The sequence below is a fragment of the Rhea pennata genome, chromosome 9 (genome assembly GCF_028389875.1).
Source record: "Rhea pennata isolate bPtePen1 chromosome 9, bPtePen1.pri, whole genome shotgun sequence".
Taxonomy (NCBI): domain Eukaryota; kingdom Metazoa; phylum Chordata; class Aves; order Rheiformes; family Rheidae; genus Rhea; species Rhea pennata.
Genome location: NC_084671.1, coordinates 19,132,702 through 19,276,880, shown reverse-complemented (window position 1 = coordinate 19,276,880; position 144,179 = coordinate 19,132,702). Strand labels below are relative to the sequence as shown.

At 39.8% G+C, this 144,179-nt stretch overlaps 1 protein-coding gene and 1 long non-coding RNA gene across 3 annotated transcripts; both read right to left on the bottom strand.

Annotated features, from left to right (window-relative positions):
- Positions 1 to 64,719: 64,719 nt before the first annotated feature.
- On the bottom strand, positions 64,720 to 81,927 carry LOC134144334 (uncharacterized). 2 transcript variants are annotated; one of them, XR_009959331.1, is made up of 3 exons: positions 81,774 to 81,927; positions 80,980 to 81,245; positions 64,720 to 64,818 (listed from the first exon to the last, which is right to left on the bottom strand). It is a non-coding gene; the product is annotated as an uncharacterized LOC134144334 (long non-coding RNA). The 2 variants fall into 2 exon arrangements; XR_009959330.1 differs by lacking the exon at positions 64,720 to 64,818 and adding an exon at positions 79,597 to 79,721.
- Positions 81,928 to 87,073: 5,146 nt separating this feature from the next.
- IRS1 (insulin receptor substrate 1) lies at positions 87,074 to 143,065 on the bottom strand. Its single transcript, XM_062583132.1, has 2 exons — positions 138,448 to 143,065; positions 87,074 to 88,140 (listed from the first exon to the last, which is right to left on the bottom strand). Exon 1 carries the CDS (start codon positions 142,071 to 142,073, stop codon positions 138,471 to 138,473), a length of 3,603 nt encoding a protein of 1,200 aa, XP_062439116.1. The 5' UTR covers positions 142,074 to 143,065; the 3' UTR covers positions 87,074 to 88,140; positions 138,448 to 138,470.
- Positions 143,066 to 144,179: the final 1,114 nt, after the last annotated feature.

Here is a 144,179-nt window from a genome sequence, read left to right as displayed (position 1 = left end):
TTATTGGAACAATATCTCAATTAATACCACATTGGTACACATATATCAGCTCCAGCCTATTCATTCTTGTACCTGCTTTTGTGAATGTATTTAATAATGCCAAAAAAAAAAAAAAAAAGAAAAGAAAAGAAAAAAGGAAAAAAAGGAAAAAGGATTAGGAAAATAAGAATTCTATTTGGAAAGTTGCTAGATTTTGCCTACAAGACATCATTCCAGTTTGCAGTATCCAGTGTGCCTTTCACTTCACAGGTAAAGCAGTTCCATTGCTTATCACCCGCTAAGACCTGACCAGATACAGTAATCACTAAAACAAAATTAGGCTAAGCATATACATCTATTATTGCTTCATGAGGATTCAGATAGGTTGGTTAGATCCTTGAGATCCAGGCTTCATGAACAGAAAAAAGAGCAGTTAAGCAAGCAGTACAGAGTGTACAAAACAGTTTTTAAAACAGTGAGTCAGATTTACTTTAAACCTTTATTAGAGCAAAAATACTGTCAGTTATCTATACGCCTCCAAACTTTGGGCTTTTTGTAGAAAACAGTATCTCTTAAGACAATCAAACACTGTTGTTGGTAAGTCTGAGATTCTCTTTTCTACAATGGAAAAAGGCTGTTTAACAATTTGTAGTTCTGTTCTAAACGCATCTAAACTGTCATGAGAAAAGAGGAAATACAGACAGTCCAGGTGCTGTTAACACAATATTGCCTTTTATAGTAACTGGATAGCTGCTATTGTGTCAGAATAAACATGTATAGTATTTTGAACTGCCAATGAAGAACTGCACTGAGCTGTTTCCAATGGCCAAGAAGATCCAAAGTTAAAATGGGCTAACTATTTTGCTTTTCTCCTGGCTTCCATTTTTCATTCCTCAACTTCTATTTTGTAATGCATTTTCCTCACTTATCCTTTTTAGTACAATGGCCTGTAAGTTTTTTCCACTGATACCTATCTATCTGAAGATGAATCACCTGTATCAATTTCATTTTCTGCACATCTTAAGCAGTGGGCCAGATTTTCAGGGAGGTGACCATGCTGGATGGGAAACATCTGGACATCCAAGCTGCTGTGTGACAAGCACTGCTGAGAATTGTGGCAAGATTTGGTGAAACAGTAATTCTTTAGAAAAGTCTTACCCTGATAATACTGTAAATTACTTCTAAGTCTAAACAACAACAGACTGAATTCTTTAATCTGGCTAGAGTATTATAGACTGCTGTTGGTTTACCTTGTTTCCCTTTATCAGCATATTCACCAGTCCCTGTAATTTTATGCCAAAGCAGCTACAAGTCTAAAGAAAAGAAGCTAAAGATATAGATACAGATAAATAATCAGGGATCGGTTTAAAAGATATATCCAGAAGACAAAGCTTCAAAAGATGCTGTTAACTAGATTGCTCTTTGGTAAGGACATTCAGTAAACAGATTATCTCTAATAAGCTTATCCTGTATTAAACCACTAATGAGTCGATGCTGTGATAAGACTGTTCTCAAAGGCAATGAATTATAGACATACAACTACAGGAAGCGACTAGAATACGGTTTCCCTTCTCCTGTAGTGCTGCTCAGTGGCTCCCTACACACTCTTCAACTGCAGATGACCAAAGGCCTTTAGCTTGGCCCACTAGAAAAGTCATTCTGGTAAAAGCCAATCAAATTAAGCCCTAGAAAATTGTTAAGACAAGACAAAAAAAAAAAAAAAAGATCAGGGTTAGTACACATTCTCAAAGCCACCTGCAGAGAATGCCATGGCAGCACAGAAAGAGCAAACCCAGTGGAAACTTTGCCTGAGACCAGAAGTTTTTTTATGCCAGTATTTCATTGTGGAGCTATGACATAACAGTTTCACCAAGAAACTGTTAGAAGCCAGGAACTGCATAATGATAACTGCAGTAACTGCAAAACTCATCCAACAGTTGCACTATAATTTTCGCAACACTAAAATCTTAAAATCAAGAGAAAGAAACAATCTTGAAGGGGAGTCAAAAACAGCATGAACGGAACTTGCCAAAAATACCAATTCAGACTCAAATTCATGGCATTTACAACCATCTCTTTGAACTGACAAATGCGTTAAAACATTGTGTAAGCCACAAGTCACCTTCTAATTTCCTGATGGAAGAGGTCAAACTATTTCTGGGGCCACCAAGTATTCAGTTCCCAGATAAGTCCCCAGACATACTGCTTTGATTTCTGGATAGAGAAAGGATCATCCAATTTGATAAAAATGTTTCTACAACTGCAATAACAAAGTCAGCATTGATATAACATCAATTTTCTTCAAGCTATAAAGAAATCATTTCATCATTTCCAACACATGCCAACACACACTGGATTTATGAAAAGGTCAGGGAGCAAAGAAATTCTCAAACCAGAGGAAAATATTTGAACTAATCAGATTGAAGTCGAGATAATAAATATTACAAATGCTAAATGAGCACTAGACAGACACAAGAAAGAAAGGAGGTTGGTGAACAGGAAGATTTAAGAAGGCATTACCATGAAGAAGTAAATTCTTGAGTCATGTTACAAATCAGCATGTCTTACCAAATCTGCGTAGGAATGTGCCAATCAGCAGTGCAAACATTCCAGTTCTGAGACTATCAGGCTGTAATGGTATATTTTGGAAAGCTAAATTGCAGGTTCAAGCTGCAGGTTCAAGACCCTGATGATGATAGCAGGGCTGCAACCAATTTTAAGAGTACCTTTCCAAAGTCAGTTTAGGCACACAGTTCTAATGATGGTTGAGAGACTGGTTGTCATGCAGAGTGGTGAAGAACAGCTTAGTGTTTCCATAAGTCTTCTCTATGTATTTTTCCACCCTCCAGAAAAAGCATGCTTGCTAAAGACAAACCATGTAACCTTGTTGTCATGGATAATGCATTAATTATACAGTTCTACAATTAGCAGCTTCAAGTTAAAAATAAATAAAAAAGTTCACAGGTTTGCAGGCTGTCACAAGAAAAATCCACAAAGTGTTTCTTTCTGTTTATTTAGTCTGCTTGTGAAGTTGCTGTGGAAAGAGAAAAATAATGATGCATAGAAAAAAAATCCCCTGAGAATCTAGTCATTGATTAAAAAAATGTTAATTAAGAATGCATGCCTTCAGAATATCTAATTTAGCATACAGGGAAAAAAGCATCTAAGAGAGAATTAAAGGCAAGTCCCATGATAAAGATGCTTTGGTTTGGATTAAACTGCTAAAAGCCTCAGTCTTTAAAAACTGTAGAAAAAAAAACATACCTACATATACCAGAGGGAATATTAGCATTGTAGGGATAAACTCTATACAGTGTGATAGCTTATATTTGCAAAGACAGTGGAAATAAAAAAGTTTAATAAATCACTTTTCTTCCAAGGATTTGCCTTTCAGAGTTCTCTCTTTTTGCTAAGGGCTTGCAGTAAAAGTGCAGTATAACCAATCCTAATTCCACAAGATTCAAGTTTGGCAAGTCAGAGAATGAAATCTTGATCTATAAACTAGCAAGCTCAAAACCTACATTTCTAAAAGCACATGACATACCCTCAGGCATTTTAATCCCACGGCTGGTACGTCAGGTCTAATTGTTTCCATCATAATCTTTACCTTGAGCACACACAGGATGTTACGAAACTCCTTCCCGATAATGGAAATCTTACCAATAGAGACTACTACGATCCATGAGCTGACTGTGCCCATAAAGAGTATAAGCAAACGGTGAACATACTGACATATACAGGAAGTGAATTCAGGCTTGTGGGTCCAAGTAATGAACCCATAGAGCAGATAAGCAGTACAAGCTGAGAGAGTTTGAACAGGATTCCACTGCTCTCCTAAATCGTACATCAACACAGTACTGTAATGAGCCTCCTGCATGCATTGGTTACCACATCGCACATCGTGCTGACAACCCATATGCATTGCACAAGTGAAAAAGGAAATGGCTGATGGACAAAACATTCCAAGGGTTTCATATCTGTGGAATTTCTCTTTTGCATTAGGCAATTCCTTTATTTCAGTAATTCACGGAGAGGTTAAACATGCAGTCTGAAAGGGCAGACTCAGCCAAAACAAAATGCTCAGCTGAGCGTCTTTATTCAACATCACAGATATAAAAACATTTCCAACCATGCCAGCATGTGCACAGTATCAAGTAGAAATACGCACAGATTTCTTTGCTTCCTGAAAAGTGAGCAACATAGCTACAGATTGGTCTGGCTAAGAAAGCTATTGATTCAATGTATTTCCTCAACATGGGTTTCTGTGGAAGTCCTATCAGCAACTCTGCATGCGTACTTACAGTGATTCATCACCACGCTGGCCCAGGAGGCCAAAATGATGTAAAATAAACTAGGATTCTCAAGAAGTATAAGGTGCATTGGCACAAAGGTCTCATCAAATTTCGTAAGTTCACTAATTCTTTTAGACCCCCTCCAAAACTGCCAACCAAAATTCCCATTTTAAGCAGAAGTAAACCCAGCCTACTTCAACTACTGCCAAAGTAACAACCACTGCATATGCAAATACCCTCTTTGAGGGTATCAATGGCCTCTTGGGAAGCAAACAAACAGATGTGCTAATATTATTTATGCCTGAGAGCAGCCAAACTAAACCCCTTGAATCCTTAATGGCGCTAAACTTTCTGAATGAAGGACTTCAGAAAAAGAAGAAAAGTCCAAATTTTATTTCCAGAGCTAGATCCTTTCTACAGCAAACTGAGCACAAACTAGATCCAATTGTCTCTTTCCTTTTACTATACATGTACATAATCTACAGACTTTAACAGCAGACTTAACATGAAGTGGACTTGCCTGGAGTCAAAGCCTTACACTGCTGGCAGATTAGGAACCTACGGAAGCTATTCAGCCTCTGTGCAAGAGTTGCAGAGACTCTGTTGCAAAAGGAAGGCCCTTCCGAGAAATGAATGAGGTTCAAGAATTTAGGTAAGTCTCTATCTTTCAGGATTTCATTTCTTAAACTCATTCAGTAACTTAGTGGGCCTATAGGTGGATATAGCACTTTTTTTTTTTTTAAGTAAGAAGAGAACTCTTAAGTAAGGACATGTTTAAATGAGGTGCATAAAATGAAGCATCTTTAATTTGCAGGGTATAGCTGAAATACTCTTAAATTAATCTTGTTAGGGGGAAAAAAAAGTGGAAATCTCCAAAATCCATAGGCAAATTAGAAGCTTTCTGGGGCTGATTCTCATTTGCACCAAGATCCTTTTGCATTATTTTGGCTGCATACAGGAAATTTCAGTCTAAGCTCAGCCAGTATAAAATCCTTTGGTACTGCCACAATGCTAATAATTTTCCAAGCATACAAACTAAATACACTTGACTCATTTTTTTTTTCAAATTACCACTGCCTCTTCTTTCTCACTGAGGCCTACAAACAGAGGCCTAAGTTCCCAGCTTCTGCTACTGATAAGTCATATCAACAAGAAAATTTCACTTTAAACTACTATCATAAGATGATAGTAGGGGGGAGTGGGTGCACACTCATAAAACCCCCAAATAGGTCAAACTTTCCGAAAGAAAGAGCGGGCATGAAAAATATTCATAAAGATTTAACAAAGTTTAGAATTTGAAACCCAGACCCTTTTTCATTTTCCACAGTTAAGGTTTTCAGATCTCTAAAGAAAATTTTATAATGCTGTTTCCACTATAATCTCTTTCACCACTCCTCTTCACACATCTTACCTCATTTACATTGTTACATAGGCAAAGACACAACTGTAGGTTACAATATTCCCCAAACACCTTAATACTGGGTACTTTCAAGTAAGTAATTGCTTCTTCATGGGTTAAACACATACAAATAAAACAATCTTAAAACTCCTTGTTCTCTCTGCATTAGTTCTTTTTCTCTAATTTATTCAGATATCTAAGAATAGCAGATGCGATAAAGAGATTCAAATGTATGCAAATGTATATATACATATTTGTACAAACACAGCTGAGGCTGAATAGAAGTGATCCAGCAGAATGGACAGGAAACGAAACATAGCTGACAGCTTCCACTACCGTAATAGTTCCCAATGGCATGGGAAAGACAGAGGAATCAGCGCTATCTTCTCAAACTGAGGGCGTCACTTCTGGGGATATGATCCTGAAAACTGTCCTTTTTTTCCAGCATCAAAACACCCACCATCAACATAAAACTAGCTACTTCGTGTCTCACTTTTTTTAGATCAATCTCACCTTTGCTTGATGGAGTTCATTGATGAAGAATGTGATGGAAACTGTGGCCCTAGGGTACTGCTACATCTATCTACTTTCACAGCCTGAGGGAGGCAGTCCCAAAGTGCTGGGCTGAGGCTACTGCCAGCTTGGAGCCATAGCTTCTCCTCAAAGTTTTCCACTGTTCTACAAATGAAGAAGGAGAATAAAAGAGTTTGCTTGGGATTTTATCCAATTTAAGGAATTATTTTGTTTTGTACAAAAAAAATATTGATTTTAAAAAATATTTGGCTTTTTATTGTTACCAGGTTGTCTACTGCTTTGTCATTGCTTTCGTTACTTCCCCATAGCCTGCACACTGAGGCACCTGGAAAGGCCAGAGTATTCCCAAGGCCCCGAGATCCTGGACAAGGAGATCAAAAGATACAGACAAGCAGAAAAGGTCCTCAGGCCTACAACTTTGCCTCATTAAAAATGTAACCCTTTGAGATACTATGAAGGACTATTCCAGCTAAGAGCATGACAGGAATCACAACAGCTTGATCACAGCTTGCATGAAGTCTGATTTCACAGGAAAAACCCAGTTCAGAAATTTCTCTGATACCTAGTGGATACACACTACTAGTCTCACTTCTCTGTGTAAATCCCACACGTATCTGCCACAGACTTACTTTGCTGGCAGCCTTCACACCACCACCAGCTTTGTTTTGTTTTGCCTCTCCATTCCTTACTCCTGCTTTTTAGATGGATCATATACAGGATCCCTTACTGCTCTCATTACATTTTTAAAGGCATTGTAAAATCCACCACTCCAAAGTCAAAATATTCTTTTTCTTTTTTTTTTTAACTTCAAAAAAAATTGCTGATTTTCTAAACAGCAAATGAAAATCATTACCCCTAACTTCTATGCTTGCTCTACGGAGGAGGCCATACTCACAATGCAGCAAGTATTTACTTCACTCACCCACACTGGCCTTCTCATAAGAAGCAAAGCCAGACCAGACAAAAGCTCTGCGTAGAATTGTTCTGGGACTCGGACACATGCATACCAATAAGCAAAATAAAGGAAATGCCAAACCAGTTGCTGCTTAATACTTTTATATGAAACACACAATTAAAAGGAGAAGAAATGTTTGCATCTTTTGTTCTCACCATTCCTCCAGTTACCTCCTCCGAAACCTCAGCAAATTTATCATTAGCACAAACAGCAGTGACGTTAGCTCTGTGAATGTGAACACACTGAGTCAGCTAAATGTGTGGCAAAGACTCTTTCCACATTATCTGGAATCAAACAGAGGGGAAGAAGGCATGTGTTCCTTCCAAAGGTGTTGGCTTATTCCATCTTACACCAACAACACATGTTCTGTTAGCAGTAAACAGTACTCTAAATATTAAACAAAGCTACAAACAAGCAAAAGCAGTTACTGTTTACATAATACTTAGAATCAAGCCAAGAGTCAGAACACGAGGCAAAGAGAGGCAGTGCCTAATTTCCCAGCAACAGACCCTTCCCTCTTTGCCCTTTGCTCACCGTCCCTGCTGCTGAGTCTCTTGTCACATGCAAGGACAAGCTTAGGGCAGCCTGTCCTTCCAGAAGAAAGAAGGCCACTGCCTCTGCACCTTACTTGTCAAATGCCACATGTATCTTCGGGAGAATGAAGTACCTCCTGCCCCTAAATAGTCTGTTCTCAGTGCCAGGACAATTAAAGACACTTCAGCTTTGAGTAATGTGTTTGAACAACATGCGTACTCGTTCCAGCCCTGGCCCAGCACAGCCACCACAGCCCACTGGCCCAAACTCACAGTCTTCAGATTCAGACTCTGGGAGCAATAAGGCAACATCGCTTCTTGAGGGGTCATCATTACCAGAAACATCACATTTTCTTTGCTGGGCTTTCCAGTACCTCATTTCATGTTACAAAATGGCTTCAAGTATGGCAGATTTCCTGGGCACAAGGTGACCTTTGCAATTCATTCTTGCCTTCAGAAAGAGAGAGAGAGACATCCATCAGCACATACAAAAAGTAAGGGACATTTGAGGAGCAGGACACCACACAATTGTCTGCTGAAGTGGGAAGAGTTATAAATTCACTTACTTTTTAAATTGCTTTTTCCAAAGAAGCCAACAGCTTTGCTTTGTGTTCAGTACACTTTTGAGTAGGCAAACTCAGTCTCAAAGAAAGGCTGCTTTTAATCATGAGACCCCAGGGCTCTGCTGCCCCTATGAGAAGCAACTCCAAGTGAAGAACACTGGGGCAACAGCTGGCAAGAGTAGCCTTCCTCTGCAGCCCTGCATAGGCTCCTGTAAGTGGGAAACTGAATAAAACATTAAGAAAATGAAATGAAATGAAAATGAAATGAAATGAAATGAAATGAAATGGAAAAGCTGAAGAAAAGTGCTCAAATATAAATGAAAAAATTGAAAACAAACTGAAGTCAAAAAATAGTGCAATAGACCACATACTTTTTTCAAAATCCTCCAACATGTTTTGCCAAAGTGTTTGCCAAAAGTACTTGGTTCCAAAAAATCTGTATTTCTTTGGGAAAAACAGATTCATCAAAGGCATTCTAGCTAGTTTATATTCTGAAAGAACAAAGATACTTTTAAAATATCATGTTCACTAAGAACTTCTTGTGAGCTCCAAAGCACTGGAGAGTCATCATCAAGGTTACACCAAAAGGTAGTTTGGGATCTCACAGATTAATATTTACGCCAAATCCTATTTTGATTAAAGCAGCTTCCCATATTCTCTGTATCTTCTTACAGTCCCATAGCACTTGTTCTTACAATGTTTGGGGTATATGACAGGACTAGCATTTGCCACTGTTAAGATGGCAGTTCAAAGCTCTCTGTTTAGATTGCAAATACAATTTTGTTGATGCTGCATGATCTGAATTTTAAGCCTACAGATTTCTGGGTGCTGGCACATACTTAATCACATGTTAAGTCAGACAGCTGGTGCTCCTTTAATCTTTGTTGGGTAGATAACAGTTTTATCTGATAAATAATTTTAGAAATATTAGAAATATATTTTAATAGCAGCTGAGCTACCATGTATCACCATATCCCAAGAAGGATTTGACCTTGGGACCTCACGAATTTCTGTTGCAGGTACTATTTCCACAGATTCTGCTTCAACTGTGAATAGTGTTACAAAAACGACTTTTCTAAAGGAAATTTATCTTCCATGTTTCCAATACCATAGGAATGTAATTGGAAGATATACCTATTAATTTTAAATCATTATATTAGAATATGTTTAAGATGTTTTTCAGTCTCTACTAGTGTATGCTATACTACTGAATGTTTTCATTTAGTTCAAAGTACCACATATGTATCACAATTTCCAGGAAGTCACACAGTGACCAAAGCAGGTATTAAAGTCAAATATACTAGTTTGGAGTAATACAGAGGTTGGAATCAGGAATACAGGAGCTTTGGTTTCTGGTGATTTTGTATCAGCGCAACACCAATAACCCTGAAGAAAGGGAAAAGTAGTACTGAGGTACTCAGTTCCAGCAATCTCAGATTAGACTTCTTGTGTGACATAAGTTACTTAAAAGAAAATTCTGGCACTTAATATCTCCCTCAGTTTCCTCAGCTGTAAAATTGGCATAGTCAGTATTTAATTTCTGTGCTACCTCCTGAGAGTGCTCAGTAATGTTTAAAAAATTAAAATGCCAGGAGTTCTTTAGCAATGAAAGAGGATCTAATGTCTCTCTCTCCCTGACAGACTGCTCTCCCCAGCTCCTACCGTTACACTTCTGGCCCTTGTCTCATTCTTTCAGTCCCTATGGATTACATTTCAGAAGGATTTATATTCCCAATCGGATATTATAAACTTTTCATTATGTACTTCCCCAACATCATGCTGGCCTCTCTCACTGAACAATAAGGATGTACGCACCCATTTTTACAAGGCTGTTCCATGGTTCTGTACATTAAAAAATCATTTAGTGTGCTTGTTGCAGAGACCCACATTCTGGGCGTAAAACACTTTGCCCTGTAGCAGGCATTGACTCCCCCACGACAAAAGCTTGTTCTGCTGGAGCTCTCCACTCATATGCTGTTCTCCTCCCAGGAACTGACCTCCTCTAGCTTACATCTGAAATTATATGTAACTGTATTTCAGATATAAATTATCTATTTCTCACTCCTCCTGTGCCAAAACTTAAAGTTCTTGGGCAAAATCCCACTGGAAGATTTTGCATTTTCTAAGCATGTTGGTTGGCTCACATTGACTGCTGTTTGCAGTACTCTGACTCTGCTGGCCCTAGATCTAGCTCAAATTATTCACTTTCTTCTACTGAGCAATCTAAGGCTCTACTGGTCAGGACTCCAGGTTCAGGTCTGCAATTTCAAGAGCTTCCCATAGCCAGCTGGACCAGAATCATGCTGTGAACTGTCTCTGTGGTCTTTTGGCATCTGGAATCACAGTCTTGGTAAGAGTGAGCTGTTGCAGACAATTAAGACAGCAAAAATAGCAATAAAAGTGTGACTTAAACATTAGCCCCCACCTTTTTTTTTTAAAAAAAAAAAGAAAAAGAATGCTTCAATTTGAATTAAAAGAATGCATCCATTTAAATAGTATCAACTGCTCGATCTACTTGTCCATTTGTTGCTTGTGTTCGAGGAAGGAAAAGAAGAGCATTATTTTTGCATTGCATATATACATTCTTTGTCAGCTGAACAAAGGTAGAAGCTTGGGAGTCACTTTTCTTTCCTGTTAAATTCACAGGGTAGCACAGCAACAAACTGACAAGCTCAACAAGCTTGTTTTCCACAAATACCAGGAAATGGTGTTGAAAAATGACATCAGTAGAAGTTTCTAGGTACTGTGGGCTTTTGAGTACTTGAGTTTGATCCAAAGCCTGTGGCGGGCAATGCAAAGACTTTCTTTGACTTTCATAACCTTTACATTGGATTCCTCCTGAGGGCTATGAATAAGGATTCAGAAGCCCCAGTTTAAACATCTCTTTTTCAAAGTCTCAGACTGTATCTTGCCCTTAGCTCATTTTGCTTTGCTTACAGAGCTGGTGTGAAAACCTTAGGGCATGTCTGCACTGCACACTGCAGAGCTCTCTGCACCAGCTGGTATGAGTACCCAGGATAACACCATGCTGAGGCATTAGCTCGGGTCCTGGGAGTCATATAGATATATTAGCCTGGCACTATGCCCAGGCTAATGAGCTCAGGCTAACTTTGCCTTATCCAGAGCTAGCTCTTTTGCATTTCTGTATAGCCCCACACTGCACAGAGTAAATTTGTCTCTGCACCACTGAGTGTTATTTGTTGCATATATCACAATCCTGCTCCTGTGGACCCATTGCTATTTGAATGACATTTCTTTGTCTAAGCACTCCAGTATTCGAAAACGTCCATTCCTAAACCAAATCCTACTTATCTATCAACACATCTCAACCTACAAATAAATATAACATACACATTTCACCACATTTCCTATTATATCTTAAATACTTCATGTGCTTACATTGTGTCTGAAATAAAAAGTTTTGAATGAATCACAGTACCTACTAGGTAGCTCCTGTGATCTTCACTTTGCGTTGTGAGAGAACTTTGCATTTTTACTCCCATGACCCAGGTCAAAAACTTTGTTTCTTAAAACAAAACTCCTATATTTTTTTTCTCTTTGGCATAATCTGGTCCTTTGAATACCAGGGGATTTGTCTATCTCTGAAACAGAAAAATAACTAAATGGAGAGACATGTTGATTGATTGCCACAGCAATTAACTGGAAGATTTCAATTGTTATATATTTTTGTATCAGTGGCAACAATGACTATTAGAAAGGTATGCACACATATGTATATAACTACTTGTGTCTTACAAGTTATACCGTGTCATCACTCTTTAAAGAGTTCTCTCTTCCTGTTCACCTTCCAAACACTCAAACATATGTCTTTGATCTGCCTGAAAGGATAAGCATTTTACCTATGGTTTGAGCACATGAATAGATACGCAAAACTCCTGATACAGCAGAAAGCATTTGCACACACCTAAAGCAAAGTCTAAACATTGAAATAGAGCAACTGGAATAGAAAACACTGAATGCAGCAAACTTGTAATTACCAACAGGAGCAACATCCTTTCCTCATCAGTCTTCAGGTGTGCTTATATTAAGCCATAAAGAGTTAGAGGATTCTTGAGGGATAGTGTTTCAGGGTTTTTTGTTTAATGCTTTGGAGTTAAATCATGTTTTTTTTCCCACGGGTGCACAAGACAAAGATGAGGCCAGATGGAGCCTCCTCCCCTCCCTGCCGCACATGGGCAGGAGGCAGCTCCAGCGTGGGGCCCAGGAGTGTGCACCGAGCGCCAGCAGCCCAGCCCTGGGGGAGCACTGCGGGCCGGCCGCAGGCTCTCCTCGCCTGTCACTTACCCACAGGCAGGGATGATGGCAGAAGCAAATGTTCACTCTACTGTACGGCCCCCTGTTGTGCTGCTGGATACACTGTGGGGGCACAACGCATCCCCTTCGAAGCGGGCACCTGGAGCCTGTCCTGCCTCCAGAAGGGCACTGCTATAGCAGAGCCTCGAGGGAGCGTGCCGACGGAGGGAGATATGCCTGAGCTCTGTTAGCAGCAACTGCTGCTGCCTTCAATGTTACCCAGAGAAAAGGAGTTGCCAAGTCTCAGCAGGAGACTTCAGAAGGAGCTGCCAGCCACTGGCACGAGTTCAGAGGCGCTACCCTGTGGGAGAGGGGCAGCACTTGTGCGGGGGGCATGCAAGACACACTTCCGGGGTCACAAAACAACTTCTTAGAGCCCTGGCAAACAAGCCGTTTCAAGCCAAGATGGCTTTATCCTGATCCCAGCTCAAGTCATCCAAGTGCCAGCACATCGCATGGCTGGCACTGAAAGATGCCAGTGGTGGAACACCCCACTCGCCCACCACAGCTTGACTGCAATGTCACAAGTGGGCTGGAAAGTTCCCTGGCTAGCCCTGCACTTGTAATCATGGGGAAGTACATGTGAGGGAATATACGGAGAGGAAGGAAACAGTACTGAGTTTTAAGCAGGAGTATTTTAGGGTCAATTTGTCCCTTTTCGAGAGGGAAGAATACATATAGCCATTTGCCACTTAGAAATAGATAAAACAATGTTCTCTCTGCCATTTGTTTCTCTGGTGTATCGCCCTTTGCTCATAAACATCTTTACACTTAGCCGTACTGGAGGGACTCAGTCCTGAAAGCAAAGCTGTGGAAGCTATGCAGTAAAGCTGCAAGAAGCTATGGAGGGCAGCCTTTGACGGCCACGCAGGTGTGGAACGTGACAGCCAGATGTGCACGTTCAGCAGCCAGGTAAGGCAAGGGGAGGACACAGGTAATGGGCCAAATTGTACCAGCAAGGACCACCCTGAAGCACAAGGAGATGTACTGCCCTTGGCATCAGTACACAAAATATTGCATTGCCCCAAGCAGCCAGCTATAACACTGCTTACAGCTACACCACACATCAGTTTGGGGAGATAAGTACACTCCCTGTGCACAGGCAGCCAGATCCACTGCATGCTGCAGAGAGGTCTGAGAACTCTCGAGGACCTTTTGGACAGCTAGAAGCAGCCCACTTTAAATGCAAATGTGAGCAGCATTCAGCATGAATAAGAGTTTTCTTAAACCTGTTAGCTACAACTTGACCATGCAGTAAGAATAAACCAAACTATGAAGAAAAGAAAAGAAAAGAAAAAGCTGGAAAGAGCTACAATATTTTATGTCATTGATTGCATCCACTCATTTTGTTTCATTTTCATGGTACAAAACAGAGAGACTACTTAAAGCCAAAAGAAGAATCTTAGAGTCAGTGCTGACTCTGAGAGATTAAAGAAGCCCTTCTAGCCCCATCCTTCTGTCCTCATTTTAGCACCAGTTCCACTAACTATGTTATCCTCAGTACAGTAGAGTCATGAGCCCAGGGTACTTGGTGCAATTTGTCTCTTCTGTTGCAGAACAGGTTAAAGCTACTCTCCAGATTCTCCTTCTCAGGGATACTCAAGGAGTAATCTGGCAGAAGAGAACTACATTTTATATCTAAAATAGAACGGGCTGACACTTACCCTGTGTGAAACAACACGGGAACAGACACTGCAGTTTGCACCAGCAAGCAGAAGTACCTCGAGTACCATTTATAAAATTCCCAGCTGCTTCTCCTGAGCTGCAGCACTGACTGAGTCTGGAGGACAGCCACCACAGAGCTTGAATAAAGATCCTGCTCTGTTTTGTCTAACATCTCCTCTCTCTAGAGAGGATGAGGAGGTTCCACAGACTCTTTCAAGGACAGTTAAACCAAATGGACAAAACACATCACAAGAAAACTGGGGAGGAAGCCATATATCTCCAGCTTGACACAGGCTGGAAAGAATTCCCAAGTCTGGGTGGCAAATTTTTCCATGTGCTTCATTTGTGCTCAACGATTTTCTTTGCATCAGTATAGCATGAATTTCCACCTATTTGGAGTTCATTACAGGTTCAGCACAGGCCTAACTCAAACCCCCTTCCTTTTTCATTTCCTGATACCAACACACCTTTACACAAAATTTAGCATTTGTACAGCCTTCCTGTTCTGCAACAGCCACAGCATTCATGAAGCACAGGAGCCAAGTCTGTTGCCAGGCACCTCTCAGATGTGTTCCTGACACCGTGACAACTGTGCTGATTATGTTTGCCCAGCCAACTGCCAGGCATGACCTGATGATGGTGGGTTACTCCCACAGAGGTCAGCCAGAGCCTCTGGTGCTCTGCATATATGGTAACTGCATCTGTGCTCCCAGAATGGGCTCCAATGGCATCAGGCAACTCTCACCAGTTCTGGAGGCCTCCCCTAGCACAGTACAGCCCCGTCCCCAGGGATGGAGCTGCTGATGTGCAGCTGACAGAGGAGAAACCAATCTCAGACACACACCAGGTGGGGGGGGGGGGGCTGGCTTCTGCCCCATTACCAAAACAAATGCCACCTTCATATGCACAAACCAAGAGCAAGTTAGTTTGTTCAGAGGTATCTGGGGAAGGAGACTAGCATATGAAGAGGACACAATTCTGCCCACTGAGCATTCACTGAGAAGTGCTTTGCCCATTGCTGTGATTATTTTTTAAAATTCAAAATAAATCTGGTTTCTTGCTGCTGGCAGCATCATCACCCCTATTTCCTGCCCCCCCCCCCTTCCTCAAGACCCTTAATAGCAAAGGTATTCCACAGGCAAACATTTTTTAAAAGGCAGAGCTCATCTTATTTTAGAACCCAGCATCTATGCCAAGACTTCACACTGTGCTGAATGCATTACAACATCTACCAAAAGTGCAAAATACATTTTAAAAATGGACAGGCAACACACCGAATAGCTGTGGTTTCTGAACACTTTCCAGTTACAGTTAGAGGGTTTTTCCCCCCTGCATAACTTATGGGCACATTGAAAAAGATACGTTTAAAGTGTCTTGCAATCTACTATATTAAAGCAAGGAGATTTGCAAATGCTTTTATTCACTGAAACATACTACGTTCAAAATTTCTCCTGTATTTCACTTACCCTTAACATGCTGTTAACCCTTTTCAACCTGAAATACTATATACAGCAGTTATCTTTGACAGTTCCAAAAATCCAGTCAAAGTGTAGCATATAAGAATCAAGTTCTTTTGGGGAATGAGATGGTATGTCAGACGAAGGGAAAGGTACTAATTTTTATGAACCTGAAAAACAAGAGAAGTTAGTCAGAAAATGCGCAGGAATCATGAAGAGTAAAATCTAGCCTGGGATGAGTCAGAGTAATATGACTGCCTTGGGTACTAGCATTACCTGTAAATACCAGTTTGCAGACAGTACTGCAAACACAAATCAGACAGACAATTCAAGGAACAGATGCAGATCTCGTAAGAAATTATGATCTGAATGTTTCCTGAATCTCAGATTAATCCTGATTTGAATTTGAATATAGCTTTGGATGATTTTTCCCCAATTACTTCTTAGTTAAGGGTACTTCTGGTGAAAAGAGCAGAGGGAAAAGCCAGCAAAGCAGCAGGTAGCTTTTGTGAAAGAGACTGAAACAGGACCAGGGTTCTCCCTAAGGAGAGCAAAATAGCTGCAGATGGGTCGAATAAGAGAGAAATCTAGATGAAAGCAGGAGGCAGCTTAGAAGACTTTTAAAAGTCCAGCAGCAAGTACTACTGGAATGTTAATTTCATTAAGCAGATTAAAGATGACAGATCAGAGGGTGTGAAACCAGAGCTGGTTGGGCAGTTTCTGACAAAGTTGTTTTACAACAGAAAACGTCAATTAGTTGAAACCAAAACCTTTGTCAGGGATGTACACACTAACCTTGACTGGAACATTTTCTTGGGTCTGAGACAGGATCTCTCCAGAGAGAGCACAAGCCTCAAGAGCCAACAACCCCTGAGCAGGCTAGTGCCTTGCAATAGCATTCAAACCCCTGCTCCAAAGGTGAGGAAATCTCCACTATAACAGTGACCCTTGATGGTGGGTCTACATGATACCATGCAGCATCTTGTGGACATACCAGCTCAGCAGACCTTCATTCAGGTGGACCTGTGCCCAGGCTAATAAACCCTATTGCTCTACTGAGGTATCTGGATCGTTTTCACCAAACCAACTCACCAATCCTGCCTGGTGTCTCTGCACCCGCCTTCCTGCTAGAACTGCTTGCGTGTGTCTACACCTTACAAACCAAGCCCCCGGCTTTCTCAAGGGTAGGAACAATAGTTTGGAAAAATCTATATATTTTAGCTTGATATCACTAACTGTTTCGTTTATATTTTTTCCATTTTATTTCAAGAATGTTACTAAAACACAAATTATATTCATATGTTCTATTATCATATGCACACAAAATTTATAAATATTCATGTAAAAATTACAAAGCTGACCAAACTTTTTGTCATAACCAAAACAAGAAAGCCAAGAAGAGATTTTTTTACATTTCCTCCTTCAACATCTTCCTTAAAGCTACAAATTCCCGTGAACACTCATTTTACTAACTCTCCATTTTCCAATGGAAAGACATTACAAGTTAGAATTAAATCTGTGGTAGTATCACAGATATATTTTTTATTTTCACTGTGCTTTTCAGCTTCTATTTTATCTTCCTTTTCAATTGTTCAGAGAGCGATATTAACAAACATGCTGCAGTTTCCCATAAGCAGGAGGTAAGGTACACAGCAAAGAGGAGATCTCACATTATTTCAGTACCAGAAATGGCTCCCAGATGCATGCAAACACCTCAGAAAAGATTCAGTATGCATACAGAGAACAAACACTTCCAGATTTCCCATCCTTTTTTTACTCATAAATGCCTGGCTCCTGTGAATCTTTCAACAGGTAAAGCTCCAGGTCTTGGAACAATGACTTTATTAGTCATTTTCTTATATATTAAAAATAGTGCAGCTACTAACTCCTATATCACTATCACTCACTTCTGCAACCTGGCCTGCTACTTATTTACCACATAATTGGTAATTTGACCATTAATCAAGTGTTAAATTATACCTCATGATAAAATAGGGTTTAGATCTGCCACTTGAACAAATATGATCAAACTTAGAAAAACTGAAAGCAGATGGAAAGTTCTATTGCAAAATTGTTGCAGAGGCAAAAAGGAAAAAAATTGATGGTGTAATTTTAATGAAAATAAAATTCAGATGGAATGAGATAATGTGCAAATCATTTGGTGAAAAATACATCTCCAAATATGATTTAAGAGACATTTCAGTGCCATGGTTACACATTTAATTTCCAAAACCATGAAATGTTCCATTATTGTAATAGCTTTGATTGGCTGCAATTCTGCCAGCAAAACTACTACAGTATTGTTATAATGATAAATTTTGCTGCAAGAAAAGGGCTATTATATAAGAATGACTCTTTCAGATATTTATAGAGAAAGAGTTTTTATTTATTTATTTTAGGAGGTTATAATGAGAGAGGCTGGATTGAAAACAAAGAAAGAAAGAAAATTGGGGCCAATGAATATAATGCTCTCAATTAGGCTAAGTTTTTCATACTTTAAATTGTTTCAAGGCTTCAGAAGAACACAGAAGGACTGTATGGCCTTTTTTTTTTTTCTCAGATGTGAAATTTTCACCTCTCTGTTATGACTATTCACTGTTTCCTTTCTTCACTTCTTTCTGCCTCCTCCCTCCTGTCCCCACTTTTCAGCCACCTGATAGCTTAAATTTAAAAATATGTTTTCCTGCTATCTTCCTTCCTTTTATTTTTCTATTACTATTCAGATATGACAAAAACTGCCCAGAAAAAAACTTTAAATATATTCATATCTAGCTTGCCAGCTACCCATCCATGTATATAGACATCAAATAAATCTGTGTGTCTCGGTATAATTAATGACAAAGGTCCTGAAATAACAAACAATCCCACCATAATAAGCCTCAAAAATATCCAATAAATGTAATATTTCATATGCAACACAACAAAAATTTAGTGCAGAGATTCATTTTCATTTAAATTTCACAAGTGTTGTGGGAAATACCTTTCAACACTGGTCCTGAAACCTGAGAGCAAAATCACCACTTTGTGCTAGGAAGTTCAAGTGTAAATTTGTAAAATAAATCTTCTTTATCCCTTTGGGGGTAAATTGTTTTAGTAGCCAAAAGCAGCAGATGTAAAAATAAAGCTACAAGCACATTCAGCAACAAATAAAGGCAATAAACAGGAAGGTATATGGTTGCAAGTAACAGTCTGGTAAAATTATAGTCTTGCTTTTTAGAGTATGACCAAAAAAGTTCAGAATTAGAATCCATTAATAAAGATGTTAATAGATTTGTGAGACAGCCCGGAAATAGGCTCCCTTACGTTAAGCTTTCTATTGGTCTGCTTATGTTGGTATTTGCTATTAACCAAGAATGCGCCTACCTTCAATATTTAAAGGGATTCTCTGTAGCTGGCCGAGGACACCCTAAGTAAACGTCAAGCATTAACCCAGAGACCATTAGCTCTTCTTAAGGCCAGGCAAAGACACAGGCAGAACAGCCTCACAGCTTCTACTGTTTTTTTCCAAGTTCCCAAGCATGTTTTAAGACATAGCTGAGCATAAAAAGCAGAACACACCACACCTCGTGGAAGCTACCAAGTTGCTCTACAGACCTGTCTCTAAACAATTTTCTTCCTGAAACCCTCGTATCACATGGCAGCAGGTTAAGGCCAATTGTAAAAGATCCTGCCAGAGAGGTGATTCAAGCATTCCTTGCCAAAGCTGCCGCCCAGTCCCTCAGTGCTAAAGTAACACAAACTTTCAGTGTACAGACACCCAGCGGAGCCCTGGAGGCCTGGAAGCCCTGGAGAAGCCCCATTACCGCTGCCTTCTTCAAGCTGCTGAGCTTTCTCATTGCCAGCAGGCTGGCTGGCATAAGGCTGGCTGGCATAAGGCTGGCAGGAGGCATAAGGCCTCTACACATTTAGCAGCTCTGCTGCTTTTCACATGGCTCCCACTCTCAGGCTGTAGCACATTCTTGTTTGTTTGGAGAAATCCAGGTATTCCTACACCTGTAGTACCAAATTTGTTGGACTGTGTCTATCTGTTCTTGCCTTCTTCATCTTGCGGCCATTTGGAGCCTGGATAGGGCAAGCTTACATCAGCTCTCAGAAGACAAAACCAGTCTGCAAGGCCAGGACTAGAAGATTTATATCACCACCACCATAAATCTCCAGTCAGAGCACACAGCATGTATGTCAAGTCCATGGAGCAGCACTCTCTCTAGACATTTCTGGGCACATCTTAGGCCATTTGCGTTGCTTTTTTTATGGCTCCCACCAAGCCTTATGCAGAGCTAGACTCTTGGCACCTTGCATTCACAGGTGAATGAGTATGGAAATTTTCCATTAATAGATCTGCATAGACACTTCTAACTACCTGAATAACCATGTACTACCACTGTTTGTCCCACAGAGGACTTGAATTAATGGATTTGCATCCCACCTGCATAGGGTAGTGACAGCTTCCATGGCTGGAATAGTTACATGAACTCCTCACTGAACATCTTCCATTACTATTGCACACACAGCTGACTCAACATCCTTCTCATGCCATGCACATCACGGCAATATTGCAGGGCGTTAGAGGATGATGGTGTGCTGCAACTGGAAGCCTTGAGAGTAAGTTTGTAGGAAGATGATTCAGAACATGAGTAATTCCAAAAGAGCCTCTAGATTCATTCCCATCTGCCCTACTCCCACACCACACTCGATGTGTTCCTTCCCACTCACTAATAACAGCTCTTGCCTCCTACATGCTATCAACACCTGACTGTCTTTTCTCACTGCAAAACAGTAAGCTCATATAAGGCATTCAAAGCACAATTTTGTCTGACACATTTTTTTTTAGTTAATTCTGTTAGAGCAATTTTTTTTCTGTTAGAGCTGTTTCACTTGTACGAACAAATAAGCCTTAATGTCTCCTGCCACATCTGCTATCATCCTATTATTCAATAAGCAGGGCCAAAGCCTGCCAAAGGTTGCAATTCACACAAGAGTGCATTTCCACATACGTACCGAATCTGTTGAGAAAAACTGTGTCCAGTCAGGCACCTCTCCATTCAACCACTCTATACCTACTCAATATGTTGCAGGAAGCAAAAACTGGAAACTGATTCCTTTGTGCGCAATTCTACCTACTTCCAACTCTGCAAGCAAAATCCACAGATGTCAGGCAGTGCTTTTTTCTCCTTCTTGAAACTCTTCCCATTTGGATCTGTGCATGTTTGAGGCCTTAATTTGTCACTTACAGCCACGTTATAGTCCAAAAGATATGCTTTTAAATGAAAAAATACAGTGGAGAGAACACAGTTAACATTCACTCTAACCACGCTCTATACAGTGATCAGCCATGCACCCGATGTAGAGCCTGTTTCCTTTCTCACGTAACATCATCATGGCAAGCCACAAAGGAATCCATCTAGCCAGAATGCTTTAATACTGTTTTAGGACTATAATGAATCAAGCAGTTCTGCCAATACTAAGTTTTCTACAAAAAAAAAAAGAAAAAAAAGAAAAAGAAAAAAGAAAAAAAAGAAAAAAAAAAAAAAAAGGAAAGATCTAGCCAGCAACATTTCCACACAGGCTTCTCTATTTTTAAAGTGTTCTCTTTTCCCACCTAATGATTAAACTCAGCAAAGAAAATTAAGGCAAGATACAGAAATGAATTTTGAAAGAGTTCTGCATCTGCCATAAAAACTTTCAGAAAGCTCCAGGCTGACTAACACCGTCATGCTAGAAAAACTGAGAGAGAAATACAGGCCAGTGTGAACTCTAACCTTAATATTACTGCAACTTTATCCACATATTTTACCATGGTTTCCTAAAGAAATGAGGCTCATGCAGTCACATAAAGCCAGCTTGTCTGTGTTTGATTATAAATTCCCTCTCCTCCAGTAACTGCTGAACCCATTGGCCCATTTCAACCAAATTTGCCAGAAGAGCAGAGAAGACGACACATCCTGCTTCTGATGAGCAGATAAGTGACCCTGGCAGAAGAGCAAGCCCTTTCCTTGTACCCCTACTAGCAAGAAGATGCATCCTGGGGTCTGGAAGTTCAGAGGCAACTTTGTGTTATCTGCTGTTTCACTGAGTCCCCATAGGCGGTGAATAGCTGCAATGCTGGAAAAAACTAGCTGCAAAAGGCACTCTCACATTATGTATATGACCTTGGGTGCCTCCGCTCAATTAGAGGGAGACCAAAGCAAGTGATGAGGGAGAGACACACACAGTCTGGTGGAAAACTGTTGCTGATTTCAGCAGGTTGGGCACAACAGGACCTCAGTAATAATACCGGCAACAACTCCATCCGCTTTCTAAGACATGTCAGAGCTGCGGGGAGATACCCTTGCATCAAGCTTTTTAAAAGCTGCCTTCCTTTGGTTCCATGCCATTCTGCAGCACAAACCCAATGCACTTTCTGAGCATGACATCTGTGCCTGCAGGAGAGGGAAGCCAGTGCTCAGATACACACAGGTGCTCACGTTATAAAGCATGTGTCTGGAAAGCTGAGTGTACAAAAAGCAAGTGCCCTTTGGGCACTCTTCTGGGAGCTCAGAGCCACATTAGCAGCTGCTCAATGGTAGGAGTGTGAGCAAGATCAGATAGGTCAATTAGATGCAGAAGTAAGTGGTGTAACAGCAGCTCTGCATTTCCTTTAGAACCCATGTTCAGAAAGACCACAGGACTTCACCAGTCTCATTACTTATTTAGAATTATGCAGGTTTTCCATGACCAGGATTTTCCAGATCACCTATAATCAGTTTGCAGTGCACTCTCTTACAAGCCATTTGTTTCCTGCTTGGTTAAATAGGCTCATTATTTATTATAAATTCCATGTGTTTGCAACTATGATCAGCTGATCTTATCCCTGACATATACATCTTTTTATAGTTTTATCAAGTGTAGGAATTACCAGGCTCTATACTCACGTACGTAAGGGAGAAGAATACAGAAAAAATTAACGTCTTCTATCCCCACTCTCCAACCACATATATGAACACACACTCACATCCATGTGCCAGAGAGCACAGGGCCATTCAAACCTCCTTTCATTGGAACAAGCCCTCCAAACCATGTCCTGTCAGTGCCATGAAATACTCTGGCAAATGGTCAGACAACAAAAGCAATAAGGTGAGAACAGATGCTGCAATCTGTGCAAGGCAAAGCAAGCAAGCCCCGCGTGTGAGAGGGACAGGAGTGTTGGCCAGGGTGCTGAACCGAACGGTGCGGGACATGAGGAAAACACATAGCTATTTGTGTCAAGAAACTGTGATGAAGAGGATAGAAGTATTCCCCAGCATGACTTCATTTTCTCCTGGTTTATCATTCCCTACTGCCACTGCAACCTTTCCCAGGGGTTCTCATGAGCATTTTCAGGGATGGCAAGGGAAGGGAATGTTCTACTTTCTCATCCTGCTCCCCAAATAGGGCACATATCAACCAACAGACCCACTGCAGTTACTCTGTAAATTCCAGTTGCTAGTCCTTGAAAAGGAAGAATGGAATATAACGCTAAAAATCATCATCGTATTTCTTAAGCTTAAGGCTCAACCAAATACAAAGCTCTCGATGCTAGACGTGGTACAAAAACAGTGAATGAAATCATCCCTGCTTTAGATTTAGAGCAGCCATGATGTGACAATGTTGATCAGGAAGATTCTGTGAAATTTGTTTAACCCCAGGGATATATTTTGGAAGTCTGAGTATTCTGCCCTTGACTTCTTCAGACTCACTGCTGCAGAAGATTCTCATGCCTTCACGAGTATATAGATCTCATATAGAAGCTGGCTTCCTACAAGAAACTCCACTCAAGATACAACCACACAAGCCATGACACTACTGCAGCTAAGTCTGAGCTCTCTAGTTTAAAAGGCTGATGACAGCAGCACAGAGCCCTACAGAGGCTGAAAAACTCCCCCTATCTGCCTGCTACACAAATTTTACTGGGTTAATCTCTGAGCTGCCATGGAAACATTGCTTCTAGCACTTGAGTTAGCTAGCATTCAGGAAGTTCAAGTTTCTCCATACTACACTGCAGTCACCTCTGAAATTTCTCCCTGGCTTTCATTGGCTCAAAGAAAAAGTTACAGAACAGGCCAGAAATAAGGTCACATAAAGTTTTGAATCCAAAGAAACAAATCTGAATAATTAAAAGCACATGGTGAAGTTATAACTGATGCAAGCAGCTGTGCATGCATATCTTCATCATTACATTGAGATTTCTTTTGCTCTTCATATATAAGCTTCTCCTGTACTCTCCGACATTGCCCGGATACTTTCACAATCTCTTTCTTATTGATCTGTACCTTCATTTACCATCACCCTATTTCTGCATCTCCCTTCTCCTCCATCCAGAAGAGTCTCTCATCCCTGACAACTGGCACTACACTTCCTGTATTACAGAGTACCTGACCTCAAGGTTTCCCAGTCTCATGAAGATCACCAGGCAAAGAGATGTTTTTTTGAGATTATCTATCTTTTGACTTTTGCTACCACATGTTCCCACAGGGTTACAGCTTCTCCATCCATAACATTCCTCTCTAAAACACTCCTGGGTTAATCTGGACAGAGCTTTCTTCACTTGAGGCACTGGTTATCTTCCTAGTTGGGCTGTCATTTCTTAGGTAAGCTTTCATACCCACTTTCTTTCAAGGTCAGACAGGCAGTTCAATGCTGTTTTAGCACACTTGACAGCAGCTGATTGCTAGCCATGGTTCTGCCCTAACAATCCTCTCAGTCCAGAGACTCCTTCAGGCCACAGCACCAGATTACCCAGTTACAACCAGGATTAGACTCCAGTCAAAAGTATGGAAGTCACCAACTTTTGCAAAGCCAAAAAATTACCCACATTCGAGCACTGCTTCCAGTGAAAAGGCAAGACACCGCTGCAGCATGAAGACAGTGAAGAAAACTTCCTCTCAGCAGTACAGCGGTGGTGAACATCATCCATTCCAAGGCAAAGGCGTATGCACTGTGGAGAAAATGTACTGAAGACTTGGATTCCTGAACCTGCATGTCCCATCCTTCATGATCCTTCATCCTCTTGCTGGCTACCTCATTTCAATGTCATACTAGCTATATGCCAGCAAGTGGGGTTGAAAGCACCCTTTGACCACTGAGAACCACTACTCCACAAACCTTACACCAGCACAGACCTTGACAGAAGCTGCTATTACAAAATGAAGATAGCAACTCCAGAAATAAAGAAGGAAGATAGGATACAGGAAAAGCAGTGTGCAGTTTGTTATATGACCAAACACCAAGTTTGATTAGATGTTTTTTGAAGAGACTTGCAGTCTTTCCTGCATGCTTGCCTGTGCTTCATGCAAACAAACTCTGTGGCTATAGAGGAAAATCTCTGCAAAGTGCTAAAAGCTGAGAAGTTATTTATCAGCAATCTTTTAATTCAGCACCGTAAGTCATAGGAACATGGAGTGCTCTATTAGACGATATATTTGGTCCAGCAAGGAGTTTGTTAACATCTAACATCTAAATCTTCTATCTGGAGCACTGCTAACTTTGGGATCTAGTTAAGTCATTAATACCATGAAGTTCAGAACTTTACTGAAAAAACAGATTTACAAAATTACAACAAGAAAATCTGTTATGTGATTTAAAATGAGCAAAACACCCCTGCTGCAAACAACTGATAAATAGCAAAGTATCAAACTGGGTCTAGTGAGATCACCAAAGACTAGCAATATAATAGTTTGAGTCTTTAGCACTTTCCTCTCTCAAAGAGAATATGAGGCACCTTTTAAGATTTGCAATAGCAAAAAAAAAAAAAAAAAAAAAAAAAAAAAAAAAAAAAAGGCAACAAAACAACAGAACTTGAGCCTGTAATAGACTTTCTTAGGAAACATTGCTCAATCAGTGGAAAATGTCCAGTGTGAATGAAAAACTGAAAACTGAATGCTTTCATCCATGCACTCCTCTGTAGAGCCTGGAGATAAATGTGAACAATGCTTCATAGTCTCATCCTACCCCATGGGTTACTCTTCTTGCTTCAGTTTTATCACCCAGGATGTTTTGTGGTCAAATAACTCTTACAATTTTGTATTATTCTACACTTGAGTTTTCCCATTCAAACAGTGAATTCTGAAAATAAAGCTGAACAAAGCAGTCCAGTAATGGAGAGTAGGAAAACATGACCAAAAGAACATCCTATCAGCTTAGTCCGTCAACATTTCTTTTTTTTTCCTTCTTATTCTTTCTTCTGTTTTTCAAAAATCAAATAAGAAAAAGAGGCTGAAAACTCTCCATGAGGAGCAGATGCTTTCTGAAATTTCTGAAATATTCTAAGATCCAATTTTTGGTTGAAAAACAACTTCAATAGAAAGTGCTTTATCAACCTCATAATTAGACAGAGGCACTCAGTTTCATTCAGAGTAAAAGCTGTACAAAACCAGACGAAAAAATAAGCCAACTGCATTCAGTGGAAAAACCCAGTGAGAATTGCAATGTCTACAGTGCTTAAAGATGCTGCATATGCAATATGAGCTAAAACTATAGATTAATTTGCCCTTTTAACGTTGAGACTGTGTGCACCTTTGCCAGGTAAGAGGATCAGCTGACCTGTCCTAGATTCATTCCAGGAAGATGGACTGGATGGTTTAACCTTCAGCAGGTGTCAGTCTGCAGCATGGTAATATAGAGACATTGCTCCCCGATAGAGAAATAATTTTTTTAAAAAATGTGCAGCACAATTATGAGTAACATCACCAATATCCCTAGTAAGCTCATTCAGAGCTGTTGGATAGCTCTCCATAATACAGGCCAAAATGACCTCCAGTAGAAGCAGATGAAACTTTATCAAAATAGTGGCAAGTACATCTTAGACAGTGGTTATAGAATTCATTGCTTTATGGATTATACATTTGCTCACACAAATCCTAACGAACATCTGCATATGTTGTAAAGAAACTAGACCAAAACAAATTATTTCATTTCAGTCATTTCAATCTTCCTTCTCCTAATTTTGACTGCTTTCTCTCAAATTTTGCCAAATTCAAGCATTTTCTAATAATTGTAAAACATAAGCAAGTCTTACAGTAAGAAGTGTGCACTTCAAACCACAATCTTAGAGCTAACTAAGGTTAGTCCTACAAAGGACTCCCTGCTTCTACCCTTCAGTAATTCTGTTGCTTCTTAGAAAGTCCTTAAAAAATGTCTTCATTTTTCTCATATTCCAGTTTCTTTACCAGCCTGTAATAATTACCGGTTTCTGCTTCTGCCTCATTTTTTTCTCCTCTGCCAGTTGTTACTCATAAAGTAGATACCTGTCAAACACTCAAACCAGTTACTCAAAAATAAATTAACTGCTATTTTGTAATGGGCATTCATTTGAGGTAAAAATCGTTGCATTTTAATATGTTTCATTTGGTGCAAAGCAAGCGTATTTTAATAAAAAATTCATTTAACAGAGACAAAATTTATTACACTAATACCTTTAGAAATATAATGAATACAATGAGATAGGATGTATGCATACACACATGAACTCAGCTATATTGTATTTTCAGATTCTTATTATTACAATATTCCTTATCATCTCTGATCTGTGAAAGCTCCTGCCTGCAACAGGATAGAAAATGCATCTCTCAGCAAAATTAGATAAGGAAAAGCAGAAGAGAGCATACCATCTCCTCCTTACTCTCTAATTTGGTCAGTTATGCAAATATAAAAGCAGGACTTTAAACAAAATTGTCTTCCACAATTCTGTTTCTTTTCCATTTACCCTGGAAAAGCTAGGCTCCGTGCACACAGAACTGCAGGACTGGGTCTGTCTAGATATATATGCCCAAGGAAAACCTGCAAGTCTTTTTGCATGGGTACAGGCTGTGTAGGCTGTACAGACAGTACATGGTTATTCATAGCACATGCCAGGATCATTGCAACCCACAAAATACTTAAGCATTTTATAGTATTTAAAAATCGTGATGTTAAAATTAATCTATTTGTGAAGGCATAAATAAGTCCCTGGGCACCACTTAAACCCTGATATTGGACAACAAGATAAGCAGAAGTCCACATGCAGAGCAAATACACAGAGAAGAGCACCAGCAAACATGACCTAGGGACCAGGCTATGCAAAATGAATGTGGAGCAGAGGAATCCCCAGTAAGCAGCTAAGACATGAGGGACATGTACTGTCTCCCCTACCTTTTAAGCATAAAATGCATCACTAGACTCGCTCTTAGCACTCCTTTTGCCATTGACTTCAATTAGAAAAGTGTTAAATCCATACTGAAAAATCATATTTTCTACAAAAACTCTATAAAAAGTAAATTGAATTAAAAAATAGAAAATCTGTAAAGGGCAAGTGCTTTCATCTGTTCCTGTCTTCCTTATTATTTCAGCATTGGATGTAGAAGAGTAAATAAATCTCATTTTATATCTGTGACACAATTCCCAGCTGTGGTTTCCTCAAGTCCTTCCAAAGCAGCTTTTTGGCAACTTAAAATTTTTTGGCACCATCATAGTCACAGAAAATATATTTTATTCCTGAAAGGATTATTCAAAGTTTAACTGGCTGTAAGAGTGCCACATCCGCTACGACTCTCAGAAATTGAACCATGAGAGAATTGATTCTCTACTGCCTGACGTACATCCCTCAGACACATTACAGAAATTTCCTCCAGTATCCTCAGTTTGAAAACTGCTGGGTTTTTTTCTTTTCACCCATCCTACAAAAGCAAGTGTTTCAGGGAGAGGGTGAACTGGAAACCAACAGCTTGTCCAAGTCACTTGATGAAATGATGAAGAAAGTACCAGATTTCTGCAATGGCTGTGGAGCACTTTCTTGACAATGCCAAACAGCAGAGATACAGTGACAGGTATTGTGACTGTTTTCACAACTGGGACACTTGTTCATGGGAACTATACCGAAACTCCTTAATCTCCGTCTCACCTAGGCTACTCAACAGCCATAATCCAACTCCAAGGCTGGGCTCGCCTACACTGAACTTGAAGCAGTGCTATAGTGTGAAAACCGGTGTAAACCCTTAAGCAACTTTTCCATTGAGATTGTGATACAGAAGACAGTGTTTCCATTTCAGTGTCTCCAGAATAACTATTATAGACTTCTATAGTGCTCCTCCAGCATTTCCCATGCATCTACCTAATCTTCAGCCCCATCTTGAATTCACTGTCGTAACACTTGATCCCTGTCCAAACTCACTGTGGGATGACACCGAGAACCCCAGCAAACCATCCTTGATGAGCCTCACTTCACTTCTGCAGTTCTGTGTTATTTTTCAATGTCAGGCATATCCTAAACAGTCTAATCTACAATCAGATGGTCAACACCCAGGAGAAGACACTCACAGGCTTTAAAAACAAAGTGCATAAGAGTTACTAATATTAGTGTCTGATGATGTTTCAGTATTTAGGCTGGTCCCTTGACAAAAGAAGCCTGAGAACACATTCTCAGTGTAGGAAACCCAATCTAGAGTTTATTCCTGCCAACAGGTTGGGGTGTGTGTGTGTGAATAAATCCAAAAAACACTTCCTCTCCTCCCCCCCTCCACAACTGCATTATTCATTAAAGCAGGGGATTTTTTTTATTACCTGGGGATTTCATTTTTATTATGTTCAAAGGCTTGTTTCAGTGAGCACTCACTCCCCTGCAGGCAAATATGCAAGGGTTTTTTTACATGGCAGTATAAATTACAGTGAATATCTAAATAATACCGGCAAAACCTCAACAGCATCAAATAGCCAAAAATATTAGGGACAAATTGCCCTTGCACAATTTATTCCATTGTTTGGTGGAGCTCCACAGAGAGCTCTGGGGCCTCTAGAATACTGAATCTAAACTGATTTATTCTTACTATCACAAGGAAAGTCCATAAACTAGTCCTTTGCATAAGTTACATCTACATTAAAAAAACACTAACAAGCTACACAAATGGCTATTTTTCCTAAACTCCTGAACTAAAGAAATTCTACAAAGAGGAGAGGTGCATTAAGATACGTATTTCTTCCTGTAAATCTGATTGGTGAAGGTAAGTAACAACCCCAGTTTAAAACGCAGAGAGAGAGAAAACTATGTTTTTTCTTTCAACGGAGAATATTTCCGATGCTACCTCTGTTTGTTGTAATCAAATTTCAGTCTGAATTAGAAATACTCCAGTAATCTATCTTGTTCAGAACAGCCAAAATATTTATTTCTATTTGACCTCCTGCTAGGTGCGTTCATGGGAAAACAAATGGATTCTACTTGAGGCATGTCCATTTGTGCCTGTATCCCAGAAACCTGAAACCAGGCCAGCATTCTTCCGATTGAATAAAGCTGAGTTCTCTGGGTTAAGTCTGTTGTCAATATGCTTCGTTTATACAGTGAAATAGTTTCTTTCTAAGCAAGACAGAGGTTTACTGCAGGCAAGACAGGGGCTTCAAATGCATCAGCATGGTTGGGGGGGGATGATAGAAATCTATTAATTCTTCAAGAAACACCAGATAAAAGTACTCTATACCTTAGCACGAAGCTCTTATTCTATGAATAATCATGGTCTTGAGTCAACAGACTTTGCCTACTTAAACTATCTCTCACATCAGAATCCAATTATAGCAAAGACTACAGAAAACAGGTTTGGCACACTTTAATATTTTGGTATTGATCTAATTTAGCTCTGGTTTCAATTACAACAGGGTGCATTTTATCAGGAGATAGACTTTGTTTGTTGGAGTTTAAATTGCTTTTTTCCTTATTGTCTCTGATCTAACTATCTGGGTATTTTGCCATGCTTATTGCTGCAGTTTTAGAGGTTTCACCCATTTTACTATGAACTCCTTGCAGGAATGAAATCAAATCCAGCTTTTCTAAATAAAAAGAAGTGAACTCAATACATTTAAGAACTGGGCTGGGGTTTCTGTAGCAACCATTCCACACTGATGCAACTCAATTTGACATCAAAGAACAAATGTATCAAGTCATCCTGACAACCGAAATACTTGCTGTAAGAGGAATGCATACATATATCTGGAACAAAGAGGGATTATCCTAAGCAAAATGAGCATCTTATTTAGTAATATATGTATACCGTATCATCCTACTTGAGGCATGTTTTCTCCTATCAACATTCCTAACTGCCATAAAAATTAGCCAAAGTTATCCACAAAAACTGAGAGGAGAATAGCTCTCTTTATTTAGTTTTCAGACATACAGAAGAATTATCTCATTTTCCATTTAATGACATACAGAAGATATATGGAAATAATTTTCTCTTTCTTCCTGCTGAATTTGGCTTTAAACTCTGCAGCTTTCCTTCTTACATTCGTTGAGGGGAATGTCAGCTGTACAACCCAAAATAGTTGCATATATTTATAAACTGTAGTTAAGTATTTATCCCCAGTTCACAATGTGCACCTTCCAGCGACAAAACCTAGAAGTCTTACACCAAGAGAGTTTTGCTGCAATGTTTGCGGACGTTGGTAATCTGGAATGTTTGCAGAATTAAAGATTGTGGATTATGAAATCACAGCAGTGATTAGACTCTCTGAAGGCAGAGAGTTGGAATGTCGAAATTTTTCAAAAGGAAGCTGTCAAATATTAGGAAGCAATTTGCAATGATCCATAGCTTTGTGAATAAAATTGCAAACACAGTGCTGCTAAGCTGCAAGAAGTGATAAAGTTTGGAGACTGCATTTTAAAACTCTTTGCTGTTGCCAGATGTGAGATACAAGTGCTCTGCCCAAAACAGAAATATGCAGTGCATCCTCCTCCAGTCTTAACAGCAACAAGAACTGTGCGATTTTTTTTGCTCAAGGTAGCATATACCTGCCTCTCTCCTCTGATTTGGAAGAACTAGAAAAATACAACCAAAAATTGCAGCTTGTGCTCTTGGGATGATTTGCTGATTTCTTTTCTAGGTAAAGTTTCAAGTCCTTCTCCTGCCAGAACGGTCTTAAAATACAAAACAATATAAATTAATTGTTGGCATTCAAGCAAAAAAGTAACCAATACCCATTTTTGCAGAAACTGGGAAAGACCTAAAGGTCTTGCACAAACTATTAATGTGAAAGGGACCAGGTAAATTTTGAATGTATATAAAAACAAAACAAAACAAACAAACAAACAAAATCTTCTAAAGAAAAACCCCTTGCTACTGCCTCAAAAACTTCAAGCTGGTTCTGCCCTAGAGGGTATAATACTGCACAACAGCAGGTTTATCCACGTTCTGCCAAGTCTGAAAAACACCACAGAACACAAGGTTCTTCCACTAGAAAAATTGAGCTGAACCTCTTGTAAAACACTAAAGCCAAGGAAGGCCAGACTGTATTTTTGGATTGACTGGGCAAAAATCTTGCAGGAATAAAAACCCCCATACATTCAAGGAACAAAAAATGTTCAAAACAGTTTCAGAATTTTTAAAATTTCATGAAAAATAAAAATTGATTTAATGACAAGTGGCTGGTTTTCACTTTAACAATCTTTGGCATGCAATTTTTTAATTCCAGGGCTATGAATTTCTAGAACAGAAGTGAATCCACCTTGGATAGCTTAGGACTTGTCATGGAAATGCCACTGCATGCATAACCCAGTCCTAAGAGGCTTCTAATGAGAAACATCGCCTAACTATACAAAGTTATACTTTCAACTTTCCTGCCCCCTGAACAGGAAAATACCTTTAAATTTGATCCCTAAGCTGAAAAAGAATTAGAGCTGCACCAGAAGTGGATACACCACATCAACATGTGCAAGCCTTCACCCAGCAAGCAGTTATTTCCCTAAAACAAGATGAGTACGGAGCAGCCACAAGCTATGGTGAGAGGCACTAGAGAGAAGCGAGAGCTGTGGTCAAGGTTTCTGTCTCCAGGGCCCGACACGGATGCAGACAATCCTCCTCTCCCCACAACATCTAAACCAAGGATGGCCAGCATGTGCAGCGAGAACTTCTGTGTTCAGCACAGAAGTCTGGAGATCCAACCTTTGAGTCTGCAGACCAGAGTAACAGAAAACACGTTTGGGCTACGCTGCATTAGATGAAAACCAGCACGCTCCCAGCTTGCTTACCTTTAAAAAGAGGTAACACGCCCCTTCCTGAGCCCCTCGAAGGATTCATGTGAACGAGCTGGCATTCCTGAGAGCCAGAAAAAAACTGCCCTGTGGCCTGGTTCAGTCCCTGGACCACCGGTTGGCCATCCCAGATGTAAAACATCAGACTTCTAGGTTCTGTCAGGAGTCCAGGATCTGCTGACCCCACTTTCCGTTAGCTCAGGCAGCACAAGGCCAGCCAGGTGCTTTGTGTATGCTGAGATTTCTCCTGTTGCGGCTACACCAAGCCCACCCTTCAGCAGTAGAACAGGGCTATTAAGCATAAGCCTGGCCTCAATAGAGTTGTCCCAATTTATATAAGAATGTCAAGCTGCTCTCAAGTCAGTAGCATTTTAACACTTCAGCAAGTGCTGGGTATTAAAAGCCAGGATCCTACAAGGTCTCCAAGCTTCCCTCAGCCATGAAGGGGCATTCCCGGCACCTGGCTGGCTCTGTTGCAAATGGTGCAGTTGTACACATACAAGGAGCGAGAGACTTGCCAAGCTTCCCCTGTGCTCATGTGTACTGCTGCCAGGACCCAGGTAATGCAAATGCCACGTAACCGGGGCATTTCTATCCTTACTAGTTTGTGTTCCATAGGGCTTCCTCTGCACAGCTGACGTCTTGGGCAGCCCCAGGCCTGGCTTATGCACAGACTTGATATCTGTATAACTAACAGTCTGAGGGGAGAGGTTCACTTTATTTTAAACCAATCCATTCAATATTGCTTCTAAGACAAACCCTGCTATGAAGATGTCTCGTGGTGCTGTAACATATTCCTCTTCCCCCAGAGGAAAACCCTGCCATCGTTTCCGCAGCACTAAAGCTGAGCACACGCAGGGTTGTGCAGCACTTGCTGTAAGTGCAGTTCAAAAGCCGCAGCTTGCGCATACATAAATCTTTCTAAACTGCAAGCCTGCAGCCTCTAAACCAAAACACGGTCGTGCTGTTTCCTTGCACACACGCTTCCTTTTTTTTCAGCTGGGAGAAATCCTGGTGTGCTCTGTGGGGACAGGAGAGGCAGATTCAGACAAGCAGCCCCTAGGGCGCCGTCCCGGCCATGGGGCACGTGTCCGTGGGCGCAGAGGGCCCCGCCGCCGCTGCCAGGCCTGGGGGCCCCCGGCCTGGCGCGCCGCAGCGCTTCGCAGGCTGCTGGAAGCGGAAGGCCCTTACTGCCCGCGACTGTTTGCCTGAATGCCTTTGCGAACAACAGCGGGAGGAAATATCAGAGCCTGGCAGGGGGCCAGGGGCCTGCGCACGGCTGCGGCGCCCCAGCCGCACAGCAGCCCACAGCCAAAGCAAACACGCTCGCAGCGCGGCCACTATTCCTGCCCGCCTTTCCAGTTGTCCACTGACTTTGCAGAGGGCTCTCCAGCCCCTGCTCTCGGACACCGGGAACGCTCCCCTCCCCTCCCCTCTGCGCTTCCAAAACGCAGGCGTTGGCCCCCAGCGCCACTGCTGGGCACCGCTTGCGGGGGCCAGGTCAGGAACACAGCTGCCCCTTCGGCCCAGGGAGGGTCCGGGGACACGCAGAGGCGCTGGCGGGAAAGCCCTGCCCGCCGCCCCGCAGCACCTCCAGCCCCCCAGGCCGCTGCTGCCGGCAGTGGGAGCGGAGGACAAGGAGAAGCCGGAAGAGGCCCCGGCTCGCAGCAGGTGCCCAGTGCAGGGCACAGCGCCCTGGCCACAGCCCCCGAGCAGGCCAGGTGCCCCTGGCGCCAAGCCGGGGCGAGATTTCACCTTCTGAGGTGCACGTGGTGACAGCACACGTGATATCAGTTAACAGCGCTGCTGTTTGGTCACAGGAATTTACATGCTCAGCTGCTGAAGCAGGAGACTGTATGGTTAACTGGAGATGTTTAATGGACTTGTAGCAATGGGTGGTGGCGGTTTAAGAGCAGCAATCTATTGAGCTCTTGACTGAGAAACACAGCCAGCTTGTACCTCCAAACCCATCAACTTCAGCACAAGGGTACCGGGGTGAAATCCAGCACCAGGCTGAGGCAGGATCAGCCCGTGTTTTACTCCCAAAGTCAGTTATCAGGGGGATTGGTGTGGCATGGAGGACTGGAGCTGACACACTGCCAGCAGATCAGTTCCTCCCACTGCCATTTTCCAAGATCCAAAAGCCAAGCTTGGGAATCACCACTTTACAAATGACAATGTCTTTCCAGTAATTTTCCAGGCTCTACTAGCAACACGTTTTGAGTTTGCAAGAGGCTCCAGCACAGAAAGTGCCCTTTAAAAAGTAAAAATTAGGAAGATCAAGGTAAGAAAATAAATACTGCTGACCCAGCATTTGATTGCTGAGGTTACACAGAGGCAAGTCAGGCATTTCCAGTGGCTCTTCTGCAAACACCGCTTCCCTGGAGGCAGGACGGACAGAGCAGTGGCTGGCACCCAGGACACCTGGGCTTCATTCCCACCAGTGTCACTTATCTGCTGGGTAACCTTGGAACGTCACTGCCTCTCTTTGTAAAACAACACTGAAATCTTCAAAATCTATCAATGAGAGGTGCCACACAGGGACTCGGTTCTCGCCATCTTCCCACAGTGCTGACCTGCAATCCCGTGTCACAGCTGGCATTTCTTTTGCAGCATGCTTACAGTCCTAATCCTGCAAAGAAATCTCTAAGGAAGGGGCTTCTATTAATTAGTGCAATTCCTTTTGCAAGAAGCAGGGCCAAAAATGACATGTGAAGTCAGAATCATACTTCTACTTGGACTTTTATAGGAGGGAGATCTGCGATACATTCAACTCTGCAGGACCAAGGTAGCATTCCAAATTCAGATGTGTACCCTGTGGCATTGACATTATTGCCTTTATTGGCTAAGTCCCATTCACAACTGCAGCTCTAAAAATAAACAGTAAGTGACAAATACATCTATTCAGAGAGAAAAAAAAGTGCCAGTCAGAATCAATTTCCATAAGCCACTAGGACTTTTATGCCATTAAGAACAGTATCCATATGTCTGAAACACCAGTTTTCCCTGCTGTCAGGTAAAAGCTTCACAGAAACCAAAATAAGGGAGAACTTGTTCAATCCTGCCATGTGTTACATACTTGAGGACACCTGTTTTCAAGTCAATTGTTAGCTGAAGCCAGTAAATCTATGTGCCTTATACCGAAGGACTGAGGCCCACATTTTAAAATCTCTGAGAGATACTTAACTCAGCTTTATCATCAAGCTAGGGTCAGTTTAACATCTCATATCTTGAAATTTCCCGGAGCCAAACACATGATTTATCCATTTGAAAGCTAAGCAACTCATCCACCCTAGGGAACAGTGTCTTGGACAAGCCACAGGACTCTTATGTTAAGGTTGCTAAACTATTCATCACCTAATTCTCCAAATATTGTAGCTTCAAAAAGATCACTTAGCAAAACCTAAGAATCACATTTATCTAAATCAACAATATTGAATCCTCTATGATCTGTACTACAGTTCAGTAATCAAATCCTTTTGTGACAAAATCTTTTTCTCCTCATGACACAAATTAAGCTTTTTTGTAGGCATAGAATTTAGAGTTCCATCAGGGTAGATTATAGATCAAAAGAGCAACAAGGGGCTATGTATACAAAATATATATATATATATATATATATATATATATATATATACACACACACACACACACACACACACACACACATTTTGCCTATTTGCATGAAGGTATTTTTTACCCAAACATCACTAACATGTACAGACTGGATGCAACTAGATCATTTGATGATTTTCCCCCATTTGCAATTTGTCCATGCATTGAAAAATTCTCATATGTCTCATGAGAGACCATATTTTGTGTACATCTCAAACAGCTAGAAGTCGAAACTAATGCCAGATATGTGCCTTCAGCTACAAAACATTCACTGTTAGAGAGGAATGGTACCTATCTCACATTGCGCTGTTTACAAAAGCCTTTCACTGGGAAGCAGACTTTTAAGACTGATAGGGAACACAATTGTCAAAAATATCTTCACTGGTAACATTCTTATTCACAGTTACTCTTTTTATAAACGTCTGTGCTGGTAGAATTTAGAAGGAGCAAATGCAAAGAAGGTCACACACTGCAGGAATGGAAATGTTCTCGGTTTATGGTTTTGGTAATGTAGAGGGTTTTGCCAAAGAATATAGTCACAGATGTGGGGCTGAGGACCTGAACCTTCTGAGATCTACAGCTCCAAAGCAGGACATTGTGTAAGACACAAGGAACCTCCCTTCCAGACCACATCTCCTAGATTGGCTGTGTCTGTGCTGTGTACCCAAAATCTTCTGATGCAGGGCAGACCACTATCAGTCGCCCTTAGATCTGAGGCTCCTGGAGACATCAAGATCACATTTCCAAGATAGCCATATGACAGAGGTAAGATTATACTCTTTAGTAAAGCTGAAGCAATTCAGCAAAAATGCATACAATTCCAAACATTTCAGCCTCAACAAATCTGTGTTTGCAGAACTTGGCGTCACTGGAGCATTTCCAGACAGTTCCACTCCCAGCTACTGTGCTCATCCCAGCTCTCCAAATGGTACTACGCCCTCTGACACACAGGTACACACAAGATAAAGACAGCACATTGCAGTGAGATTACAGCCCAAAGTTTCAGCAGCATGAATAACTGAGACAAATGATCAGATCAGACCTGGCTTCAGCAGTGATGTTCAACAGGTCCTGGCTGACACATCTTACTGGGAAATGCTAATAGACAGAGGCAGATGGAAGGGAGAAAGACGAGGACACTAATAGGCTCTTTAAGTAAATACTTCCCTGGTGAAGTCATGAGCAAATCATCAAAGCCATCCCAGTTTGCAACCGAGACTGACAGACTTCTAAAAAAGATGATATGAAAAAGGCTAAGACAGATGATGTTTAAGTTTGATACAGGGATAATTATTTAAGGAAACAAAATAAACAGGCAAAGGGTCTCTCTGGATTAGTGGAGCAGCTCTGCCTCTCAAAATAAAAAGCTCAGATTAGCAAAAATCTTTACCTTGAGCTGGGGGAAAGCATCAGTGGTCAGCCCAAAGCCAATAGGGCAGTTCAAGTCCCATCTTAACTCAGGTGGGAGCACAGACTTTGATTCTGCACATCATTGTGGAATGTGCAGTAACAGAAAATGCTCCTGGTTATTCTAAATTACAATCTGGACTTCACTCAAAGGAAACAAAAAAAAAAGATTAAAGAAACAAGTTTGGAAAGATCACGAGGTGATTCTGCCTTTTGTCCACTAGGAAGAAAGGTCTACAGGTTATACTGCAGATAGTATTTCATCTAATAAAGAGTTTTGTTGCTAGTCCACAAGTACACAAAATGTCATGGAGAAACATGGCTTGCTAAAATTGGTAGCAAGGAATTGAAGAGAGGAGAAAGAGCTCTTAAGCAGTTGGTTTGGTTTTGTCATTGCAGAAAGGCAAGAGCTGCCCAAGTCAGGGCTATTTCCTAGTATGGCACAGGGGCTTTGAAAGTCAGCTGGTAATGTTTACCAGCTACCTAATTTTCCCAGAAATGTCTTGACCCTGACTGATTCATCTGCATCCCACAAGGATGCATAACCATTCTGATTTGTTATGGAGTGGCCCACCAGCCATTTCAGCTTTGTATGCATTTGTGACAGCATAATATTTTATGTAGGTTGACAGACTGAAAATTAGGTTCTGTATAGGCATAGTTACTTCAACTACATTCGAAACTGGGCAATCTTTGGAAAAAGCTGAAACTCTAAAGGATAGGCAAAGTTACAAGATAAGCTAATAAGTTATCCTGAAGTTAGCTGATGATTCTGGGCATCTTCCAATGAAATTACCAAATCTTGAGGACTGCATGTAACCTAGCAAAAAACCCCACGATTATTTTTTACAAGGAAACAGTGAAGTATTGTTTTATGGGAAATAATCTCAAACCTATTAAACTAACAGCTCTGGTGTTGAATGTACTAGAAACCACACTGTGGAATCCAGCAAACAAGCATCTTGAAAAAGCCAGCTCATAGTCTGGAGAGTGTAGACCTTCAGCTGGGTCAAAACTTTATTTTAAATGAAGCTCTGCTCCGAAAAGGTACATGGGATGGGCATTCATCATCCACATGTTGCTTGCTTCTAATGCTGTTATCACCTGTAGGCAGCACTCAAGAAAACTGTCCAGTTCATGAGACTAAAGTAAACTAAGCAGTAGACTCAGCAAAAGCATGTAAAAAAGAAGTCCAGCAGAGCTGATAAAGAGCATTTTTCAGAAGCAACCTAAAATCCATACATAAAATATATAGAAATATCTCACTAGCTGCAATAGTTTGTCTATGCCCACTAGTATTACACTTGAGATTTCAAACTGATTGTATCTCACTGATATTCACATAAGTTGTGCTCATTTTATTTCATTTTGCTTGCTTTAGAAACTCAGCTTGGGATCTGAGAAATACACTGGCAACTTTCTTTCTCCACCCCAACTCATAATAATTGTTTGTGGGACAAATAAAGACATTAATTAGATCAAACTACCATACTGTCAGGTTTTCTGCTCCAGAATTTGATCTAAAAATGGAAGGGAGAAGGAGATTTTACTTGTACAGAACTTTTCTACTGCCTTGTCACAGTACATCCACAAATTGTTCTTCTACCCTGGCTTTAAGCCCAAGATGGAGGAGTTAAAATGCACACTCCCTCCCCAGCCTGCCAGGATAAGCAGCATCGTGGGGAAGATGAAAAGTGGGAAGGGGACAGTGAAGAGTTTGAGTCTCTGGTGCAGATGGAGCTGAGGACATGGAAGTTTCTGCAGCATAAAAACTTGGAGGTCAACATGGACACCTTTTGCCCAGGCACTTCTAACCATCACCTGGCTAAGAACAGGCATTTACTCACAATAATGTCCAGCCAAGTGTTTTCTCACATCCCTGTGAAGACTCTTCACACACTAGACCAGGTTTTCTCTTCCCAACTACAGTATCTTGTCAGAAATGAGTGGCTCGATATCTGCATGTTGTATTCTCAATCACACCCAAGCAATCTCAAGGCAGCACTTTGGTACCCATGAAACTTTGCATACAGTTCAGTGGAAGAAACACAAAATGGCACTGAATACCACACCCAGGTAGTATTTCCAAAATCTCCCAAGGCTAGGCTCCAAACACTTAATATACAAATAATAAGTAGTAAAAATGTCATGAAAATCAACAAGCTTACAATAGAAGAAGAGATATACTGCATAAAGAGCATCACTTCTCAGAGGAGAAGCACAAGTTCATCCATTAATGAAAATTCCTTCAAGCTAGCAGGAGGCATAACAGTCAAATACCACACACACATGGGCACAGAACTGGTTTGTTAGCACCAGCCCCTCAGGGAGCCATGCATTTCAATTACAAGGCACCATGGGGCTGATTCTCCTGTTTCCTTTGACTGTATCAGCCAGAGGTTCTCTCAAAATCATCGGAGTAGGTGATCTCAAAGATTGTATTCTGAATTTGCCCTAGAAAAGAAAAAACGTCTGGGGATAAAAACCTTCAAAAATTGGAAAAAACAAAAAGCAACAGCGCCATATCTGTATCCTAAACTCAAGCTAAAAATTTTTATTTTATTTTCTACTTTTTCCTTTGAGGTCTGCAAGGAATTTCTTACTTTTTTCCCTGCTCATTTTTGTGTGCCTCCGCACTTCCTGGTTCTGGCTGACAGCAACCAGCATACTTCTAGTAAGGCTTCCTTCCTCATCCTACCTCTTATTTCTGGCCAAAACAAAAACAGGAATTTTCAAACCCAACAAGTTCAAATGAAGACTTTTGTTTGTTGTTATGACTAACACTTTACGTTGTTCATGCAACCAAACCATTTCCATCACTCATAGTGATACTCATATGGCCAAAAACAAAACAAAAAAACTTAGGGATTTATCTTAGTTGGCCTCTTGTTTATAAATTAATATTTAAAGAGAATAACAAATTGCAAATTTAAATAATGTGTCCAAAATTTGTAACCCTACACTCATTTTTGAGAGAACTGGATTGCTTACAGTGGCTTTCATGAAAAAAAAAAGGATGCAAAAAAAAAGATGCAAACAAATGTCTGCCAGCTGTGCATGAGAAACAGTCCTTTTATTACACTAAATTCTGTATTATTAGTATTGTTAGTAATGTTTCTAATACACATCTTCAGCCACTGATAAAAAGTATTTTGTATTTTCTCAAATCACTCTCATGAAATGGTCTTTTCAAGTGGATCTGTCATTGCGGTTTCCTGGATTTCTTCAGCCTCATTGGAAAGCTTGTAAATTCCCATGGCTGATAGTAAGCTAAGGCAGGAAATAAAAAATAGTAAATACCCCTTCAGAGGTGTAAGCCCTTTTCTGCTCTTTTTTGACTGAGAGTGCATTTTAGGAGATTATTATCGGCTTTTACACAAACTTCAAAATAGTTCCAGCTGGGAATCCATCCGTATGTCCATTCTGCACCCTCAATTAAACTCTCTTCCACCAGATCAGTCTTCACTAAATATATATACGAGTAGAGCATGCTTGGCTGTATTAAACACTTGGCTGAATTAAACAGGTCTAGACTGTTAGTTTATTTTACAGGAATACTTGAAGATATCAATGCAATAAATAGATGAAGCAACAGGAAGGAAAAAAAAAACCACTCTTGAATATCATATTACTTTCCATAGCTACAAAGAAAAACGTGTGAAACAAAGTAAATTAGATGATCTATTTCCATGTGCAGATACTTAATATCTGCTACTTTCTTTTTTCATGGATGTTATAAAAGACTGGAAAAAAATGCATATTACTATACAGAGGAATGACTGCAGGTTATACCACTTTTTACACTCAGATCATGTACTACAATTGCTTGTGCTACTTGCTATTTGTATTGCTAAAGATGAGATCAGAATACAGTCCAGGATAGTTCTGGAGAGCAGGAAATATGGGACAGGGACTATTATTTAGTGAGTCCAGTTCTACTTTTCCTAAAGCACCTAACTCATATGCTAGAAACTATCCCAGGACTTCCAGAGAACATGAATACTGTTGGAAGGATCAAGCCCTCTGGACAGAAGATCCCAGTTTTTACTACAATCATCCCAAGAGAAGATGTAGGAAGAAACTCTGACTAGCATAATGCTGTTAGAGGAATATTGACACTGAGATGACCTGGTAACAGCACTAAGAGCTGATGAGCTACATGGTGCATTCTGCTGAGGGGTTCAAAAGTCAGAAGTCATAACCTAAAATAATTGTGTATACCGGAAATTCAAACTATTTCACTCAGAGTCAGAATAATGAATTCATAGAATTAGTCGCCAAGTAAGAACATGGAAACAAGTACTGCATTCTAAGTGGCTTGGAGACATCTTGGCACTTTTATGGAGAGAGAAGGGATTAAAGGATGTAGTGACAAAACAAAAAACTTGGGGTTAAGATAAACTTAAGGAAGGGACAAGCCTGTGAGGTCAAGTGGCATTTTCCTCGCCAGCCGTTTCTTTTATGCCACTCTTCCCAAAGACATCATGTCAGATTGAATAAACAATCACTAAAGCTTAGATGAGGAACGGACTTCTACTGGACTGTAACTGAGATGAAGAAGCACTATCTTTTCCTCTGCTCCACAGTAAAACTGCTATCAAATAAGAATAGACTTCTCTATCTATATACAATGCTATGCATTTGACCCACTCAGTCTAATGTGGCACGAGGTTTTCTCATATAAACCTCTTCCTGTAACCTTATCTTCTCCAGTACCATCAGAATACCACAACTAACCAGATAAAAAATTAAACTGAAATAGCTTAATGTCAGAATGCACAACAGCTGTCTAATGTACACTTCACTGGTGACACACTTCTTAAAGACGAGTAGTATTTCTATGCTACCCTATCCATTTGCAGTATTAGCACAGACATGTTACATGTGATACTAGGAAGCTCATGAAATTACTATATCATTGCTTTAAGTGACAAAGCATCAAGAAAGACTCCATTTTAGACATTTGTACAAGCTCTCTTTTCTAAAAGGAATTGTTTTTGTTAAGGGGTTGAATCACATATTAATCCATTTCAATTAGAAGATACATACCTGCACAAAAAGATGTCTAAAATAAAGTCTACTTTTACTTAACATTTTATGCATTAAAGCAAGTCTGTAGCAAAATTTCATACTATTTATCTCTTCCAGAAATTGTTCCTATGAGTAAAATTCTTCTACATTTTAGCAGATTTCCTGTACCTCATGCATGAGTTGACACAGGCTGCAACAATTGAGGCACATGAAGACTTCTCTGCCCCGCTACCTACTGATTTGTCCCCAGGACATGCAAGATGCTCAAATATTCCATGACACCAGCTCCTTGCACTGTTGTGCTATTCTCTAGTTTGTGAAGTTGGGCTCTGAATTCCTTGCTCTCGATGGACCTGCAAAAACGAGGAGAGTAGCGAGATTGTATCAGGAGTGATGCTTATCAGAGTATTAGGAATACATTGATAAAAACTACCTTGGAACGTGACTTTTCCCACAAACATAAATCTTATCACATCTTTCAGAGACAGATCCATCTGGATAAATATCCCCCACCTGGTCATTTCTGTTTCAGAAGGTGTGTGTGTCCCTTTGGTGACATTCTGTGAAACACACAGTTGTGTCTCAGCAAACTCAGTAATACTCAACTAGATTATCTCCAAATCTTGCTTGCTGACAGGCTTCCTCATAGTCAGAGGCACTGAATACATTTCCTATCTTTCTAACGTTGAGAAAAGTCCCTGAACATATCTAATATGTGGTGGTAGCTTGTCAAGCCAGACGGACAAAGATTCTTCAAGCAATGTAGGAGCTGGAGTTGGAGCGATTAAGATCAGGAATGTGTCAAAGCAGAAAAGCAGGAGGCAGGCTTGCATTCAGGCTAGGTCCAGAGATAAGAAAGAAAAATTTCAATAGTTATCATCTGAATTGCACAGGGTCTAACTGAAGCAAATCTCTCAACCTTTGGAGTATCATGATCATTTTACCAGAGGTCCAGTCATTTTAAAAAAGGCGTTAAAAAAGATTGTATCTTACACTTTTTGCATTGAAAGCAGCTTTGTCAGCTCAGATTCTAGAATGTGGCATTAAAGAACATTCCTCTGATTCTTGCCCACAGAGACAGCTCTATAATTGCAATTTCCCACAACTCTTCAGCATTCAGTTACCACTAAAAACTGATGTCAAAATCTTTGTAGATTGTATTAAAACAGGCAAACATTTGTTTTTCCCTCTCTCATCCTATTAAAAACATAGCAGGAGTCAACAGTAGAGTCATACTTCCTTAAAACATCTGAGCTGCCTTAGAATTTCAGCTAACCCACATTTGTTTCTATCTATTGTCAGCCTGACACCCCCTGCTTTTCACCTCTGAACCCTAGAATACTATATAAAATGTACCTTCAAAACTTATCTATGTGTTTCAAGCAATAAAGAAACCTGGTATGTTGGGACTGATAAAAAGACAATTCAATCTGTAATTATAACCTTTTACCCCATGTAATCTTACAGCATAAAACCATTTTCTCAAATGTAAATTTTGTTCTGTTAAGTCTAATTTGGCTTCTAATTTAATCTGCAATAATAACAGTCAGTATTCTGAAATCCCAAGGCAGCAAAACTTCCCTTAACTGAAAAAAAAGAATAATTATAGCTTTGTATTTAATTAGAAGCTATGCATTGGTTTATATGATATATACTGAGAGATCACTATTGTACAGGCAGAAAGACATCTGTGGATGGATGCATCATAAAAGTAGACTCAAGATAGAGTTCACCCACCTAGAATTCTACAATCTTGACTCTGTAAAAATTTATACATAGAGAAGCAGGCAGGGTTTCACCCAGGCAAAGAAGGCAAAATAAATTCTATTCTCCTCCCCTCCCCGACCCTTCCATTAGCACGACCGGGGCAGCACATGGCTCCGAGACTCCACATAGGCCACAGGTACCCCAGAGCTGTAAGCTGGGCACGGCAATGGTGCGGTGGCCGGGCAGTAAGCGCAACTCGCCCATGATGCAGAGCTCATTGCTCCCTACAAGTCATTATCCTATCTGAATCCTTCCATCCCATTGCTATGTTCGAGTGATTCGTAACAAAGGATTTGAAGCTCATTATTCAATAATAAGTGTCATTCAGATTTCAAATTCTAGCAGGTTGTGTTAATTACATGTCAAGGAAGGGGTTTTTTTTCTCCCTTTCCTACAGAAAAATAAGGTGCTGCCATTGGCAGTCTGCCTGAACGGTTCAGATGTCAGGGCAGTAATTTTGAATGGAATGGATTTGATTCAACTGATATGAGAATAAAAATAACTATTAGAGATTCCCTGACAAGTTGCGGTGACAGGCAGAAGCTTAGAAATGCTTCCAGTCTTCTGCCTGTATGCCTTTGGCTCTGCCCTGAACAGTACAGAACAAAACACAAAGCCAGAACAACAACAACAACAAAAAAACTTGGCCTAAAATCTCCAAAGCTTTTCCTATGGCCAAGACTAACGATTCCTTCCCTTCCTCAGACAGGGAGGAGTGACCTGGAGCATCATGGCCTTGCATGAGCCAAGCAGCGAGTGCAGTGCACACAGGCACTAGGGTGGCGAGTCGCAGCCAGCAGGACACAACACTCCTGCATCAGGAAGGACGCCCAGAAAGGGCAGTTCTGCTCTTACGAGGCAAAACTGCAATCCAGATACAGTCACGGCAGCAAAGGATGGCTCCAGGACAGATGACTTAACATCTCTTTACTTGTCCTGGTTAAATATCAAATATATAACAAATGATTCTGCACTGGATAGTTAACACTACTTCTCAATTGCTACCTCTGGCTATCAGTAGAGGTCTGAAGATGGCACTGCTTCTTATCTCTCCTGAAGGCTCACAGACACAGTAGGAAAGTAAGCAAACAAACAATGAATAAAAGAAGAAGAAATAAACTTTGGTTGCTGCAAATAAGCAGAACCTGAAGATTAGGGTTTTAATCTCTGGATGTTATTTAGATCCAGACAATTTAATATCATATAACTCGATATCATATAACTTCTCCTATACACAGAAATAGCATCCAATAGCCCACAGCATTTCACTATAACAGCATTTAAGAAAAATACAGCAGAGAAAGTATTCCCATGAGGCCAATCCTCCTCTTACACATGTTCAGCTTTTTCAGCACCTTCTTTATCTGAAGCTGCTACGAGGAAAACATGTAACTGAGCAATCTCCAAAGAGGCTACAGTCTGCAACAGGTCAGCTGGCCTTTGATGAGCAGAGAGAAGGCATGAGGGAGCTCACCTGCCTCTCACTGCTGTGACAGAGGGCAAACAGCCTCCAAAGACCTTCTGGTGCCAACTTCCAGGCAGGTAGGGTACAGGGGCCAGAAAGAAGAGGATCACTGAGCCTGGGCCATCTCGCCTCTTTACCTCACCCTCCTTACTGAAAAAAGGGGAACAGCCCTCCTGACCTTCACTGTGAAGCACTTAAAGGCGACAAATCAGAAAAGGTAAGTAAGAATTAGCCATCATTATTCAATGAGGATTCAAAGAAAAGGTGAAAACATGGTTATAACAATGTATGGGATGACTTTGAAATTCTTGGAAAAGACTGCCCCAAGGAAAGGATATTTGACATATCGAGCTACATATTCTCTCCCTCCTCCTCCAGGCACTGCGGAGGTGGGAAAGATGCTGACTCCTTCCTCAGAGCAGTGTGTCTTGACTATAAGGATTAGTAACTAAATATTTTTGAATTACAGGCAGATTAGCATGAATACATCTCACCAAACAGCATGAAAAGTCATGCTGTTCAGCCATTTTGTTAGTCACTTCATATCTCCTTAACATTATTACTTGTAGGCCAGTTGAGGTTTTTAAATGAGTAGCTCTCAAAAGCACCACAAAAAATAAACATAGGACATTTACATAGTTTAAAGGTTTCCTGGGAGAAGCAGCTAGCTGCATGAGACTAGTTCATTTGGCCAGAACTGTCACACATACAAAGAAGAGTCTTTAAACATTCAGAGATGGTGAACTGTCCTCTTCCATTATGTGTTTTATTGATCTTTTATGGCTGCCTTCCTCCCTCTAGATTTATCTGTTTTCCATCTACTCTTCTCAAAAATTCTTCCCCCATCTATGTTTTCAGTTCTCCTGCCATATCTCAAGAGTTTCACCGCATTCTAGCCAAGCTGTCACACTAACTTGGCTTCTCTGAAGGCGCTGCCTGCAGCTAATTCTGTGCAGAAAAAGCCACCAGCCTGGCACAGCAGCAGGGAATGTTCAATTAAAGGCAATGCTGAAGACATGCTTCATGTGTGACCTCTCTCCTGCTCTCCACTGACATATCCACTGCCTTGATCACTCCTAGAGATAACTGCAAGAACAACAAATGACACAAGAGAAAGAACCTGTCAAAATAGATGACAACCTGTGTCATCAATTTCCCTGTTAAAGGGATGTTTTTGTTTCTTACTGGCACTTTTTTTCTGCTAGGGGCATATCCAGATTCAAAATTATCAATCTGATTTTGTTGTCAGGCAAGAGATCTTTTTCAACTTTTAAGCTGTGATGAGATACAAGATAAACACAAAATTAACAACCAAAAGCCTTTTATATCTGTAAGGAAAAAAAATGTTCTTGAATATTTCCTATATGAAATCTTTGGTTTACACCTGTTCCTCCCAAAATACATTTTTGTTTGTCTCATTTGGATATCTTCTACCTTCCAGGTTCTCTCTTCCTCTACTCAGATTTTTTTTACTGCAGAAGCAACAATACTTACCCAAAGAGAGCAGTGTAACACTGTTCTCATAAAGGTGAAAGCCCTAGAAGGGCAGTACATTTAACATCTTTGAACCAATCTAAAGAACTTGAGAAGACGAGAAAGAATCATAGCCACCTTCCCTATGAAAACACATTGTTGCAGTACAAGGAAAATCACCTAATGGTTACTGACCTTTAGGCTTACTTGCTTTGGTTACAGGATTATGCCATGGCTAATCCAATACTGTCTGGATTAACTCCCAGGTAAAGTGTTCAGAGTCCTTCTGCTCCCTTACATGGTCTTCCCCAGACAAAGGGGACAGCCTATGTCTACCTGTCTATACATAGAGTCCCTGTGCCTGGCTTTGTGCACAGAGTCCTAAGAAAGTAGTTTCAGAAGCAGAATTCTAGATTTCTTAACCAAACAGTATACATTGGAATAGTTACTGCCAAGGAGTAAAATAATGTCACAGTGATTATTTCCAGGCCCTCAATAATACAGTATTTTTTTTCCATCTAACAGCCTTTCATGTGACATTTTTATACAAAAATGCTTACAGGGAATAGCAACCTTTCCTTTTTTCTTTAGGTTACATATATCCCCATAAAACGCAAATGCTAAGTGAAGTCATCGAACCACCTGACACTAAAAGATCAATTTATCCAAGTATCCTGCTCAACATCAAATGGTGGCTCCCAGTAGCTAAACAAGTATTTCCAACACTGGATAACCGATACTCATCCTGGCTTCCAACTGCCTCTTGTAGTGGGCTGTTACACAGAGGAGCTTTATTAGCAAAGATCATGGGCCTTAGCGGATCGAACGAAGGCAGTTTCCATTCGCACTTGCCTAATGGGATGCCCAAGCCTTCACCTCTGCACAGACTTTTTAAACTTGAGATGTGGACTGGGAGCTGTCACAGAGACAAATCAAATCAGGGAACACAGTCCTACAATACACCAGAGTCTGTGGGCTTTCTACCAGACTTGTAAGAAAAGCTGGCAACAGCTGCTGTGGAGTGCCAGCCAAATAACAGAATTCCACTTCTGCAAAGAATTCTCCAAAGAAATTAAAAGCTTTGCAATCACTTGGAAACTTTCAAAACTGCCTTTCTCATCCAAACAGTTCAATAATGATGTAAAAATGTGGCACTCTGTTTTCCCTTTCTCCCGTCCTCTCTGCAAGGATGGATGGGAGACATTTTACCAAAACAAGAAGTAATCAAAAAGCCATAGAGTTTCTAAATCAATTTGCAAGTGCAGGCATTTGCAATGTCTATACCTGCAACACATACAGAAAGAGGCACTCTGGCTCACTGGTACAACACAGTGAAGTTCCCAAAGCTGAATTCAATGGACATTGGTTGGTAAGGCCTACAGTTTCTGCAGCAGATCCTTAGATTTTCTCATGTGCTAGCAACCTCTAGCTGAGAGGGAGCGACCCATAAAAAAGCAGGAAGTTCCTAAAAAGGACCCATCTTTTTCCTCCTTTGAGGGGTGTTAGGGCTGAGTTGTTCCTTCCCCTGTCCTTCCTTGCATATGATGCTTCTTTAATCATATGATTATACTACCAATTCCATATTTCATTAAAGAAAGAAGGCCAGCTCTTGAGCACACTGACTGAGATAACTGCAAGGACAAGAACCATGTAGAGGTGCCAAGCTGCTGGGCAGGCTCTAGGGAAGACTTTGGGCCCTGAGGTGCCACCGGCTGCCCCAGCTGGCAAGCAAACATGCCTTCTCCCTCAAGGCAACACTGTCAGCTGCCACCGTGCCACAGCTCACCACACCACAGCTATGCGACAGGGACACAAGTGCTCGCAGGGCAGCGTGCATCCTGGCCCCAGTACACATTGCAAGCTAGAAGTCTGGGGACAGTCAATTCCTTAAGCAGCCTTTACCAGGGGAGGAAATCAATCAAAAAACTTCACATTGAGTACAAATAAGCTGCAGGCTCTCCATGTCCCTCACCAACCACATGCATGAGAGCAGCTGCTATTAAAGAAAAGGGGCTTCATATTTTGCCATGTTACTTGTTAGAGGGTTGGGGTTCCCCCCCTCAAGGCCTTATCCTAGTTACTATGAAAGTAAACTGACAGTTTAGCAGTTAAGAAATGCTGACAGTTAGGAGGCCTGTTACTGTGGTGCTCCTTTGCTTCTCAGTGTCACTGGTCAGTGCATTTCACATTTACCATCACAGCAGCACTCGGCCACAACAGCTACACTTTCAGCCTTGCAATTGCAAGGGCTGATATCCCACAACCACAGAGGTGCCCTTGCAGGAGGAACGCTGTTGTGCATTGGCAAGGTGACTGTCGTGGCATCTCTGCGATCACGCCCAGGGAAAATGCAAGGTTCCCAGGCCACTGGGGCAGAGCCTGTTCTACGAGAGCTGATCAGCAGATACTTCAAGTTGTCAGAATTTTTCTAAAGAAAATGCTGTTCATTATCTCTGGAATACCTTGTTCCAAACTTTTCTTAGTTCAAAAGCCAGCTGACCCTTGATCCAACCAGGATTCCAACTGCAAAGCTGATCTTAAAGGACGATCCTAAAAAATCATGTCCAAAATCAAATTTAAAAACATCAACAATAAAATTTGCTACAAACCAGAAATACTGGTTTCTACCACTCTGGAATGTGTTTCATTGAATGCAAAAATGAGAATCTTGGCAAAGATATCAGAATTTTATCACTTACTTTTTCCAGAGGAGCCCTGTAATATTTATTACCTGCATAAGATGAGCATTATGGAAGTCAATCTAACATTTTATCCAGAGGAGAGTTCATGAGAAAGTAAGAACATGTTTTTTAATGAGTAGAACCAAGAGAAACGTGATTGAGACTCAGCCAATTCAACTTTTTTTTTTTTTTTTTTTTTTTTTTTTTTAAGAACTTATCCATTTGCAGCCATTGCAAACTTCATTTCCTCTCTCTCAGAATGTGCACCTGACAATCTGACCACACAACCACACTATACTTTGAAGTAAGGATAAGCCTGCAGTCAGACAAACAAAATGCTTCAGCTCACATCTCTGTTCTGGCATTTTTGTCTTTCTTCGAGAATAAGCTGTGTAAAAGCAAGTCTCTTGAGAAGAAAAATATGCTTCCATTTAGCGATAGACTATCACTTTATCCATTTGCAGAATTAGAAATGGGTAGCTCTGCGACAAGAAAAGGAATGCCCAAATGTTAAACTTGTTAAAAGACAGCATTTCTATGGGAAGGCAGGGAAAATACTACAAAGTAAAAAATTACTTCTGCAGCCCACTCGAGGTGTAATTTCAAAGAAAGTGTATCTTGGGTAAATAACAGGTAAATCCTATTTCCTTTTGAAAAATTTCCTGTGAAAACTGAAAATAGTTTTAGAGCTGAAAGTCCCACTGAGGGAAGAAACAGCACTGTGTGTTGTAAGAGGGATTCAGAGAAACAAGGTAGCAGACAAAGGGACCTAGCAGAGTTGTCTGGATCCAAGTAGGTATTGTCATACCTATAGGCACTCTACAGGCATCTCATCTACCCTTTCAAAATCAGCCCCCACTGGCAGCCAGAAACAGATCTCTAGGATTTAAGAGTGGAATAGACACGCAGAATGCGATGATTTCCCCTCCCCAGCTCAACATAACTGTGAGCTGCCAGTATCTATGCTAAGTGTGTTTGCAGGCATAAGTAGGCAGCAAAGTCTGTGAAGCATATAAGCTGGCTGATGATACAGCAAAGCTTAAAATTAACACTGCTGATTGGAAAATGTCAGCATCCTCTCTTCAGGGCACACTCTTGGGGCTGATTACAAAAAATTCAAAAATTCTGTGTAGGAGGAGTCCAAATCTTGAAAGCAGGATAACAGCAGCAGACTGTTTGGGAGAAAAGACAATTCCCAGGTTTATTGAGTCATTCTGAGGGTATCCTGAAACTGCTGGCTACCTAAGAGCTGTAAAGCAAGAAAACATAGGTCTCCAAAACTTGCATTTGTGCAGACACTTAGGCCTTATTAAAGTCTTTAACTACGTTATCAAGGAACTCAAGAAGGCCAGAATGTTTGGGGATAATATTAATCTCAAAACTCAGCCAGGGATATGGCTGAAGGAGAAGCTGCTTCTACACAATCCAAAAAAATTGTCATTAAATAGTTTATGAAATATCTTGCTACTCTGCATGCACTGAATAATGGGTAATTTCACAACTCCCAATGCCCATACTTAGGAGAAGCTTTTACAAACCAAATTCAATGACTTCTGCTCAAGGGACTCTCTTGCAACACAGTGCAACATGCAATATCCACAGGTATTGCAACATCTAATTGCAAAATCAAGGCTGTTTTCCTCCAAACCTTCTCATGCCCTTCTTTCAGTCAATGCTGACAGTGTCATACAGGGATAATTTTATTTTGGGTTAGTGAGTTGAAGGAGCTCAGCAAACATCTGACAAGCACCCGACATATCCAACTCAAGGGAAACAGCAGAATTGCGAGGCCAGGAGCTAAGAAGGGGAGTAAGACCTCTCCTGTCAGTAATACTGAGCTGTTAGGTCAGCTACTTCTAGACCTGCATGGCTGTTCACAGGCTGTTAAGCTGGCCCCTCAGTTAAAGGGAAGAGTTCTGTGAGTTAGGATGGCGCCCAGGAGTTACAGTACAAACTGGAAAGTGACGCTGCACTCACACCACAGGCACTACAGTCACAGTTATAAAGACCAGGGAGAAGAAATTTGTCATGAATATACATTGACCTGGAAACAGCAATTATCTATGAGTGACAAACTAATAAAGGCTCAGAGATCAAGCACAGCAGTTTGTAACCACTGATGAGAGGACTCTAGGTATCTCAAAACAACTTAGACAGAATGAGGTTTGCTAGCACCTCCTCCCTTTCCTCAACATTCCAGCCAGGCCCCATACCCTCCTCCTCCTCCACACACATGCCCAATTTTTCCTCTTCATACTCTAGGCACTTTCTACCTTTTCCTTCTCTTTTTGTGTGGGCATGAGGCAACTAATCCTTTTTACAGAGTGAGATGGCATTGAAACAATTCAGGTGATAAAGTGAGTGTAGCCCTCAACAATCAAAGGAGAAAAACAGTGTCTTCCAGAAGAGTTCAAAGCTGGTGCCAACCAAACGCTCTATAGGCCTCTGGTGGAACCCACCCAGTCCACAGTTCAACGATATGCTGAGCTGACCTGACGACTGACAACCACCGATGGAGGGGACCTATTCCCCTTCTGTTACTCCCCTTTCCCCCTGTGCTTTCCACCCTAGTTGTTACCTGTGCAGCCCAGTCCACACTGTGGCAGTGGCTCTGGCGATTATCCAGTCTGGCTCATCAACATGGCAAAAAACTTAACTTCAGCTGTTAAATTTTATAAGCAGTGGAGCTGCACCAGAGGTGATGCATGGGAAGCAGCAGGAGAACATAGGGGCACAAGAAGGTAGAAGGAGAAGGATTGTTCCCTCTCACTCGATAAACTGATCATCATCAAACTGTAAGCAGCTTCTGCTCATGGAGCACATAGAAGCCCAGAGAGCTCAGCCTCAGAGGTACCTACAAGGAGGTGCCATAAAGAGCCTGCAGGAAGGCCTCAGTGGCTGACACACAAAGGATGGAGATAGCAAGCAGAACTGCAAAGGAAGGACATTTTGGATGGAAGAAGGCTACAGAAGACTGAAGATAGCTAATGGATGGTGAGGTTCACATACCACTAGCAATCATACTCATCTCATACGATAACCCATTCAGACAGTGACAACTTTTTAATGCGTGGTTAATGTACATAGTATATTTAATATTCATACGATGGTAGGCAATGGCTCTAGGGCTTAAATGTCTGTAAATATTACTGTAGTTTTGGAAGTAAATGAGGAAGGTATTTCAATATATCATTGTGACAGAGAACCATAATAGGAGAGATTTAGCTGCTCCTTTAATAGCTGCTCCTCTGTGTCAAATAGAGACCCTTTCTTATTCACCATACTTACAGTTCTCCTAATAATGCTCCTAGTTTTTACAACCCTGAAGCTACAGAATTTGCAATGCTACAGGCAAAAAGCAACCATCTCCCCACCACGCAGCAGTGGAAAACATAAAACATAATGAGGATATGTTAAAACTTCAGCCAGCAAGCACAGACCAAAGGCAAACCTGAGGTCAGCAGCTCAGGCAGCAGCACTTTTGATCTCACATTCCTACACTCCTTGAGCAACAGGGAAGCAAAACTATCTTAGATTGGAGACTGGCTCAGGGGTCATGTATCTTAATGTCTTCAGGGACACCAAAGTAATACACTTGCTCAGAGACTTCAACTCCATATAGCCTGAAATTACTTACAGAAATGCATCTCTTGATCATTCCTTTAAGAGTATCATCTGAGCATCTCTGAAAGAACATTTGCTTTGAGGAAAGGGAGCAGCTTTCCACATCCAGAGCAAAAAAAAAAGTGTCATTAATACAGGCCACACATGACACACGGACCACCTGAAATAAAAGTCAACATGGCTGCTGATGAAGGATGAGTCCTGCCATTTGCTGCCCACAGCTGTATTAGGTTCTAGATACCACAGATACCAAGCGACTCTCTCCCAACCCTCTCCCCCATGCACATGCCTCACTCTGTGATAATTCAACACCAAAAATGAGGGGAGGGGGGAGAAGAAGAGGTGATAATGTGAAAGCTGTGTGGAAGGCGGTATGCTACAGACACACCAACCAGTAACTGTGGAGTCAGTTGTACCAATTATTCCTGACTATAATAAACCTGTCCAGCACTGCACAGGGACCTCAGCTCACATAAGCATTCAGTCCCGGCACGCTTACTCCTCCAGCCCCAGGACTCTTCCCATTACACAGGAATCACTCTGTTCCCCCATGGTGTAATTATACTGCAGCAGTTCCCAGGGACTTGCGACAGTCCTCCCAATACAGATGTGAGGAGGCAAGAGAACAAAGAAGATCATGCAGTACATTTCTCACTGTAAAAGCAGTACTGCCTTCATCCAAAGCCCCTTCCCCTTCACAAACCTGCTTCTACAAAGTAAGAGGTAGGAGGCCAAGGGAAATGAAAGCAAGGAGGCTGTCATTATAAGTTGCTCTCTCAGAAGTGACTCTTCATATGGGCTTGCTTGGACACTGGAGAGCCCTCCTACAGGTATATATGTTTACCAGCTTATTATGAAGCAGAGAGAAAAAACTGCTGGAATCAGGTGTAGATCTACATACGGTCTGTTAACTCTTCAGTTCATATGTTGTATGGCCTGTATCTACCGCCAGGTAGAAATGGCCTCTACTTTCAGTACTGCAGCTCTGGTTGCACCGATCACAGGACACAAACGCACCACTGAATTTAAGCCTTTGAAATTATGACTACATTAGGGGACTAGCAATGAATTCAGTTTCCGTATGTTTCCTAGGCTTTTTTGTGGCAGTCTGTGGTGAAAATTCCTGTAAACACCAAATGAGGATCCAGCCCTTCTCTTTATATTACTGCATAATTCTGTCATTGGGCACTCAGGTGCTCAAAGAGTAAGAGGAAGAGGTTACCTGACAAATCAAATATTTTCTTCAGCTGCAGTTCTTTCTCCTACAGGAAGCCCTGGTTTGTATAAGCCACTCAAGAAGCAAACATCAAAGGACTTCTCTATCACTTAGTCAGGGTAATAGACTGTACTTGAACTCTACTCAGTGAAGTGAAACTTCTTAAACTGAGAGTTGAAGTTAAATTTGTTATTCCTGGCAAACTGCCCAAGAGGAAATGGATCTAGGTCAAAAGTTTGTTTGTTAGATAGCAGTGAGAGATTGACACTTTTATAACAAGCCACAAAAGCAGGGGGAACAGAAAGAGTTGCTGAAACTACTGATTGTCCTAAGATCTACTCTAATACCATAGCGGTTATTAGGTTCCTTTTGGTAATTGGCAGATAATAGAAAGCAAAAAGCATGAAACATCAGTAAGGAGGAGTTTGAGCAAAGATCCTGCACATGAGGCTGTCTCAAAAGAACCGGGGGGAAGCTCATTCTTGAATAACATTAGCCATTTTAGGTCTTTTGCATATGATATTTGTTATTTCACAAACAGATCAGGATCAAAGATGCTCCTTCACTAAAGACACAAGGTACTGCCTGTCAACTCTGTCCACATGCAGCATTTCAGACCATTCTGTGCCCATGTCCTGCCTGCTAGTGTAAAAAGAAAGTGCAGGGAGGTCAATCATTTTATAACATACACAGCAACGTACAGCTGGGATGCAACAGCAATGCCTAGAGGCATAGTACCTTGTGGATCCTCTTCTGTGCTGTGTCTTTCACAGCCTCAGTGAAGCCAGGCTCCAGAAAGCCAACAGAAAACTTGGACTTTGGTGAGTAAGCACCAAAAATGGCTTCATTGCTCTGAAATTCTTTGTTATGTTTCTCAAGAAACACCAGCTATACTTAACCATCAGCCACACCTTATACAAAAACATCATACGAACTTTACTCAGTCATCTCTCAGGTGGAGTTCAATTAAGATATCAGACTCTCCTAACCAAGAAATCCGAAGTTGCATTTTGACTTTTTGATTGAAGAGGGTTACCTGTACTATAAAGTAACAGTAAAAATATTTCCTGATAATATGACATTTTTGGACTTCCTTTATTGTCAACACCTTATAAGCTGCACTAAGACAGACAATTAAATTCAAAAAACCTGCCCAACAAGAACAGAAGCAGTGCATTTATCAACATACCAAGAGACCTGATCTGCAGGCATTTCTTCAATATTTGTTTCCACTTCACTATTACTGGAGTGTAGCTTAAAGAACTGATTAGGTATATAGATTAAAGAACAACTCCAAGTATGAAAAAGTGATACTGTGCACATTTGGTAATTCCTCATCCAGAGTTTATTGCACAGATTTTGCAATGTGTAGGAATTCTGAATATTTTTATATCACATTCCTCTGTATTTTCTTCCTTTGATAAAGCATTTTATTTGGAAAAGCTAGAATATCCTCTGAAGAAGCAAGTACACCCCACTCTACTGTGATCAAAAGGTGGCACAGCACAGTGGAGCTAAAGACAGGTTAGGATAAAAACATTTGCACTCAGTCTAAGTGAAAGCAACTCAGCTGAACTGTAGAAGACAACCCACTTGCCTAAAGGTTAAACAGTCCCCATGTAATCCATGTATCTGTTTCATTCATTTATGAACGAAAAAAAAAATCATGCTTAGATGTCTGGTCGCAGTTGCTCGTGCTTCACACCTGCCACTCCTCCCAAGCTGCATGGACATAGGCAGCTCTCAGCTCTAAGAGCCCACTTCCTACTGCACTGTGTGCAAGGCAGACCAGGCTCCAAACCATCTGACCTGCCACATAGGAAGGAGGTTCGGCTGTTTGGTCAATGTGTGCTGACTGCAGACAGCCTTCAGCTTTCCAAAGGAAAACACTCAGAGCAGACAGAAGCATCCTAACCCATCAATCTGAAGCCAGGAGCCACCAAACTGACCCATCCTGGTTCTGCCATAAGCTGCAACAGGAGGTGCAACTTTAACAATGTTGAAATGAATTTCCTTTAATTCCTGTCTGGGCCTTGGAAAAATTTTCTCTTGGGAAAGAAAGATCAATCAGAAAGCATTTATCCATAATTGAGTAAGAAGGCCATTGGACAAATTTAATAAAAGAGCAAATGGCTCCTGAATGATTTTTATACCATAAAAAGACAAAAGAAATAAAAAGAAAAAAGCACCCTAAAGAGAAATAGAAAAGCATGAAATCATATTTTGGATTCCTAAACAAGAACTACAGTATAAATCATACACTGTTGATATATTGCTTTAGGATTCTCACCCAATAGTTACTATGATCAAATCTACAGCAACTCTGCATGTAAACACAAAGTATCACGGCTGGTAGAAACTGTTTGCTTCTTCAAAGTCAAGATGTCTGTAACGAGGTAGCATTTTTACCTTTAAATTAACAATTCTAGCTAAGCAGCTGTCATTTTTCTAACCGCAAATTACTAAAGCCTTTGCCTCCTAAATTCAGGGAAAAAGCCTCCAGAGACAGTGAGTCAGTGAATGAAAACTGTTTGGGTCCCATGGCAAAGAAAGTACTTTACATTCAAAAATAGATACATTTCTTGTGGGAAAAAAACAGCCCAACTCCTTCCTCTCCCATAGATAGATAATAATAATGCAAAATGTCAGACACCTCCCACCCTCCATTCCCAGGAGATCAATAGGGATGTAATGATTATTTTTTTTTCCCCCTTAAAGGTCAGCTTGTATCAAATCACAATCTGTGACCCAGCAGCCACCAAATGCAGCTTAGTACTTACAAAGCAAGGGACGTAAGGTTGCTATTGCCACTAGTATTGGACTGCCACAGCTGCAGAGAGACATGGAGGGGAAACCAAAGGCGGAGTGTGAAGGCAAGGACCAGGAGCTGGGGAAGGGCCAGGTGGGTGGGTAGAGAGTATCTGGTTCACCTGCACAACATGAAGGGGCTTGAAAGGGATGGGAAGGAGGTCGCTTGTGTTTGCACAGATACAGCAAGAGCGGCTCTGTAAAATCCCATGGGATTCATTTACAGTGTTTGGACACTGGGGGCTGTACGGAACAATAGTGGATTTGTAAGCTGCTAAACCTGGTTGGTTGAATTATTTTTTCTCCCTTCAGGGCTGAAAGAGTTAAGTAAAGTGGAGCAAGACCCCTTCCTCAAAGTTAATATTTAATAGTAGACAGTATGTCATGTCATGCCATTTTATTTCAAAGGCTTTCAAGTGGTGGGTTCAGTGACTCTAGTATAAGAGCACTAACACCACATGCATCTTAACAGCTGTGACCCTGCAGCAGAGCCACAAAACCCAACGACACTCTTCTTCCTATCTTTTGCAGTGCAAAGTAACACAGGTTACCTTAAGACCCACCAGAAAACTGCAGTCCCAGAAAAGTCAAGCAGAGGGTCTGACATCCTCACACAGCATTATTGCAACAAAACCATGTTGGGCCACAGCGCTGTAACATTGCATAAGGCCCACAGCTAACTGGGAGCCTTCGATAACCCAAGCCACCAACCCTCGACCCGACTGAGTCTGTCGGCACAGCCCGCTACACCTGCACTAGGTTTGTGCAATGTTTGCAGACAGCGATCTACTGGGCCAGGGACACAAGTACAGAGAGATGCAAGGAGGCTCCCCCGACATTATTTTGCACAGTTGTTCCCATTTCCCTAGATATTTCCTACATCAAATAACAACACACACAAAAAAAAAAAACAAATCCAAGACAGGCAGTTAAACTGAACTCTGGGCTGTGTACTATCACAGCGGCCTCTGCAAAGCAATTGCAGTCCCAGGGGAGTTAGGAAAAGGGGGAGGAGATATCACAAGAGATGTCCTTGCTTACTCACATCATTGGCATAGACACACTTGTTTACACTGGATTGGCCTCATCTAAACTTTGCTGGAGGTTGACCATAATATTTACAAGCTAAAAGAACAATTATGTAGCTCAGAGCAGCTAAATGGAACAAAACAAAAGCAGAGAGGCAGAAATCATGTCATTTGCAAAAGTCAAAAAAACAAACTGAGCCACCAGACCACACATCTTTCCCACTCTATATAAATTAACACTGCAGCACTATTTGTGCTGCTTTACTGTAGCATGGATGTCCTTTTAGTTTATAAACACTTACGGTGCTTATATTCTCTATGTACTGATTTGTACCATAAAAATTTGTATGAAAGGATATTTCCTATGCCTCATCTGTTTGTTTACAGAGTCCACCTTTAAAAGACCAATATTCTTTCCTTTGGGGCCTGTTTACAGTCTGCACCTGTGATGCTTTCTTCAGTTTGAATCTCATGGGCTGTATTTATTACATAACTGTCTTCCCTCTTTTAGACACCATTAATCAACTCCCTGCCAAGATCTTCTTCCCACACCAGGCTTTACTGTACATTCCTCACATTTTCATACCATGATGTCAGTCCAGAAGGGGAATAAAGATAAGAATGGCTCAAGATTTTCCTTCAAATGATCTCTTTTCTCCAAAGCTATATATAAAATAAAAACCTAATACTCACCATGGAATTCAGGGAGGACCAGGTTTGAGGATTTATGGCCCTCTCACATTACGTACCCTTATTTCCTAAAAACTAAGAGAACATTTACAGAATGATTTTGGAAAAATAATTGTAGAAATACAGAGACCAAAGCAAGGATAATACAGCTTTCCAATCAATGGTAAAGCAACTAGGCAAATATGTAGATTATGTCTGCAAATCTTTTGAAAATAATTTGTCAATTATTCTTGAGAAATCATGATTCTTTTTCATACTTTCAATGTCCAGGAAAATTAGATTGTTTCCTTGTGTACTTTTAATATTTTTTGCCATTGTAAATGATCTTTTATGTTTTAGAATGCTAATAAGAAAAGAATGCTAAGAGACAACATCCAATCATTTGCATGTTTTAGAGATAAGGTGGACTCTGAATTTTTAATTATGATCTTCTCTTCATGAGAGAAAGAAAACTAGCAATCTTGCAAATTGCTATTTCTGGTAGTAATCTTGCTTTAGTTTTATCTCATCCAAGTACTCAAATAGGTAGCTTCCAACTAAGTAAGGATCTCTGCCTCATTTTATTATTATACTAACATCATAAAGACTAAAGACTCCACATAACATTATAGCAACATGTAAGAAGAGCAGTGCTGTAACATGTCTGGCTGTCAAATATCAGACTATAAAAATACCTAGGCAGCTCTGCTCTTCTCTTGGAGTAGACAGAGCTGTTCAGGCAAAAAAATACTTGTTTTATTGACAGATTTTACTGTTATCTGTTATCCACCAGTGGGCTCCATTTGCAGTGTTCATTGCAGAGTAATTGCTTATTAGAGACATTAGCTGGTTGTTTATTTGAAAACTATTATGCTAATAAGGCGCAATCATATTAGCAAGGTGCGCTCTTTACAACTTTATTTGTTTATCCTCAGGACTAAACTTTTGAAACCCCAAACCTGTTATTATATACTGAAAGACTTGAGTAAGATGTCTGATATTTTTGTTCCATGCGTGAGAAATTTGTCCAATAATACTCAGTAGTTTTACCGCCATCATAAATAAGAGGAGCTGTCTATGACAGAAGGATGTGCTTAGCATTGAAGGCCATTCTGTACACAACCAGTTACTTGCTAAACAGCCTGGAAAATTCATGCTTTTGCTGTATTTGCATATTTTCTTATTAGCAATATGACAATAGCTATAATATCCCAACTTTATTATATTATTAAGCCCAAAGGAAAGCAAAAAACTAATTGTAGCATAACTTCCAAGGCTTCAAAAAACACCTGTTTCCCATATCCTTTGAGCCTCAGGAGGTTTCTGAGCTTAGACTCTCCAACAAAATCCTATCACAATAACCTAGATGAGATTAGTTATATTTACACATCCCAAAATGTCCAACAAATAGAGAAATGCATACAGCATATTTGCACTGTTGTAAGAAAATGCTCTCACCATAGGCACAGCTTAAAGTGTTTGCTGTGCTGTTGCTCATTATTCTATTGTGATGCTGGGGGTTATTTATATTATACACAGCATAATTTCCAGTTAAAAATTAGGAAAACAATCTTACAACAGGTGGTGCCCACAAGTGCAGTAGAGCTGCAGTGATTACAGCATGATTGCATGCCAAAGCAACTACACTTATTATTATTTATATGGCAGTAGCACACAGACCCAAATTTGGGATTAGAGCCCCATACTACTAGGTATAATGTAAACATGTAGGTGAAGTACCTCCTGACCTGAGTAGCTCATAATCTAAAACAATAACACCACCACAACTGTGAGGAAAAAACGAAAAAAGAGCAAACAGAGCAGAACAGGGGAAGAAGAGGAGGAAAGACCAACTTGTAGGGGATCTAGCCATTCAGCTCACCTGCCTGCCTGCTGGCTAGCCTTGGCATTAAAGCATAGGGTAAGACTCCAAATTAAGTAATCTGACAAGTCCGTGTAAGAATGAAAACAGAATACACTAGGTTTTGTTATGCAAATATATGCGTATCAAACACCACAAGTATCACAGTGTATTCCCTATCTGCTTATTTCTGTAGGCACACAAACCTGCATGCATGCATACATATATGAATCATGATATGGTGATGCTTATTTAGCTTTTATTCCAATATAAGCAAAGCACTTAAAAGGGAGGTGATGTTGCAGAGAATCAAACACGTTGCATCAGAACCATACACATCCTGTGGGCTAGCATCCAAAGCCAGCATTCTGTTATATTTTGGAAGCTCTTAGACCTGAAATTGGCTAAGTAAACCTGGCATATCTACCTGGACTTTCACATCACTAACTTCAGATAAAGAACAAGGGGCAGAAGTAGATGAATTCACACAGCAAAACAACTAGTCTTCTTGCAATAGTCTTTGCAACAGTAACAGCAAAGGAAAGAGAAATACATAAAAGTCACAACACTGTCCTGAAGCCTCAGCCACTCTTAGAAGAGAGACCTATCACTTTACATAATACTTTACAAACCAATGCTTACTTCAAAACATGTCTATTAACAGTAAAACCTGCAGATCTGGCAGCCTCCCAATCCTAACACTGCCTTTGTGCCAGAGAAATCTCTGAGTAAAGGCTGCTTTACTTTACAGCGACTCCAGAGAGCCCTTAGGACTGAAAGCTCAGCTAAATCTCTCAGGTGCGTGCCCTTCTAACAAGCCTCTGCTTTTCCAGGCACTCAGGCTCCCCTCCAGCCATGCCAGGAGAGACCCACTTCTTTGCCAATGGACTACCTCTGCATCTGGAGCAACATGACAAAACCCAATTTGGGGCAGCTGAGAGCACACACAAGCATGCAATCTAGTCCTGTATTTTAGGAGGTACTTTCAGCAGCCTCTTAGAACAGGCATGCACCCATTAAATGTCATCTTTTAAACCTTTACAGTAAACTGTGTGCCTGTGCATACACCTTTTAAATGTACTTCAGTAGGATGCAAGGCACTCCAAAGGCTCAGCAGAGATGACACAACAGAAAGCAGAGCACTACATTCTCCACCTCCAGATTTTACAGGTTGTTCTGTTCTACCCTGAAGATGCAGGATGACTGCAGCCCTAAGGGTAACGGCTTTCCAAACTCTCCCCTCAGGTTCTTGCATCACCCAGCAGAAATGCTTCAGAGATGGAAAGAGGACTAGATATTTACAAGTGGTGTTTATTTTTCTGGAATACTACATGTAGTCAGCTACATATTCTTTTTCTTGCGATTTGAATATCCTTAAGCTGGTCTTCTGTGCCTCTTGTCCCTCTAGATCATTGAAAACAAAATAAAAGAACACTCTGCCACTTTATGGTGTGCTCTTACAAGCATTCTTGTTTGTTAGCACATAGTGGGAGCATGGGATGGCTTTCTGAAGGGCTATCTGTTCCAGCAGGTTTATATTTGAAGGTGACAGTAATGAATGGGATCAGCTTGTTCCATGCTAGCAAGAAGTAAGTCTCAGAGAGAGACAGGCAGCATGGCAAGGCGGATTTGTATCCGTTAGTGTTCCAGTAGAAGAGCTTTAAAGTTGGTCTCTTAGACTCATCCCTACTCCAGGTGGTTGCTAAGGGAATTAGAATATGGAGGGTTGTTTTATTTTTCCATCTTTAATGTTTTGACTGTAGTTCAGGTCATAACCTAGCTTAGGGGGAAGAGCTATACTGGCTTCATGCAGAAATAACTATGAAAAACTACCAGTGATACCACAATAGACAGGAACAAATGAACTGAGACTCCATAACATACTCTGAAATGCCTGTCTAAGGGAATTAAAGCCAAGCTCATGCAGTTCCAAACACCTACACTCACCAAGCCAGCCATCACCTCTGTCAGCCGGGGCAACCAGATGCCGTAGCCTGCACACGGGCTAGAATGAGCAAAGAACACATTCCCTCGCTGGAGAACAGAGCAGGGTATGTGTGCAAAAATGAAACAAAGGAATTTTCCAGAGAATACAAGAATGACTTTTTTTTTTCCTCCTTTTCCTCCACATTTTCCAACTTTTCTTTTTTTTGGTTGAAGTCAGTTGTAGTCTTCAGCAACGCTCATTAAAGCCTGTTCCAATTGTTCTCACACTGATAACAAGCATGTGCAAGGAAGAACTGCACAGCTGTATTCACTGGACAACAAATGCTTCAGGCAAAATTGTAGTGCTTCTCCTTAGGACAGCCTGTTCCTGCAAGACATGCCCGAAGGAGCAACAGGCCCTGACCTTCCTCCCCTGGTGAGCTCTGTAGCGCAGGGCTGAGGGCAAGGTGTTAGAAGTCAGTGTCCCAGGGGTGTCCTGCAAGTCTGCTCCACCAGACTGAGATTGTGCCTCCTTAGCAGCCATGTGCTGGGAAGGCAGGAGAGGTGTTTGTTAGTCCTCTGCCCCCCCCCCCCCCCCCCATACTCTCTGATAGAGAGAGAGAGAGGACATGGAAATTTTTCCAGCAGTTAGACTGGACTACATTCTGTAGGGCTGCCCCCAATCTCATCTCTGGCTTTGCTTTATTGCCCTTCTTTTCTGCCTTGGATCTACTCAGTCACAGTATTTGGGTCACATGTTGACTACAGAATTAGTCTTCCTCCCTTCTGCTGTTTCTGTAACTCCCTTAAAATCCACTGTGCATTTGAAAATAGCATTAAGTCTGTGTATACATATATACACACAAAAATACACATATAAAACAGAGCTCTTAAGAGCTCACATCCTGGGAGGAAGCCAGAATTGATTTCTTTAAACTCAGAGTGACTCCTGACTTATGAAGCAGGACATGTGTCTAAGAAACAGCAGTGGAAATTTGTCTTTTGCTGTTTCCTCTTATCACTCAACAAGGTTCTAGAGTACACTCACATCTCTCTGTAAGGGCTCTAAAGAAGCTGTACTGAAAAGCCTTGTTCCCATTAACAAACCTGTGAAATTCTCTAAGAGACTGACATATGGGAATACAGATACATGCATCACGTTCGTTGATCCTTGCTACCCAGCTTCCTTGCGGTCGCATTCTGCTCCCGTAAAGCAAGACTATCTATTAAGGCCTTGATATTTCATCCACTTTTCCACTTGTCACAATGCTGAATTAGTGCATGAAGTCTAAATGCTGTTTGAGCAAACACATGAGCTTCCAGGACTGAAGAGGAGTCTGACAAAGGTGAAATGTGACAGGTTTTTTAGGTGATGGCCTGATCCACCAAAGCGGTAAGGAGCTCAGGTAACAGGTACAGTACATACCTGCAGGTATTCTGCTATGTCCAGGGAAAAAGGCTGCTGCCATAAATCACCTTAGCTGTGAAAACATTCTCAAATGATAATGTCATCTCTAATATTTGGGAGATTAACTATCCAGTCTCTTCAGCCTCCTGCAACACAAAGAAGAAAGAAAAGAGAATGAAAAAGAAATCTATCTGAGGATAAGCCACTGATTTTAATCTGCCTGAACCCGAGGGACACAATTCATGCAATTTCTCCTCAGTACCACTCCCCTCTCAGGAGACATGACACTTAGTCAAGCAGTAATGCATCTGATTTATGTAAGCATAGAAGAACTAGCGATTCCTACGTTTCTGAAAGAGTCGAATACAGAGCTGAGCCTAGGCCACAAAAATTGCACCCAGGTCAAGGTTTTTTCTCAAGGTCAGAATTGCTTAAAATAGCACTTCAGAGATGAATCATAGACATTTGACATGAGCTATTGAGGATTCAAGAAAACGTACTAAAAATGTACCTGGATAAAGCATATTTTTGGTTGATAAATTCCTAGGATACAGCTGTCCTCTGCTCATTGCATTGACAATTAAAGGACGGAAATAGGGAACAAGAATATTTAATTTCAGTGGATGACGGCACCCAAAAACAATTAGTGAGGTTGGTTTCATCTTCACTTACCTTTACTACTGCCTTTAAACATTAAAAGTTCAGTGCAAAGAGATCCTAGGGTCCTGAAGATCTGAGATTCATGCATTAGAATTCTGCATTTTGTACTTGGCAGAACAGTGCTTTTGAATGTTGAAAACTGAAGGCTCTTTGGTGCACCCTTTGGTCCCCACCTCCACAGGCACTCACAGGAGAAGTACTGGTCCCTGCAAAACCTTCTGCTAAGAGAATCTCTCAAAATAGCCAAAGCCACAAGTGTACCTATTTTAAACAGTAAGGAAAGACTGAAAGGTTCCTTTCTAATCAATGATTTAATTTCCACAGTAAATTGCATAGTTCCATGTAAAGATCATGTGACTGGGAACAAAAAGGAGCCTCTTGCTGAAAGCTTTCATTTGGCCTTTATCACACTGTTTGGCTTCATATTCTATAAATAGATTGTGTGCACTGTTTTTCCTTTTGGCCTCATAGCTACAAACTGGTTTCCTATTGGCTTTTGAGAGTCTGAAGAAAATCTCCAGAGAATGCTGTAAGCGTATTTGATGGAAGCTCACAAGTGCATTAATTTCAAAATAGCGCTCAGTTGGCACATTTTAAATTTTGTAATAATCAGAGCTGTTTGTAATAGATTCATCTCCTTCTGCAGTAGAAACCAGGAATCTGAATAACTTGGTTTCTGCAATCTGATTTTAGTTACAGTTAGGCTGTAATCTATTTTTAGTTACAAACTGTTTCCTCAAGACAGATTCTACTGCTCATTAGCATTGGGAGTCTTCTCTACAAAAACATATATTGCAAAATTTCCTTTTAGCTCTGACTAGACCTATCCATTGAAACACAAACTGGGTTCTGCAAAGAGAAAGAGATTTTACAGCTCTTCTTGTCATTGATGGAAGATAAAGACACCAGAAATAAATTACACTTTTTGCCTAAAATTTTTTGTTTCTATCAGCACACAGTATCCCCTTAGAAAAAAATATGGGGGGGGGGGAACAGGAAAATCTGTTAATTTGATATATGAATTAAGAGGTTAAGGTTAAGAAACACAAGTGAAAAAACCCGAATGAAAAATAGTAAAATACCAGTTCTGCCCAATTTCTGATCGCATAGCAGTGAACTACTTCATCAATACACAGCCAAGAGAATGCTCTGCAGTGACTCCTCCTGATGAGGTGTGTTTAAATAGAGGGTTGCTATTCAAATCATCACATTCACCAGCTGTTCTTTCCAAAAGAAGTTTAATCTACTTTGCTTCCCATTTCACCACAGGTGCCAGCCCCTGTTGCTTCAGTCCAGCTGCCTATTTTTCTATAGTAATCAATATTTTGCAGGCCATTTTTTCTACAACACCCATTCTGGGTAACCTCCAGGCACCCAAACTTTTAGCACTCTGATTTCCAGCATCTAAACTGCCAGCCTTGGTGAGACTAAGGACCCTCTGGCCCACCTTCCAACAGTGGCCAGCAATGGATTGGAAGAATAAAACAGGGCACTTCCAGCACGATCTTTCCTCTAACATAGTGTCTGCTTTCTGGAAATCTGCAGTTTAAGAAGTTTCTGAGGACAGAGCTCCTATCCAAGATCATGGTGTTTAATATCTTTGGATGTCTATTCTCCAGATGTGCTTATTATCTCTTAAAGTTGAAAAGATTTCTACAGCAAGCAGAAGAGATTTACTTTAGCTCACCCCTGAAGGCAATGAAAAATAACTCCCACTTTAGCACACTGACAAATACCAGCAGATGGTAATTCTGACACACAGCAACTTCTTGAGCTGTGGTCCTGCAAAAAGCAGCTCCTTACTGTGCCCCAAAGTCTGTGGCAAAGATGACTCACTTCTGCAAAATATTTGCATTACTGAAGACAAACTATTCCAACCTCTCTAAATAGCTAATGCCAGAACTGATAGGTGTCTGAGTCTGGAGGTGCTATTTGGCAAGTTTTGTTGTGCTTGTTGTTGTTGGGTTTTTTTATTTTTAATTCTTTAGCTACTATTAATGATGTATTGCATTAACAATTTTTCTCATTAAAATAATTTTCAAGGTAATTCATTGCCACAGACAAGTAGGAAGAGGAAAAATAAAAACCTTATATGTAGTCCTGGCTACTTTCCCTACTTGCTAGGCAGAGAAATTAGTTAAGAACACAGAGTAACAATTCTATTTTAAAAAGTAAATCAATTTAATCCCCAAGTACCTCAAATATCAAGGCAAAACATTCCTCCTCAGGAGGAAAAGATCCCTGAAAAAAGAAATCAGATAGGGACATTGAAAGGACATCCAGTACCTCCTAGGTCCCAAAGTAGGAACAACTATCTCTGTCATTCCTGAGAGATATTTCTCTAACCTGTTCTTCAAGACCATCAGTGACACCCTAGCAATCTCTTCCAGCGCTCCACTATCCTTGCTTTGGAAAGGCTTCCCCACACACGCTTTTTTAAAAACATGTTCTTTGAATGCTGTAATCTAGTTCTATTAATTCTTGTTTCATCTACCACATAGCTTTTATTCTCTGTGAAGAACAGACTATTCTTCTTTACAGCAGCTTTTTCTGTATCTGAAAACTCCTGTTACGTTTCCTCTGCTCTTTTATTTTCTAACCAACCCAATTTGTTTCAATTTTCTTTGTAGGTTTTTTTTTTTTTTTTTTTTTTTTTTTTAATCATTTACACTTTGGAGCCTCTCCAATCAGTCTACATCATTTCTGAAGCTACCATTCACACTCCAACATCCTCTTCAGACCCTGTTGCTACATGCCACACAGTTTTTCCAGTCAGGTTCTAAAATGACCTTTTTTAAGCTGAGCGCAGTGTCTTTAGTGCACAGTTAACCTGAGTTCTTTGTACTTAGGTTAATACTTCCCCAGTGAGCCTCACGTCAGAGAAGTCACAGGAACAGAGAAGTGGAAGGAATCTCAGGAAGTCATCTAGTCCATATCCCACCTCCGAGAAACAAGCAAGTACCACATATCTATGCTGTCTTTAAAGACTACAGCAACAAAGACTTTATGTCCTTTCTAAGCAGTCTTTAGATTAGAAATTCTAAATCCCTGTTAGCTCATTCATCCCAAGCGTCAAAGATCAACTGATCAGTAGCCATCATATAATGGCTACTTATTTGCAATATTTTTAATATATGGAAGCTGTTCTCAGGACCCCCACATAGTCTTATATGGACCAAACAAATCCAACATTTTTATCATTTCCCCAGGGACATGTTTCTTTGCATCTTATTTCTACTGTTCACCTCTGAACTTCCTATATTTCTGCTGTCAACGTCTTTTCCTGCAGCAGTACCCCAAAACTGTATTGCAGCTCACACTTCATACCTGCTGAATAGAGCAGAAATTTACTCCAAGCTTGTTTTACATACTATATTCCTGCTAATAAACCTCAAAGTGAGGCTTCTTTTTTCTTAAAACAGAACCAAAATGTTGTCTCTTATTGTTTTTGTAAGCCAGTAAAACACCTCTCCATCTTTACCCCCTCCCCCCCCCCTTTTTTTTTTAATAATTTCTCTAGTTGATCATGGGCATTTTAACTCCAAACCTGTAAATCCAAAATGTTCATTACTTTGCTGAATTTGGTGTCACTTCAACATTTTTATAACAGACTTTCTTATACTGCAATATCCAAGTTAATCACCTAATGCTGCTGAACAGCATTAGAATGAGAAGTCTCCCCTTCGAGAATACACTTGTTACAGTGTCCAATTCGGCAGCAAACTGTTGAAAATTGCCCACTAGGTCAAATTTGTCTGTCTGTCACATGCCCATTTTACTATGTTTTAATCTAGCACCCTAATTTGCTTACAGGCATGTTACGTGTGATTGTGTCCTGCCTTGCCTTTGAAAAAGATTCTCCCAAACCTACTAGACCCCTGTCCACATTAACAACACGATAGTTATTTATGGTATTTGTAAGGACAAGAAAGATTTTAAAGTAACATTTAAGCATGTATTCCATTATTCGTTCTAGTTATTAAGAGTTAGCTTCCTGTAAATTCTCCATGGCCTCCTTCCTCTCAGCTGTCCCTGCATTTTCAAATGTAAGTAATATATTTGCCTTCTTGACATCGTGAGGAAACTTATCCATCTACCACCACTCCAAAAGATAAAGGCAGAATGCATTTGCAAATTTCTAATATTCTAAGGTACGGTCTCAAGCTCTGCTGACATGCATAATGTCACTGATCTATCAAGTACACCTGACCTGTTCCTTTTTCATTCCTGCATAGTTTTGTTAAAACTGAGCATTTTAAACATCTGGTCATAATCAATTTTCTCTGTGGCAGCTGAAGGGAGAAAGACATCAAATACTTTTGCCTGGGTCACCTATTATTTGCTCTTTTCCACATTAAACAATAAACTTCTACTTTTCAGCACCTTGATTACTTCTTAAGTATTTCCTTACTACTCTTCCTTCCTTGCTGGTTGTAATTCAGTTTAAGCCTGTGCTTTCTGACTTTTCCCTACATGCTCACACAATCTTTCACATTAGGCAGTAAAGTGCAGCTTTTTCACTTTTTTTTTTCCTTTCTTCTCCTGATTTTCAATGTATTAAAACATGTTTGTCCCTCGCTGCATGCCATCTCTTTGGGATCATTAGCTGAGAGCAGCCGCGTTGCAAAATAACCCTTGCATTGCACAGAGGGATTGGATTACTGCACAGAATAATTGTGTTAGCAGCTGACAAACTGTGTTAACCCGAGCTGTAGCCTATGTGACCAGACAAGCCAGTCAATTCAAGCAAAAAACACCACCGTCCTCATGTTAAAGGCTTCTGCCTTTGAACAGGACTTGAGTTGGGGCAAAACTGAAGTTATAACTCAACTTTACTCTACTAGTCAAGACAAGTCCACAAAGCACTCAGAAGAAATGTGGCAGACACTTCCCATTAAACTCTGTTGAAAATAAAACAAAAGCAATAGGCTGCACAGCACAAAGAAAGGCCTCGCTGCCAGCTCACATTTCAGCTCTAACAACAAGGAGAAGGAGAAGGAAGATCGACTCTTTCAAGATCTGGTTGCTCTAAGAGTTGCTCTCTCTCTCTCTCTGCTTTTGCACTAGATCCCCTGTCACAGACACTACGCAGGAATGCGCTGTGCCCACAGAAAACCTTTAATACACCTGTTAATAGGATAAAAGGTTTCAGGCAAAGCCAGATCAAACACTACAAAGCATGGTAACACAGATTTGGGGGCAGGGAGAGTGTTTGCCCATTTTACAGATGACAAAATATTGAGGAACTAATGCAAATAGAAACAAAATACAACAAACATTTTGCAACCAAAAATATACTAAGAGCATGATAGTGCTGTTTTTGGTAGTTCTGTATCTCATTTAACTCCTCCAGTCATACAAGTCTAAGTGTTTCAGTGGAATAGAAAACAAAATCGTTCAATCCTTAGGGGAAAGTCAGAGTTTATCTCTAGAAAGCATGAAGCCGCAAAACTGAAAAGATGCCAAAGTTGACAGTTAACTGCCACATGCTATTGAAGCCTTTTTTTCTTTCTTTTTCCCCCATCCTCCCTTCCTAAACTCTTTCTTCCCATTCCCAGAAAAGACTCAAGTTTGGAAGTCACTGAATTAATTCCACAAGTACGACAGTACTTTCACAAACTGCTTAAAAGCTGAAGTATCAGATTTCACAGCTCTGTGAAGAGGCTGGAACAACTTCAAAGCACTTCTAAAATATCTGTTACTTTATTATAAAGAGACAATAGTCTCTCCACTGTTAAGGTTGAAACAATCCTTCCATTAGAAGGCTGATTTTGACATATAGAATCTCAACTTCAACAAAACCAAACCAACATGTCTAAAATTATACAAGCAACACTGTATGCCAAGGCAGAACTTACCTGTAAAGTTTGAACCAAATCAGAAAAAGTGTTTGCATGATTTCAAAGTTTTTAGAGAAATTACATGATCTCAGGTCTGCTACAACTCCAAAACGGCTAGAACAGAGAATCCCAAATTTGCTTCAACATGTTGGTCCTGATACAAAGTAGGTGTTTTTAGCAAACTTTAAGTTACTAGAAGTAGTTCTGTATTACACTATCAAAACCAAATCATCTTGAATTGTTCTCTGAACTTTAGTTAACTTTTAAATAGACAAATATGTTCATCCCAGAATTTATGAGGACAGGTTTCATAAAACCTTCCTATCTTGAATAATTTCAGATATATCAATTTTTAAAAATGTCATTTTCTTATCATAGTCTACTTTGGTACTAAAAAAGTCAATCTTTATAACTTCTTACTACACAAAACATGTAGGATTTTATGTACTTTTGGCCCAATGATTTTACAATCAAAGCCTTACACTCCTTCAAAACATCAAGAGTAGTTGCAAACGTCATCTCACATAAGAGCAAGGATGTGACAAAAAAAAATGATGATTACTAGGAAAAACAAAATGAAATAAGAAACAGGGATCAAAACCAGATACAAGTATATTAAGAATGGCAAAACTGACTAAGCAAATACTGAACTGAGAATACCCTTCTAAGCTTCAGGTCAATGGAAAATTTTAATTTACAGCTATATCATGTGGAACAGAGCTGTTACAATTCCAAACATGACAACTGGGTGATATATGTCATTTCCCATGTTCTTATATGTCTTAGTGTTTCAGTTATTATATGACAAGCTGAGAAGCGGTAATGCACAGAGGAGTGACAACAAAGCTGGTCAAAGGATAGTCAAAATTTGTCGAAGTGTGCTGGAAACCATGGGAAGAACAAAATGTTAGCGGCACTGACGCTTGGAAAAAAATAACTCTAGAATTCTAACTAAGGACAAAATGAAACACTAGATGCATTCCTAAGGCAAGGTATCATGTATGTGGATGATGCTTTATAGAAAAGCTTATGTGAAAGGAACAGGAAAGGTCAACTGAAAGTAAGGCAGTCTCATGTTTCATCATTGTCTCTCCATCTTCAGAACCATTGGAACAAACTCTATACAGGAAAAAAGAATCCCACCATTCCAATTTAATCATAACTCTCTTTGCTAAGGAATAAGAGTAGAACCTTTATCTCAGTAAAGAGAACAGTAAAGTTTCCACTGAATTTATAAGGAAAGGAATTTACCCTGATTGCTTAATCCTCTTATCCTGTTGAAGTAGTGCTTTGACTCCGCAACACTGCCATCCAGTCCCTGGACAACAAACTGTTCATGTTTTTCTTTCTGTCACTGTGTTTCTCAAAGCACTTGTATCACCCAAGTATTTCACACGCAAAAGTGAAGGAAAAAAAAAAACATGAACTAAATTAGCACCTGGCTTTATTTACTTGTGCTGGTTGTCCTCTGGGGGGCTGAGAGAGGAGAAGATGCTGAGGAATCTTGCCTGCTCTGCCATTCCCACCCATAACAGACATAAGTCTATTAACCAACTTTAAGTTAGGGACTTCAAGATTATGGAAAGTACCTCCCAGAACATCAGGCTTTAAGCCACCAGAAGCAAAGAAAGCTGTTCTTAGATGATGCTACTAGTTTTGTGACTTGGTCTTTAGTACTGAATGCATCTTTCAGTCCATCTCCTTCCTCTTCCTTTCTAACAATCTCTTCCCCATGTAATCTGTATTTTCTTCTTAGTATTTCAGATGTTGTAACAATGCTTAGAACTGAACTCCCCAAACACTGCCAGGCCAAGAATCAGCTCAATATTCTATGAAGCATCCTATATTCACAAAAATCAAAGGTAAAACGGAGGAAAAGTCTTAGACTGAAATATACTTTGTTTTTTCTAATCAGTTATAATAAGCAGCAATGGAGGAAAACAAAAAAAAAGAAGGGGGGGAATTATACTGAGATAACCCTTTAAAAAATAAATACACAGAATCTAAAAAGACAGTAGGTAATGAACAGCCACAAACCACAGTACTGGCTGTAGATTAAACTTATGTAAATTAGGTACACTTTCTCTTCCCCGAGTATATGATTTGTAAGCTTGTATATTGTTAAGCAAACTTTTTCCCCATGCAGCCATTCCCATTCCAGGTCAGAAACAGGCATTATGACCAAATCAGTGCTTCTCATGATAACGTTTGGTTTTGCAAGTTTTGATGTGGTTATCTTGGTAGATAGATATATCAATCTATGCCATTTATTTGGTATAGCATATTCTAGATTATTTTTAAGAAATATCAAATGTCATATGAAGGAAAAGTCACAGTGGTAAATCACTTGGAAAGTGCCGTAAAGGTACTGAAGGTCTCACCCCACCACAGAATCAAAATTGGGTTGCTGATCTGTTACAAACTGGGAACACCTATAATAAAAGCAACGTCTTTTTTTTCCCCAAGAAGGCAAGGCAACATACACAGAAAAAAAAAGAATAGTAATATGATGCTACAGCAATGCTCACCACAGAACAGAAGGATCATAACTCTTAAGAGCAGTCACCGCTTAAGTGCATAAAGTTACTGAGGTGGTTCTCATAACATTTCCCCTCCCCTGTTTTTTAATATTGTTATTTATGGACATGTACGTGTAGGTACATACAAACACTTTAAAAGATGTGGCTTGTTAACTTAAAAGCGATAGCATATTTCAAGCAAAAGGAGCAGGGAGCTATTTCCTACACAGCACTATCTTCTTTAAACATAATAAAACTAAAAAAGTATTGCAAACTGTAAAAAAATAGAAGAAAGATTTAAATCCCAAAATGATTCATTATAGCTCAGGCAAACAGGATTTTTTTTGTTGTTGTTGTTATTTTCAGGTCTGTTGCTCTTCATTGGTGCCATAACAATTGCTGTATTTTTCCTGAAAACACAAGGGTCTTGCAAGTAATTCACAAAATCAGAGAATGATAAGTCATATTTTACAGTCCAGAATATCTTAAGGTAATTTCAGCAGTGCATAAGTAACAGCAAATGGCCTGGTTTTCAGAACTGATCCTCAACCTCAAATCCCTCTGTAAAAGATAGTATCTGTCATTGTCTCATACCTGTGGAAACCAGGCCACCTCTAAAAGTTGGAAATAAATAATAAAGATACTCTCTATGCAAAAGGAATTGTTAATTTCTTTATACATAAAAAAGTCACCTGTTTTAAAACTGTTAACTCATGGAAAATTTCTAGTGCTTAGTTTTGATTTACATTCATACACTTTTCCCCCACAAATGTTCAAATGTACCATTTTTTAATCTATTCTCAGTGAGAAATGATGGTATTAAATGCCTACTTTTTATCTTCCTCTAAGTCAAACGTTGGTTGCTTAAGAGTTAAGAATAGCAGAAGGAATCTGATAGAAAATCAGCATTTGAAAATTAAAGCTCAGTTCCACTGTACCATCAGAACAGTCTTGACAACTATGACAATCTTACGTATACCTATAAAAACATTACAGTATAACGCTGTTTTGTTGCGCATAGTACTATAAAAACATACAGCACAAAAATGTCCAGGAATTAAAATGCAACGGCTACAGTTAAACGCAAATATTTAGCCACTTAATTTATTTACCACTCCGTACAAGTCTTTCCTATTGAATATATACCTCAAAAATTGCACCAAGAAATGTTTCATAGAAATTCTTCAGATACCATCTAAATAGGGATGCAGATTTATCTGTCTTTGTCTTTTCCAGTAACAGATATCCCTCAAATCAAACAGCAATGCAAAGGGATTATCTAATTTACTAAACAGCCCATTTCAGAAGCAAGAGTCATATCCTGACCTCATTTTCACTGATGTAGTTCCAAGATGGCTATCAATTCCATAAAAAAAGAATCCAAATTTACCTTGGTTCAACAGAAACTGCTGAACCCCAATCTCATATAAATAAGTCCATTACTGAAATTGTGGCCTGGGTAAATATCTAGTACACTTTGAAACCCAAATAATTCAGCATTTTCTCCAATAGATATTACTCATCTTTAAAAACGCCCCACACATGTGCATCACAACTGCAGTATAAAGCAAAACCATAACTTGAACTCCATACAAAAAGCAACATTTCACATAAATCATTAATGAATAAGTATTTACTAAATACACATGTTAAGGCTGTTGTGGAATAAAAATGGAACTGAGTTTACAAAGAGGATTTGCAACTTTTGGTTAGCTGCAGTCAGCGATGAACTTGCCTTAGTTTTGTGCGCGCGCGCGCACACACACACACACACAGATACACGCATGTTTTGTCAGGTTTCAGGCACAGCCATTTTCTGATGACTTTATTTTGTCACCCTTTGTCTCCTGCCGTTCCATCAGACTGCCTTTTTCCTTCTTTATATTTTCTTTTATTTGGCCTTAGTGTATATTAGATGCTTAGAGTAAGAAGTCAACAAATAAATGTACTTTAGACCAACCTTTCCCTGTAGAAGGAACATTCCTCTCAACTCTGTTTTTTGCTTCCAGCAGGTCACATTCTTTACACAGGCTGCACTACACCAAAAGACCAAAAAATGCATCTTATAAAGAAATTATTTATTTTCCCCCAAATTAGATTTTCCTTTTGCATTCTCAAAGTTTTTATCTGTATTTTCCTCTTTAATAATAAAATTCGTTAAAGTCTAATTAGCATTTTGTAGGCACTGATTCACTAAAGCTTTTGACACAGGCCATTCTGGAAGCCTTGGCTAATATGATAGATCATGCTAGTGACACTGCCACGGACTCCAGACACTGTTTGGGGTATAGTTATGTAATGACTGCCAAAAGGCCCATGCAGGCAAATTACAGTCTTTAAAGTTGAGCTTTCAGGTACACTGGTAATTCAAATGGATCTCTGCTGGTGCCTGTACACAGAACCTTTATAACTCTTTGGATAAGGCACAGTTTAATGTGCACTCAGAAATCACTACGTACTGACCACAGAAATGGTCACTGGGAGTAGTTCAAAATGTTTTACGGGAATGCTTTGATGCTATCCAGAGCAGAACTACTGGCCAGTAGCAAAACTATAATTATGTTAGTTGGACTTGAAAGTTGGCGTTGAGTTGCAAGAATTCCCTTCTCAGCTTACCCGTTCCAGAACTTTATCAAGGCCAATGTACTTTTGGGAAAGTTCAGTCCCAGTGAAAATGCAAGCCTACAGCTGAAAACCCCTTGGGTTCAGTATTTTTGCTTTAAAATCTAGGTCATACCATTCTAACAGCAGCGACAGGATTTTACATGCAAGTGGAAAGAAACTGGGGATTCTACATAGGTGAGATGATATGAAACAAGTATCATGTTTACAAAAGTGCTACTATATCTGTAAAAATATTAATATCAGTTCATTACAAGTATTGTGTCTGGCCCTGCTACCGTCTGTGAGGGGGATTTTGTTATCTAGTGCAACAAGATAGAGCTTTAAACAGTGCCTGCAGCACACAAGTCCTGTGTTTATTCCCAACAATACATTCATAAATTATAAAACTGAAAAACAACCACTTTGACTTTGTGGGATGCAGGAATTTACTTAGTCATGACATGTTCTGTCTGCTGCTGTGACCAAAGGAGGCATTCAAAACCTAATTGCAAGCTTAACGTTTGCTGTAACCTGGTACATCACCACCATACACCTGAACAGATCCAAAAGTAGCCTCCAAATTCACATGTCAAGGATGACTGATTAATAGCACTTGCATGGTTTTCCACTGAAGCAGGGTTTGGTGCAGCTACTGCATGGGTCTGAGCCATGGCAGTAGACCCAGTACATCATACTTCCAAGCATGTGTGCTTCGCAGAGACTACTAACGGCACAGTTGCAGATGCCACTACCTGCAGGTGAAGCCCTCTGATGATTCTGCCCACCCTGCTGCTTAAGTCACTTATAGTGAGAGAAGAGCAGCTAAGGTCAGTCAGGAGAGGGTAATCTGTCTGGTGCAAAGAGTAAAGTTCAGTATCTAGGTTTCACTTTCATCATGCTGTTTCCAAAGGCAAAGATCAGAACTGTGAATTTTGTTATGCTTTTTTTTTTCCCCCAATAGTTGTTGGCTACATTTTTTAACCCTCTGCTTCCCTGTATAAACACATGTTCCAAGCTTGAGACTATTGTTTAACTTTCATCTCATTCACACCTTACTGGATCGAGGAATGGTTATCTCTACTCTCCACTCTTCAAACTGGCTCCAAAATACAGGATTGACTAAACAATAATTATAGTTTTAAAAGTCTTTATTTGCTTTGTGCCTCATGACACTGGTTTATAGAAGCCAGTGCACAATGTACTGCCACATAAACCCATGTAAGGTTCCCATTATCATACAAAAAACTGGCAGAGAACTACTGTTTTTCCCCTCACTCCCAAACAAAGAATGTTTATGAAAGAGAATTTCCTCCTCCTTTAAACCAGTCTCATTTCAAGTCTCACTGTTTAAACAGAACACAATACAATACACTCACGCCTTATGGATTATTTTGGTAGAATTCTTTTCAAAATGAGCTGCAGCTCTAGAGAATTATCTATTTGGGATTCAGCTTCCTCTAAAAAATTAGGATTTGTTTCTGTTCTAGGAAGTCAGGATACCTTCTGTGTTTATGTATTTCATTTTACTCTGCAATACATAACCCTAATTACTTTTGGCAGTGACAAAGTTGCAGAAATAATTTAAAATTATGATCACATGGAAACATTCTACCTTATTGCAGCAAAATCAGCACTCATGTTTTAACTCTCCTGACCTTTCATTTCCTGCACAGAAGCACAGGAGGTAAAATCTATTTCTGTTGCCATGGCCTTAGAAGTTCTCACAATGTCATTTTTGAACATCTTCCTTCATGATCAATGAAAATACATACAGTGATACACTTTAAGATACAATGCAGTTAAGAGAGCTATCAGTACTGCAATAGCACCAAATAGGCATATTACAGGTAGAATTAGACTAGAACACTAAAAACATGAAATCAAAGAACGTCAATCTAAATTTCTCCTTGTCATCCTCAGAAAACAACACAGAAGAAACTAAGGAACGTAAACTATAAACTTGAGGAATCTGACTCTTGCTTGCTGGGTAAATATGGCTTTGAAAAAGGATGTGTAGAAGTACTGAAAACAACAAAATACGCAAAGACAATAAAGGAGAATTTGATGACACTGGACTTGTAATTTCTTTCTTTTATTGAGTTTCATTGCTTGTTTCCTTCTTGTTTCATTATAGCTAGTGAAGTATTTTTAAGGGAAGTATTGTAACATAGTGATAGTTATCTATGTAATTTTTTAAGTTATTCATGGCTTAACTCCAATTTTTAGGAATTAGCCTTAGCTATTTTTCAGATAAAGCATGTATTTCCTGTAATTTCCAAAAATAACTTCAGATGATCACCAGAGCTAGAAGAGGTGTTAATCTGTAGTAAGCAATACTTGACATGTCTACATGAAGTTCAAATTTGAATTTATTACAGAGCATCTGATGCATATAGGGACAGAAGTAATAACTAGCTAAAAAAAAAAATAGTAAATGCTGAAAGGTGTTGATCACAGCACTCCTTAAAAGATCTGGCATCAGTTTATATTAGCGTTATATATGACAAACATCTTACCGAAATAACACCACTGTTAAGCAAATGGACTAACAATCCAGCGTTGCTGTTATCAGTGTTATTTGCCTAACAAGGATCCATGATTATTTTATAGAGTGATGGAAGTTTCATTACAAATTAATTTCACTGCACCAGCTAGCAAGATTTTTTATGAATATACTATGCAAAAGAATCTCTGATCCTAACACTAAATTTATTTGTATCCCATCAAAAAGAACATAGCAAGTTCTTTTAACTGTTAGTCTTCTAATTCCTTGCTACTTTTCCTCTAATGACTGTATCAGTTTAATAGGCTACTACCTCCCACATCATAACATGTTGCCTTTTGAGTTGTGTTCTGTCCTCTGTGTTATCATCTTCTAAACTGTATTTGTGAAGTTCGTTAAAAAAAAGAAAAAGTGCTTGCTTTTTATTTCAGAGGTCTTACTTCAAGTGAAATCACTCCACATATCTAGCCAAGAACAGAATTACACAACTAGGCCAAAATACCCAGTATATCCATCAGGCCATTATTTGCAAAGCAAGATATCAAAGTGGGCAGAGCCTTATCAAACCAAAAGAAATCTGTAGTGTGGAATAACGGTTTTATTTTCAAAAACCGAAATGCTAAAACAAGCCTATTTATTCCCATTAAAATTGAAGAGGTTGTAGTTTCATGATCCACTGGTTCCAACGGTAATTTCAAGTTAAGGATTTCATGCCTTCTCCTATCCTTTTGTTACTTAAATGTAAGTCAGTTCAATGGCATCGCTCACAGTATGTCCCCAGAGAGCTTTGCTGGCGTGCTGTGCAGCAAGTATAGCAGTAGCAGTTGTGCAGCCGGAGTTCTCTAAGGCAAGAGTGTCCCCAAAGTCAGCACACAGTGGCCAAAATACATTTGGATGCTAAAAGTGCTTCACAGAACAGGATCCTAATAGAGGAAAGCAAAGAAAAATAGTTCGAGGAAGGCATGAGGCACTCATCAAGCAAGATGGGTGTGAGAAGAAGGAACAAGAAGGAATAAGAAGCTTCCTCCTAGAAGCATCCATGGGAAAAGTTAAGAGGAGGAGGAAAACTAGCTCACTGTAAATAAGTGTCTTACATTTTGACAGGGCACAAAGTCAAGACATTGATAGGAGAACAGCATCATGTCTTCAAGGAAGCTTTGAAGATCTTTATTTCCTAGAGCTTCTAGCTCTTACTCTGCTTAAAATATAACTACGGGGGGAAAAGGGGAGAAAAAAAAAAAAAGAAATGTAGACCTCAAAAGCATTTACGTATGCGTGTATAAATCAATTCTTCATTAATTTACACATATACTGGCTTTAAGCTTCTGTTTGTAGTTTACTGGCTTCATTTAGTGAAGGTTACTTTAACAGGTCTTAAGTAGACACTTTACTGATCTTCTGAATAGCAATGCTTTCCTGAATCTGCATCAAGGGTGACCACTGGTAGATTACAGAGGAGGTTTTAGAGAACTGCAGAATTGGTTTAGATTGATCACTTTCTGGTGAGAACACCTCGATTGTGCAACAGTTCTAAAGAAATACAGAAGTTAAGGGGATTGCTGGACTAACTCTCAGTACAGAGGATGAAACCTTCAGGCAACCAAGTATTTTGGCTAATCAAGATAATATTATAAAGAACAGAGGAAGTACTAAAGTGACGTGATGGCTGAACTCAGGAGAGGTATGAAGGGCTGGAACAATGTAATTGTTCTGCAACAACCATGTTTGCATATATTCTTTACAAGCATTTCTGTGTTGCTCATCATCACAGGATTTGACTACTTCTTGTACTTTATTATCCTTGTAGCAGCTTTATGAGGAAGGAAAAAAGTCATCTTCATTTTATATGCACAAAATTAATGCAGCGATATTAAATGATTTATCCATATTTATACAGTATTTTAGAAGAGTAAAGAACAAAATTCAACTCTCATGTCTCATTGTTAGCTCTAATGTTAACAACACAAAAATGTCTTGCTCCTTCACACAAGTGTCATGTTCAAATCCTTCTCGTTATCTTTCCCTTCAAATGACAGCCGTCAGGATTAGCCACACGGACCCGGAGACTGGCGATTAGATACCAGATTACCAGGCCACTTTGCATAGAGAAAGCCTAACAAGAAAGAAGCCTGAGTAAGTCTTTTCTAGCAGATTTAGAAAATGATTAGAATTTCAGCTTACCTTTTGCTGTGGGATCCTGCTTAAGTGGCACTAATGCCTTGGATGCATGAGGCAGACTGCATGATTAAGAGAAGCTAGTGAGAACTCCAGCAACAGGTTGCATTACAGCCGTCACAGACAGACTATGAAGAAGCTGAAATTAATGCAAAACATGCTACTGATGAAGGTATGCTGACAAGATGAGCTAGATTACTTTGCCATGTAGCTGAGGCAAGCCAAATGACGTGGTATAATAGCAGGTTGGGCTGGACACCAACAATTTCCTACTATGAAGAGATAAAAAGAAAAAATAATGCAGATTCAGTGCACAGGGTCCTCAGGCTGCTCAAAAAAAAATTAGTTATTGAAAGCTTAAGAGTATCTAAGGTTCCAGTAAGTTTTAGAAGACATTCTTTTTCTCTAAAGTTTATTACTACAATCAGGAGCCTAACACTCATATCAGGAAATAACAAATGTTTACTATAACAGGGTAGAGAGCACACATTCAGCCCATTTTAAATACCCACATTTGCCACATAGTAATCAGCCATAGACAGGCAGCCTACACTGGCAAAGCTACAGATTGCCAATATGATTCACGTGATGGTCACCTTTTGTATATAACAAATTTAGTACATACTAAGAAAGAAGTTTGGTTAGCAATGCCGCAGCTATGCGGTCTACTTAAAATGTCCCATCCATATTTAAAAGGCTTAGTATTAAAAATGCAAATAACTTTGTCACTATTTTGGCTCTTTATTGGCTATAACTTTTTGAATTGGAACTGTCTGCAACCACAGGAACTGGAATCTTACCTTATTTAAGTTTTTTAAAGCACAAGCCAACATCTTGTTGCTGATTTCAGAAGATGTGGCCTAAGAGTATCAGGATACATGAGAAATTCTGTTTTGTTCTCAAACTCTTGCCCGTCTTCTTCTGAATAACAGTTTAAAAGACCTGAAACACTGTTCTGAGTTCACCAGCTGAAAGTGAAACAGGAAATTGATAAATGATTATACATATTACCCTTTCCTCTTTCAGTTAACATTCACAACATAGGAAAGAGAGCTTACTGAGGAAACAGAACGGGGCAGCGCACTACTGTTCGCTGTACAAGAAAAACTGAGAAAATCTCTGACGTTTCAACTTTATTGTGTTTTGTTAACATTAATAAATAATTCAGAGGATAACTAACATTTTATTTAGTCTAACAAATAATTAGATATTAAAAAAAAAAAAAACAAGCAAACAAAAAGAGAATGGGAGATAGGAGCTAACACTTCCTATTTAAATGGGATGGGCTCCAAGAAAATTTTCCCAACTATCAACCTCTATATACGATAACCATGAATAGCTAGCAGTCACCTTCAGGTCTCCTCCCATATCAAGAAGGTTCAATTAGGCCATCAAATCCTGCAAGATTTTAAAATAAAAATGTAAGATTATAAAAATATAAAAGGAAGGCTGAGTTTGCAACTCCCACATATACTATACTACAGAATGTACTTATACTTGAATGGCCAAGCAGGAGTAGAACTGTAAGGAAGAACTTTTTAAGAATTATTGGCAAAAGTATGACAGACCTTATCCAATATGTTTTAATTTTTAGCGATTCTGTAGCTTCACTGTTGCTTTAATTTTGTTCCTTGTAACACTACCCTCTACAAACATACTAAGTGAGTTCTCCAGTCACGTCTATTTCCTCCAAAAATTCAGCCTTAGGCTCTGCTTGTATCTGTAGAAATCCTAAGAGAGCCCTTGAAAAGGCAAAGCTGTTTTCTTCAAGTCACTACACTGAATAACTCCTCCTTCTGCTGTTCTGCCCACAAATAACTTGACTTCCACTGGTTTAATCTACAGAGGGCATATAGGGTATATTTTCTTCCCCTCCTCTTCCCCCACCCCCCTTCTCAACTGTCAATCTCCAGATACAACTGTCAAGTATCCCAATATAGCAAAGTGACAGGTGTTGGAGCACCAGCAGCCAGAGGGGCAGCCGCCAAGCAGAACCTTTCTGCAGCTTGTGCAGGATTAGGGGGATTTCCCCAGCAGCCACTTTTCCATGCAAAGCACCGATTTTCTAATCATCTATCAGTGCAAATCAGCAGTCCAGCGTGGCCCAGGACCTCTTACAGAGCAGGTTTTCTCAAAAAGCATCACAAGGGCACAGCGTGTTTGAATCCCCCCTCCCTCTGAGGGGCCTGGCAGAGAGCTTCACCCTGCTTTAACAATGCAGAGTTCTTTAACCACTTTCTGTAAAATCTGAGCCTGCCAATTAATCACAGAAAGTTTTGTCGTCAGCTGCAGTAAGTGCAGAATTAGACACATGGTAAGAGAGTACTTGGATGTACCTAAATTTTTTATTTCTAAAAATACACAGATAGCATGAACATAAACTGAGGTCTCTCAGCTTTTGGTATTTTAAGAATGTCACTGCATTTATCTCCATTCCTACCTCTCAGATAGGGAAAAGAAAATAGAAGCAATTACACATAAATTAAAACCAGCCATTCTTAAGTCACAACTAATTTAAGTCCCAAACTACTTTATCTTCTCAGCTTTGTAAACAGAAATTATGTACGTACAATTTGTTTCAGAAAGAAAAAAGGAAAACTAGAATAGCTTGAAAAGCATCTACACATTGACATTTGATTATCCCATTGCTACTAGCCCAAATTTAGAGTACAGGACTTCTAACCTGGAGATATTTAAATACAAGCAGTCATTGATTAGCCTTTTCTTCTTATATATAATGTTGTCTCAGAATGTGCTTTGGGGAAGAAGTGAATGTGACATACCATGGCTCTTATCAGCTCAGCTAGATTTCTCATTTCGTCTTTGAGAATATCATCACCTTAAGGGCACAAGGACAAAAAAGAAAGCTTTACCACAAACTGAAGTCCTTATCTTCTTTGCATTTGAACCGCTACAGCTTGGAGAATTTCATAGGCATCCAATAAGTTCACAAAACACCTTACTTACAGTATAGTACCTTCAAAGTCATAGCTAAATGAAATTAATAACAAGCAAGAGAATACAAGATGAACTGAGCAAGTGCAAGTAATGTCCACTTTGCACTCATGACCTAGCCTCAGAGCCTGCAAGCTGTCAAAAAATGCAGGCTGCACCCAAAGATAGGTTGGAGGTCTTACAAAGGATTTGCCCTCACTGCACCAGTAAGTGGATTATCGTACTTTCAGCAACTTCTCTTTAATCTAGCTGAGTTAAACTGCAGAATAAAGCACTCAAACATCCAGCTCAATTCAGTTCATAGTTGATGTGCTGTACTTAGGCTGCTACCAGGTACTAGCTTCAGCTAATCATTTCAAAAGCAAACGTGAAAGCCATTCATATTGCCGCATTAATCTCTATTACTGCACAGAATCATATAACTGAAATATGGCATGCACTAAGTTGACAGCACCCATACTACTCATTACACAGCCATTGAGTATAAAAGAGGGCTTGAATAATAACAGCTTCAGCTAAAAGTGAGCTGGTAGTAAGATGGACATGCATGCCTAGTTCTTAAATGTGCAGAAAGTAAGGCAACAGCACTTGAAGTTGTTCCTATGTCTACAATCCTTCTTTCTGCCTTAATATGCACTTTTGCTGGAAAAGTTTAACAAATACTATAAAAGTTAATATTAGAGACTAGAAGGATGAAAATTTATCAGATTTCCACAGCATACATGCCAGCCCAACATCAAATTGTCCTTGAATACAGCAATCCTTGCAAAAATACAAGTGTGCAAGCGCGGCTAGTACTGCTGGAGACCAACCCAATTCATTTTCAACTGATAGGACTACTAAACGCATTCAGTACAGATTTTTTTAAAAAATGAAGCTGCTCCAATAATGGAACCAGAAAAGAACTCAAATAATAATCAGCAACTTCCACTTCAAAACAATTCAGAACAAAACAAACCTCTGAGAATGAGTTTTAACAGCTGATATAGGACTGATGCCATTTGTTCATTATCAAATTTCAAGAAATGATAATCTGTTCTGTGGCAGACAGAACAAAACTATGCATAAAGAATAGGATAGTACCATATCTCTTGAGGACTTTATGCTTTGATTTAAAAGGCTTTGCTTCATAATGGCCAATTTATTAAAGTTTAGAATTCAGAAGTATAAAAAAAACAATGCAAAGAAATGAAGAGGTTCAAGTTTGGTTATGAATGCATTTTGCTTCACAGGTCTTTTCAAAACATATTTGCTGAATATGCATGTTTAAATTTACTAAGGAAAAAGTAACCGCTAACATAAAAACAATGTATGTTAACATCATTAATAAGCTGTTGTGTGCCTATATGTTACTAATGACATGAACGGAAACCAAACTGCCAGACCAGCACTATCCTTCTCCCTACCATTCCTTCCTAACCAACATAATGACCATTGACAAATTCTATATTTTTCTTAATCCATACTTTATAAATATCTTTATAAATAATCCATACTTTACTCACAGATGTATCAGCACAAAATACTTCTATCTGGATTAAATGAGCTCACTGATGCCTTTTAACACTTAATAGCAGCTTCCAGTACCTACAAACCCATTCTAGCAATTCCTGGAGAATGTAAATTATCTGAAACAACACAAAGTGCAGTAGCCACAAATATTGTTCTATCCAAGTTAATTTAACAGCAGCACTGGCTAATGTTCAACAAAAAAAAAAATCAAAATAGTGAACATTTATCTAAATTTGTTAAGCTGGAGAAAGCTCTGGGCAATGATTTCAGGGGGGTAACTGTTTCTATTTTTTACTTCAGAATACACGGAAATTTTCACTGTTAGTTAAACCCCATAAAACAAAAGAGAAAGATCTTACAATAAAACAAAAATCAAAAAAGGTGACATACAAATTTAAGTACTTGTCCAATATGTATATGTGGCTTTTCTTTTTCAAATGCTACCTTGTTAGATGTTAAAGGTTCTTTAAAAAAATACCTACCAACACTCTTCAAGAATAACAGACTAGCTACTGTGGATTAGCTTACCCCTTCCTACATAAAGAGGAACCAGAGACCCACGTCCGTCTCTGGTTGGTAGCAGCCTCTTTGGAGGGAGGCCTTCTGTTGGCAAAGACCAAAATTGCCACAGCCAGGACCATCAGGAGTCACAGGTCCTTCTCAAGCTGCAGCCTCACCATGAGGCAACATCTCAAATCTGCCAGCATCATTACTCACATAATTGTTCCTAGTGATCTGAAAGGATTTAAATACTTTCAAACTACAACTCTTCTCTTAACTTAGCATTTTGACTGAGCAGGGTCAAAAAGTGTTACATGTGCAATGACAGCAGCAGATCTAACAAAATAGTAAACATGCAGCAAAAGAAGTGGAGAATAGCTGGGCCATGGTCCCTTCACCTATACTGCAATCAGAACTGGGCACTATACTAACCACAGCCTGACTCCAGACATCTTGAATATCTCAGGGGAAAGGAACTCCTTTCTTGTGGGTTTGACAGCTGTCCCGCAGGGAGAGCTGCCACTCTGAGCCCTCGCCTCTTCTTTAGAAGATAGATCTTATTGAATATGCACTGGCCCATACAGTTGCTTTGCAGAACATAGACCTGCAATAGTTTCATGTAAGACAACTTTTTATTTGGAAGTGCAGGATCTCAGTATTTCTCTAGTACCCCCAAAGAAGTAAGGCTACCCTAATGTTATGCACAAAATAATTTCTACCTGTACCGAGCCAGTATAGTGACTGCAAAAGACAGTGTGACAGAAGAATTCTTCCTCATACTGCTGCATGCACTGACTTCCAGACGACCATCTGGTCCTTTATTTTTAAATTTTATGCTGAAGTTCTGCTACTGCTCCCACTAAATTTGCTTGCTGTGAACTCTTCCACTGACTTAAATGGAAGGAGGACTGCATCCTGAAGATTCTCCACAAAACTGAAACGAGAGTTTTAGTAAAACAATTCAAGGAAGTATACACCCTACTATACTTGACATTTTTTTTTTCTTATTCTTAAGCTATGATGACCCACAGTCATTCTTAATTAGACACAGTGAAAACAAAGGAACAAGGTGGGACAATTTAAGACAGTCAGGACAATTTAACAGGAAAATGGAAAAAAAAAGAACAAAAGAAGATAAAACAGTATCTAGTTTATTACATATAGAAAGAGATTTCCAGAATTTACAAACACCCACATTCTCATTCCAAGAAGAGAGTCAATTTGAAAAGATCACCCTTTTTTTGTTTTCATTTTGTTTTGTGTTTTTTTGTGTCTTGTTTTTTTATTATTATTATTTTTTACAATATATACAATGGAAGACTTTGATTTCTTTTTTTCTGATTTTTTTTGTCAGTTCCTGTGCAATTGATGAATTCAAGTTGACATTTGTAAATACCATGTACAGTAAAGTTTGTCTTCATTGTAGTTAATACAGACTATTATTTTACAAGGAGTACAAAATTATTTTTCTTTTGGAAAGAACTTAACATCAAGGTTATCTTACAACTGATAGTATCAGTAAATATGACTGTACAATCAAGGCCCAGGGACCAATGACTCATATTATATTACTTTCTGAATTACAATCTTAAAACAAGAATAGTACCCTACTCTATTCTTAGAAGCCTTGTTTTAAGCAGTTTCCCACTCTGTTTACAACAGAATATAGTATACCTCAGTTCCACATCAAAAAAAGATGTGCTGTAGGAAAAGTTACATTTTAATTAAAAAAGTACATGTATAAATCAAAACCTATGTTAAATATTTAATACTCTTCAACCGACATTAAGTTTTGTATGTAATAATTTACAATGATGATTTGTCATACAGGTTTTCAGCAGCAAATGAAGATGTGTAAATGTGCTAGTAAAATACCCATTCTCACCATGACATAGTGGTGGGCACATCAGTTCATTGTGGCCAGCTAAGTCCTTGTGGTAGAGGATGAAGTAAAAGAGACTCATTGTCCAGGTGTCACAGTGCTTCTGCTTGGCACAACACAGGATGTGCAGCTCAGTCAATTAACTCCTGAGGTTTGTGTAAAGTAAACAAACTGAACTGGATGCATCGTACCCATTTACAGAGGGAGGAGGAGGAGGAGGAGGAGGTGAGGTCCTAGTTGTGATAACATGAAACATTTATAGTCTTGATACCCATGAGTTAAAAGAAGGATTTGCTGAGGTTGTATAGGTCATCATTCTGAAATTGAAAGAGAAAGAAAATTAGCATCATGGACACTTCAAGCACTTCAAAAGCCATTTGTTAACTAATTAATTTTGTTATCAGAACTGAAAATGCTAGCACCTTGAAAAATTACAGCATGCACACTTGAACTATACTCAAGCATCTGAATCAAAAAAGCATTTGAAAACAGATGTTGGCAATGAAATTTGAAGCAGTCAGGAACACTTTTTTAAAGTGCAAGAGATTCATCTAAGCAGAAGCAATTTTAGGTAACTATACTGATTAACTCTGACAAGTTCCTGTAACAAAAGAAAGGAAAAAAAAAAAAGTTCAGGCCATTAACCTATTGTTGGCATTTTTATCCATTACAAGAAAGGTTCATTAGATACCAGGCCTCCCTGTAGAGCTTACTGGCCACCTGTAAATGCCAGATTTTGCTCGAAAAGGATAACTGAGGTATGGAGTATTAGGGATGCAGCATCCCCATTCACCATTGTTATAAAAGGTCCCACACCAGGGCACCCTGTCAAGTGCACCCAACTGCACGCATGGCACAGCGGTGGCCAGCTCTCCAGGCACGCACACCCAGTGCCTGCCTCACACCAGCGGTGGGGTGAACCTTGCTGCTCAGAGAGCTCCCAGGTGAGCACGCAAACCTGGAGCTGTCACAGACCACAGCACACAAACCCCCAGTCCCTCTCTCCCCATGCTACAGCAGTTAGTAACGTAGACATACCCACTAGGAGCCAAACAACACAACAGTGAAATGAATACTATTTTTGCCTTAACTAGAGTTAGAGGGCTACCATCATTTCCATTTTGGGACCTTCACATGAAAAGCTCATGAAGCAGGGCTTAGATTTTACATAGAAGTATGTCTATTCCTGTATCAGATATTAACTATGCTCCGAAAAAGATAGGTAAATAGTATATTTTCCTCAGTATAAACAAAGGCTTCCCATAGAGGCACTGGAGTAAAAAACTGAAAAGACCTCCTGTCCTATATTCTTTAATTGCCCAAGAAACAGAATTTACTTTGTGTGGTCCTTCAAGTAAAAGGAAAGCCTATCCTTGCAGATGATGTGTGGTATGCTGTGAAAGCTCCCTGGAGAATTATCTCACAGATCTCTTATTTACTTTCAACTTTCTTCCGAACTCATATTGCAATCTACTGGAATGTTCCTACAGAATATCTATATCCAGCTTAACATAGCTTTGCAGCTTGCAACTATGTTGAACCTAAAATAAGCCAGTAATGCCATACTTTATTAAAGACTAGTGACAAAGAAGAAATTGCTTAATTTAAACTGAGGAGTGAAGTGCACATGATTTGCGCATTTCATATCTGAAGTGTGTGCTTCAGATCTGGCTCTGGTCCAGCAAGGCTGAATGAACAGTTGAGTACAGGAACAAACCATACCCACTAGCACAGTCACATAGTCCAGCCTATGCTGCACATACAGTGGAAGACAGTGGAAGGAGAATTCAGCTCTTCCATGTTGCTATACCTTATTGTGTTACAAGCATTTAAGCAAATAAATAATATCAAGACCAAATATTACATCTCTCAGCTAGTCCTTAGGTAATCCAAATACAAATACTGAGTATTTTAAGCAAAATGATTTGTTCTGTCCAGTTCCTCCCCAGTTCAACCAGTACAGTCATGAACTCATTGCAAATGCTCTTTGTGGGCATTTATTCCTGTATTCAGAAGTCAGAAGAGTAAGGAAGAAAGAGTAACAAGTCTATCTGAAAAAGAAACCAGTTTCTAGAGGAATTCACTAGGCAAATAGTACTGAAGAAAATCATAGTTACTGAAAGCCCAATGCTCACGTATTCAGACTCTGAGCACGTGCAACAAGGATGGAAAATGCAGCAGGCTGAAATATCCAAGAGTTTGAGACTCAGACAACCGGTCAGAATCACAAGGGGCACAAACTGGAATAGGCTCTCTTACATATAAATTTTATCTTTTTATATTACATATAAACTTCTCAAGGGCTGGTCTCAAGCTTGTTATACACCTTCAGCATCTTCAGCACTACAAGGTGGCATGTCCAGATAGATTTTCTATCATCCCTCTACAAAAACTTATCAGTAGCTTTTGTTGGTGAAGTATCAAGTAGAAAAAGCAAATATCACAAGTTAAATTGGAAAATTTCACCAGACCAGAACTCAGCCCCATATCCGTTGTTTTAAAGATGGCAGCGATGTTCCAATGCATAAGCCCAGCATCCTTAAGGGGTACTTTTTAAAAGTTATTTTTAAATAACTCCTATTATTCACTGAGATCTAGAAGACTATTGTACAGTACAAAAGAATATCTTTAAAACTAAAAATAAAATTTTAAAACTAAAAATAAAAAATAAAAAACCCACACTATTTGAGTTATTTGAAACCTATTAAACATTTTCAACAATATTACAAAAACAAGATACACATAGGGAAAGTTTTCTTCTAATTATGTAGGGAAAAAAAAGACATTGAAATACATTAAACTCTTTGCTACAGATCCTCTTAATTATTGATTGCAATGATTCATTTTCATCTCCCTATTTCCTCCTACAAATCTCTTCCCACAAAACAAAATATGGATAACCGCCAATGTCAATGCAGCTGTTACCTTAGGATGGCAGAGCCTCTTCTGCCTGAACACACAAGGATGTCTAGAAAACAGCCATTCTGAGAACAAACCTACTACTCCAAGGTCACTGTAGATACAGCCAACCCAAAAGGTTTTTGATCCAGAAAATTCTCTGTGCACAATTTATAGGGAAAAAAAAAAAAAATCTGTTTTAGTGTAAAATGTTCTTTGCTAATGTAAAATGTCCTTTGCTAGACTTAAAGGAACATTCCTTGATTTTTGACAAAATAACTTAATCTCAGGAAGACTTTTAATTTGGAATAAGCAATAAACAATACTTTGTCTTTTCAGAAAGGGTTTCCAAGGTTTACTTTCAGTAGCATCTCTTAAACACAGGATTAAAACAGCAAACTAGTCTGAAGGCGCCAAAACAAAATACTTAATAATACAAATTTTTAAAAATTTGTATTATTCAACTGGAAATAAAAAGCTGTGCATTAAAACTATCGTTTCTTAAAAACAAAAGATCTTACTCCCTCTCTCTTCACTGAACTATACAGCATGTTTAAAGAGGGAAGTGCCTTATAAGGGATTTAAGTCATCATCTGGACACCCCATTGTTTCTTATCAACAAGCATCAGCATTTCCTTAACAACACATAAAAACAGTGCAGAAGACAAGTGTTTCAACAGAGAGTGCTAGGACTACAGTGACTGAGGTAAGGATCATTAGAACTACTGACATCACTGTTGGCAACTAAAGAAAAGGGAAAACCTGTGTTTAATCTATTTCCTACTCACCACAAGCTTCAGCTGGAGTCCCCAATAATACGGTTTGTGGTTGACTTTATGGAAAAAAAAATCAGTGATGCAAGAAAAATGTACTGAAACAAACAGGAATCTTTAAAAGGTACTACAATGTACCTCTGACAAGCAGTCTCTGCTCAACATCTGTTCCAAAATACAGGCAGATAACACTAACATATGTTCCAGCTGGCAACACTTTCTTCTCAAGACTATCAGTCCAGGCTAGATACAACACAACTAACTGTAGCTCCTATTACAGATGAAGTCCCATTTTTAAATCCAGTAACTAAAAATAATTTGATACTTCATTTTATTTCCATTATTGGGGAGCTGGAGAGGATGAGTACTTAAAACATGACTTCTTCAACAGCAAAGTGTCTAGACTATTTAAAGATACTTTTCCTGAAGATAGCTAAATTTTCATATAGAAAATTAGTGTTTTTAAAATACATTTAGAGTGTAAACCTTATTCTTTCCTTCCAATGCATTCTTGTTAAAAGAAGTAGCCAGAAGAACAACTATCTTAAAGGAATTAAAACAAAAATTCAGGTGATCTTAAAGCAAAAGACTTTCCAGCAACCAAATTTAAACTTTTATTTACAGCTAAGGGCTAACAATGTGTCTTACATGTAAAACAGAAAAGCCCCTGCAAAGGATCATTCCATTTAAAAACAAGAAAGATAATACACAGTTGCTGTCAAAGCTCTATGATTAATTCAACAAACAAATACAACTACTTCTTCACTGATTATTATAACAGGGCAAAACACAGCTCCAAAATGCCAGATTTACCTGGTACATCAGGGCACATTTTTTCAACATTAGCTAAACATCACCAAGGCACAACAAACTGACAGAAATAGGAAGCAGCTATGAAAGTAACCAGGTGGAAATTTACCTTTCCTACTGTATTCATGCTAGAAACATCAGGCAAATGAGCAATAATTGTAAAGGAACCACCAAATATTGAAATATTTTTCAAGGCTAGAGAACTATCTGTTAATTTGCTGTGGTTGCATAAAAACATCCACAGAGCCAGGTGAACGAGTTTGACTGAAGAACCAGCAGAATGGGGAGAGCAGGGCTGATTTTTGTAGATCAGCAGCAGTGGAATCACTTCCTACCTCTCCCCGCAGTCTCGCTAAATTGGATGAATTCCACCAACCTTGCCATCCTGCTCGTGTCTCCTTTGAAACGAGGAGCAAAAAGGAGCAGCTGAAGCTTCTCCGACAAAGTCACTAGTTACAAAGAAGAGGCTTTAAAAGCAAACACGTGCTTGTTACCTTAGGATAGTATTATGTATCTTATTCTGTGTAGATCATATGGTGATTTATTGCATAATGAACACATCTACCTACTAGAAGATAAAAGAGATTAGGAACAAAAGGTCAAAATAAAAAAAAGATGCCTTTACGAAAAAATACCAGAAGATTCATGGAAAATTTCACCAGGCTCAGGTAACCTGATCTGAGCACTCTATGTCTATTCAGGTAACCAAGTTATCTTTAGTAATATAACGCAAAGTAAACACATTTAGTAGCACTGAAAAGCTCATTTACAGCTCTTGTCCTCCTGCTGTTTGCATGCATCATTTTCTAACTGTAGTGAAACTGTGCACTTCTACTTAAAAGCTGAATTCACCCACAGGTTTTGTGTTCACTATCCTCATAAATATTGTCTGTTTACATTCTTCTTGGCATTACTAGCATGCAAACAGATGGGATAGAGGAAGTATCCCATTCAGATAGATTGAAAATTGGCAACTAAACATCACCCAGAAGTTAAACTAGCTCAAATACCTTATTTTCAAAGAGATGCAAACATATGGTACAGTTTCCCCAATCTTAAACGCACATTGAAAGAGTGAAGGAATGCAAGCAGAAACAATGGTTGCTCTACCATGTTAATTGTAGTCCGAGTACTAATAAAAGAAATTCACAATAGAACTAAACAAGGTAATTACAACATTGCTATTTAACTTGACAGGCTGTAATTTACATTTAATAAGCCTAGGGGATGAGTGTTACTTCCTTGTACCCCAAAATGTCTTAGTCTTCCTTATGAATGTCAAAAACAGGGAATTACTGATCAGCTGGTTTCACCAAGTCATCTACTGCCAGACCAAGTAATTGGATTTGGTGTTTTCATCCCCTTTTTCTTCTCCATATAAAGTTGTCATTCATCGACGGAGGATCCTAATGACCAGTAGAAAATGGCAGTCTTTTGTCATTAGTTCAGACAAAATAAACTCCTTTCGGGTACAGCAAATAATAATAAATTCATCTTCTGACAAATTCATCTTCCCCACAGAGCCTTCTGCCAGAAAGAGAAGGGGGAGGGAGAAACTTTTTAGGTACAATGATGAACAGTAAAAGACACTCACATTTAAGAAACTCCTACTCTAATTTCCTGTACTTTAAGCATAGTGGGAAGACACAAACTAAACCATGCACGTACTTTGGATTAGCTTCTGCCTAGCAAAGAATTTATATGTTTGATTTTAACTTAACAATGTGTCAACTTGATTTAAACTCACTCAAGACAAATCTAAGTCCATCACTTCAGTCAGCAAGAAAGGTTGCTGCCACAGGCAGGAAACCAAGGACTGGCTGCCAGCAAAGGGCTGACACAGGAGAGACACATCAGTAGGGGTCACATTTGTGTCTGTTTCCACCAGTGAGGAGCAGCAAAGGAGCCAGTTGTCTGGGCTGGTACATAAAGATACTGGACAAACTAATTCTCCAGGCTTGTGTAGAGGAAAATTATTTAAGGAATCTCCCACTTTATTATGCAGAATAACCAGCAGTTGTAAGTTTGAACACAGTGACTTCCCCTAAAGCACTGAATTTCTGACAAAATAATTTATCTTTTCAATTTTGGAGAAGAACTATTGAGGTTTTGTTTTTCTTGAAGACTAAAAGAAACATATGACAAAGCTTAGAATGAGCTGTAATATAATAGGAAAGAGGGTTTTTTTAAAAAAGAAATGCTGCAACTTCTATTGCAGTGATACAGCTAGGCATTAATGCAAAACAACTGTTCAACAGCTACCCAAGTTACAGAAAATCAAGTGACAGCTTGCAGATTCTGGATTTCTTTAATGAAATGAAAAACACAGAAGAGTATCTCTCATGAAAATGTATTACACTGTAAGTGGGATTCTTGTGTTTGTTTCTTCCTATTTTACAACAGAACAGAACATTTGGATCTTTCCTCTTCCTTTATTAATAATTCAGGCTGAGTAATCAGCTGAAGGTTGAGTCCAGTTTACATCAAGAGAACGTTTTGTGTCAGAATTGAAAATAAAAACATTACTAGGAATTCAGGGAATACAGAGTCTCATTGGATTCTATAATGCAACTTCACACCAAATCCTCTCATAATGCTTCTCTGATGCTCTCGGCAGCGTTGCTCGTGTTTGGTGTTCCCCAGATACATCCACTGTTAGCCCAGTGTCCTCTCCCCTCCCTCAAAATGCAGGATAGAGTATAGATACCAGAGACTAAATGTGGAGCTAGTTAACAGCTTCAGACTTCACAGGAAAAAGTTGTTTCTGTTCCAAAGACTCAGAGAAACCAGCAAAGTCAGAAAATGAGGTCATTTATCCTTTTGGAATTTGTACTGTTCAGTTCACTGAGTCAAAGAGTTGAACCCCGAAAGATCTGGGGCTTTCAAAGCTCCCCCTGAAGACCCCAGAACTTGCTCTCAACTCAAAAAAAAGCAAAGCTGGAGTGCACTTTGCATGGCTATAGCCTTTAAAGAGGAAAGCATTGCTCAGCATTTACTTTTATCAACATAGGCAGTCATCACAGTTTTGCTCCACTCCAGCGGAAAAAACCTCCACAACAATAGTCCAATTTCACTGTTATAAAAAGTCCATTTACTATGTTTTCAAAGCTATGCTTCTATACTTTTTCCACAGTCTGAAGGTTAAAAATGCAAATAATTTTTAATAATCTGTCAAAATAAGCATCATTTATATCCAAGAGTCTAGGATTACTAACAAGTAGCAGCCAGAAACGCTCTTCATCAAACAATTTGTTTCTCAAAGGAGTGTTCTTACCAGAAAAATTTTTTATTACTTTTATGGAAGTTTAGCATTCAATAAAGCTCACCAACACTAAGAACTATTACTACTGCTCTCGTTATGGGGAAGCAGAACACCTACGCGCCTGGAGGGGTATTCGCACACCTCAACTCGTCAGCAGTCTAAAATTGCAATTAAATTTGACCGAACTTCAGATGAGCACACTAAAGCTGTGCAAGTATTATGTCAACCAAACTACGTCAGCAGTAGAGCTCAGCTACATCCAGCGCAGTTATCTCACAATCAGAACAGATCTCAGTTACCGAACTGTTCATTCCTGCCCTCTTTCTGTGAATCTGCATTTCACAGGCCTTTCTGCACTGAGGACTATTTCCCCGTCCCTCCAGCCACATACTGCCACTTCCTCCTCTTTTGACCTTACTTCTTTATAGTGTTCATTTTCTGCCAGATTTACTTTTCTCTGACAATATGTTAGAGAATTACATAATTACAGCTCATCCAACTTAAAACTCTTTTTTGATGCGCATTAAATTGTGCTAGTTCAACCTTATAGCAAAGATTTACATCATTCTGCATACCTGGAACTATTTTCCCCTCAACAGACAAGGAAGGGCAAAAAAGCAGAACCAGCCAGAAGAAAAAATGGCATTTAAGCAGAAGCCCTGCAGGGGATAAACTGGCCAGCTGACCTTGCCTTTGAAATTTTGCCAGTCCAAATTAAGTAGTTAGTCTATGCATCATTTCTGGCAGCAGCATAGGAAGGAAGTTCTCCAGTGATTTTGGATGAAATACTTCCTCAATTCTCAGCAACAGAGCATTAAATATCAAAAAGGATAATAGAAACCTGCTGAAAGGCACATTCTCAAAAACACACCAAACAAACTAAGAAATCAGAGATGATTAGAACAAACAAAATGTCATGAAGCTGACAAAAAATGCAACAGGAAGTATGGAAACAGAGAGATGCAAGCTATCCGTTATTTTGTGATTGTTTACTATGCCTTAATATAAAACCTGTATCATACAGCAGAAATAACAGTTAAAAACAAATTAGAGGTAGAGCTATATCAAAGTAAAAGGAGAAAACCTTTGGTAGGAGGCAAAAAGCTACAGTAAAGTTTGTTACAACTTGAAGCTAGACTAGCAAACAATTATTTAATCTAGCATTTTACTAAAACACAACAATCAGTCTGATATCTACTGATATCTCACTGCTTTGGCCAGTTGTTTTCTCCTTTATCTACCGTAAGATAACAAATTTTGTAAGTCCATGATCTCTGATATGAATTTATTTCAGTAAGAGTATATTTTCATGCTCATCCACATATATCTACACATTTATTTCTAGCAATCTGTACTCATTTGACCTAGAGAAGAGCAGCTTTGACTCATGAGTGGATACAGCCTAACTCAGGGTGGCTGTAGTGGTTTCTGCTCAGTTTCTACATCCAGTCACCAGTATTTATAGTACTAAAACAGGCCAGAAGCAGTTTCGGCAGAAGCTTCTGCTGTGAGTAACAAATGATGTTTTTGTCTGTGGACGTTATGGGTTCATCATGTGAGATGAGCTGTACTTAAGAACTAGTCCAGGTTTACAGAAAGAACAAAGCTAATTTTCTGGTCAGAACAGGTAAGAATTGTCCAGGAGAAATACATCCTCTTCCTCTGCCATAAATTTCAAAACTTCACTAGGTGAATTGACCTGCTATTTTTCCCTCTTCCCAGCACTTTGAACCTGATGTTCAGATTCCTTCAGCACTAAAAATTGACAACTGAAATTCAAAGAATCAGCCATGCTCAAAAACTCAACAGTAAGATGCTGTGTCTGGGGTAGCCAACCTAGGTGTATGTGCATATGCACACAACTGCAAGCAGAGAGACCTGAAATCTAGCTCTGCTTCTCCTACCAATTCCCTCTGCAGTTCTACACAAGTCACTTTGTCTTGGTATCGGAAAAAATATATAACATTTACCTCATCTATTTTCTACGTAAAATTTTCTCCTGAAGAGGAAGCTTTGATGTATCAAACAAACACAGTTACTATATCATCTAGGCAATTAGACATTGACCCTAATCTTCCCTTATCTCTTGGCTGTGAAATGAGAACTGCTACCTGACAGAAGAATTTAGACTGTGTTTAAGAGCCAGACAGGAGGGTGGCAAGTGCCTTGGAAGAGCCCACATGGTGACTGCTCACTCTTCATGGCCCGATGTTGGCAATGTGCAAGTAACGCATGGGGCCAGTCATGCACTGCGTAGGAGGACTCAGGAACTGATCCATTCCCTGAGCACTATCTACAAACCGAATAAGAAATTATTTGTGGAGAAACGTTAGTTCCAAAACACATGGTTGTAAACTACGAGAACGCATGTGCATGGGGGTAAGGGGGAAAAATTAATGCTTAAAAAGCTAAATAATGTTTGACATTTTTCTTAACTATTTTCTCAAGTCTTTGAAAATTTGAGAAAAATTTTCAATGTATTGCCAAGCAATTATTCCACATTAAAAGAGATTTTAAAAATTAAGTAAACTATATATATAAATAGAATTTCTAGCTACAAAAAATAAAATCAATTCCAATATGAGAAAATAAATCTCTACTATTAAAGCAAAAGTTCTACCCTTCTATTCCCACTGATTTAGCAATTCAAGTATTTTGGACTATAATGGGATTAACCTCAAAAACAACACTGAGCAGTTTAATGAGCTCTGAAGTAGTTCATGGCTGAACTACCCATTGTAGTTAAATGCTGAAATTCTTGTTTGTACATAGATTGTCATCCAATCTATTTTCAGAAAGCATAGTAACAGAAAAATATGAAATACAGAGTGATGAAAGGGCACAAAAGAAATGCAATTCTGGTTCAAAACAACATGGCTATCTCAAATTTGAAGTATATGGAGAGAGGAAGCAGCAACTGGCAGGCTCTTGGGTACCTACTTGGATACAGCTGTGAGTAAAATCCAAACTAGTTATGAAGACAGATTAGACAAACCAAGTCCTTCACTGCTGTTTCTTTAGTTTCATTCAGTGAAATTTTAAAAGCCTGAAGAACCGTCAATATGATAATTTAAAGATACTAACAGCATAAATCACTAATCTTCAGTAGTTGTCACTAAAATTGTAATTTCAAATGGAAAATTGATCAGGCTCATTAATAGTCAATATAATTTTAACATAAATCTAGCATTATGAGAGTGTGCAAAATTATATATGCAAAGTTAAAATAGGTAAAAGTTGTTCTCATCACAAAATTTGCAGTCAAAGAATTACTCAATTAAAATGTCAAATTCCTTTAAAACCGTATCAAGTCAGAAGTTTTTCCATATAATGGAAGTTGTCCACAACAGTATCTGTAAATACCCTACTAGATGACAGCTACTATGTTATTGGGACATACAAATCTTTCATTAGCTGTCACACTTAGTATTAAGGATAAACTAACAGTTTCTAAAGGGTTAAGTCAATTCAAAGTAGGCATACAGAAAGATCTGTACATTATATTGTCTTATTAGATGGGATTAAAATACTCTTGGTTAATCAATGGTTAAAAACATCCACTAAACATTAACCTGGTAAAACTATATACAAATTCAGCCTTGTTACATAGTGCCACCATGTTGTATATACTCTCATAAAACCGAAAGTTCTCCATGTTCTCATAACCGAGGGCATCTGCCACCCAGTTTTCTTAACCAAGAGAGGGACTTAAAAAAAAAAAAAAAAAAAAAAAAAAAAAAAAAAAAAAAACTTAGACTGCTCTGCTGACAGTCTCAGGGATTACAAATGTAATCAATGCTACATTATATTAATCATCCTTTCACACCAACTTAATTCATGAAGTTACTCAAAACACATATTAGACAGAACAACAAATCTTCTTGACATGCTAAGAAGGTTAATATTATACTAGTTAAGCATCAGTAACCATTTCAGAAATGGTTTTGACAAAACAATAGCTGACACCTAGTTACTGAAATCACCAGTCTTGCCAATTACGGTGTTGTTCCAGTTACAACCTTAGCGGATGATGGAGTGCAGTTTCCCTGATATCCAAACCTAGGCATAGTTTTGGATTTAGCAAGTCAAAAGCTGAAACGTGCAAGACTGAGAAGCAAGGAGGATTAGGAAAAGCACGAACCTTGCCATATAAAAGCAAAGCTCCTCAAGACAAACTACTAAGCGTGACATTATCTTGTGCTTCTTTTCAGCTTAAAATCTTCTAACAAGTACGAATCCCACCACAGAGATCTTTGCTATGATTCAGCCAGACTGCAAAAAATCTGTTGATTTAAATATCCTGAAAATAGCTATTTTAGGCACATAAACGTTTTCTTTCTCTTCCAAGCAATTGCTCAGTAGATGTCCAACTGATAGGTAAACATAAGCCAGTCAAGGGGCAAGGACATTACATCAAAGCAAAAATACAGTCAGCTAGTGCTTAAAAAATGAAGACGACAAATAAGGGAGGGAGGAAAGGGCAGCACAAGCAACATTGTTGACTAAAGAGAGAAAATGTACTCTGTCATATTCAAGAAAATTATTTTCACTGATTTCTTTGGTTTGGTTTCCTGCTGAAGCTTAAATAATTCGTAGAACAGGGAGTAGAACTTCTAAACCGGACATCAAATCTTGTTCAACTTTTGCAAAGCTGTAAAATTTCAGATACACTAAGTTGCTGTAAGTTAAAAAAAAAAAAAAATCCTCTCTGAGGCAAAGTTTTAACTAACTTAACCTTCCATGTATTCCAATAAACAGCAGAGAGCAGGCTGCTCAGCACCCATCATCACTCCCTGCACATCTCAACAGCCACAGCACAGATCTGGCAGATGCTACAGAGGAAAAGCAGCATAGGGTGCCCTGGAACCGGAGAGGGCTAGTTAATAAGCCAAGAACAAATCCACAGGAAATAAGACTTCATTAGCTCCACTGCTCATAGATCACCTGCTTGTATAAGCAATTTTTTTTGTTGGAGTCATGTTTTATAACTACTATTACTCTTATGTTATGCAAAGAATATAATATACTTTTAAATATGACATGAGATATCATGGCCTGTGTATCATACAGGAGAGGTCAGACAAGGAGGTATGTTCCATCCCTCAAACAACAGAAGCCTTCAGAGAGCAAGTGCAGTCCAACTGTATACCCAAGATGGGAGGAGGCAGACTGAAAAACAGGACAAGCTAGTGATTGTGATGAGCTAACCTAAACCTAACCGCGCTAAAAAGCTCTTGCCAACATTACCTTTGTAGAAAGGTAACTCAAGCCACAGCAATATTATAACCAAGTAACTATGCCATTGATTATGCCTAGTAGGAATTTACTTCCAAAGGCAAGGCTCCAAAGTTAGCTAATTTTACAGCAAGGTCCATCATCACTGGTGGTCTCATTCTACCCTTGTCTTCTCCTAGAACCCCTGCCACTGAATTACATTCAGTCTTTGCTTATTCTCTGGCAAAGATTTTCCCTGATGATAGAAAACTGGCAGAAGCAAAGCCATAGAGGTTTAGAAGAAGATTCTGCCTCTGTGACTAACTTGAAAATCCACAAACTTTGTTAACAGTAGGCACACAATATGCACATAAGAACGTTCTAAAAGTTTTTCAAAATTAGAACTGGAATGCTCTCAAAGATGTATATCAGGCATCATTACATGCTGATACCATAAAATTACGATATTATGTTTCCAGGAACAATAGAGAAGTGGAAGACAGAAAAGAGGGTGGGGGGAAACCACATAACTATCATACAACCTCACTTGCTACCCCATATAAAATGAAGAAAAAAAAATCACAAAGAAAAAATGAAGGCAACACATTAGTGAAAAATACTTTAAATACTTTCAGAAAAAGAAACCAAAATTAAGTTCTTAATGATCAATAAATACACTTTAATGTAACGAGAAGTTGAATAAATCATGCTCTAAGTGAACTATCTAGTTCACTGAACCAAAGCTTTTTCCCTGTCTTTTAAAAACTTTTCTGCTTTCAGAAACTATTTTTTTTAATTCTTCTCGAACCCCTTCTCTTACCAACACAGTAATGCATTTTTAGTTCCTCTATATCCAGGAAACTCTGTGTAGCCCCAGTTGTAGGTACTCAAAGTCCTTGCTATACTTATGAGAATATATGAAGAATGGCAGAGATCATCTTGCCCTCTACTTTGTATTGTAATGCCAGAATCAAAATTAAGTCTAATTTTAGGTCTAGCTCTCTCATATGAAGGCTTTAATTAAGCTAAAACAAGCACTTCTGTTACAAAGCTTCCACTTCCATGGACTTTTGGGGGTGTGTGTGTGGGGGGGGGGAACCCACAACACAGCACTACAACCAGACAGGTCTCAGTATTACTATGTTCTATTCTCCGTCTGTTTTCCCAGTAACAGATAGCAGCTTTCTAGTATTAATAAAAAGGGTTTTTAATGGTACAGTTCATCATTTTAAATCACACAAGGAACAAAAGAAAACAACTTTGCAACTATATCATGATACTGAAAACATATATACCTTGCAGTTCAGAATTTTGTCAGAATCCATATTGCTTATCACTTTTCCTGCAATATGAGTTATCTACTTAACACATCCACAGTACAGAATGTAAGAATATAATGCAACACCGTACCTATAAGCATGCATACATACAAAAAGGAACTGGTGGCTGGAGCTGAAGTAGGTTACAGTTGCATGGAAAAATTAGGTCAGTTACATTACTGGAAAAATAAAAAACCCCAAACAAACCAGGGAAGCTCCATATATTTTTTTTTTAAAAAAAAAATCTCCATACTGTCAGAAACAATTTATGATTCCCAATTCAAATTCTGTGAGGACTATCAGAAATGACAATTGTCTTAGAAGGAGGAGAAGGGAAAAGAAACACACTTATTTTCTGCATATAACGATTTCCTGAATTGCTAATGATACAGTTTTCTATTATATTTTTTCTGCAGTCTCGATAACTGCATCTTCATTTCTCTTTAAGAAAACTGTTTTCTACTTTAACTTTTTTAAAATTTCTAATAGATAGAACTGATAGCATAAAGCAACATGTATTTTAATGTTTCCTTCAAAAGCCTACAGCATGTGCCATCTTTCAAGTCAGTATTAGCTACAAGTATAAATTATATGCAAAGACTTACCAATCATTAGAAAATAATGCCCCCAAAGTATACAATCCAGAAGTTTTCAAAGCTTTCACTTACACTTCTCCTGGAGTTTGTAGGTTAATTGTTTGGAAGATAAAACAGAAACACTAAAATCACTTTTAAACTTAAGAGTTGGGGCACAGTCTGTGTGTGACTGTTAGCACGGCTTCAAAATTAATATACTACCAAATTGCATGCAGTAGCCAAATGATAGCTTGGCTACCGTGTTCCAAAACAAGCTCCTGCTACTAGCTAAATGAGTTACCTACCTACTTGCAAACAGTATCTCTAGTATTGTTGATTACTCAGTATTGTTTTTATTTTAAATTAATAAAAACATAGCTTCTGTAGAAGCTCAGCTCTCTTTTGAGAAAACAGCCCGAGTTTTACTTTGAGTAGTTTTAACCTTTATCAGAAAAAAAGCTTAGAAAAGGCCGTGATGTATATAATACTAAAAATCAAGATATCTCACCAAGTTTACAGTTTTGAAATACTCTTTACAGCTAATGGCGACTATGTTCGTGAAGATCAAATAAAGCATTAGTACCAACATATGCTAACAAAATTTTTTTAAAAGAAGAAATACAAAAAAGGATCTGTTGTCTAGACATGTAAAAAAAATTTCAAAGCCTCTCCATCCAGCATCTTACAGGCTGTAAAGATGACATGAAATCAGCAGCCATTTATAAACAGGTTTAACACCGGTATATGAAGAGGGAACTCTTTGGTTTGACTTTGAAAAAAAAAAAAAATTATCTGTTCTTTGGATTAAATTACAGCAAAGAGGCCCAGCCAGTCCCTCTTCAAGTTCTGTGGATTTGGCCCCTTTCCAGTTTGGGAAACTAACTGTCCTCCCTGCTCCATAACATGCAGCTCCTTGTGCAGCAACTGCTTTATTTTTAAACTTACCAGTTGGATGGTGGGAAGTCAAAACTACTCAAACGGATTACTTCAGAACTTTTAATTGTATTACCATATCTGAAAAATACTATTTATATTTTGGAAAACTATTACTAAACATATCTTTATGTAACAAACCATAAAATCTTTATAAGGTAAGACACCTGCAGCACATATATGTTTTGCTAAGATAGTAAAAGATCTCTCTTGATATTAATCTAAACATTTTTTTTCTGAAAGTAGCTTTGTAAAAAAAAATAAAATACGAACATCTAAGCATAAAGTATGTATAGAGGCATAAACTGTAGCAGCAGGCTGGTTTTTTGCATTAATTAGGAAAAAAAATAAAAATCAATATTATATCCTTATTCTAATACGAGGGGTGGGGTATGCACGTATGTGCCTATGTAAACACTGGAGCAGCTTGTAAACATCCTCAAACATTAACCACTAAGCAGCAGCTGTAGCAAATCAAATTCAGAAACCTTGTTGCACCTCCTAAATATTTTCCAACACGCTAACAGTTATTTCTACGCTGCAACTGAACAAAGATCACATGAACAGAATGTAACTAAGCCAGATATATTTTCCAAAGAAAGCTTTAAATAAATATTAGAAACCCACAACATTGGGGTTTTTTTAATACAGTGTATAATCATTAAATTAAGGATTTTTTAAAAATAAGCAAAAAGATGGTATTCATTCTGTTTCATGTATAGTAAGATATTTATAGTAACAATACATTAAAAAAAAGAACAAGCAAGAGCATCATAGACATCATTAGTATGATCATTTTGCTACAATTTTTCAATACCACGAAGATAGACATTTGCATGAAGTAGGATGAGAGTTCTAACAGTCATACAAAGAAGAAATAACATGAGTTCATGTCACCAAGAACTAATATATCAAACGAGATTCACATTAGATGAATATCTGATACTCACATCTCTTAACTTTCCTGTGGTTCTGAGCACTTTCCTCCACTCATCAACACTTCATTAACTATCCTATGACATACCATCCCCTATTTACCAGTAGGCTTCCTCTAATCATGCACATAAAGTGAATGCAACACTTGAGAGAAAGCTGTAATTACTTGGAATTCAAAGCATACCTAAGAGTCTACTGAGTCTTCTACATGTCCCAACATATCAGCTGGGAACAATTGTTCTAGATGTATTTATTTTTGAAATTTTGGAAAGACTATGAATCTTGAGATCATGCAACTGAACTCTGAGTTAATCAAAACCATTTATTGCTAATAAAAGTTAAAAACAAGAAAATACACAAAACTTCAGACTTTCACTGTAGTTTGTTTTCATACCATTCACAGCAAATTTTGAAGTAAATCATCAACTTTTCTAGCAATATCACCTAAAGGCCCTAAAAGACATTAAGAATACCTATCAATACATAGTATCATGGTTTTTCTTTTTCTTTAAAATTCAAACCCCCCAAAAAACTATGTAATTACACTGCTCTCTTTTACAATCAAAACAAATGTTGGGAAAAAGATTACATCAAGTCAGCATGCTGCAACACAACAGTGTAACGCTATATTCTGCAGTACAGTTGTTCATGCCTATTTCAGCAGAGCTTCTATGTTTGCTGGAGTTTTCCTGTCTGCTTCAGTGAAAACCAATACCTCTAAGTTTCACTGCTGACCGTTTATGTGAAACTAGTTAGAAGCGGAGCTGAGCATCACCAAGGGGGGGGGGGGGGGGGAAGAAAAAAGAAAAAAGAACTGTGTAGCCAAATAAGATACACAGGGAGCCCAATCCCATTCTTACTCAAGCAATGAAGTAAAGGAAGCAAATTAAAGGTCTGCCTATGAATGTTACCAGTCAAAGTGGATTTTGAGAGGATAAAAAGACTGATACACATTTAAGTAATACAAAGTAGTATGAATACAAGCACATTTTCCTTTAAGAAAGATCCACCTACCCTTTTATAGTTAGTCTAAATGCCAATTATAGTAGACAATTTTGAATTAAACATACAACCCCCCCACAAATCTCAGTTTGAAATAACTTCCAAGAAGTTGCTAAAGTTAACTCTGAAACAACACAAGACTTCAACTGTTTCCTAATAAATATAATATTGCAGAACATCCAGGAAAGGATGAGAGCTGTATCTGTCAAAGCACAATGTGATCTGTGGGAACAGAACGGCTGAAAAAGACTATGTGGATATTTTACATATTTCCCAAAAGGAAACAAAAGGATTCTGCTGCTCGCAGAACTTCAGGGTTGAGAACTTAACTGTGCTAAATATCAATGGCAAGACTTCTATTGGCCTCAGTAATCTCTGCATGTGATCAGGCTACAGTCACTTTTAACTGTGGCAGCTGGATTAGTGAAGCTGCCCTGGGAATACTTCAGTGTCTGAAGTTCTACAACATCAGTGACCTAAGAGGAAGAAGAATATAGGAATGCAGACAGCAAACAAAGATTTGTAGCCTTCTACACTATATCTTTTTGTTAAAATAATTCCTCCATTCTAATCACAAACGTAACAGACAGGCTGCCATCCCCACACCAGGCAAAGTCATATCAGAGCTCAGAATGCAGCTTATCTACCATTTGATCAGATGTTCTTCTCCCTTTCTAACAGGTTCCTTTTACATCTGATAAAACCAAGCTGCACCTTTCCTATTCCTGGTCATATGCTTCAGCCTGTAGCAGCAGCTGGAGACAGGAAATCTGTCCCCTCTTTCTGGTCAGCGTGGAGCTGTATGTCTTCCGCCACCTCTAGCTGCCTGCAGGATGCAGGGGCCTACGAGGCCTTCCTGATGTGCTATGTTATGGTCAGTTCCTTCGTCACAGGACAAGAGTATTCCAGACAGCTTTTGCCAACCTCCCAAACCTAAACAACTGCCAATAGGAATACATATGTATTAGGAAGTTGGATTGGATTTCAGTTTCTGCTCTACAAATATAGTTAGGAAAACTTGCATAAAAACAAGAGAAATAGCACAGAACTGCAACAGTTTACAGGCTGAGCACTCTCTTCACTCAGTGAGGATCAGGCAGTAACGTATCTGTAGGCATCCACCTGATGAAGAATAATAATCATTCTTTAAGCAGCAAGGCCACTTGAACGGCTATCAAGAGCAGCGAATCCATCGCTCTCGGTATGCTGGTTGCTGCTTTCCTTACCCATGGAGAGAGTCTCAGCACCTTGTGCTTCTTTTTATGCTGCATTTCTTAAATCCTCCCTCCCTGCAAAGCATATCCAGAGATGTATTTTCAGCTGCCATTTTTTTATTCTTCTCCTTGATCAAAAGAAGTCCTAAGGACTTGCATGCAATGAGCAGGAACAGATCACCAAAAAATTATCCAAGGGGCCTCCATCCATTTCCATGAGCTTTAGAGGTGGGGTCCATATTTAAAACAAATCTGGCAGAAGTTAACCAAGACACCTGTCCCTAAGAGCAAATTGCAGCAATATAGTATTTCAAGGAGTGACAAGGATGCCAATGGACTAGAACAGCAATTTAGCAATTGCTAAATGAGAAGCAATTTACTGTTGCTTCTCACAAGTCAGATTTGAGGAGGACTTCATCTCCCCACTTTCTCCATTTAGCAGCATTTTCACTGCATTGGGTGGAAACATTATACATTCTCAAAACCAAAAGAATAAACATACCAAGTTGGTTCACCAAATGGTAGAGCTGGTTCACAGAATAGTAAATATTAACTTTTTTTATCTACATATTTCATAATTTAGGCAGAAATTATGTCTCTTGTCCAAAGACAAAACGCTGAGGATTTTTTGGTACTGACATTATTGAGCTGGTTTTACTGTATGTAAAACCTGCATTAGATTTTTTTTTTAAGTTCTTTTCCCATATTCTAAGATGCAGAAATGTCATGCTGAAATTTACAGTCTTTTTCAATGAAAGACTCATGTAATTTAGGTTTAATGTATATTTTGAGCTATCAAATTTTATTGTAGAGTTATAAAAAGAAAGGACAAGGAAAGGAGGAAGAGAGAGATGGATGAGCTCTCACAGGACATTCTTCCAAGAGAACCATCCCCCAGCAAGGAAAATTCAGATGCATATAGCCACATGAATAATCAAATATTACTAACATGTTCTAGAGCACCTTCACACTAGACTAGGATCAAGCTTGACAGTGTTCAGATTTAAGCATAACCTAGCCTTATTAATAATATTTTCCTACAGCATAAAGCACATTGTACAGTATTTGACTAAAAATTGGACATTTATTGTTCTGTTGCAAGAAATGCCATCTTAAGAAAAAAAAAAGCTTTGACAGGAAAGCTCTTGCCTTTTTTTCTCCTTTTATTATGCCATTTTTAGTTTTTGTTCAAAGTGCTGTTTTTAGCCTTGCAATCTCCCCAGACTTAAAATTACACAAAAACTCCAAGCTGTCTTTATTAGTTTGTCTTTTAAAAGATTTCTATCTAAACTCATTCTAAAAATATTACAAATAAAACCACTAACAGCATTAGGCACACCATATCCCAGTCACCAGTGGTTACCACCCTACAAGCCACCAGTATACTAAAGTTCACTTTGAGAGAATTTTACAAAACCACATTTACTTGAAAATATTGTAACGCACTCTCCTAGACTCTAACCCAGGAACTACTCACATTCTTCAGATTATGATTAAACGCCTTTTAACTTGTTTTTTTATGGTCTTTCACAGGCAAGCTCCATCCAGCTATCTGAATCAATATGCACTGTGGGAAGCTTTGAGATTAGGCAGAGGATGAACTAAAGGAAGCTTAGATTAAATAAAAACTTACAACCAGTAAATCAGCACTATCCTGAACCTCTGTAGTACGAGAGGAAAATGATGAGTGTGATCCACATGAATCACATTCCCAGATGGGCTTTCCAGTCTGTTTTTCCTGGCTAGAAATAAGGTCTTTTTTTCTAGCTCATTATGAAGCAATAGTCCTGCCAGCTTGCAATGCTGATGAATTTAAATAACTAGATCAAAAGTCTTCCTTGGAGGTGCAGCTTATTTAATATTAAAAAAAAAAAAAAAAAAAAAAATGAGGAGCCTTAACGCCTCCCCATCTAACCCTGCTGCAAACGAGAATATATTTTTAGTGAATGACAGGAAGATCCTATAAAACTTGAGTGGTCGAGAGTACAAGGAACAGCATGCTCGATCAGACTGATGGTTCATCTATTCCAGAATTTGTCTCCAGAAGGCAGAAAAAGTGCTACTGAGAAAGCCTATAAACCATGTTCTGTGGTACTTTCCCCTCAATACTCTGCCTTCACTGACCATGAATTTGCCTAATCCTGTTTTGAACCTGCTTATACTGTGTGTTTTCAAAACATCCTGTGGCTGCAAATTCCATAAATTCACTACCTGCTGTGTAAACAAGTATTCTGTTTTAAACTTGACTCCCAATCAGTTTCATTAAGTGTCCTGTAATTCCAGTACTGCAGGATTTTTGTCAACTGTTCTGCATTCAGCCTGCCCACTGCCTTCATGATTTTGTAAATCTTGATCATATTGCCCCTCTCAGCCTCTCCTGTACAAACAAGAGAGTTCTAGGACTTAAAATTTCTCCTTATAAGGCAGCTACCCTATTCCCTTGGCTGTTTAATTGCCTTTCTCTGTACCATCCCTAACCTACATCTTTCCTAAAACATGGACACCAAAACTACATTCAGCGCTCAAGATGTGGGTACACCAAAGTTTGAAACACTGGCAAAATAACACCTCTTCTCTTGCTCTCAATGACTTTTTCTGATAATGCCAAAAGACACTGCCCATGCTCTTCTGGCTTTTTTGGGCTGCTGCTGCTTCACATTAAGTCAATGTGTCAATTAACTCTAAGACCTCTTTTCCAAACTTCAACCATCAGTTCTAAATTCAGCATCACATAGGCACAGGTTTAGATTATTTTTTTCTTTCCTGGATTGTTCACTTATGCTGAAGTTCACCTACTACATTTCTGCCCACTCCTTGTATGATGTCCCTCTCAAATTCCTTATCACTGATACAGTAGCAGATTGCACAAAAAAAAAAAAAAAAAAAAAAAAAAAAAAAAAACTTGAGTATCTAATAATAAAGCCAGTTTTCATCATAAATCAATTAGAGGTTGGTACCAGTTAACAAACCTAGCTGCTGTTTTGAGTGATATCTAGAATGTAACACATCAATTGAGACCACTAGAGCTAGCGTTATCATAGTGGAAAGATTACAAAAGACAGAAGACATTAAGCAGAACAGAAATCAGCAGCAAAATTAAAAAAGAAAAGAAAATATCTCCATGACTGATGATAGAGAAGAGTCCAAGATCTATTTTTCTATCACATAATGTAATTCTCTGAAGAGGCACTTGGAAGGCTTTTGAGACATTAAAGAGTGCTATCATCAAGCAGAAAACGAAAATACCTTAACTCTGGTCCCAAAGGCATTGTTTAGGCATTCTCTGCAATTCTCTACTTACTGGCTTTAATAGTAGCACCTTGTTTATTCTCCAGGAAAAAAACAAACTTGACTCCCCTACCTATTAAAATAGAGATGTCCTAGAAAAATAGAAAAACGGAGTAGGAACACCATGTTTTTCAGTGAATTTCAATTCATTTCCTCCTCAACTAGCAAATGTTCATTTACAGTTCTCAGAACTCAGAGCTGATTCTGTCTTTTTCAAACTCAAATTCAAAAACAACTTTTTCAATTCCTACACTTCCAACTGAACAATAAAATGATTGGATAAACCGCAGGAAACCATCATGCCTTCCATGGGCTGTGATGTGCAAGGCCAAAAGGCAGTACCAATGACTCCAGAGATGGCACTGTCTTAGAAGAAGACACACTTGAAGTCTTATCACATTAGGTTAAGTCAATATGATTTGGAACAAGTATGCTGAATATGATATTTTAAAGTGTTTTAAAGAAGTTAATTGGAATTTCAATACTTGTAACTCAGAGGATGGCAATTAAGCTATTGTTCTCTTCTGCTACCTCCTACTCAATTTTTCCTTACTTCAAGATTTGACTTTCTTACTTCACAAAAGATTAGAAGAAAAAAGTGAATTGAATTTGAAATTCAACCTTTTCAAGTATTCAGAATCCCAATCAACATATACATACATATAAATAATCTACCACACTGTAATAGACTGTTCATGAATGTAGCTACTTGCTCATTAGTATGGAAGAAATCAGATCTCTTGTAACATCAACTTAGGGGATACTCTGTCAAGATGACCAGACAGCAGGGTTTTGAATGACAGATTTTATCTATCAGTTCACCACTTTCACATTACAATGAAAAAAAAAAAAAAAAAAGACTGTTAAGGAGATCTTCAAAAGTGCCTTTTAAAAAATTAAAGACAAATCCAAATAACATTAGAGAATAAGAAATATTCTAATTAAAAGTCACCCTGAAGCTCAAAGCAGACTTCTTAAACTAAGGAATTTTTTTTATTAGACCAGAGCTGAATCACCATAATACCAACAGAAATTAAACAAAAACTTATTCAAATTACATGGCTGCAAAAACTTATCACAGAAGAGTTGACTAGCAACTATAAACAAAAGTCTTAAGAACTTCTGTTATTACTGTAAGACCTTCTTAAAATGGGAAGTATTTTGGCTCAGCTGCATACTGAGCACTGACCACTGTGCCACCATAGGAATCATCTTCTATCACATACAGCATTGCCAAGAGCTGTCCTCTAAAACATATCATAAACAAATTTTATGTGGAAAATATAGCAAATCTAAAGCTACCAAAAATGTGCTGGTAATTTCCACTTTTGAATACGACTGCAGTTTGCTGTGTGAAAGAAAAAAAACACTTTATTCAGACACAAATTAATTTAAATTAACCTCCTCAAAACTGGATTCCCACTTTTGACAGTCAAAAAAACCAAAGACAGTTTTAATTATTTGATGCTAAGAGAACAACCATAAAGTCCAAAAAAAAAAAAAAAAGTTAATCTTAAAAATGAGAGTTTCAGAGTCTGTTGACTAGATGGTGATTTTACAAGAGAAAACTATTTTTTTCTAGCCACAGCTGGTAGATTTAGATAACCTAACACCTGAACTTGCACTCTCAGTACAAATAAATTATCAGTAATTCACCAGGAGTCTTTCAGGCTTGTTGGCACAGAGCACTTCCGATCAAATAACACACTCATTTTCCATTTGTATTCTTCAAAAAACTTGCACATTGTATGTATCAGTTCAGAAATACCCTATTTACTGAAGGGAAAAACAACAACAACAACTACCACCACTTCCAGATTTCAAAGTCTGAATTAATTTCTTACTCCAACAGATTTAGATCTGAAATCTGCTCTTCCCTCTCCTAATGTGGTTAAAGTGGTAATTTTCTGAATGCTCTGTTCAACAGATCTGTTTTAAAAAACCTTTATTATTGCTGTAGAATCCTCCATTTAGGACTAGGTGATGGGTAGGAGCTGGAATTTCCTTTCTTTTCTTGAAATTCTGAATGCTAAGAATGCTCCTTCATAGGAGCCCAGAATAACTGCTTCTGGGCTATCTAGTATCAGTGGGGTGTTCCACTCTTCAAGTGCTGTTTAGAGCCCTGCACTTTCATCAAGACTGATGAAATTCCTCCATTTATAGACAAATTGTCTGATATTTGTCCTTTAGAATAGCTCCCTCATCTTAACTCCATTTTCCACAGCAGAATGTAAAGCAGGACAGAATGCAACATAAAAGAACACGATGCTTGGTTAGAGCCAGGGTAATGTCATGGCACCAGTAATGGATCTAATACAGACTCTGTAACTGGGCAAAGTCACACTGAATACACAGATTAGCAGAGACCACAACAAACCCTCTCCAAAACCAAGACTGTCTAAAGAAGGATACCAAAGTTGTAGACATCCAGAGAGACACAGAAAAAAGCCATGCCAGTTGTCTTTCTCAGCTTTTTTTCAGCTAGGCACCTGCTGCTCTGCTGAATAAACCACTGGCATTTTCTCCATACATCTGTCACCAAATAGCTGGATGTTTAAAAAACTCCAGGAGAAAGAAATACAAAATACTTCCACTTTTACATGGGAAGCAGAGGTATTAAATGACTTTGCTGCTGATAATCTACCTCCATACAAATGAGAAATCTCTTTGCAATGTTTTCCTGCCTGCAAGTTGAAGAGAGTTACACTTCAGCTTCTCTCCCCCTTCCTCCACCAGCATTAGAGGCCAAAGGGTTTTTTCCGTAAGGAGTAACAGCTGGCCTTTGGTTTTCCAGACAGAGGAAAAAAGGCTAACCAGCCTATGGAAGGAGGAAGAAATTTCACAATACAGAGCTAATTAAAGACTATCAAAACACAGAAAGCAGTAATAAGTTTGTGGAAGAAAAAAGAAAAGGAAGGATTTCTGTAATACCAAATTTTACAAAGTAAATTTTAATACTACTACAGTGCCTACTTAGGAAGAATAGTTTGAAGCATTAATCTACATGGTGCTGCCTGTTGCAGCCTCTCAATCTTGACCAAAGAAATCAGCAGTATCAACTTCCTCTGGTCTGGATAAGCAAACTATTTCAATTCAGCTGCTGAAGATTAGGCCTCATCATTTCCTCACCAAGTTTGCCCCTAATTTTCTGTTTCTTAATAGGAAATGGTGTTTGCCTCAATATTTAAATAAAAACTTTTTTTAATATTATTAAAAGATAAAGTTCTTTTGAAAAAAAAAACTTTCCTATTTAATTTCTATCTTCTACCTTTCTTATGATTTAAATATTTTTGCATTTAAATGGTCTGTTTACATTTTTAAGCTAAAGATGCAAATAGTTAACTTAGTAAAACAAAGCTATTCTCAAATACTCTTCCTTTCATCCCACAAATCATTTCCTGCCTTGGCCAACTCCAGCTGTTCTACCTAGTTTGATCACATAAGACATCAGAAAACTTTAAATACAATTTCATAAATTGAAGAAAACATTAAAATTCCATTGCTAACTTCACATTATATCTGCATTTACCTTATGAATATCCTAAGTGACAACACACTCACTTTGAAAGCTTGATGTAGCTTCTACTTCATTTCTTGAAGTTTTATTTCCTTGCAACTTTTGTATGTAGAAACTATTTTAAAAACATTTTGAGAACTGTATACACAAAAACTACTTTATAACAAGCACACTGCCAGTATATACACATTTTAGCTACTGGCATATGCTAAGTCAGACTTTCAGTTCTAAGTTCTTTACCCTGCACATCCCAAATTTGTTTAATGTAATAAAGCAGAAAGACTGCTATCACATATACTTTGGCATGAATATCGAGTTTCCACTAAAAAGCAACTCATCCCACATAAAGCAGAGGCCATACATAACATTTAGAATCTGTTTAAGACAGGCAATGATTATGTGTCAAATATTATAGCTGATATCTCTCCTCTTTCCACTCCCCTGCTCCATTCATTAGATCAGATCTTTTGGTTTCTCTACACTGCATTAGCCATTAAAAACATTAAATTAAGCTCACTTTAAAATACACAGTATTTTGTAGGAGAAAACTGAAGAGCTCCAAAATGAAATGAATTGAAATGAAGATACCACCTTAAAGCTGCACTGTTAACTTCTGATATTTCTTGCTTTATACCTCCATCCACAGTCACAGAGAAACACTTCTACGTCTATTTTAAAGGTTTTTGAGAGTCTCCCTCAGGAACATCAGGAATGTTTCAGCTAAATGTAGTCCACCTAACCATCTTCAGAAAGTGGCCAGCCTACTCTCCAATCTCAGACCAGACAGTAAAGTGCAAGTCACATTTATCCTCAGCTGACATGTTTTCATTCATATCTGTTCTTTTCCATTTGAATTAATTAATAATTTGAAGTTCTCCGAACTGGCACTTTCATCTATTATGGCATTAAATTATTAAGTCGAAGCCCATGATGATGACAGTTTAGTGAATCTAAAATGATAATCTGTTTTGCCTTACATCTTCTACGAATTGGTCATGCCTGACTATGATGATAACAGACACAGTATAGATGAGTAAACTTAAAAACAGTTTCATCCAAGAATTTTAAACAAGATTAAAATACACTGTTCTGTCAATTCTTTAAGAATATTTAATATGGAAATGTTAATGTTCTTTGCTGCTAGATCAAACTACTACACATTTAGAGAGAGGGCATAATAGCGTATCTATTTCAGCCAATGTATGTGCTGGAAAGATGTTTTGCCATTGAAACAATACTAAACCTTGACATTACAGGTATAACTTGGACCACACATTTCACTGCAAGGGGCACAGATCCCACCAGGAATTACGCTCACAGAGGTGGAACACACAAGCTTCCACTACTATGGGTAGCTCTGTCACCTGCTCTGGTGAAATGCAAGTCATGTGGTTCACACAGAAAGAATGTAAGGGTTGGTCATCTGATGAAGTGGCATTTTGTAGCAAGGGGTATGCATTTTAGCAAGTCTTTGGAGGAAGAAAAACAATTACAATTTAAAATAAATTGTCAAGTTGCAAAAGAAATAGCTAGCATATATTTTGTAGTAATTAAAGAACATATTGCACACTTAAAAAGAAGAGTTAATTTAGTTCTTTAGAGGCATTCTGTGCTGACTCAAGAGAATGCAATCCCCCATTTATCCATAGAACAGGTTTTCCTTGAATGGCTGATTCCTCCTACTTGCCTGAAACTCTTTCCGGCCTCTCTAACAGAAGCACCAACAAAGTTACCAGCCGTATTGCAGCCAGGTTTAACATGTGCTGGGATGTTTTTAAAATAAATTAGAATATTAACAGCACACATCTTAATACAACGCAGGGTGAAAATCATGATCTAGCTCTACACAGTCACATACAGGAAAGCATGAAGGCTGCAGCTGGAACTCATTTGGGCTCAGGGAGCAGAGACCGTGTGCAGCAGCTAGCTCAAGGCGAGACTGAACTTTGCTCTATTTACCCAGCTGGGGCACGGGAGTTTCAGGCTGTAAGCCCTGAGCTGCTCAAACAAAATGGTCCCAGCACTCACCCAGCAAGGTATTTTCTTCAGATTTAATGATCAACAAGGTCGTATTTTCAACTTAGGATCCAAGTCAGCTGAGTAAGTAGCACCATCTTCCAAAAAGATATTTTTCATTCTGTCTCTCAACTAGCTACTTTAGCCTTTTCATTAAATAACTGTAAAGGAAAAGCAAAGCTGAGCTGCAAATAAACCCTCATTTAACAGTTTCTCTGTGCTCCTTAGTTTTTGTGATGCTACAGTTCTTGACTTCAGCCATTTTAAAGTGTCTAAATTCACAACAAAAAATTAACAAATCTAAAAGAAAAAGTGATATTTCTAAAACTAAAAATGTTAAAAAGTGATTCTATAATATTTTTAAATTAACTTAGAAAAGCAAGGAACAGGACCACAGACTAAATGAAAGAAAAAGTTGCACAGAAACTGAAGTCTCCTGTAATTCTGAACTTTAAATTGCCTTATACATATATAACTCTTACTCTGCTAGTTCATCCAAAATGTTTTTTCAGACTGATACAGGCTAACAAAGTTGAAATGTTCCCTATAGCCACTGGTCACCTATTCACAACACATGAAATACCCTTCTGCTGCTTCTCAGAACACTGAAACATTTTTCCATCACCTCCATGACCTCATCCTTAAGGACACTTATGAAAACAACGTTCAGTGCCTTCTGACTCACAGCCAGTGGTTTCACAGGCAGCCAAACATGTGCACTCCAAAACACACTCTACGATCTATATTGCAAATACGGTACAAGTATATCCAGTTCCCTTTGCAGCTTACAGATTCATAGGCGAGGGGAAAAAGCCATTCTCAAAAATATACAAAATCAAAGCTATACTCTTATTGTACAAAAAAGGACTTCAGTTATAGAAGAGCTCTGAATGTTTTGTCCAAAAAAGATATCCCAACTGTCTGTCTGTGCTTCATTAAAGCTGAGCGATCAGCTTTCAGCAAAAGCAGAGGGGACAATCTTTAAATGGCAGTGAGAGGAAAAAAAAAAACACTCATACAAATACAAATTAACAAAGAATAAAGTAAATGGAAACACAGAAAAAATAAACCCCTTTTATCCCCTGAAGTGCAAGACGGGATAAAAAGTCCTCTGTTTTACAATGATGGGTTTGGCATCAAAATTCTTAATTACTCTCATATCTTCTCTTTTCCTTTTGCCTTTCTGAAATTCTAGGTTAATTTGAAAGCTCTCTGAACTTCTTCCCCAAGGCAAAGATATGAATAAAACTTCAACTTGAAAACTACCTTGTCTCTTCTGCATGGCAGAGCACAGCTGTGAAAGGAAAGGGTGTGCTCTCTTTGAAGCCTCATTATTAGCACTTCTGTCTGTTAAATGTGGCTCTCCCTCATGCCCTGCCTGCATGATCACGCTGTGCATTTTGATGCCTTTTGCCTGACTACATCAGTTGTCTCATCTGGTGGACTCTGTCTCTCAGGTGCTCCCAAAAGAGGAACCTCCCAAATTGAGTATCATTTCATTACTGCTGAAAATATGGAGGATTTAAATTCAGATGAATGGAGTCAGAAAATCAAAAAAGTTGGGAGTCCTTTCTCCCTTTTTAAAAAGTTTAAGTTTTGGGTTGTTTTATGGAGAGTGATCAAGTCTCCCCTCCATCGCACTGAGAAAAAGCTGCATTTGTAACTCACAAAGTATACAAAGCATACTACACAATCCATAGAAAGGTTCTAGGGAGAAAAAAAAGGGATGACAGATCATCTCTGTTATTTGCTTTTTAACCAAATATGACTTGAAGTTAAAAAGGAATCAATTCTTATCAACTAATGAAAGATGTGCTTTTTAAAAAGCTGTTATTCTTAAATTCCAATCAGCAAGTAGAGACAGTAGAGATTACAGGGTAATGAAAGAAATTACATGTGTGATTCAAAGTTAAACATAGAGGGAAGAAAGCTAGTATACACATCACATGCCTGGTTATAAGTTTTACGATGCAGGCTTGAAAAAAATCCTACTGCCAGCACTTCTGGACATGCTTAGGCAGAAACAGCTACTAGGATGGAGGAGGGGGAGAAAGCTTGACAACTTGACTGGAGTTTTGTAAACAAGGTGAGGCTTCTTGATTTGGGGTTTATGAAGACTTAGCAGGGACAGAATGTTACATATTTGGACAACGCCCAGCCAGCACAGTGCAGGAACTGATGTGATAACCACTGATGATTATTTGTATTGCTTGCACCGCAACAGAGTATAGGAGCCTCAGTCACAGTTGAAGGCTTCACTGTGCCAGCCACTGAATAAACAAAGTAAAATGACAGCCCCTGCCACAGAAGATCTATAGTTCTATAGAAAAAAATAGAAGATAAGTACAGCAGAGTACAGGGAAATAGCATGATATTTGTCAATACGTCATGAGTGGCACGTGCAACAACATATCAAGGATGCAGCTGGGCTATTTCTCATTAATTAATGAACATACAGCTGCAGTTGCATAACTATTCAAAATCCTTCCTACATCCACATCAGAGAACTTTCTTCCAAACAACAAGGCTTCTAATCTTTAGCTATGCTTAGAAGACTTTATTGCAAGACACACAACTTTACAAGAAAGACTGCTTGGATTTGGTTTTGAGTATTTTCTTTCTCCCACTTTTTTGAGTGGCCACCATCCTGTACAGAATGAAGCTTTAAAAATACATCTTCACTATTATGATGATAAATCAGATTAATATTTGGATGGCTAATGATTAGCAATGGACTACACTGGCAGGGTTTCTATACTCAGTGTCTTTGAGGCTACAGGCCTTTGATGATGTGGTTATAGGTTTCAAATTCAGCCTGCTGGGCCCCCTACAGAGGTGACAGTACCACCCATCAGTTATTCCAGATAAGAATTTCTGGTTTTCACATTTTAAGTTAAAGTTTCATTAAGCAGTGTTGGTCTTTGGGACCTATTCTTTACTTGACATTTCCTGAAAAGATTAAAAAAAAAAAAAAGTTTGTTAAAAAAAAAAAAAAAAAAAAAAAACTTCTTCTACCCATCTTTCTAGTGTTGAAATAGGACTAGAGGGAAATCCTTATTGCTCCCTGTTTGAAAGAATGCCTTGAGTTTTAAGTGTTTCATCCTTCCACAACAACAGTTAAACACTCATTTTTACTTAACTTTCAAATAAGTAACAAGATTCTACAAGGTCCAAACCAAAATACTTGCTTGTCAATCTTAGAAATACAACCTATAATCTGCTTTGTGGCATTAAAAAATGCCCTCCCCTTCCTCCTTCCTGCCCCCCTCCCCAACTTAACGGTCAAATAAATGGCTAATCTGTTCACTGCATGTTAAAGTCATATGTTGGGCAACTTAAACTGCCAGTTTATCCATTGTTGATGATGATAGGCTTATAGAAGAAATCTCAAACATCGTATTTGCTCTATTAGCTAACTGTTCAGGAAAGCTTAGAGTAACAGATTTCCCAAGGGGCAAGAGATTTTATGTTTCCGGTTTGACCCCAAGCACTCCAGAGAAGACAGATATCCTTTCAGGATAGCTATTCAAAAGAAAATAAACCAAAACAAAAAAACTCACTATGTAATTCAGCACAATCACTCCCATTTCTGTAAAGATTTCGAATTTGTCCTAAAAAACACTCTCCACAGCTGAAAGACAGAAAAATCACTAGATTAATTAACACTCCTTAGAAGAAACTCAGGTTTCTAAACAAAGGTACCTAGTTTCGGATACTCCATAGCATCCCAGACCTAGCAGAGACAAGACCAAATGACAGACAACAGCCTTCTGAAAGCCAGGAAGCCCTGGAGCTTCATAAAAAACAAAACAAAACAAAAAAAACAAAACAAAACAAAAAAAAAAACGAATCACACTAGACTCTTATCATAAAGGACGGGATGATTTATTTAATTTTATACCAAAACTGGAAAAGGTTCACTTCTAGGCACTATAGTGAGAAACTTTCTAGAATGTAGGAAAAGATCTAATCTCTTCTACTTCATGCGATCAGTATAGTGCCTGGAGGCACAGTTACTGTCCTGTCCCAATGAAATAAGTGCTGTGAAAACTGAATGAATATGTTGCAGGGATAACAAAACCATAGTTTCAGGTCTACTTTAAGCCAGTACAAGCCAGTAGTGCTGCTGTCTTAAATGTCCCCATCTACTTGAAATATCCCTTCCACACACAGCATCCCCTCCTTTGCCCAAGCACAAGGGACTGCGTAGGAGCATAGTGAACTGGATGTGAATTAAAACTTTATTTCTCCCCTCCCCTAGCTAGGTTAGTTTTAACCTGGATTGGGTTCCTGATCTAGCGGTTTACTCAGCTACATGGAATGCTTGTACTCTGATAAAAGAGGTGGCAACATCGGAGCAGGAGTAAGAATAATTCTTTGAGCAGCCATGACAGTCTAAAAAGCAGCTGTGAAACTATGGTGTACAAGTATGCCTGAAGTCTAGTGGAGTCATATACAAGTTCCACCCATGTTTTGAACTGACAGAGTACAAACTCACTCTTGTCCAGAGGTTGTTCAGTGACATTTATGTAATTGTACCTGCTTTAATAAATCTTTCTTCTTCTTTGGCATGATGTCTATCAAAGAACTTAAAAGGGAAGCAGTGCTCCAGAGAAGGGGACTCCTCTAAGAGATGAGCAGCACCAGAGGGAAAAAAGGCACAAATTAAGTAGGAAAAAAAAAAAAAAAGAGAGAGGGGTTTGGAATAAAGGAGAGGAATTGATCTCTTGACTGCCAATTAGAAAAAACAGATCTAATTGGAAAAAAAAAAAAAAAAAGGTTTCAAAAGCATACAAGCAATTTATTTTTGATGCAGTGGAGAAAACAGAAGTCATCAGTGGATTATAGAAGGAGAATAAATATAGCTGACCAACAAGCTAAGAAAGTGATCTTTACAGTAACATATGATACCGGATTAGGTGAAGGAAAATTCAGTAAGTCAAGGCCAAAAAAAGGAAGGCAGATAGTATTTACTTCCAAATATAACATTCTGCACAACAGCTAGACTGGGAAGGTGGCAAGAAGAATACTATATTAATATATACTTATATTAATACAAGTATAAATATTTAAATCTTTAAATACTTAATTCACAGAATTTAGATATACAGCTGGAAGAACAGGCCCAAATCAAAGATGCCATGATCAGAGTAGCAGCCCAATTCACACACATGAAGATAATGTCATATACAGTGATCAAAAACGTAAAAGTCTTATGAAAAGGAGGAAGGGGAAAGATCTCATTTAGTCATATGGAATATTGTATAGGTGTTCATACCTGCAGCTCACATAAGTAAATAAAGTGACTGAACATACTCTAGTTAAAATTATACACAGTTGTAAAAAGATTAATCTGCTGGTGAATGTCTCGGCATCTTCCCCAAAGGAGAAGGGATGAAAAGTTTGCTTTATCCCATGGCTTTCCATTGCCCAGACCCATCACTATTATGCACAGTATTAAAACACTTGCATTAAAATGCTGACTTGTTTTAATTCACACTTTTTGTTTTTCTGTGCAAGTTTGTACACAGGCCAGCCCTTAACATCACAGAGTTTTTTCTTGCTTAATCAAAGCCTTGTGTGTCAGGATACTGACGCACAATAGCTTGGGTTTATTCAGCCAAATCAGAATACTGTATGTTCAAACAGAAGTGTATAAAACAGATTTTACAAATCTATGACACACGTCAGAAATATTTCACAAGTGATTTTCATTTCAAATCTATGATTATCCTTTTTCTTCAGAAAACAATGCTCTTCAGCAAATTAACTCAAATATCACAAAGCTTATAACTCTCACTATAATACATATACACACTTCTGTAGGAGAGAATTATAGGAAAAAAGTTCATTAATATTTGCTATAACTTTTAAACTCTGATAACAAACTTTTGAAAAAGAGCATTTCTGGACATACAGCATTGCACATGCTATTCACATCCATCTGATTTGTCTATAATACTGAGAAAACTCTGCTCCACTGAAGTAAATTGAAGTGTTGTTACTGAATTCTTAATGGGTAGAATTCCTCCATAGTGCGCAAACACATCAGAAAAATCAGCTATTCCTGCTGCCCCCAGGATAATGATGTAAAGTACAACCTCACTTAAAAATGTAACTGTGATACAGAGGAATCAAAACTGAGCTTAATTTTCTAAGACAGTTGAAATTCCACCTGCAAACAGATCCAGAAGGCAACTGCAGATGCAAGGAAGAAACCCTGCGGAAACCCGTCTCCCAATAGAATGCAAAGCTGCTGCAAGTGCTGAATGGCTGGACTGGACTGGCCCTTAGGAAGGAGATTCCACTGCACAACATAACTAAACTGAGCTTATACTAAACACTTGAAACAAGACGTTGAACATTTTGGTCCTGGTTTTCTAATTTTTGGGTTCCTTACTGTTGCTAATAATAAATCACCAGATGGCAAACTAAAAGTGTGCACCTTCACTTGCTAAAGCATAATGAACCCGGGGGAATCCTATCAAACAAACACATTGGCTAAAAGGTGCCAAAATTGCACTGCCAGAGCCCCTTAAGGTGGAAGAAAACTTCTCTTCTATCTGGACTGGTGGATTTTCATGAGTCTGTGGAGAAGAGGTACAAAAAATAAACACAGTAAGTCAAGTTCATGCAAAATTAAATCCAAGTTTCTGTTTATGAAAATGCAAGAAACCTGCATCTGTGCTTTTTTTTCATAATTTTCAGAAATATCTACAACACACTTTTATAAAAAAAGGGGGGGGAGGAGAGAGGGCATAAAGAACAAAGTATCCCTCACTTCCTTGCTCAGAAAACAGTCATTGTTTGGATGAGCCACTAAATTAACTTCAGCTGTACAGAAAATGACTCATGAAATAGAACAATCAAAAATTTCACTGGAGAGAAGGGGAGGCAGTAAGGAGGAACTTTAACCTTCCTCCCCCCCTGCCCTCGCTCCCAAATAAATGACACAGTAGTATTAAATAAACAAACAAAATTCAATAACACTTCTTAACACAGGCTTAAAACACAAAGCTAAAGAAATCTGAGGGGAAAAAATGTCAAGCTACAGATGATTCTGGTAGTTCCTGAAGCACTGCAATTCTCCAAACCGTACTCAAAATACAGCTGGAAACATTCCATGGAGCAGAAGGATAGAGCTATTTTTAAGAGAGAGCTACTTCTTAAAAGATGATCATAATGTTAGAAGTTCATCAAATAGTTAAAAAGCACCTTAATCTGCTGAACAATATCCACAGAGTTGTTGTATCACACCACAGGGATCAACAGGCCAGTCTTACTTAAAAAGAAAAAAATCTTCTCTAGACTTACCTGCCTCACTACTATATCAACAGAAAATGTTTCAGGGAGACTGATGCTTCTATCATAGTCAACTATTTAATGAGCCCTCGTCTACAATCACTAAGTTTGAACTAGAACTGGGTCCAGAAAAGTGGAAATCCTGGAAGTTTCTCATTTGACATCCTGAGGAACCACATCAGAAGGTCTGTAAGACATCTGCATAAAGCCATTACATATATATTTCATGTTCATCTGAAGTTTTCCACATACTTGTGGTTTTATTTGACTAGAAAGGCTAATTTGTCAGTGTGTGTTTTTTGTTGGGAGAAGGTTTATTTGAAAATATGACAGACAGCTATACCCATACGAATCCTATAGTAGTGGATGCAGCTTTCCCAGTGAAAGATGCCTTTTCTTATATACAACTTTTTTTTCCTCACTTGAGCCAAAACAAGCCATAACAGACAAGTGCTTTTCTAAAAGCATAAATGTACCTCTACTGCATTCATACTTTAAAGTGGTACATTGAGAAAGAGCTGAAGCAGCAAACCTGATTTGGCAACACCAGATCTTTTAATCCCACTTACCTGTGACACCTGTAAAAGCTTCTCAGATTGAAGGACTTGAGGGCACCCTTGGTTTTGGCCGACAAAGGAAAGTATTGACACAATCACTGACATAAGAGTCAAGATTATATCTCACCAAAGACACAGTTTCACAAAAGTGCAGGCTGCAACAGGAGAGTGGCCTTCAATTGCTTTAAGCTTTAAGGGAAACTGCACCCTACTTTCAGCTCCTTAAGTGGAACAAGTACCCAAACTCACTACATTCTTTTCTGGCCTTAAAACTGCCATCCATACCTGGATAAACTTAGCATATCTAAAGAGTCAGATCAGAGAGAGTAACAGAGTAAACAGTACAAGCTGTAAGTATAAGACATGCAGATAAAAAAGCTACAAATCTGAAAACAGTGAGTGGTATTACTCCTGACTTCACCAAAAACAAAACAACCTCTTCTCCCCCCCCAAAAAAAAAAAAACTCAAACAAACAAAACTACAAAAAGAACACTTCTAAAATGTACACAGAAGATCAGTAATGAGCTACCAAAACAGTGCATCAGTTAAAAACACAGACAGGGATGCAAAGCTAGAGAAACAATATGAGTCCTATACACAAAAGCTATGATTAAGTGTATTGTAGTAGTGTTTCTTCCGAACAATACTACTACTAGCAATACTACTAGTAGTCTCTAGCTTTTACCTGTTTCTTCAACTAAACACAAAAGCTAAAACATAACCCAGATCTTTAAAGCACCATTAACATGACCAAAGTTATCTGCTAAAAGGATAAAAGCTGATGAGCTATTGTAACTAATGCAAAGATAAACAAACTTGCATCAAAACAAATCAAATGTCCTATCAATCTTCAAGAGAAGAATTTTTGGAAAAGATGAAATACCCAGAATAGGAAATAAATTATATGTCAAATTATGGATCATTTTCTAATACTTCAGAACTCTTAGTATAGCTAATTAAAATTAACTAGGACTTGCTATTAATTCAAACAGAACACTGTAGTAAAAACTTGCAAGAAAAAAACATGATTAAGCTTAAAGGGACACATTCTAAAATGAGGTATGTTGCCCTAGTCCCATTGACTGCAAGTAGGCTACGGCAATTCACATTAATTGAAGATCCTCCTCCATCTCTCAAAGCTGCAATATATTTCATAGCACTGTCATATGCAGAAGAAACACCATTCAAATCTTCCTTCAGTAAAAGGTTATGCAAATATTACCAATATCTTAGACTATTTTTCCCCTCTAACAATTCTTGGTACGTCAATGCCTTTCAGTACTTCAATTTCTAAAATGCTATCAGTATGCTATCAGAAATAACTTCATTTATACCTGCATTGAAGATTCTGTAACAGTCTATGAAGCTAAGAGACTATGAATCATTCAAACCATTAAAGCCCAATTACATCCACTGAAAACTGAGCTTCCTAGCTTTATTCCAACTTCCCCTTCTACTCACTTATGCCTTGTACCCCTTCCCACACAACTTCACCTTCTTTAACTTGTAAGACTACTCTTACAGATGACCCAACAACTGGCCAGCCAACTCATGTAACTCGCCTGTCACTTTTATCTCCAAATAGATTAAATCACCATTTCTCTGTACTTGTGGTTTTGTCCTCTTCTCTCACCCCCCTAGACTCTTAGCATTTCATGTGTTGGCTGCACCTCTTCCTCTAGTTCACATGAGGTCTTTTCTCCAGCTACACTTTATTTCTGCATGATCGTATCCGTTCAAATACATTTAATTATCATGTATGCACTGACACTTGACTTCATGGTGGATTAATTCTAATTAAAGTGATTAAAATAATCAAATTTAAATTAGCAAATGAGGAAACTTATCTTTTTATGTTCTTAATGGTCATTCTCAGAGTGATAACTACTAAATCATACTGATTTCCAATATAACCTTTTAATTTAGCATTTGGTATAGTCTCCTAGTCAGACAATATCATTAGCATAAGATTCTTGACATACTATTTACAAGCAATACAAGTCACTATTTACTAATTGGTTGAATTTTGTATTTATGACTTGTCAAGCTGCATTTGAATGGAAATCAGGATGAAACTTTAAAACATTCTGCATTTAGTTATCAGTTAAGTAAAAACAAATAAGTTGAATACATAAGGAAGCCACTTAACAAAATAAACTTTGCATTTAATTTCAATTTATTTTTAAAAAGCCTCATCTTTATTTAGTAAATGAAATTAACTAGGCTGGGTTACTATGAACTTCAAAATTTCAGATTTAGTAGCATTCATTCTTATCCTCTTTTATCCTGAAAGACTGAAGAAATCCACTTTCTTATCTTTTCAGTTTCAATTGATCTCACTCAATGTTGAATAAACTACTTGTGCAATTATAGTATTCATATACTATAATAAAACTAAGTTTCCCTCTGTATCTCCTGAAGTGGCTGCTGTTCTCAAAACAAGCTTTTAGCACCTGAAACTCAGCTTCTGGATACTTCAACAATCATGTCCATTAGAATAAAGGTTATATTTCTTTTAAGTATTTTACAGAATCACAGCATGGTCAAGGTTGGAATGGACCCTCTGAAGAACATCTAGTCCAACTCCCCTGCTCAAGCAGGGTCACTCAGAGCATGTTACACAGGATCACATCCAGGCGGGTTTTGAGTACCTCCAGAGAGGGAGATTCCACAACTTCTCTGGGCAACCTGTTCCAGGGCTCTGTCCACCTCACACTAAATAAGTTTTTCCTCATATTCAGGTGGAACTTCCTGTGTTTCAGTTTGTGCCCTCTTCTCCTGTCACTGGACACCACTGAAGAGTCCAGCCACATCCTCTTGACACCCTTCCCCTTAAGGTATTTGCAGACATTGGTAAGATCCCCCCCTCAGTCTTCTCTTCTCCAGGCTAAACAGGCCCAGCTCTTGTAGCCGTTTCTCATAGGAGAGATGCTCTAGTCCTCTAATCATCTTCATAGCCCTTTGCTGGACTCCCTCCAGTAGTTCCATGTCTCTCTTGCACTGGGGAGCCCAGAACTAGACACAGTGCTCCAGATGTGGCCTCACCAGGGCTGAGTGGAGGGGAAGAATTACCTTCCACGACCTGCTAGCAACACTCTTCCCAATGCACCCCAAGATATCATTGGCCCTCTTGGCCACAAGGGCACGTTGCTGGCTCATGGTTAACTTGTTGTCCATCATAACTCCCAGGTCCCTCTCTGCAGAGCTGTTTTCCAGTAGGTCAGCCCCCATGCCTGTACTGGGGGTTATTCCTCCCTAGGTGCAGGACCCTGCACTTGCCCTTGTTGAACCTCATGAGGTTTCTCTCCACCCAACTCTCCAGCCTGTCCAGGTCTCTCTGGATGGCAGCACAGCCCTCTCCTCCCAGTTTCGTATCATCAGTAAACTTGCTGAGGAGGCGCTCTGTCCCTTCGTCTATGTCACTGATGTGTAAGCTGAACAAGATGGACCCAATACTGACCCCTGGAGGACACTGCTAGCTTCAGGCCTCCAACTAGACTCTGACAGTATCAACTAGACTTTGATAGTTACATCCACTCAGTGGCTCTTATTTTAGATAATAGTAACACATCAAAGCACATTTAGCTCTGAATATAGGTTTATTTTTGAGAAAACACTACAAAAAGTAATTCAACCCAAGCTGCCCTGCTTTCCAAACCTCAACTTGCCTTTCCCTCCAGGGATGTGTTACCATCACCTCAGGGTCAAAACAGAATTTAAGAGAAATGTAAATATTTATTCCCTTCCTGAGAAAGCACTACAAAGAGAGGAGGTTGGGAAAAAAGGGGGGAATGTGCATATAGGGAATTACATCAGTAAAATTAGAGAGTTTTATTAAGCTGGTAAATCTGTGTAGGCAATTCCTTTGCTCCAAAGGTTATTTCCTATTTAAAAATATGCATTCCATTTTCCAGGGCCTTCCTACTGAAGAAACATCTCAACACCACAGCCTAATTAGATCAAATTGGGTGGCTCGCTGTTTTTGTTGTGTGCATGATAATACAAAGACTCTCCAAGTTCCTGCTCAACAAAGACTTGTGTGAAACAGGCTTTGATGACACAGTAACATTCCTCTTACAAGTTTCAAGCCCTGAAGCTAAAAGTACCAAATAACCATTCATTCTTCCATCTTGAGACACATTCCTAACCTAGTTCAAAGGCCTGAAAAAACATGCCCTAGCTACATGCCTGCACACCTTCTGAAGGGCTTTTCCTTTGTATCAGAGTTTGCTAAAGAAATTTCACACAGAAAATGAAATTAGAAAGTTTGTTTCATTTTTTAAAAAAATTGTTGAAAGTATTCAAGTGTCTTACATATAAACTCATCAGTTATGTTAATCTATTTAATATTAAAATTTCATCATTTACATATTTAAACTACAAGTTAGTACTCAGTATGCTGATTTTAAAAGACATACTCGTTCTCTACATTTTGCTCCTGAGAACCAAAAGTGGGTGGAGGAAACATACAGCAGTTACAGAAGGAAAAGAGAAGGTTTGGAGCGGCCCTGTTTCTATCACTGCTTTTGCCTATGTAGTTTCATCCACCTCTGTTTTTACCTCAAATGGATAAGGTGGATATATATCACATATGGCTATCCACCCATATCAAAATATTCAAAGAATTAAAAGCATAGTCAATGTCATCTTCACTAGATGATTACAAAGTCAAAATACAAGATTATTTCTAAAACAGAAAAAAGATTAACTTTCAGTATGAAAAACATTCAAAGTTTTAAACCTACAGCTTCCTAGATGAAATAAATTCCTCAATATAAGTTTTATTTGGCTGTTTCTCAGAAATCCAAATGCTGTTATGGGGCAAAATGGGGAAATATGAACAGCTGCTAAATAATAAGCAAGCCTAACTATAATTACCATTTTGTATAGAATATGGGTCAAGATATCTGATCTCTGAAGATGAAGATCCACAAGGTGGGCTGGCCAAGTCAAATTTTCTGCTTCCACCAAACGAGGAAATCCTGTCTGTCAGTCTCAGACATTCTCCCCCACTAACACTTCTTTTCCACTGCCTCCTGTGTCCATCTGACCCATCATGTGCCAGTTCAGCTCACGACACCAGCAGAAAAGTAACTCAAAGATGCAAGCGTTATTGTTTTGTGCCTGCCTTCCCAGAGCCAGTGCAAGAGAAACAGCAGGAGCACCCAGATGAGAACAAAGAAAGCTGAGGTGAGACCACCTTTTTCAGCAAAGCAAGCTGTTAAATCTGCCCAAACATCTTGCAGAACCACACCCTAGATATGCAGCAGGCAGCCTGCTTTTTGAGATTCCTGAACCATAGTGGGCAGTAAATTCATTTATTTGTGATTTTTTTCAGGATATCTAAGCTTTAGAAATGCTAGGGCTTTCTTCCATGTACTTCATTTTAGGTATTGTAATCAAGCAGTGAGCTATTAAGTACTTGTGCACCTTCCTCTCATTTCTAAGAGCAACAAATATTTATTATTCTGCAATTTAGTTGTCATTAGGAGAAAAAAAAATCAATTTTGTTCTGCAATGCAGACAACTAAAAATAGACCAACTGCTAAAAATACCAAATCACAGCAAAACAAGAAGGGAACAGTATACCATGCCTGTGCTTTGCAAGCAGAGCAATCATAAAGAGAAATAGGGTAAAAGTAACAAGTAAAAAGAGACAAGTTTTTCACTTTTAACACAGCAGTTCCCAATCAAAATGGATTTTTACCTTCATAAGGATTTCAGTTAGTCACCTGCATTTTCACCAAATGAAAATAGTTCTTTTGAATTTACATCGTCACTGCAAAAAGGTGAGCATTACTCATCTTCCCCTTCACTTAGCCATCATATAGATCTTAATTTCCACCAAAACAAACCAAAATACACAAATAATACACCATCTAACTTTAAGATTTATTTAAAATTCCAAAGGCAAGCTTAGTTGTCCCACCTCTTTCAACTACTAAGCAAGCTGGACTACCTGCTGTTAGCTATTTCCATTAAATGTTACCACACTATAAAAGGAAATACCTTTGAGTAAGTACCCCAAAGAAAATAAGTAAGAGAACATTGACTTAGTCTGAATTGATTAAACAAGTTGTTAGTTTATTTCCTCGTTATTCCACGGAATCCTGCCTCATAAATACTGTATTATGCTACTTCAAAATAGCAAATAATTTCAAATTTGCAATCAAGAATTACTGGAAAGGAATCAGTAATTATGAAAGCACAAATTTATCTGAAGAAAAATTAATCACGTCTTTCAAACACAGTTCTGCCAATGATTCCATCATTTACCTATAGTGACTGCAAGAGTTGAAAACAGAACAGCAGCCTTCAATTCAACAGAAAATATAGAGCAGAATTTGCCAAACTTTGTTTCTCTGGGCATCACCATTAGAGAAAGAAAAATAAACTGCACCACATTGTAGAAGGCAGCAGACACTATCAGCCCTATGTCATGATACACAGAGGTGCAGAAAAAGACATTTTACTGTATCTGTATCTCCTCCAGGAAAAGACAAGACATGATATTTTTAACATCACTATGAAGGACCTGTCATACCACATGCAAGTTAGCTTTTTCCTGTTTTCTGGGGTTAAAACATCCTTTTCTAACATCCTAATCTTCTTTTAAAAATGAAGGACAGTTATTCTGACCTCAGAGGTGGTCAGTGTTTAAATATGGAAGTTACTACTTACATATAGATGTCCAATATCTTCTAAGGAGTTTAGTTAGTGGCGGGTGGGTTTGGTTTTTTAAGTCTACAATTCAATGAAGTAAGGGCGGAAGGAACCCATACAATCACTGACAGTCTCTTCAGCTCCAGTTTTTTGTTCCTTCAGGAAACAATTCTATTGAAGAAAAGCTTCCTTACAGAGATTAGTTATGTATTTCATTAAGCAGCAAAGTCTGCTTCAGGAGTTCCTGCACCATACTTGCATCTAACAACTATTTGTGAGCCACACTGAAAGCCAGATCACTGAAATGGTACAAGAAGCAAGACAAGAAAAAAAGAATTTCTTTAAATTCAGTATTTCAAAGAAAGCTTGTCAAATGCATAGATGTCACAGTAACTTTTAAAAACCTAACCTACACAGATTGGAAATAAAAAATACCACAGCAAATTAAAGTTGTAGATGCTTCCAAACTACTACTTGCCTACATCTTTATATCCTATATCACCAGAGCGTACAAACGTACAAGCACACTTCAACAGTTCTACTAGCTGTAAAGACTAAAATATTTCCACAATATAATTCCATTCTTTCTGAAGTGTATCTTATTTGAAAATGTAATAGGTCATTTTTGCACAGCCTCAGCTTTCAAATAACTGGAATTTTACAACACTTGACAAAACGTATACAGGTCTTCTGTAAGACCACAAGAAGAATGATGCATTTCATCTAACAATTCAGGTAGCTGATGCTAGATCTTTTAACTAGAATCCCAAATTATTACAAACAGTTCTACACAAACTTCTACTGTCCCACCTACATGATCAAAAACTACTCTGAAGAAAACACAATTTGAAATTACCCAAGGTTAAATCTCTAATAATAGTCTTCAGAGAACCTGACCTAGATACGTCAAGTATGATCAGAGAGATATATATCAAAGCATCTTTTAGTTAGTTAAGAGTACTAGGCTTATTTAAATCTCCTTTATCTGTTCACACCTTAATTTTTGTTATATTGCCATCATTTCTGTAAGTGGATAGTAAAGCTGTTAAACTTGAGAATTTTCTTGAGGTTATTGATGTCTCTCCCTTGCTACCTTCATCTTGTGAATACAAACTAATAATTTATAATCATCAGGACCACAATTCACCAAACACACAGATGATATAAAAATAGAATTAATGTTATTCACTTTGATGAACAGGTACACTAGCAAATCATATTACATACAGACGACCAAGAGCCAGCTTTTGGAATTCTGACAAATTGGGATTTCAGTTGTATTTGTTAATAATAATATATTTTTCTTGCAATTCTTTCCACAAAATGGAAAACAGAAGATCTGCTGTAAAATATCACACTTGTTTACTGTTATTACTGAATTTTTTTATTTACAAGATCTAATCTTCCTTAGATCAAGTTTTATAGGAATTCATACTCATTAATCCCTAAGACAAATAATGAAACCAGTGAACTTCATTTTAAATAGATTTATAACAACTGTTTCAGTAGTACAATGAAAAGAACAAAATAGTGCAGTTAAAAATCTGCGTAAACATCATTTTCCTTTCTCTATATATTTTAAAAACAAGACTTTTCATGTTTAGAAATTCATTCATTCTTATTCATCTTGTAGTTAATTTAAATTCCTACGTGTGGTTTACTGCTGTGGTTGTGGCAGGGATGTTACAAGACAAAGAGCTCAGGACAGAAGAGCTGCAGGCAAAATCCCAATCCTACTTACCTTAGCGATGCATATCATTCCATTAAGGTCAGAAGAATATCCAAATATTATTAAAAAAAATAACTCGTCAAGAGTAAGGGGCACATATGCTTTCTAAGCAGAGTAATCTATCTTAAAATATCCCAGTAATGAAGAATATAAGCAAAGTACACAAGTAAAAACACCTTCAGAAAACTGAGTAAACACGCTAGATGAGCACTTCTAGAAAAAACTCACTGCATATATCCAAGCTTTTTACATTTTTTTACATATATATATATATATATATATATATATATGTATCCTCAAACTTTTACAGACCACCATGCCAATCCTCTTCAGATCACTAGTACCTTGTAATTCATTCCACTGTCTCTGTCTCTGTCCCCTAAAGTCATGTCTCTCCATGTCTCATTTCCATCTCCCTCCCATAGTAGAGTTTCCATAACACTTTCCCAGTCAGCACTTCTAATTCCCAATTATCTTATGTCAGCAACCCATAGTTTCTCTTCTAGTCACATCAGGGGTCCTTTAACCAGCCTCCTCCTCTGTATGTGAAAACTCTGTCAATAATATATAAAAAATAGTTTAGAATGAAATTTGACACAGAGATTAAAGCAATCTTCTAATTAGTTTTGGAAAAGAATATCCATCACTCTTTCCTATCACTAGACACTAGCTTACATTCATAAGTGACTTCGTTTGCAAAAAAAAATTTGTAAAATAACCAGTACTGAACATACCCACTTTCAGAGCTTCAATAAATTGGGGGGTGAGGGGGGGGAACAACCTTCTTCAACATACAAATTATTATGCAGTTACAGTGACCTGTACAAAAGAATACTCAAGTTCATCTCTGTTTCAGTATCTGTCTTCACACTTTTATAAAGTCATTATAAATTGTTAAATCCTAATGAATATCAAAATTTCAGCTACGGTAAAGCATCTGTAAAGCAACACAACATACTAAGGATGTTGGTCAAATAACATTCCTACTCCTCAGATGCTTGCTGCATTTAAGAGTTGTAATTCTGAATTTAAGAGTTTTATCTAAAGAAACGTACCATCTCTCAGCAGTTGCTAGATAAAAGAATGAGTATCATCCTTGCACTGTAATGCCCTGTTTCATTTTCAAATTTAAATCACATTCAGAAACCAATTAAATATTGATTATATATGAAACCTATGTGCTAAAGTAGTCTGGATAGTACCATATTGCCTACTACACTGATTTATGAATCACGTAAGTCCAATTCTTTAAGTCACGAAAACAAAAATTAAGTCTCAAAAAAACTGTTTTTAAAATCAAGGAAAATAAACAATACTACAGTAAACACCTACTGTAACTAGATTAAAGGAATCTGTCTAGTCTAAATTACAAATACATATATATACACACAGGTACACAAACACACATATATATTCAAAAACCAAAAACATAAGTTATAAGCTTTGGTTCTGTTAAACAGGAGAACTGCAAATATTCAAGTATATGGAGACACAGATTCAGTTTTGGCAAATATTTAGGCATGAAGAAAAATTGGTATGTGCATATCGTAAGAAATGCACTGTTTTGTCTAGAGTAACAGCCACAGTGCATGAAAATCTTTCGTAACTTACTAGTGTTTATGTTGGTGCTGACCCTAAACTACAAACTTCATTCTTTCAGTTTAGGAAACAACCTTCACTCCCTCCAGAAATTTAGTTTAATTGTACATTTGTTGTTTTGGTGATTTCTGAGTTTCAGTTGTTCCACCTTAAGTTTTTAACACGAGGAAACAAAGCCAGCTATATAAAATTATTAAAAAAAAAAAAAAAAACATACAAGATAAAAAGAAAACAACACCCCATCAAAAAAGTTCCAGGTATATTATACAAGAATTACATGAGTAGAATAATTCTGTTTACCATATTTGGGGGAAAGTCAAAAGCAAATTGTAGCCTTTTGTCTCTGCAGCTCTTTGTTTTAACTGGAGCCAGACAAAACGCATAATGAGCTTACAGATGTCATTGTACTTTATTCCATTTTTTTCACCACACACATACACACAAAAAAGTTATTGGGTAAAATAAGCATTATTAAAGCTGTGAGTGAGCCAAGTTACTACTTGCTCACACTACACACATTCTATCTACTGTTATTAGCACTTACTTTCACAAGTTTTCAGACTCATCAACAAAATGGAAATAAGTCGGGGGGGCATAATGTTTTTGCTTTGAAGCTCCAGAGATCAAAACCACATACCTCAATTCATTCAACCATCCTACTACAGCCTTTCCTGTTCCTCCAGAGCTAACCTTTAATGGTTTCCTTCCTGGAATATTTTGCAACTACTTACTCATAAGACAAGATATCAGCTGTTTATTTTCAAAACCCCTACTAATTTTTTTTACCTCGTAATAATCCCAAAAGGAGGTAAAAAGCACATTCACAACACCTGCTCATACATGGAAGATCCTAAAGAAGGAAGAAAATTAATTACACCTACATTGCTCTCTCCCTTCTTTAGTTACCAGCTCTGTTTCTTCATGTCAGTCTTCCAGCATGATTTGGCCACTGCAGCAATGCGGCCTTCTAACTACAGCATAAAAGCGCACTTATCGTAGGCTCCAAATGCCAAACAGGCTCCAGCTTCACACACACAATACCCAATTATGTAAAGCGAATGGAAACAAAAACATCAAAAACAAACAAAAAAAGATGCAAAGCAATAGTCAAACTGCTCCACTTTTAAAAGGATAAGAAAGAGCACTATAAAGGCTAGGACAGGGACAGCTCTTAGGAAAAAGCCAAGAATGCACAACAGGAAAAGCAGTAAGATTTGAGAGTGCAGAAGAATGCTGTGGAAACGAAAGATTTTTTATCATTAAATTTGGAAATCAAGATGATTATTTCAACCAGCATCTTCAAGCTTAGGTGAAATATGTAACTTGAAAAAGGTTAAAAATACTCAAGACTATAATGCCTGAGCAGCTCTGGAGGGTTTGGGGAGTGGGGAAAAGGAGAGGAACTAGTTTGCAGCAAAGCAGCAAGAGTTATTTTACCCAATAGGAGCTGGATAGAAAACATTTGTGGTCTTTATCTTCAATCTAGAATAAGAAAAATTCCAGAATGGATAGAAGAGTTATCCAAATTGTTTTCACCCTCAGGGGGGTAGAAGGCTTCCCTATGCATGTGGGAGGAGGGGAAAGCAGGTGTAGCCCCTTTGCCACTTCTGAGATTAAAAGCATAGATAGTAACTCACAGTCACTAAAGAAATGAAGAGCAAAGAAAAGGTACTTAAAAAACACTGCCTTCTCTGCCCCCTTTTTCTGATACCTGCAGCTTCACCTCTCCTGCCCCTATGTCCAGATGTTCTCACCTCTCTGCTGTACCCACAGATATACCAAGTAGCTTTTTCCTTTCTCTATCATATTGCTCATACACCTAAAGGAAAAACAATAAAAGCAGTCTCCCTACCCTCAGCTACTGCCCAAACAGCCTCACCTGACAGGAGGAGCACTTGGTGAAGTAGACTGAGCCTAAGAGAGAGCCCACTCGACTGCATGTTGAGAACATCATGTAAAGTTTCAGGGAACTGGAGCTCGACAACTTTGTCAGGCATGTGCAAACAGCCTATTTGCAGGCCTATAAATCACTCATCTCTAAGCAGATTTTCTCAAGAACGGCATAAGGTGTATCCTACACCAGGCCAAATCCCCTGCCAAACTTGAGTTCCATCTCCAAAGCAAAAAAAAAAGCATCAGAATTTGTCAAAAACAACTGTAAAATTGTTTAACATGGACAAAAAATCATTTTCCTTAGTATTTCAACAATAGATGAGCTAGTTGGGCTGAACTTTGCAGAGAAAGTTTCAGTTGATGGCAAGAAATCCAGCATGAAAAATAGCTGGATTAGGGTTAATAACTGGAAAAGAGTTAATACGTGGGAAAGCTACAAGCAATTAACAAAGCCTTAAAATGGAAACAGTGAGGGAACAAACATGGCTAAAAACTCCACCTATGACTTTAAACTGGCTCCCTTCCTCTGCCTCCCAGGAGGGTTATACCTGTTTAGCTCAATCCTAATTTGGGGAAATAAAAGGAACTACCTTCAAACAGAAAGTACTCTATTACACATTACCTTTCACAATGCTACTCTGAAAAACATCTGCATAATACTTTTCAGCATGCTCTAATGGTCTTTTATATCCTGATCCTATACATGCTAGCATAATCACAGGGTACATACCTACTACCATGATGGTAAACTTTGCCATAGCTTTTGTTAAAGTTGCCTACACCAAAAGTAAACACTGCTTTTAAGAAATTTGTGTAAGCAAATGGTTATGACACTACTCTCCCACAGACCTATATTTTCTTACTCTTGCACACGTTTATTGGTGTTCCAGTGCATTTTTTCTCATACATGCCCCCCAGTCTTCGCACAGAACAGAGGAGAAAAAAAAAAAGTGATGCTCCTACTACTATGCATTATAGCACAACACACTGGATCCTCTAGGGAAAATCCCCTCCCTAAAAGTTCAGAGCAATAATAATACTGCCCCCGGCTAATACAAACTCATAGGGTAATGGCAGGCATCACAAAGATAGTCTAGACAGTCTAGACTATCCCTGAACAGAGAAAGGGTGTGGCAGCTTAACTCTCTTCCCAGGCAAAGTACCATGACAGCCAGCACACTCCCATCAGAAATTAATGAAAATAATTATTTCCTACCAGTTAGCATTTGAAACAGACCAGCAATACCTCTGCTGATCTTAAACCTTATCTTGAACTATGAAATTAATCCAATAAACTAATACCTAAATTGTACTGTTCTGACAAGCAAGAGCAGCAAGTGCTAAGTAGAGAATACGGAAAGATGTTTTGCTTTTGTTTGGGTTATAAAAGCGGAAAACAGTACATACAATTCCAGTCTTTTTACTGAGACTCCCTCAGTGTTCTTGTACACAAAGTGAACGAGTAATACCTATAGTAACCTTATTACACTTACAATGAAATAAAGTGGTATGTGATTCATCCTCTAGTTTGTCATTGGATATATTCATTATAATAACCACTTACAAAACTATGATTGCTGCTGTTCAAGAATGTAAAAAACTGCTAAAATCAACAGTGTCGTAACAAAATTCTCAGGGTAGCTACCTACTAGTACTTGTGCTGTGGATGCAAAATATTTTTTTTAATTGAATTTGGAAACTAAGGTGATTATTCCAACCAGTATCTTCAGTCTTTGCTGAAATATGTAACTTAGAAGAGGTTAAAAATACTCAAGAATGTAATGCCTGAGCAGTTTTGAGGAGTTTTGGGGGTGGGGCAGGGCAGAGAATTACTTGTCTGCAGCAAAATCTTCTTTCATCTTTTAGAAAATGACTTGCACACATACACACTGCACATCACAAGCTTCTAAATAAGATATATACAGTAGGTGAAGTACTGAGTTTCTACACAGCAAAAACACTGAATTGTTTGCAACTGTGCTCCTACTCATCTTACGCCTGTAATCAAAATGCAACACTCTGACAAAAGTTTTTCTTAAATTATTTTTCCTTAAACTCTTCATTTTAAAACATGCCAATACCACCAGTGACAAAGCCACAGGTTATACCATTTCTTACACAATTTGCAATACACTTGAAAGCAAAAAGTGACCATATTTAGTATCAGTACAAGTTATAAATATAATGCCTTGAAGACTTTAAAGCCTTTTTCAGTTTAAAAGTACTTTGCAAACAAAATTGGATTAATACCCACCACAACTCTGTGAGGTAAATGACATTAGCCTTATTTTACACACGGGAAAACACGAGTTGGAATGGTTAACTGCCTTTCACTTGGCCACAAGAGTCACGAAACTAGGATTAAAATGGGAGCTTCCTATTTCCAGCTCTATGCTGTAAACTAATTCGTTCATATTTTTACATGCACTTTTAAAGTACACGTAATTCCAAACATTAAACAAATGAGGTAACACGGTAACCACAAAATCGTATCTGCCTCAACAAGAACATTCAAGTGTATTTTGTAAACAATCTCACCATAACACTACACAGACGAGACTCCAGTTGCTGAGGCAAGCTCAGATTTTCTGAGCAGCCAAACTTCAAGGATGCTACGCTCTGCGGTCATTTTGCTACTAAAGGGAGTTGAAGATATTAAAATCACAACGAACAGCAAAAATTAACCTCGTGTGTGACAGCCAAGGGTTTGCGTGGCTGCCGTACTTTCCACAGCATCTCCCGCACGGAGGGAACGTCTCACCTTGTGAGCCCATCGTACCTCACCACAATTTGCAAATTAAAGGCTACAAGCGGGAGCGCTCCACAACAAAAGTCACCACGCCAACCTGATTACAGCAACTGCCTTTATAACGAATTGCCTCAAACCGCCGCCTCGACACCTCACGGTACCTAACCGCCTTCTCGTGAGCGGAGCGACGACAAAGCGCGCCGAGATTTGCCGGTTCCGCCCGCCCCGGTTCGTCAGCGGCGCTCGGAGCCGTTACGCTCCCCCGCGGGGCTGCACCCCCCTGCCCGCCCCCCCGCCGGCGCGCGGCGCCGCCCCAACGGGCCCGCGCCGACCGTTGGCCCGCCCGCGCGCGGGGGCGGCGGCGGCGCGCTCACCTTCGCTGGCCGGCGCCCAGCTCCTACATCGCCTCCCGCTGCTGGAAGCTGATGCTGGCGTACGCGCTCAGGTCGTCGCTGGAGTGGCTGCTGCCGCGGGGCTGGCCCGGCGGGGTCGGCTGCTGCTGCGGCTGCTTCCCCCCGAGCAGAGCGGCGCCCTCCGGCGTGGGGTGGAGATGGTGGTGGCGGCGGTGGCCGTTAAAATCCTTCACTAAGTCCAGGTCGATGTAGTTGAGTCCGTTCTCGAGGGCGGGCGCGGCGGCGGCCCCCGGCTCCCGCCGGGCGGCGGCGGCGCCCGCCGCCTCCCCCGCGGCGGGCCGCAGCCACACGTTCTCGAAGGAGGCCGAGCTGTGGCGCTTCACCTCCTCGGCGCCCCCCGCGCCGCCGCCGGCGAACGGCGCGCCCGGGCCGCAGCCGCCCGCCGCCCCGCGGGCGGCGCTCGGCGTGGACGAGAAGGTCTCGGAGCTGTGCCGCCGCCGGCCGCCCTGCGGGTCGGCGCGGATCACTTTGGCACTCTGGTTGCGGCTGGGGCTGAGGCTGACGCGGGTGAAGGCGCTGCTCGCGCCGGGGCCCCCGAGCAGCGAGGAGGAGCGCGGCGGCGCCGCGGCCAGCTCGGCCGGCGGCCGCGGCAGCTCCGGGGAGGCCAGCGCGGCGGCCGGAGGCTTCTCCGCGGCGGCGCGGCCCGCCCGCACGTCGGCGTAGTTGAGCAGGCGGGCGGCGGAGGACGGGGAAGGGCTGTCGGCGCAGTCCGAGCCGGAGCCCCCGCCGCCGCCCGCCAGCTGCGTGGTCACGTAGTCCCGGCCGCCGGGGGCCGCGCTGCGGCCCGGCCGCACTGCGGGGGCCGCCCGTGCCGCGGCGAAGCCGGCGGGGCAGGGGGCCCGCGGCGGCCCCAGCTCCATGTTCATGTACTCCTCGGCGCCCTCGTCCCCCGGCGGCGGCGGCAGGCCCAGGCCCAGGGCAGCGGCGGGGAAGGCCAGCTTCTCACCGGCGATGAACTCAATGTTCACGTACTCACCCGGGCTCTTGGGCTCCGGGGGCAGGAGGAGCGGCGGCTGTTCCCGGGCCCGCGGCAGGGTGCTGGCCTTGGGGCCACCCAGCGACAAGCGCGTGGGCCGTGCCAGGCGGCTCCTGGTCTGCACGGCTGTGTCCACCTTGCGCGGTGGCTGCGGGCCGCCCTCCGGGCCGCCGCCGCCGCCCAGGCTGTCGCTGCTGGTGGACGAGGACGAGTCTTCGGCGGCATAGAGGAGGCGGCCGGAGCTGAGGGCGATGCGGGGTTGAGGGCTGCCCTCATCGCTGCCCGCCACCACCCCGCCGCCTCGCCGCTGCATGTGCTTGAAGGAGCGTGGCAGGGAGAAGTAGGAGTAGATGGGCTTGTGGTGGGGAGTACTGGCAGCAGCAGCTTCCTCGGCACCCGGCTGCCCCGTGCCCCCAAAGTAGCAGTCCGGTGGGGTGCTGGTAGTGGAGCCGCTGGCCGGGGACATGTTGATGTAGTCGCTGCCACCACAAGGGAGCTTCCCTTCATTGCTCTCCACCGAAAGCTTTGGGTGGTGGCCAGCCTCGTTAGTCCAGATCTTGCCATAGCCCGCAGGGCCACCATCAGGTGAGTAGCTGCCACTGGGGGACATCATCATGTAGCCATTGGAGTCCACCATGGGTGGAGGGTGGCGCCCCCCCCTGCCAGGGTTGATGATCTGCTGCGGGGCCGACACACTCTTAGGGCTCATAGGCATGTAGTCTCCGCCCTTGGGGGGCCCACCACCGCTGGGCACAGGTGCTACACCGGGAGACATCGGCATGTAGCCATCATCCATGTGGGGGGCGGAGTTGGTCCGATGGTGGCCGCTGTCCAGGTGGTGCATCTCCAAACACTCCTCGGGGTAGGAGTGAGTAGGCACAAAGGCCGAGTGCCGGTAGGAGGACAGCCGGCTGCCGCTACAGGGGTAAGAAGGCAGCATCTCCGTATACTCCTCAATGGAGGCCACTGAAGACTGCGAGGGTGTCTTCTGGTGAGAGATGGTGGGCGAAGTGCCTGCAGAGTGAGTCCGTTTCCTGAATGCCTTCTCCAAGTCAGCAACCTCCTCACCACCACCTCGGGGACAGCAGGGCGTACCAGCGTAGCGGGGCTGCTGCTGTGGGTGGCAGGTGCGTGCGATAAAGTGACCATTGGGGGCTGCCAGGCTACAGCAAGATGAGGTGGCCTTCCCCCCCATGCAGATGTAGTTGAGCTCTTCATCACCCCGAGCTGGTGGGGTGTGCCCCAATGAATCTGGGGTCACACTGCGAAAAGAGCTGCGGAAGTCACAGGGGCTAGAGCCATACTCATCAGAAGAAATAAATCCACCATCGCTTGGGGAGCCGGAAACTGAAGCACTAGACCTGCGTGGAAAGAGGCAGTCCGAGGTGGAGCCATGGCCACTAGTGCTGCTGGATGACAGGCTGACTGGACTGGTGGCTGAAGGAGAGCAGCGCGAGGAAGGCATTGGGATGGACCGACTGTGGTTGAGCGGAGGATGGAGCCTGGAGTTGCCACGGTGTCGATGCGAATGGGTCCGGTTGGCACTGGGACTAACTGGACTACCATCCACAGAGGCAGGCCTTGACATAGTGCCTTCCCCATCACTTGATGCTCGTACCCGGAAAGAGCTGGGTTTGCCACCAGTACCTCCTCCGCCACCACCAGCAGGAGAGGTGGCAGTGACGCTCTCAGTCCTGGACCGGCGACTGAGCCCTACTTGACTGGGTGGAGGGTTGTTGATGTGGTGTCTGCTACGAAGGGGCACAGAGATGGGGTTGGAACAGTTTGAAGAGGACTGGCTCTTGCTGCGGGGCCGAAATTCCTCGCTCATGGCTCGCATGGCCTCCAGGATGGTTTCGTGCATGTTCTGCGCCACCACCGAGTCATCCACCTGCATCCAGAACTCACCAGGCCCAGTCACAGCTGAGCGCCCCACCTCAATGAAAAAGAAGTTCTCAGAGTGACCACAGCGGCGGATATTGAGCAGCTGTAGCACCACAGCAGCCGCATCTGAATTCAGTTTCACAAAGCTGATGGTCTTGTTAGTTAGGCACAGGCGGTAGATGCCAATCAGGTTCTTTGTCTGGCCTAGGCCCTTAGGCTTCAGAATGACTTGCCAAACTTCCTTAAAAGCTGGGCCAGGGGCTACCTCACCATAGTTATCCTCACCTGCTTCCCCCAGTCCCACATTGCTGCCCCCAAATGTGACATCGCTGTGGTGGTGGTGGTGATGGTGATGGAGGTGGTGGTGGCCCTTGGCCCTGTTGTGCAGCTGCAGCAGTGCTTGGTACCAGCTCTCCTGTTCAGGCTCACTGTCAGCTGCAATGGCAAAGTGCTCGTCCTTGGTGTAGAGGGCCACCAGGTGCTTGTTCTTGGAGTCAGCTCGTTTGTTGATATTGAAGCAGCTTTCCAATGGGATGGAGCGCTTGGGCGCCCCTGACTTGTGTCTCCATTTCTTCTCATTCTCGTAATACTCCAGCCGGGCGGGTCCTGACTCGCTGGCTGCCCTCAGCACGAAAAAGCGTTTATGCATGCTCTTGGGTTTGCGCAAGTAACCCACCTTTCTGACATCTGAGAAGAAGCCCTCGTTATTATCTGTGGGGCTGGCCATGGTAAAGGGAGAAGCGGTGTTGCTGCTACTGCAGTTAGCAGTCCACAAGACCCCAAAACAGCCAAGCCAGTCAGAAAAGACAACCGTCTAAAATAAAATTCATGCAATAACAATTAAAAAAAAAAAGAAGCAAAATAGCTCAGGATCCCCTTTTGAAAACGGGACGGGGGAGGGACAGGAGCAGGGTGAGAGCAGCTGTTCAGTGGCAGAGGCAGCTTCCAGTACCAAATCAGAGTTTGTGTTGCTGTTTATGCCCAAATCGCCCTTAGATGGGTAAGCGCGTCCTTAAGAAGTCCAGTCCCAATCAGTCCAGACGAAAGTCTCGTCCCAGGAGCAGGCGCCGGGAAAGAGAAACGCATCTTTCACGCGTGTGGGTCGGATTCCTCTGCAGACAGGAGCAGGAAGGGGTCCCCTTTCGCCGCTCCCCAGCACCCTTTCCCTTCTCAAGTTTGCCTCCGCGAGTAACGATTTCTGTTGCAGATTAAATATCCTCTTGGGGGCGGAGATTGTTTTGCAAAGTCCGGGGTTTGCACCCAAAAATACACGCTCTTTCCCTCCCTCCCCCCAAAACGACCAACTCCGAGCACCCACAACACACACACCCCCTTCCCAAATATCAGCGCCGAGGTTGCTGCTGCTGCTCCCGCTGGTGCGTGCGGAGGAGGCTGGCGACCTCATTCAGTCCCATCTCGTTAGGCAGAGAAAGTGCCATTTCGACACAAAATGCGACCAGGCAGCGGCAGGAGGGGAGGCAGCCCGAGCGGAGCAGGAACATCCTCTCTTCCTCCTCCTCTTCATTCCAGGCGGCAGCGCCTCAGCGGCCGGCGGCCGGGCCCCCTCCCGCGCCCCAAGCTGCCGGAGCAGCGGGCACCGCCGCGGCGACTCCCTCTGCGCCGGCTTCTTCGCGGAGTTTCCCGGAGCCCCGCACCAAAGCAGGCGGCGGGGGCCGCGCTCGCCAGTCCAGCCCCCTCCAGCCGCCGCCGCGGCTCAGGCTCGCTCCAAGGAGAACAACACGTGACGGCGCCAGTGCGTGGACCATCCCCGGAGCCGCCGCCGCCGCCGCCGCCGGGCTCCCGGCCAGCCCAGCGCCGCGGCCCCACGCCCCGCCCCGCCCGCCCTCGCTGGGCGCCGCCGCGGGGGCCGCCGCCGCCGCCGCCGGGCCCGGCCCCGCCCCGCCCGCCGCCCGCCGCGCGCCCATTGGCGCCGCCGCCTGCCCGTCACGCCGAGGCCGCGCAGGGGGCGGGGCCGAGGCGCGCGGCGTGGGGAGGGCGCGTAGGCGCCATTCAGCGCCGCGCTACTGGCGGCGGCTCCCCGGGCCCGGCCGCCCCCGCGGGCTGGCGCCGCCGCCCCCCGTGTGAGGAGCCGCCGCCCGAAGGGCGAATTCTGCCGCCTGTAGCGTTGGCTGCGGAGCTGCCGAGCGGGGGCTCTCGGAAGGTTTGTTTCCTGACGCAGTGCCAGGCGGCTGACTCTGTTTCCCCAAATCATTATCTGCTAAATTAGACTGAATATTCAACGTGATTTGCAGTTTGCAGGGCTGAAACGTAGTGCATGCGTAACTCCGTGCGAAACAAGTGTTGCAAGCCAGCGCTGGAAAATAAGTTGCTCAATGCTGCCATCTCCAGGACGGCTCGAAACGGTCCTTGCTCGTCTCTCCCGCTCCACGAGAGGGACTTCCTTCTGGGGGTTATCTTTTCTTTTTTCTTTCCTCTTTTCTTTCCCTCCCAGTGCCAAAGGAGACCTCGTTCGTTCCTGTTGGTGTGTGACTCCGTGTATCCACACAGCCTCCAGCCTGCCCGCTGCCGGCCGCGTAGCCGAGGAGCTGGCTGCTCCCCGGCTGGTTGGAGGCGACAGCGCGCTCAGCGCGGCCGTGCCTGCTCTGTGCGTTGAAATGTAGTGCAAAGTTACACTTTCCTTCGCTTTTGTGTAGGTCCAAACAGAACAATTACCTTAAGAGACTTTTAAAAATGCAGCTGTACTGCAAAAGTTTGATGTTAGGGAGGTGATGGTTGCACAATTATTTGAGACAAGTTAGTTGGTCAGCAGGTGACAAATTCCCCTGAAATGTTTTCAGAAAAATGTGGAGAGCTCAGAAAGGACAAGAGGCAA

Excerpts from the sequence above, each read along its gene's own strand:
- IRS1 (XM_062583132.1), bottom strand. The coding sequence starts at position 142,073 with ATGGCCAGCCCCACAGATAATAACGAGGGCTTCTTCTCAGATGTCAGA.